The 134,354-nt window shown below is 53.5% G+C and overlaps 11 protein-coding genes across 21 annotated transcripts; 7 read left to right on the forward strand and 4 right to left on the reverse strand.

Moving 5' to 3' along the window:
• The first annotated feature begins 2,278 nt into the window (after window positions 1-2,278).
• On the forward strand, window positions 2,279-20,060 carry TRIOBP (TRIO and F-actin binding protein). 3 transcript variants are annotated; one of them, XM_065639874.1, is made up of 16 exons: window positions 2,279-2,357; window positions 2,704-3,684; window positions 3,954-4,049; window positions 9,463-9,519; window positions 9,875-9,943; window positions 10,399-10,488; window positions 11,340-11,449; window positions 11,900-12,458; window positions 13,089-13,199; window positions 15,222-15,369; window positions 15,764-15,875; window positions 16,334-16,493; window positions 17,026-17,139; window positions 17,441-17,527; window positions 18,425-18,588; window positions 19,279-20,060. In XM_065639874.1, the coding sequence occupies exons 2-15, from the start codon at window positions 3,175-3,177 to the stop codon at window positions 18,584-18,586; spliced, it is 2,385 nt and encodes a 794-aa protein (XP_065495946.1). In that variant the 5' UTR covers window positions 2,279-2,357; window positions 2,704-3,174; the 3' UTR covers window positions 18,587-18,588; window positions 19,279-20,060. The 3 variants fall into 3 exon arrangements, with proteins under 3 accessions (XP_065495946.1, XP_065495967.1, XP_065495956.1); XM_065639895.1 differs by lacking the exons at window positions 2,279-2,357; window positions 2,704-3,684; window positions 3,954-4,049 and adding an exon at window positions 5,307-5,595; XM_065639884.1 differs by lacking the exons at window positions 2,279-2,357; window positions 2,704-3,684; window positions 3,954-4,049 and adding an exon at window positions 5,963-6,186.
• Window positions 20,061-26,050: 5,990 nt separating this feature from the next.
• Window positions 26,051-26,982, forward strand: LOC136000836 (histone H5). Its single transcript, XM_065654836.1, has one exon. It carries the CDS (start codon window positions 26,236-26,238, stop codon window positions 26,818-26,820), a length of 585 nt encoding a protein of 194 aa, XP_065510908.1. The 5' UTR covers window positions 26,051-26,235; the 3' UTR covers window positions 26,821-26,982.
• Window positions 26,983-29,354: 2,372 nt separating this feature from the next.
• Window positions 29,355-39,051, forward strand: GCAT (glycine C-acetyltransferase). 2 transcript variants are annotated; one of them, XM_065644197.1, is made up of 9 exons: window positions 29,355-29,591; window positions 29,671-29,801; window positions 30,395-30,496; window positions 31,025-31,171; window positions 31,481-31,635; window positions 37,168-37,250; window positions 37,610-37,781; window positions 38,179-38,300; window positions 38,696-39,051. In XM_065644197.1, exons 1-9 carry the CDS (start codon window positions 29,390-29,392, stop codon window positions 38,845-38,847), a joined length of 1,266 nt encoding a protein of 421 aa, XP_065500269.1. In that variant the 5' UTR covers window positions 29,355-29,389; the 3' UTR covers window positions 38,848-39,051. The 2 variants fall into 2 exon arrangements, with proteins under 2 accessions (XP_065500269.1, XP_065500277.1); XM_065644205.1 differs by having other exon boundaries at window positions 38,179-38,343; window positions 38,696-38,782.
• A 3,291-nt stretch (window positions 39,052-42,342) lies between these two features.
• Window positions 42,343-43,107, reverse strand: LOC135984504 (noggin-like). Its single transcript, XM_065626849.1, has one exon. The coding sequence runs from the start codon at window positions 43,105-43,107 to the stop codon at window positions 42,343-42,345; it is 765 nt and encodes a 254-aa protein (XP_065482921.1).
• A 1,225-nt stretch (window positions 43,108-44,332) lies between these two features.
• Window positions 44,333-47,622, forward strand: GALR3 (galanin receptor 3). Of its 2 annotated transcripts, XM_065655672.1 has the most exons (4): window positions 44,333-44,425; window positions 45,361-45,362; window positions 45,751-46,122; window positions 46,734-47,622. In XM_065655672.1, the coding sequence occupies exons 3-4, from the start codon at window positions 45,773-45,775 to the stop codon at window positions 47,620-47,622; spliced, it is 1,239 nt and encodes a 412-aa protein (XP_065511744.1). In that variant the 5' UTR covers window positions 44,333-44,425; window positions 45,361-45,362; window positions 45,751-45,772. The 2 variants fall into 2 exon arrangements, with proteins under 2 accessions (XP_065511744.1, XP_065511735.1); XM_065655663.1 differs by lacking the exons at window positions 44,333-44,425; window positions 45,361-45,362 and having other exon boundaries at window positions 45,773-46,122.
• Window positions 47,623-55,912: 8,290 nt separating this feature from the next.
• On the reverse strand, window positions 55,913-63,705 carry ANKRD54 (ankyrin repeat domain 54). 2 transcript variants are annotated; one of them, XM_065643680.1, is made up of 8 exons: window positions 63,463-63,705; window positions 63,022-63,069; window positions 60,529-60,627; window positions 59,996-60,067; window positions 59,553-59,600; window positions 59,305-59,429; window positions 58,328-58,435; window positions 55,913-57,630 (listed from the first exon to the last, which is right to left on the reverse strand). In XM_065643680.1, the coding sequence occupies exons 1-8, from the start codon at window positions 63,689-63,691 to the stop codon at window positions 57,556-57,558; spliced, it is 804 nt and encodes a 267-aa protein (XP_065499752.1). In that variant the 5' UTR covers window positions 63,692-63,705; the 3' UTR covers window positions 55,913-57,555. The 2 variants fall into 2 exon arrangements, with proteins under 2 accessions (XP_065499752.1, XP_065499759.1); XM_065643687.1 differs by lacking the exon at window positions 59,553-59,600.
• Window positions 63,706-64,056: 351 nt separating this feature from the next.
• On the forward strand, window positions 64,057-77,037 carry EIF3L (eukaryotic translation initiation factor 3 subunit L). Of its 3 annotated transcripts, none has more exons than XM_065651630.1 (14): window positions 64,057-64,161; window positions 64,254-64,302; window positions 64,392-64,602; window positions 65,168-65,247; window positions 65,521-65,582; window positions 66,981-67,050; window positions 67,750-67,823; window positions 68,827-68,998; window positions 69,265-69,419; window positions 70,239-70,409; window positions 71,414-71,911; window positions 72,921-73,001; window positions 73,753-73,828; window positions 76,651-77,037. In XM_065651630.1, exons 1-13 carry the CDS (start codon window positions 64,129-64,131, stop codon window positions 73,789-73,791), a joined length of 1,695 nt encoding a protein of 564 aa, XP_065507702.1. In that variant the 5' UTR covers window positions 64,057-64,128; the 3' UTR covers window positions 73,792-73,828; window positions 76,651-77,037. The 3 variants fall into 3 exon arrangements, with proteins under 3 accessions (XP_065507702.1, XP_065507696.1, XP_065507688.1); XM_065651624.1 differs by having other exon boundaries at window positions 76,692-77,037; XM_065651616.1 differs by lacking the exon at window positions 76,651-77,037 and having other exon boundaries at window positions 73,753-74,013.
• A 443-nt stretch (window positions 77,038-77,480) lies between these two features.
• On the forward strand, window positions 77,481-99,081 carry MICALL1 (MICAL like 1). Of its 4 annotated transcripts, none has more exons than XM_065643427.1 (16): window positions 77,481-77,661; window positions 83,982-84,030; window positions 85,885-86,026; window positions 87,118-87,221; window positions 87,962-88,098; window positions 90,450-91,027; window positions 91,522-91,585; window positions 92,603-92,988; window positions 93,310-93,788; window positions 94,269-94,403; window positions 94,701-94,827; window positions 95,175-95,265; window positions 95,654-95,727; window positions 96,450-96,564; window positions 96,895-96,941; window positions 97,225-99,081. In XM_065643427.1, exons 1-16 carry the CDS (start codon window positions 77,516-77,518, stop codon window positions 97,344-97,346), a joined length of 2,796 nt encoding a protein of 931 aa, XP_065499499.1. In that variant the 5' UTR covers window positions 77,481-77,515; the 3' UTR covers window positions 97,347-99,081. The 4 variants fall into 4 exon arrangements, with proteins under 4 accessions (XP_065499499.1, XP_065499508.1, XP_065499514.1 ...); XM_065643442.1 differs by lacking the exon at window positions 77,481-77,661 and adding an exon at window positions 78,985-79,007; XM_065643450.1 differs by lacking the exons at window positions 77,481-77,661; window positions 83,982-84,030 and having other exon boundaries at window positions 85,959-86,026; window positions 87,122-87,221.
• C1H22orf23 (chromosome 1 C22orf23 homolog) lies at window positions 99,014-103,620 on the reverse strand. The gene is made up of 6 exons (XM_065643460.1): window positions 103,497-103,620; window positions 103,122-103,184; window positions 102,314-102,499; window positions 101,708-101,848; window positions 100,406-100,506; window positions 99,014-100,105 (listed from the first exon to the last, which is right to left on the reverse strand). Exons 1-6 carry the CDS (start codon window positions 103,594-103,596, stop codon window positions 100,001-100,003), a joined length of 696 nt encoding a protein of 231 aa, XP_065499532.1. The 5' UTR covers window positions 103,597-103,620; the 3' UTR covers window positions 99,014-100,000.
• A 104-nt stretch (window positions 103,621-103,724) lies between these two features.
• Window positions 103,725-107,794, forward strand: POLR2F (RNA polymerase II, I and III subunit F). Its single transcript, XM_065652824.1, has 5 exons — window positions 103,725-103,786; window positions 103,974-104,043; window positions 104,203-104,333; window positions 105,894-105,965; window positions 107,601-107,794. The coding sequence occupies exons 1-5, from the start codon at window positions 103,767-103,769 to the stop codon at window positions 107,689-107,691; spliced, it is 384 nt and encodes a 127-aa protein (XP_065508896.1). The 5' UTR covers window positions 103,725-103,766; the 3' UTR covers window positions 107,692-107,794.
• Window positions 107,795-110,969: 3,175 nt separating this feature from the next.
• Window positions 110,970-121,557, reverse strand: SOX10 (SRY-box transcription factor 10). Its single transcript, XM_065643641.1, has 4 exons — window positions 121,486-121,557; window positions 119,856-120,314; window positions 113,836-114,101; window positions 110,970-113,433 (listed from the first exon to the last, which is right to left on the reverse strand). The coding sequence occupies exons 2-4, from the start codon at window positions 120,263-120,265 to the stop codon at window positions 112,727-112,729; spliced, it is 1,383 nt and encodes a 460-aa protein (XP_065499713.1). The 5' UTR covers window positions 120,266-120,314; window positions 121,486-121,557; the 3' UTR covers window positions 110,970-112,726.
• Between the last annotated feature and the right edge of the window lie 12,797 nt (window positions 121,558-134,354).

Genomic DNA, 134,354 nt, shown 5'->3' on the forward strand with positions numbered 1-134,354 from the left:
TCGCCAGGGTGAGATGAGGATCTCTTGTGGTTTGGGTTATTTGGATCTCCTCAGCCCCCTTGGCCTTTCAATGCTGCTTCTGCTGGGCACATTCAGGAGGTCCTGAGAGGCAAGGGGGGATCAGCTGAGACCCGTAGTCCTCACAAAGGAGGCGCTCTCACTGAAGAGCATGTGAGATTCATCCCTGGATTCCCCTGTGGGCTTTCCTATGTTGTTTCTTGCCATGCCTATTGATGCTGGGCTGGGGTCACCTTATGCTCACGCAGCTCCTCTCGTGGTCCCTTTTTACTAGCAGCTTTGGGCTGAAGGGGCTGTAACTCCTCATATATTCTCTTACCTCCTTCCAGCCCACAAAAGCTACCGATCCCTGTTGCAGAGATTTGCCCTACCTTGTCTCCCAGGAGGGGGAAATGACCCGGTTGTGGGACAACACTTTGGAATCAGGCAAAAGGGACATGATGAGCTATGCGGGCTACAAGGAGCAGGTGCGGGCACGAGCCCTGCAAGCAGACAGACTCGGGTGGGTTCAGCCTGTTCCCTCTGGATCCTGGGTGAGAACCGAAGCCCAGGGCTTTGGGAAAGAAATCTGCCCACTGAAAGCAGGTACACTTGGTTTGCTCCTCGTGAGATCCTTGTTCTGGTTTGCTTTCTACCCAGGGGGCTCTGAAGTTCATGGTGGATCTCTATTTAGATTTAGCATCTCTTTACTCAGTTCTGGTCCCAGGAGGCATTCAACACTTCTGTGGGCACCATGCCAAGGGATGAGGCCCAGAGTCTGTGAGATGGCATCTCTGTGTGTGCTGACCAGGAACCGTGGGTCTCCTGAGTGTTCTCTGTCTGCATGTTTTGGTGTGCCCTCAGCTTGCAGTGTTATGTCCCAGTGCTCCCACTCTGCTTGGAGGGAGTCTGGGTTTTATCTCTGCCCTCCTGGACCATTTCTAGCTCTCCTCCGAAGACCTGCTTTGCCGTGGACGTGGTGGCATCCCGCGTTGCTCGTGCCTCCCCCAGTAACGGCCTTCTCCCCGTCCCAGAGCACCGTCCTGCCAGCCAGAAGCCCGAGGAGCGCTGGCCGAAGCACCGCATAGAAAGTGGCTATTTCTCCCTGGAGCGCCGCAAAACCGACCCTCCGTGGGCATCCACCCCACCGCGTGCTGCCACTGGCTCTTCGCCGGCCTGCAGCGACTCGGCGGGCAGCGGCGAGCGCCTGGCTGGCTCCCGGCTTCGGGAGCCCCGCGGGCAGCCCCGCAGTACGGGCACGGAGGGGCGGCACGGGCTGGAGAAGCAGGAGTACACGGTGCTGGCAGACCTGCCCAAGCCCAAGCGCCTCGGCCAGCGGGATGCTGTGGACTGCTGTGGCTCCCGCACACTCAGCCCCGGCCGGGTGGAAGTGGAGAGGATATTTGGCTGTGAGCGCAGGTGAGAAGCGATGGGTCTCTGTAGTGGTCAGAGGTGGAGGATCGTCCCCCTGTGCTGTCAGGGGGCCCCCACCTCCAAATTGTTGTGTGTCAGGGAGAAAGCAGGGCTAGATGGCAAAGCTCAGCTTTCAGCTGTGCTTAAATTTCCCTTAAAGCAAGGGTTGGGTTTAGACTCGGTGCGTCCTAGCCTGGGGAGCTCCCCTACTACAGCACACAGGCAGTGGAGGCCATTGTAAAGTTGGAGCAAAGATGCATGGCTGGAAGTGGAGGTAGTAGCCCAGCCTACTCATCTTTCCAGCCACCTCATGGAAGTCACAGGATGTGCAGTGGAGTGGGGCAAGCCATAGAAAGGGGGAAGGGCAGAGGTGGTCCCTGCTGCCAGAGTCAGTGCTCCCCAGGGATCCCGGGTCTGCTGTACGAGCTGCTAAGGAAAAGATCAGGGATGCCAAGAAGCCTGCAGTCCTGCTTGGGTCTTGGCTGGAGAAGCATGAGTGGCTCCAGTGTTGGTGGCACGGGGCAGGAGGGGACATTAATGAGGACCAGGGAAGTATCCTGGGGCAGGTGGGTGGGATGTGAAGGAGCAGATGGAGGGAAGCTTAATAGTGTGAAGAAGACATGAGTGAGGCAGCAGAACACGAAAGCTGGGGAGGTTGAAGTGATGGGAACAGGGTAGGGGAGAGGCTATGGTGTGCACGGTGTCCAGGGCTGGTGGAGATCTGCAGGGCCAGGCTCAGCGGGAGCAGGGTCCGTGGGGGCTCTGCCTGCAAGCTGAGCCTGGCAGCAGCTGGACAGACTGTGTGTGCCCGCAGGAAATCAGAGACCCTGGAGGCCTTCCAGGCCCTAGAGGAAGGCCGCGTGGAGCGGCTCGATGGCAAGACCCCAGTGCCACCCAGCAAAGGCCGCCTAGCTCGGAGGGAGTCCAGTCCCAGCCTGCCCAGGGAGGTGAGGTTCCCAGCTCCCCAAGCTGGCTTGCTTTTCCCTGCCACGTTTTCCTCTATTTCTGCCACATGCTTCTGTCTTCCCCTGCTCCCCCTTCCCGACATTCCCAGCCCTCCCTCTGTGACGCACCAGGACCCTCTGCTCTTAAATAGCAGCAGCCCCTTCACCCTTTGGGTGCAAGAGGCTTCTCTTCAGTACAGGTTCTGTGCATGGGGGTGCAATTGCTGTCTGGCAAATTATTTAACGAAGCTGTCTCCCAGCCCTAATCCCATCTTGTTCCTGCTCGCTGGCATTTTTTTTTTTTTTCGTTTTAAGAGGACTCCCTGCTCTCTTTCACCTGTGTCCCTAGGGCCAGCGGGTCTCCTGGCACCTTCAGCAGCACAGCAGAGGCCCCAAGGAGCCCCTGCGCTCCCCCAGCCCAGCTCGGCACCCCGAGAGAGCCAGCAGGAACCAGGGGGACCCCCCACGCCCCACCAGCCCCGGCTGGCTGCTGGAGAGAGGCAGCCGGAGCCCGCGCTCTGCAAGCCCAGCCCGCCAGTCAGAGAGGAGGGCAGGGGAGCCCGTGAGCCCTCCCTGGCGCTCAGAGAAAAGCTGGAGGAGCCAAGGGGAGCCCAGCCGCCCCCCGAACTTGGAGAAGAGCCGAGCTGTCTGGCAGGCCAGGGGTACGGAGCAAGCCCCGGAGAGGAAGAGCCGAGGGGATTCCCTGCACCCTGCGGGCCTTGGGAAGGGCTCGGAGAACGGCGGGCTGAGCCGGGCAAGGCCACCGCCACGGTCCCTCAGTCCTGGGAGACATGCAGAGAGCACACGGAAAAGCCAAAAGATGTCCCCTCCCAGCCCAGCGCGGGGCACAGAGAGGCAACAGGTGAAGCCAGGGGAGCTGCTGCACCTCGGGGGGCCCAAGAAGCCATCTGAATGCGGCTGGCAGAGCCCCCGGGAAAAACTGCCACCCTCCCACCCTGGGAAGGGTGGCGGCAGTGACTGGAAAGGCCGAGGCAAGCCCCTGCGCCCCACGAGCCCAACACGACCACTGGAGCAGGACTGGAGGGGCCGGGGGGATGCCCACCAAGCGCGGGTGTGGGACAAGGGCTGGAAGCGCCAAGAGAAGCCTGTGTGCCATGTGGACTTGATGCGCCAGCTGGAAAGGGAGTGGAAAAGCCCCACTAAATGTCTGGATGTAGGACTACGGCCACATGACAGCTGGAAAAGGCCTGGGAGTCCAGCACAGCAGCTGGAAGACGACTGGAAGGGTCCTGGGCACACTCGAGACACAAACAATCCAGAAAAGCCACTGGAAAGTGACTGGGGGAACAAGAGGCTTCTCATTTACCATGTGAGTAGGACAGGATTCAGAGTTGATAGGGATCCCACCATGCATAAATCTGGCAAGCACAGAGCAGGTGGGTCCCCTGGGTTGCAATTCTGCTCACCCTGGCTCCCCCGGATCCCCTGTTTTTCCAGGGGAGCCATGCTGCTTGGCACTGGGAGGAGGGAGGATGCTTCCCTGCCCTGGCCAGTGCTGGGAGCCCAATGGTCAAATCTGGAGAACCGTGGCAAGGACTAAATCCCTGTGGCTTCAGCTCCTGCTTTCTGTCTTTGCAGCCTCAGCTGGCTGGAAGTGCCTTCCCACCGCAAAGCGGCACCAGCTCCTCAGGAAGCCCAAAGCCACACTTGAATGCCAGTGAAAAGCGCAACAAGGTAGGGGCCAGGCCCTGGGAATGGTGAGGAAGGGCAGCTGCCCCTCTCTGGAGGTCACTGCGGGCAGCACCCGCATCTCCAGTGCCTCATCTGAGTGGGCTCAGGGTGATGCTGCCTTCCCATGACCTCCTGGGTACCACAGTCACTAACACCTCCCTTCCCTTTGTCCTTTGCCCATTTCTCAAGTGAAGAAACTGAGCCACAGAGCTTTTTTTTTTAAAAGCCAGAGGGGGGTGAGCAGTAGACATGGGATTAAAATCTCAGCATAGCTGCTTTCTTCCCTTTATTATTGCCTAGTGCTACGATGGCACCAATGATTTTACAGGGATGAAGTGGGATTTAGTGGCATGAAAGAAGATACGGCCAATTGTGTTGGCATTTCTGGGATACCAAAAATGGCGCGAGAGTGGCATCGGAGCACTGCAGAAAGTGTCCCGGGAGCCTGTGTAGCTGGCAGCAGTGCCCAAGTCCCTGCCCCTGTCCCCTTTGCATGCGTCAGTCATCTTGGCCAGGTTGTCCCCTGCTAGGGCCTGGCTTTGATCTTTATATAGAGACAAACTGCAGCTGGGCAGGAGACTCCCAAAGGCCTCTGAAACTTGAAATAGGTGACAGATGTCCTTTCCCTCACTTCCCTGCCCAGGCCAGCGAGGAGCCCAAAGCCCTGAGCTCCCCCTGCACAACTGGGGCTGGTTCACCCCACCTTTTCTAGGTTTCTTGTAGCAAGAAGCGTTGCTTCGGTGTAATTATGCAGCAGAACCTGGCATTTTGCGATGTGCAACCCCCTACCCCCTTTTCCTTTAGGGCCCTCTTTAGCAATTCCCCTTCCCAATGCTTACTGGCTTTCTGGGGGCACCAGAGGCCCGCCCGAATCTGCTGCCACCTCTGCCAAGATTGCAAATTTTTGCTTTGGAGAGGGAGGATAAAACTGAGCCGCTTCAGGAATGAAGATGGGGACCCTGCTGTGTGCACACACATGGCGGGACTGCTTAAAATCCCTGCCTGACCGAAAAAAAAAAAAAACCAAAAAAACCCTACTTGCAAAAAAACCCTGCCTAGATAAGGGCTGAGCTCCCGGCGGTCCCTTCCCGGGGCAGGAGGGGCTCAGCCCGTTGTTGCCTGGGCAGGCAGGGGGTCTCGGCTCAGCCGCAGCATCGCCCCCGGCCGGCCCCCTTTTCCGTGCGGCCCGGCGGCTCCATTGGCTGCGGGCGGCGGGGCGGCCGGGGCGGCGGCGCCTGGCTGCCATTGGCCTGCCCGGGCCCTCCCAGGAAGTTCGGGGGGAGGAAAGAAAAGTTTTTTGGGGTTGGTTTTAGTTCTTTTTTTTTTTCCTTTTTTTTTTCTTTTTTTTTTTTCTTTTTTTTCCCTAAATTTATTTTAAAAAGCAAAAAGGAAAAAGGCGAGCGGGGAGCGCGGGGCGGGAGGCGGAGCGGGCATGGTGGGGCCGCGGAAGCCGCCCGGCCGCTGAAGCCGCCCCGCCGCCCTGGCTGCCAGCGCCCGGCCCCGCCGCGACCCCGGCCCCGCCGCCGGCCGCGGCGTCCCCGCCATGACGGTGAGTCGGGACCGGCCCGCGGGGGTGCAGGGTTTGGGGTGGAGGCTCCTCTACCCGGCCGCTCTCCTCCCCCTCGGCCGGGCCTTGCGGGTGCCCGGCGGGACCCCGCGGGGGTGGGAAGGGGCGGAGGGTCCGCAGCTGTCAGCCGCCGCCTCCCCGGGGTCTCTCCGCTCCCTGCCCGCCCCGGGCACCGCTGCTCTCCAGGGGACTCTCGCCCTGCTTGGAGCTCAGGGCTGTGGCTGAAGCTCGGTGCCTCCCTTCCCCATCACCACCGGGCTCCCCTCCTGGGCTCTTGGTGGCCGCTCGGTGGAGCGCTCGTTAGCTTCACTTCGTTAGCGGCGGGCACCACCCCACCTAGATAAATATCGGTAGCGTAGCACGTAAGCCTGGCCCGGGCTGAGGCCTGCCGAGCTCACCGCACTGATGACCGCAGCTGGATCTGAAATCTGCACCGCCCCGGGCGAGGGGAGCTCCTGCTCCCCGTGGGAACCAGATGCGGGTTTGGGGCAGGGAGCGTCCCACCCCTCGGGCGAGCCATCCTCGGTGCAGACGTCTGCCAGCCCCGAGAGGACGCTCGTTGAGCAGAGCGGGGTAATGGAGGTGACAGGCTGGGTTGTGCCCGTCAGCGTTTCGCACGGGGGTGGTGGGAAAGGGAGAGCCTGTTGCCCTCTTGCTTTTGCAGCGTGTATACATTCAGGAGCCGCGTGTGTGCTTTAGCCTGGGGGTGATTTTGCTTCCACCAAAGTGAGCTGGGGTGGTTTTGCTTTGTGTTTTGGCCTGGGGCCTGTGCCTGTGGAGCGGGTTCCCCTTTTTGGAGGAGAGAAGACGTTGTGCTTTCCGGGAGGCTGAAATCCCCTTGCGCCATCTCACAGAGGTGAGAGGAAGCAGTGCTCTGGGATCTGTGCTCCTGAAGAGCGGGAGGCATGGGAATGGTGGAGGCTGGCGATGGAAGGAGCACACCTGACCATCCCGTCCCTCCCCTTGGACACTGAGCTTTCTCAGCCTGCTGCAGCCTCTTCTCCACTCCTCCATCGCAGCGGCGCCTCTGTACCACCCAGGAGTCATTCCTTCGCTCCCACCCCATCTCCTTTCCTTCTTTGGTGTTTACATTCTTCAGATATTTGCAGGCTCTTATCACCTCCCCTGTAGCCCTTCTTCTGCCAGAGCAGGCAGCTGCCTATCCTTGACCTGCTGTTGTAAGCCAGTCCTTCCAGATGTCACCTATGTCCCTGGTTTCTTGGGACCCCCTCCGGTGCCTCTACCTGGCCAGCTGCAGGCCTGAGCATAATAACTCTGGGGAGTATGAATGCAACGAGGCAAAATTGCTGCTGCCACCTCCTGAGCCAAAGCATCCTCATCCGCAGCCCCGTGGATTCTGCTGGGGGTGCATCCTGCCACATCCTTGCATCTCTGGCACCCGGATCTCTCCCCGCAGTTTGGCTTTCCTGGACATTTCCTCCTCCCACTGCTGGGCCTTTTCCTCTGGATGGGGGAGTTTGGTTTGAACTCCGCTCTCCTCTGCCAGTATCCCGAGCTTTTTATGCTGAACGAGGAAGCTGGACTTGGTTGTGGGGAGGAGCAGAAAAGTCACTTTAAGCACTTCATGCATCAGCCTCGTCCTATGGTACCAGCCCCGCTATGAGAAGAATGGTTCAAAGCCAATTCCAGAGCTGCAGCTCTGTGTTCGGGGGTGACAGGGAAAACGGGGCCAGCAGGGAAAACAGGAGCCCTGTGCAATTCACCTGTTTGAGAGAAGGCCTTTGAGGGGATTTTTTTGGCAGTGCTACATTAGGGGCAGTGGTTCTGGCAGGACTTTGCACCAGTTTTCCCAAGAGCATACATCCTAGTAATGTTCATTATTTTGGCACCTAATGCTTTGGGATTGTAAATCCTCAATAAGATGAGACCCGGCTGATCAGTACAACAGCCCCAGCCAGGAGTCCTGTCGCTCCCTCTCTCCCTGTGTTGTTTTTCCTCCTCTGTGGATTCTGCTCTCTCCTGCTGAGCGCACACGTGTGTCCTGGGAGCGGGGGAGGCTGCGCTTTGACGTTTCGCCTCCTTTCCTTCCCTCCCGCCGCTCCCAGTTCAGAGCCGGAGCTGAAGTCACTGGATTGGAAGGGATAACGGGAAAAAGGGTGGGGCTGCTGCCAGGGGAAAGGAATTAACTTTCAGGGTGCTTTTTCAGGGCGGCAATGGGGTCAGTGGGATGTCTGGGTCCACGGGGATGAGGATGTGTGTGTCCCCTTCCTCCCCCAGCCACTGGCAGTGCCCATCACGTCGGCGAGAGGTGAGGCGTGGGACCCCCCCGTGCCTTTTTCACTCTGGTTTCCCTGCCTGCCTCCCTTCCTGGGTGGCTTGTGACCATGGTCCAGTGTTTCTCGCCAAGCCTGAAGCTGTAGCAGCTGGTAATCCTCCCCTTGGCGGGCTTCCCCGTGCCTGCTCAAACCAATAGCCGGAGCCCTGGGATGGGCTGGCATGTACTCAGTGCTTGCCACCCTATAACCTCGGGTGTAACCCAAGAGCAGCAGCTTGGGGAGATGAAAGCAGGGGAAGACTTGGCCTGGCTGGGCGGCCAGAGAGCTGGACTTGCCAGGCAGCCATGGCCAGCTGCTGGGCTCAGTTAGGGGGCACAAAGTGGCTGTCAGCTTCGTGAGCCACCCCTTCTCGCCAGCTTGGCCTCTGGTGGTGGTTGTGGCACCTGGGGACTGCTGGTGGCTTCCCCACAGCTGGCAGATTTGGTGCAGACTGGTAGAAGGTCCAGCTCTGGCACCATCACCTCTCCAGCACTGTCTCCACCCGGTTGAGCTGCAGGAGAAGGGGCAAATCAGCAAACTCTGGCTTCCCGGGGAAAAGAGGCGTTGGGCTGAATTATTTGGTGGTGCAACTTTTCCGGAACCAGCAGGGTTGGGAGGAGGGACCAGCTTGAGCCTGTTTGGCTGAGGGCAAAGCCAGGGAGAGCGGTTCCCCTGAGTCAGCTCTCTGGTGCTCCACCTTGGGAAGGAGATAAACTGGTTGGGATGCCGCACCAGTGGTGTGAGGTTAGGAGGAGGTGGGGAGCGGGGGGAAACTTGTTTCTAGTACAGGGTGATCTGGGTGAAACTCTGTTCATCCTCATCTTTGGTTGTTGTGGCTGAGGCTGGGCAGAGGGCAGGCTCTGCAGTGGTGGGGAGCAGAAAGAGCTGGGTAAGAGAGGAGCCCCCAGCATCTCAGAGACAACTGAGTCTTGGAGAGGGTCGAATCTTGGAGAGAATCAAGTGCTGGCTGTGACTCGGATTTCATCTCTACCCTGGGGCACATGGTTTAAAGGCAATGTGTTTTCACAGCTGTTGAATTGCCTCCTGTACGTTTGTAGTGAGGGCTGTTTCACAGAGAGCTGCTCATGTCTTTAATAAATGATCTGTGGTGAAATTACTGGAAGGACGTAGCTCTGGGCCATGGATGGCCAGGGTTTGGATGAGGTGTGTCTGGTTCTTTGCAACTTTGCCTCTGTCTCCAAGGCAAGCCCCTTTGGCAGTGGTGGAGCACTCCCTTCTGCCTGCTCTCCTTGTCCCTGCCTCCCCCTCTCTGAATAAATACCTGCAAGGCACCTCGTGGAAACTTCCCTGCTGCATATTTTCCTTTAATTTTTTTAAACCTCTTTCCTTATCTCCTGCTTCCTCTTACAGGAATGACTGCCTGCTGCTGAGAGCTAAATCCAGTTCTCCTTCGCCCCAGGTCCTACACTCCCATGAGTTTCCCAAAAGCGATGCCAGGCTATTCCCATGGTCATTCTGCCACTGAGGACTTGCCGTCCAACTGCTGGCATGAAAAGCCCTTTTGTGGGTCACTCCAAGACAGTAACCCTCTGTTTTGTCCTTTCCTCTCCAGCCAGATCTCCTTAATTTCAAGAAGGGATGGATGTCTATCCTGGATGAGCCAGGAGAGGTAAGCCTGAGGGGGTGGTCTGCCTCTTCCCCTAGCCCCTGCTGCTAGAGATCCCTGGGTGAGCAGCTGTTTTCCTTCACCCTTGCTCGCTGCAGTCGCTCCTGCTGGGAAAAGCAGTGGGAAGCCTTTGGTGGAGGTGCCTCATTCCGTGTGCTAGCACAGAGGTTCACCCAGCGCCCCTCTCCCAGCCCAGGGGCGCAAGGGAGGGTTGGAAGGAATGCAGAGGAGGAGGAAGAGAACAACAAGAGGTCACAGCGCAGGGCATCCCTCCCTGTTCCTACGCTTCCCCCGGTAACTGCCTCTCCACTTCCCTCCTGTCTTTTCCCCTCCCTCCCCCTGCCCAATCTGCCTGCAGTGGAAGAAACATTGGTTTGTGCTGACTGACTCGAGCCTGAGGTATTACCGGGACTCCAATGCGGAGGAGGTAAGTACGGCCGGCCTTTCTCCAGCCCTCCCTTCCTTCCCGGCCAGGGGGTAGAGGAGCATAGCCCTAGCATGACAAGTACACTCCTGAGAGAAGCAGCAGCATCTTCTCCTCCTGAAGGGTGCCAGATGTGGCGAGCTGCTCTTTGCCAAGGGGTGACGAGGAGGATGGGTGTCAGAAGGCAGGCTGGTGGGGTGGGGAAGGCTGTCAGTGGCGGGAGGTGAGGAGAAGGGCTGGTCCTGTGGCTGGGCATCTCTGACTCTCTTCATCCATGCTGCTGGCTGCCTCTTGGGTTAAAAGAGGCCCCGCTGTGCCAGGGAGCTGAGACTGACTCCTGGAGAGCTGTGGGATGAAGGCAGAGGGGGCCTGGGTTTTGGTTAGCGTGCCGGCAGGTGACAGAGGCTTTTTCAAAGCTGGGTTTGTACCTGTGTCCTAGTGGGTGGCTGTCCTTGCAGGCTGATGACCTTGATGGAGAAATCGACCTCCGCTCCTGCACAGACGTGACGGAGTTTGCGGTTCAGCGCAACTATGGCTTCCAAATACACGTGAGTGTCCGGCACCGTGTGGACACAGAGCAGCGGCACCAAGGGGCACCGGGTGGGCATGTGTGTTCCCCATGCCAAGATGCCAAGAGCCAAGCCATGCAAACCTTTGCCAGGACGGTGACCCGGCAAGGCTGGTGGGTGACACGTGGGTGGTAGTGCTCAGGGACATGAGTGCTGCCTGCCTGCAAAGGAAGGAGGAGGAGGCGGCTTTGCAGGGCTGGCTGAAGGCCATGCTGGAGGCAGCCCAGGAGCCAAGCTGAATGCCAGGAGTGTTTACTTGACCCGTTAGCCAAGGCAGCTTCTCCAGAGCTGCAGGGAGCGAGTGGTGAGTACTGCAGATCTTGGTGTAACCTGGCTGACCACACTCTGAGTAACAACCTGTACCCTGGATCCGGCCACAGTACAAGCCTGTGCTTGGCTACTTGGTGTAGCAGCAGGAGGTGACTGCTAAGGTGGCACAAAACCCGGGATGTCTGTGGGTGTGCAGGGTTGGGCACTTCACAGTGTGGGTTTCCCTGTGGCAGTACCCCAATGCTGGTGCCCAGCTCCCAGCACCTGAACGGCTGGATTGCACTGGCTCACCTTTGGCCAAATGTGCTGCCAAAGTTATTATACTTTTGCCTTTGTTTTGGAGATGATCTCATGGAGGATGTGTAATGCGCTTCCCCGCACAGAGCCTGTCTCCAGTCCCACCTCTCCACCTGGACCCAAGAGTCTCTGAGCAGCGAGTGGCTGCTCTGACACCATCCACCACCCATGCGAGTGGGTGCCCAGAGGTCTTGGGGAGTGAGTGGGAGCTGCCTGCACCTCCACTGGGCACTGACGGGGCCTCTGTTTCCTCTCTGTTACAGACAAAGGATGCTGTCTTCACCCTGTCGGCGATGACCTCAGGCATCCGCCGCAACTGGATCGAGGCCCTGAGGAAGAACGTGCGCCCGGTCAGTGCTCCGGACGTCACCAAGTAAGAGCTGCCCCACGCCACTTCTCCTCTTTCCCCTCTTGCTGCCCCTCTCCCCTGGCATGCAGGGGCTGGGAAGGCCCCTCTGGAAATCTGGCCACTCCCAGGTCAGCCCTGCCCTCCACTCCTCCTGAACGTGACCTGGAGACACCAGCTGGTGGCATGGATTGAGAGCCTGATGATTACGCTCTTGCGTCTGCTTTTTGTCTCACCACGTCAGTTTAGCCCAGTTTCTCCACCAGCATGGCTGGAATTGGGAGCGAATCCTCCCTGCTCCATGGAGAAACCTATTTCCCCAAGGAGTGGGATGCTACAGGCCCACCTCTGTGCTCAGGGTGGGGTTTTGTAAAGCTGGGCTGAGCGAGAGCTGGGCCTTGGGCGATTAACGGTGCCTCCGTCAGCATCCCTTCTCACACGGTGCCTCTTCTTCACTGGCCACCGCTCTGCTTTCAGGCTCTCTGACTGCAATAAGGAGAACTCATTCCGTAACTGCGTCCCCCAGAAGAGCTCACTCCAGACGGAGGAGCAGCAGCGACCAGGCTCGGACTCCGAGGGGAACTCGAAGGGTGGTCACTGGAAGGTGGATGTGCAGTGCCATGCCTTTGACTATGTGGAGCTGTCTCCCTTGCCACAGGACCCCGGGAATCAGGTGTCCCCGCAGAGGACGAGAGGGAGCTTGAGGGTCTCTGACCGAGCTCCCAAGCATGAGGAGCTGGAGCGGGATCTGGCCGTCCGTTCGGAGGAGAGGCGGAAATGGCTCGAGACCCCCGACGGCAGGGTCCCAAATAGCGATGGCCTGACAGGGGACTCTTCCCGCAAGGTGTGGGAGCAGGACCTCCCCTCTCCCCCACTTTCGGAGGAGCAGCGGATTCGGCTGAATGAGGAGATAGAGAAGAAGTGGCTGGAGCTGGAACGCCTGCCCTTGAAGGACTCGCGGCGGGTGCCCTTGACAACACTGCTGAACCAGAGCAAGGGGGGCCACGGAGACACCAATGAGGCGCTGAAAAAGGAGGTAAGAGCGTCCCTCCTCTCTGAAACTGGGTTTCTGGTGGTCCCTGGCAGTAGGAGGCTCTGCAGAAGAGCCAGGCAGAGATGCAGGGAGATGCTCATTTTTTCTGGCTCCATTTGCTACCCCTTGAGTGCCTGGGAGCTTTTGCAACTGGGAAATGTGAGGCCAGGGACCTGTTCTTGCATGCCTGGAGAGGTTCCCTGGGCCACATTTCGACATGGGCTAAGTTAATTGGTGGCACTGCTTGCCCAGAGTGTTTCTCAGGAGTACTTCTGCAGCCTCTCTTCTCTGGCTGTTCCCAAGCCTGCAGATGTTTCCCTGCCAGCCTTTGAAAGGAGCCATGTGCTTGTCTGTCATCCCAGCTACACATGCAGCAGTGGTTTCCTCCAGCGCAGATCCATTTCTGGAAGTTGGGATGTCTTCTTCTCTCCTTGCTAGCGCTTACCAGGCTGGGGCTGGCTTTGCCAGTTTGCTCCCCTGGCAGGGTGCCATTCCCGTGGGAAGTGGACGTCTCCATTGGCTGTGCATGGTGCTCCCCATCCCTAAGCCCTGAGGGTTCAGATGCGGCGTGTGGGTCGAGTCGCGGCACTTTTCCAGCCCTGCCTGAGCATCAATCTCCCCTCCCTGGCGCAGATCCAGTCGTTGCGGGCGCAGCTGGAATCCTGCCGGGCCCGAAATGAGAGCCTGCGGGAGGCGGCGAAGTCCCAGGGAGACGGCCACATGCCCCGGGGATACATCTCACAGGTGAGCGGGGTGCCGGACACGGGACCCTGGGGTTGCTCCCAGTTCCAAACTGGGAAATGCTGGGACTCAGCTCATTGCTGAGCAGGTATCGCTAATCATTGGGTTGCCATGGTGACCCTGACTGGTCTCACTTGTAATCAGTGTTAATTACATAAAGGCTGGTCTGTGTTGCCTGGCCTTAAAGGGGGCAGAGTATAAACAGGGAGGAGTAGAAGGAGTGTTAGGGGGCAGGATCTGTGCTCCACTTTGTGTGTGGGCATGATGCTGGGCTGGGGTGGTGAGTCATCCCCCTACTTGGGAGTGGGTCAGCAGCTTTCTGCCGAGCTGCCTGCATGTTCCCTGGTGGTTTGCAGCTTCCCGCATACTATTCTTGCTAACAGGGGCTCCTGAACCCCTCGTTAAAAGCACTCTGTCAGGCCCTGGGGAGCTCCTGTCCCTGACAGAGCTGGCCCAGCCCTGAAGGTCACTTTGACAGGACAGCCCTTTTGTTTGATGGGACAGCAAGTGAGAAAGTCTGCAAAGCAGAGTGTGCTCATACTTCAGCCTCTCCTCTCTGTATTTGTTTCCACCCCCATGGACTCATCCAAAGCAAATGGGGTTATGTCCCGCAGGGATTTCCTGGGAGTAGGCTGTTGTTCCACCATGCTGTGGGGATTTTGGAATGTGCCATACATGTGGAAATATACTGTGGGTGGACGGAAGTAAATTAGGGCTGGCAAAACCCATTGCAGCAGGCTGGCTTTACCTACCCCAGAAAAAGGAACCCCCAAGTCCTGTGGTGCCCAGCCCATTACTAGTTGCTCTGTCATCTTGATTTGACATTTACAGCTCAGAAGCCTCTTTATGGTCAAAAAAGCAAAAGGAGTGGGAAGGAATGGCACCTTATCTTCCTAGTAACTTGATTCAAAAGGCCAGAGTTTCACATCTGAGGCCAAATTTGGCCTTTCCCCAAGGGGCTCATTCTCTCAGTCTGGTCAGGTTCGCAGCCAGCCCATGGGCAGATCACCAAATGAATCCCTCACCTTTTCCTCTCCTTTGGTCAATCTGTGAAGCTTCCTGGCTTTCCCGTGTCAGCAAGGAGGAGTAGCCAGCAAAGACTTGCATTCCTGCAGCGTGTTGCAGCGCCCTTTTTATCAACCCTTGCCTTAGTACCAGGGAAAGGAATGGGACAGCGAGGGGCTTTTGGGGACACGATGGCTTCTTGGCTCTTTGCTGACATCTTAGAGGCCTTGGCTTTTTAAAATAATACCCTGGCATGGTTTGGTGGTAACAAGTCCTTTCCCAGGGGGCTTGGGGCGGTGCTGCCAGGATCTGCAGGGAGAGTAGAGGCGCAGCTCCAAGGTGGGAAGCACTTCCTTTAACACCAGAGTTTTGGTGTTGGTGTTGGACAAACACAGCGTTTGGTGTTGGAAGAACCATCCTCTTGGTCTCAGAGCTGTCAGAGAGAAGGGCAAGCTGTGTGAGCAGGATCCATAAGCGTTAGGCTTTGGGGAGGGCTCTTTAGTTGCCTCTGTCAGGCCACAGTGCAGTGCAGGGTGTCACTTTTCAGGAGAAGAGGCTCAGTTTTCATTGACGGTGGGGGATGCTGCTTCATTTAAAAGGCAGATGCTGAGATGTGGCTCCTGATGTTGATCTCCTCAAGCCAGGCAGCCTGGTTCGGAGAGGTCTGGGCTGGGGTGCTGGGTATGTTATTCTCAGCTCTCGGCCCAAGAGAAATGTTCCTGTCTTGCTGCTTCAGTTTAAAGAAGAGCAAGAGGAACATTTCTTTCTCCACAAAGCACGCGGGGCTTGCAAAGATGTGTGGCCCTGTCAAACGGTTGTGTTCTGTGATAAAAGTGCCACCTCACTTTCCCAGGATGGTCTGTTCCTTCTGAACTGGTCTTGCTTCTCTCAAAATTGCCCTGGACTTGGGGGAGGTTTGTAAAATCAAACATCAGCCCGGTCAGGTGCCTGTCATGGCCTGAGCCCCTGCGTGCCTGGAAGCTTTTGAGTCCCTTACCCCTTCTTTCCCCGGCATGGCAGGAGGCCTGTGAGCGCAGCCTGGCCGAGATGGAGTCGTCCCACCAGCAGGTGATGGAGGAGCTCCAGAGGCACCACCAGCGGGAGCTGGAGCGGCTGCGGCAGGAGAAGGAGCGGCTCCTGGCAGAGGAGGCTGCGGCGACGGCAGCAGGTAGGAGCGGACACCAAGCCATGCCCTTGCTTGGGTGGGTCCCTCCCACTTCTCCCAAATGTCTTTGGTGAGAAACCAGTCTTCCCAGTCATCTGGAACCACACTGCTGACCCTACTAGTGTAAGGCTGATGCTCAGCACCTTCTCATAGGCAGGCAGGACTGGCGCTGCCCTGTGTTAGTCCCTTTGGCAGCGCTTGGTGCATCAGGATGATCCTGCAGTGTGGAGAAGGTGGGGGATGCCCCGAGGGCAGAAGGGATGGAGGGGGAAACTGAAAAGATAGGTCTGGGAGCCTGCAGCAGCAGGAGCTTGACTGGTTCCCTGGCTTGGTTTCCCTGAGATATGCTGGAGCTGACACAGCCTGATACCCCATCTCCCGTTGTCTCCCTCTGCAGCCATCGAGGCATTGAAGAAGGCCCACCGGGAGGAGATGAATAAGGAGCTGGGCAGGACACGAAGCTTCCAGCAGTGTGGCTCGGTCTCAGATGCCCTCCAGAAGCAGCACCAGTAAGAAACCACCTCTCCTGCTATCCTTGCCCGACGCTGCTGCTCTGTGCCGGTGTCACCGCACCCCATCAGTGGCAGTAGCCCCCAGCTGTCCCCTCCGCCATCTCTCCGGCTCCCTCCCCACTGGCGATGGGTGCCCAGCAGTGGCTGCCAGGGATGCTGGAGCTGTATGGCAGGGAAGTTTATCCCCTGCGTAGCTATTTTCCCTGTAGCACCTCCATTTTCCCTATAGCTTCTTCCCTCTGTTTTCTTTATGGAAAGCTCCTCCATTTCTCCTGCATGACTTGAAGCTCATGTGCGGGAGGGAATGGAAGCCTTGGTCTATAGAGGCTGTTATAATATTTTGTGCTAATGGCTGATGTGGGCAGAGGCTGCTGGTGGCAGGAGGGAAGGTGATGCTGGTGACCAGGGGCTGGTGAAGATTGCAGGGCAGTGATGAGCTGGTGCCTCTTTGACAGGTTGGATGTGGATTCCCTGAAGCGGGAGCTGCAGGTGCTTTCCGAACAGTACTCCCAAAAGTGCTTGGAAATTGGGGAGCTCACCAGAAAGGCAGAAGAGCGGGAGCAGACGCTGCTGCACTGTCAGCAGGAGGGGAAGGAGCTCCTCCGGAAAAACCAGGCAAGAGAGGGGCTTTCCCTGCAAGCAGAGACCACGGAGTGTGTTCTTCCCTTGCACAGCACAGCCCTTCTGTTAAAACTCACATACTTGATCATATTTCTTCCATTCTAAGATTTTATAGAATCATTTTGGTTGGAAGAAACCCTCAAGATCATCAAGTCCAACCATTAACCTAAATCTGGCACTGAACCATGTCCCTTAGAACCTCATCTATACATCTTTCAAACACCTCCAGGGATGGTGACTCAGCCACTTCCCTGGGCAGCCTGTTCCAATGCCTTACAATGCCTTTCGTATCACCATCAAGAAAACAAAAAGAGTTAGAGGCTGTAGATGGACTTGTCTTAACTATGGTGTTAAATACAGCAAGTGTGTTCTTTGCTGCTGATTGTAGGTGCCATCATTGCATATGGACAGGGGGTTACAAGGAGGTTCCTAAGCTGGGGCAGAGCTGGCATGAAGGTGGAGAGGTCAGGACAGTGGAGAGGCCAGTACCCTGGCTACCCTGACATCTTCGTGTTTTTTCCCACAGGAGCTGCAGACCCGCCTCTCGGATGAGATTGAGAAGCTGCGAAGCTTTATTTCATCACGGAGCTCTGGGGACCACTCTCTGCACAACAACGAGCGGAGCTCCTGCGAGCTGGAGGTACGGGGGTGCCCCCAGGCTGCCCTGCTGCCTCCATCCTCACCCCGTGCCGGGGGTCTCCTCCTCCTCGCGGTGGTTTTGGCTTGGAGCGGGAGGGCGGGGGTGCCGGATGGAGCGGCAGGGCTGGCGCAGGAAGGAGGTACGCAAGTTTCCCCTCCGCCACTCTCCCAGGGCGCTGGTGACGCTTCCTGCCCTGGCCTTCCTGGCCCTTCCTTCCTTTTGCACCTCCGGAGCCCGCCGGCCTTTCCGAGGCGGTGGCTCTTGAGTCACCTCTCGTTCCTCTCCCCGCTCCCCGGCCCAGGTGCTGCTGCGGGTGAAGGAGAATGAGCTCCAGTACCTAAAAAAAGAGGTGCAGTGCCTTCGGGAGGAGCTGCAGATGATGCAAAAGGTGGGTGTTTTTTGGGAGCTACTGGGAAAGTGGCAGGAGAGGGGAGGGAGGGGAGCAGCAGAGCTGCCTATCAGCAGTGTTAAGCTGGGTTTGATGGGATGCTCAGGCCAAACCCTCTTGTCACCTGTGCTCCTTGTCCCTGTTCACTCCCAAGCACATAGCAGCCACGTGCTCCAAACAGCACAGACTGGCAACCTTGCACAAGGGAAATGTCACGGGGACTTTGCTGCTGTTTTCCCCAGATGTATGTATGTAAAAGTGTGGACAAGCCAGGAGCCCTTCTTTCCCAGGTGGGAAGCCTGGGTGAAGTCTACCAGGCACTTTGCTTCCCCGGCCACCTTCTCTGTCCCCTCCCTTGTCCCCTCGTTGGGTGGGAGGTGTCTCTTCGAGCACTGTTGCTGGGTGTGCTGCTCCCTCCACTGGCAGCAGCTCCTCGATTTGCAAAGATATCTGCCAAAAGGGAACCTGAAAGAGGCTTTGAGACTCTGTGATGCTGCAGTTTATAGCTTTCTCACTTGAGCTTTTTGCCATGTACATGGCCAGGACCAGCCCTTTCAGCAGCCTGCATCTCTGGTGAGGTTACTTTTCCCGTATCGCTGGCCCAAATGCAGATGAGCCATAGTAAAGCCTATATCGCTTCCTTGATTTGATGCTGCAAATTCCTTCTGCGGCGGGACCAGTGACTGTTGTTTCTTTCCTGCCCCAGAGTTTGGGAAATGCTATCTCCACACTTTTCTTCTGGATGAGTTTCCACATGTCCCGGATTGGGATGGGCTTCAGACCCAGGGCTGGCTCTCCCCTCTTCATCTGCTCACCCTTCTCCTGCTGGGCTCTCCTTGCCACCCCCCTGCCTAACGTCAGCCTTAAAGCTTTCTGACCCCCCTCCCACCCCGGCAGGATAAGAGATTTGCCTCAGGGAAATACCAGGATGTCTACGCAGAGCTGAATCACATCAAGGTGCGCTCGGAGCGGGAGATCGAGCAGCTGAAGGAGCACCTGCGCCTGGCCATGGCCGCTCTGCAGGAGAAGGAGTCGCTGTGCAACAGTGTCGGCGAGTAATGGTGAGCACCGGGAGCACTGTGACATCCCCTGCGGGCACAGGGGGCTGAGAACCGCTGCCCTGCTTTGGAAGGGGGCTGCCGGTTCCTTCTGCTCCACTCAGCACTGAAACTTTATGCATGAACTCTTCCTTCTCTGCTTCTTGCACCCTCTTGTCCTGCACCCGTGTTCTCCCTGATGTTCTCCCAAGGTCCCCAGCCCCCTTCTCATCGTGCTGCTTTTGATGCTTCTGCAACCAGCACCAAGTGTTGCTCAACTAGGCTGGATGCCACAGGCTGACCTTCACTCCGTGTAGGTGACAGTGTGGGGGCAGTTATTCACTACCTGCGTAGGTGATGTTTCTGCTGCCTTCACCTTTGAAGTGGGTTCCCTGTCGCAGCACAGAAATGTTAAGTCTGCATCAAAGCAGCCCTGACTAGACCCAGCCTTCCTCCCACGCTTGTCTGCGGGTATCCCTGCCGTGACTGGGGAGGGAAGCAGGGTGACAGGGACAAGAGTGTCCTGTTGACCAGAGCACTTCTGCTTCTTGCTCAGATGCCTTGGCCGTCGGGATTGGGGTCACCCTGCTCTGCCAGCACTTGCTGGTGGGTGCTGAGATGATGATGGTGGCCAACTCCAGGGGAGCAGAAGAGATGCCATTTCTGCACTCGGTAGATTCTTTATAAACCATTTCTCGTCTTTTCTCTTTCTAGGTCTGCTCTCCGTTTGTTTATCTGTTCTTGTTTTGTATCTGCTCCATTCCTCACTTGTGGGGAGGAGGAGGTTGAATCCCATCTGTTATCACCCTGGCGAGGAATCCTACACACCCCCAACCTCCTCACTCCCCTCCCAAAGCTTATTTGATGAAGCCCTTTTACCTGTGTACCTGAGCACGTTGTTTGGACTGGCTCCTTACATGCACCTTCTTCAGGATTTTATATGTGAAAAATATATTTTATAGAGGAATTTTCCCCCGCTGGGAAGAGGAGGGGGAAAACTTTTACTACATCACCAGCATTTTCTAACCTGAAAAAGAGAATCTGGTTTTCCCCCCCTCCCCAGTCCTGTTGCTCCTGGCCACACAGCCACCTTTGGCACATATTCCCTCTCTTCCAAATGTCTCTGGCCCCCCTGAGATGCACGGCGAGGATGATGCTCCCCTCCCCGTGCCGCCCCCAGGGACCCATGGAGAAGACAAGCAAGCCATAGGAGGGAGATGCTGGGGCAGTCTGCCATGGGTGTGCTTGCTGGGGACTTTTGAAAGAGGAGACCTTGGCAAAAGCCTGCATGAACGAGCTCTCCCCGTGACTGTCCTTTGGCTCCTTCAAGAACCCAAACTGGCAGGAGCCCAGAGCCACGAGGTCTCTCCTTTCTGAGGAAGAGGAGCTGTGAGGCTGCTAACTGCACCCACCAGAGCCAACCCCCGCTTGAGGTGGCAGCTGCTGTTGCTCTGCTGCAACCTTCAACTTTTAACTTAATAAAATCTTCCCCTTTCGCTGAGGAAAATGTGTTTGTTCAGGGAAATGTGTCCCTAACCCAGGGTGGCGATGGTGGGTGGTCATTTTTCCAGGCTTCTGGGTGATTTTGGGACATCCTGACCCATCACTTCTCTCCTGTTGGATTTGGGGAGGGAAAGCAGCAGGAACGCCTCCAGCAAGAGGAACCCTGCAGTGCCATCATCCAGCTGTCTCCTCCACCTTTGGCTTTGGGGGCGAAATAATCTGCTTCACCCCACAGCTCCAAAAATCCCATATAGATGCTTAGCCCCGCAGAAGAAGAGCTGAGCCTGGGCTGCATTGGTGAATCAAGTAGCGGTGAGGGGGGGCATGCAGATGGCGCTGCAACTGACTGGCAGAGTAAACAGTATATATAGATCTGGGGGATGAGAGGGATTTAAAATGCTTTCTTCCTGTTTTGGGGTGAAGCACATTGGTTTTTTTGGCCGGATGCAGGACCTTGGGGGTGACTGCTCCTCGTTCAGCCCCATCCCAATTTAAACATTAGTTATTGCTCTGGAGAGAGGCTGCTGGCAATTACGGAAGAGCCCTGGTTTTGGGCTTGTGCTGAGGCTGGAGACACCATCCGAAGAGTGGAGGGCAAAGGGCTCAAGGTGGACCTTGGATGGAGGTGACGGATGCATCGGCTGGGAGGCTGGAGCACTGCGAGACATGGTGGTGGGAGCAGGGTGTAACAACACTAACAACACGGTGGCAGCCACGATGAGGAGAGTTAAGGCAGCACATCTTTGCTCAATGAGTGATAACCTCACCGTGTGATAACCTCAGTGTGGCATCAATGGCCCCTAAGGCAGGGGGGTGCAGGCAAATACAGACCCGTTCCTCCACAGGCACAGCTGTAGCGACTGCTTTTCCTAGGTAAAGCAAACTGCTTCGTAAGTCACAAATTCCGGTAAAGCTGGCTTTCAGGCTTTCGTCACGTGCCCAAGGCCCTTGGGCAACCTGACAGATGGTGCAAGAGGCTGGGTGCTGAGTTCAGCGCTGGCTCCCCGTCGCAGCCGTGCAGAGCTGGGGCTCGGCCTCCTGCCCCCAGCCCAAAAACCCTCCTATGCCTGCGGGGCACAAGGTCCAGGCTTTTCCTTCCCCCTCCCTGTAGGATGTGGCTGTGGCCATTGAGTTTGGGACAAGGCAAGTGTTTGGCATGTTGGGGGCTGAGATGGGAAGGAAAGAGGGGATAGAGTAGCTCGGGGTGACTGTTTCGAGGCTGCAGGGCTTGGTCATAGAATCATAGAATAATTTGAGTTGGAAGGGACCTTCAAAGCTCATCTAGTCCAACCCCTTGCAATGAACAGGGACATCTTCAACTAGATCAGGTTGTTCAGAGCCCCGTCCAGCCTGGCTGTGAATGTCTCCAGGGATGGGGCATCTACCACCTCTCTGGGCAACCTGTGCCAGTGTTTCACCACCCTCATTGTAAAAAATTTCTTCCTCACGTCCAGCCTGAATTTTCCCTCCTTTAGTTCAAAACCATTACCCCTTGTCCTGTTGCAACAGGCCCTGCTAAAAAGTCTGTCCCTATCTTTCTTATAGGCCCCTTTTAAGTACTGAAAGGCTGCAACAGGGTCTCTCTGGAGCCTTCTGTTCTCCAGGCTGGACAACTCCATCTCTCTCAGCCTGGGTTCTGTATCTTGTGTTTGTTTGGGTTGGTTTGTTGGCATGGTGTGTTTTTGTTGGTTTGGGTTTTTTTTCCACCTTCCTGACTGGGAGCTGCCGACACCGATAAACACGTCACATGAGCACAGGCGAAATGTGCGGGTGCCCGACATGTGGCCAAGCCACCCGTCCTCAGGGCTCTGTGGCTACAGATCAGCCACTGGCTGGGTAGGAGTGTCCCGTCATCCCAGGGTGACGGGGGACTGCTGCCTCCCAAACTGGCGTGGTGTTAATCAGGCAGCCCCTGTCTTGCCTGTGGCAGGGCGATACGGTCGCCCCATCGTCTCTGCATCACTATCTCCTGGGTGCAGGAGAGCTGGGTGGGGGGTGAGGTTGGGAGACGAGGTGACTGAAATGTCCATGGGTGACAGGAGTGATGGCCGGAGGGAGGCCGGCTCTCTGCTGCACCTTGCAGAGCCCAAAAAGCATCCCAAAGTGACACCTGTACCCCATCCCCTCGCTCGCAGATGGGTTGTGGATGTGAGAAACAGCCTTGAGCACGGGGAAAAACTACAGCCATACAGCACCCTGGGTGCATGAAAGCCAGCATCCTAGCTCACTTAAGGAGCCTGCCCTTAAAAAACAGCTTGTAATTTTTTAAAAATGGTGGTAATCAGTCCAGCAGCAGGAGGCAGTACCCCTTTGTCATTTATAGGCATCATTAAAGCCCACTCTGTCATTAGCGGTGGCCAGGCTTAGTGGCTTCATGTTGGGCTGACTCTCTGATGAGCAGGGCTGGAAAATCAGCTAATTTCTCTGTTTTGCCACTGACAAAGTACCAAAGCACTTGGATCTGAGTGCCGGCAAGGCCAAGTCTCACTTCTGCGGATTTTGAGACTCTTTGAAAATGAAACCCAGATAAAATAAAAGGTTGTCGCTAGAATTAGTTGCCAGAAGTGCCCTGGTGCACTCGGGTGCCAATGACCAGCCGTCCTGTCCCTACGAGGCAGGGGCTGTTACCTGGCAGATCCATAGCACATCCACAATGGACATGGTTTAACCATTGAAGATGAAATCTGCAGCTAGAAGTGCATAAATCTCCTCAAGGTCTGGCTGAACACAGCACAGGGAGGAATGGGAAGGTAAATGGGATTACTGAGAGGATTCCTCTGCCAGGGTCTGTCCTCTGGCATTCACAGGAGAAGCAGTATTTCCCAATCTCTGCCACCTAATACCAGAAAGGGGAGGCACAGGAGGCTTGGAGCAGTTGGGTAGCTCTCCTCGAGGAGAACAGGAGGTGCATGGAGTAACCCTCCCCACCCTGGTCGTGGTGGAAGGTTCTGTGGCCAAAGACACAGACAAAAGCCCAAGCCTGGCACGGGATACTGAGTGGTCCATGGGAATAATTCTTCCTTCTGGATGAGCCCACCCATGCTGTCTGCAGTGGGGTGCTGGCAGTGCTGCACCCCACTTCCTACAGGCAGCGGGGCTTGCATTGCTCTGCAGCATCTGCATCCTGCCTCCAGCTCCAAAATCCCAACAGGGACTGGAAGACCTATCTCGATCCTGGCCAGTGTGTGCTAAGGGTGCAATGGTATAACAGTACAGGGTTCACAGGGTGCTTTCCAATATCAAGGGGTTACCTTGACGGGGATCGCCTCCATGTCCAAGGCCAGCAGCATCCTGATGAGCTGTGATCACCTGTACACCTCCCCTCCACCAAGTCACTCGGGGCCACAGGGTCTTCCTCCCATTTTGACTGGCTAAAAATTAAGGAGCTAGTCCAGATGAAAGGGTTGAAACCCCCACATACTGGGGAAAGGGTGTTTGCCCGTTGGCAGCAGCACCTGCCAGAGGAGGCTGAGCAGCCCTGGTTGGCTGCAGGAGCTGATATTAGACTCCTAATTTTCAGCTGACTAAAGTCAGGTAAAGCTCCTGCCCTCTGCCTCCCTCCCTCCCTGCCACCCCAGCCATTGTGCTGCCCTGATAATGGTTTTTAAGGCTGGAGGCTCTGTGGTCAGCCCGTGGCGCTGTGCCAGCCCCAGAGGCTTGGGGATGCTGCTTACACCCCGTTCCACATCCACCCTCATAGCTGCTGTACTGGCGAGCCGCTTCTGACAGTTACAAACTTGGACACAAATAAAAGCAGATGGTGCCTTATCTGCCTTGCCCGGCTTGTCTACGTGCAGGCAGCCAGCGACAGCGGTTTATTCCCGGCTAGGAAAAATGAGAGTTCCTTCGGCCTGCCAAAGCGTTGTACAGAGGCCACCAGCGCTCTCCACCTGCGGGCTCCGTATGGGATGGAAAGTGATGTATTCAGTAGGTCTTAAGCAAAAAAAGACCTCCAGGGAGGTGGGAAGGTTGTTATTCTGCTCTGTAATTAGGATCTCTTAGCTCTTAATAAAGTAAAGTGGTTTGCAGGTGCTGTGAACCTTTCCTGCTCCCCAAATGAAGTGGGGCACCTGAAAGAGTGGCACCGGGGAGGGAGGCACAAAGGGATGCCCATGGTGGGATGTGCTTCTGCTGCTACTGGGAAAGCACGAGGGGGCCAAGTGCCTCCCCCTAGGGCTGCACCCTCATGTAGTATGTGTGTGACTGTTGGGGAGGAGACATCAAATACTTCTATTATTTCTATTTCTATTTCTATTTCTATTTCTATTTCTATTTCTATTTCTATTTCTATTTCTATGTCTATGTCTATGTCTATGTCTATTTCTATTTCTTTCTATTATTTCTATTTCTATTATTTTCCTATTTCTTCTATTATTTCTATGTTTATTTTTATTTATATCTCTATATCTATTTTTACATATACTTCTGTGTGTCCCTGACCAGTGGTTTTCGTGCCCCTGCACACCTCAAGTGCATGGAGGGTACAGGAAGGTGCCATCTGTGTATTTTAACATCCTGCTGAAGCACCAGCGCGTTTGGAGGTGCCAGGGTTCACCTCCGAGCGCCACACGGCGTGTTGGCGGGCACCAGGTGGCTGAGCCCGCGTGTTTTTAAGAAATAAGCGGGAAACCATAATTTAAATCCTACGGGCAAGACGATGATAGTGACTACGTTTAATCTCCCAGGAACAGCCGACCACTTACCCATCTGGCAAAGGAGGGCTGGTTGTCACTGTTAGGTGTCCCTGCTCCGTCCCCTTGCAAAGAGTTGTGTGTGTCCCCAAAAAGGGGACAGCCTGTTACTTGTGACCCCCTGCCACGCACACACAAGGACTGAACCTGATGTCCCCAAAGCCCCTGGTGGGCAGCAAAGGGCAGGGGAGGCAGAGGCATTCGGCTGTGGGGTGCTGCTGCTGAGACAGTTTTGATCCCAGTGCTCCCACTTTCCTCCGTGATGTCCCCCTTGGCGTCTCCTCCAGTGTCCCTCCTTTTCCCTCAAAGTCCTCCTCAGTGTCCTTGCTTTTCCTCTGATGTTTCTCTCTGTGTTGGTCCTTGTGTCCCGCAAAAATATCCTTCCCTGACCCCTAGTGTCTCTGTTAAGTGGCCCTCCACGTGTCTTGATGTTGCTCTGAGTGTCCTGGCCATGTCCCTCCCTGTCTTCCCAGTGTTCCCAAGTGCTCCCCAGTGTCCCCCCATGTACCCCTTCCAGCGTTCATCCTTGCCCTGACCCAGGTGCCCCTCCTTGTCTCCACTATGTCCACCGGTGCCTCTCCTACCCACCCAGTGTCTCCCCAAGTGCTCCTCCTTGTCCTGCTGTTGTCCCCCCAATGTCCTTCTTTGTCCCTACCCAGTGTCCCTCCAAATTCTCTTCCTTGTCCCCTAGTGTCCCTCCTTGTCCCACACACAGCGTCCCCCCAGTGTCCCTCCTTGTCCTTCAGTGTCCCTCCTTGTCTCTCAGTGTCCCTTCTTGTCCTCACGCAGTGTCTCCCCAAGTGCTCCTCCTTGTCCTGCTGTTGTCACTCCAGTGTTCTTCTTTGTCCCTACCCAGTGTCCCCCCAAATGCTCTTCCTTGTCCCCTGGTGTCCCCATACAGTGTGCTCCCAAGTGCTTGACCTTGTCCCTCAGTGTCTCTCCTTGTCCCCACCCAGTGTTCCCTGCATCCCTCCTTGTCCCCCACCCAGCATCCCTCCTTGTTCCTCAGTGTCCCTCCTTCTGCCCACCCAGCGTCCTCTGTGTCCCTCCTCGTCCCCACCCAGTGTCCCCACACTGTCCCTCCAGTGTCCGGCTGTTGAGCCCCGCAGTGTCCCTCCTCGTCCGCTGACATCCCTCCCTGTCCCAGCCCGGCGGGTCGGGCCGGGGCGTGGCGGGGGACACACGGGGACACCGGCGGCGGGCGGGCGGGCGGCGCGCGCGGGGCAGTCCTCCCCGCGGTCCGCGCCGCGCCTTTAAACGGTGTGCGCGGCGGGCGCGGCCGCAGAGGCGGCGGCGGCAGCGGAGCGGCGGGAGCGCAGCACCGGGAGCGCAGCACCGGGAGCGCAGCACCGGGACCGCAGCGGTTGCACCCACCACTCCTTTCCCCAGCCTCTCCCCGCCCAGAGGGGGTGGTCTCGGGCCAGGCTTCCCGCCGCGAGAGGATAACGGGGCATCGCAGGGTGAAGAAGCGCTGACCATGACGGAGAGCCCAATACCACTGCCAGCTCCGGCTCCGGCCGCCAAACCCAAGCGGGCCAGGGCGGCGCGGCGGCCGGCGGCTCACCCCACCTATTCGGACATGATCGCGGCAGCCATCCGGGCCGACAAGAGCCGCGGCGGGTCCTCCCGCCAGTCCATCCAGAAGTACGTGAAGAGCCACTACAAGGTGGGCCAGCACGCCGACGTCCAGATCAGGCTCGCCATCCGACGCCTGCTCGCCGCCGGCATCCTCAAGCAGACCAAAGGAGTCGGCGCTTCTGGCTCTTTCCGTCTGGCCAAGGCCATCAAGGCAAAGAAGTCCCCGGCCAGGAAGAAGAAGAAGGTGGCCAGGAGATCCACATCACCCCGGAGGGCAGCTAGGCCCAAGAAAGCCAAGTCACCAGCAAAGAAGCGCAGATCTACCACCAAGAAAGCCAGGAAGAAGTCGAGGACCAGCCCAAAGAAAGCCAAGAAGCCAAAGACTGTTAAGGCCAAGTCGCTGAAGGCGTCCAAGCCCAAGAAGGCAAAGCGATCGAAACCCAAAGCCAAGTCCAGTGCCCGGAAATCACCCAAGAAGAAGTGACAAGTCTAGAGGCGTTTCGGTACTCTCCCCATTGGTTTCTGTAAATAGCTTTTGCCTTTACTTTTACCCCTTTCTATTGCATTTTATAAAGAATTGATCTATTCCTGTCTGAAAATAGTTAAAACAAGGCAGTTAATGAAAGAAAAAAGGAACATCTTTGGTTTGGAGAGTTCCAGTTTTTAAGAGTTACTGGTCTGGGTTTTTATTTCTTTGTCTCGGAAATTTATTGTGTGTGTTGTTTTTATTAATGCTGGGCTGGTTGTTGTGTGTTGGGAGTGATGGTGTCTCTGTGTGTTTGTTGAGGTTGTACAGGATTTCAGTTCCTGACCCTGCTCCAGCTCCTGGGGAGTTGTGTGTTCGCTGGGGCCAGGCAAAGACTCTGCGTGTGTCGGAGGGGAAGCGGGAACATATGGCTGCGAGAACCACAGTCTTCCCGGGAGGACAAGGGGCTCCCTCCTCCTCGCTCCCCACCACAGGGCTGAGGCGAGGTGTGCTGGGCTGCTGGGTGTGAGGTCTGGCTGGTGCCCCAGATAACCACCCAGCCGGCCGGGTGATGGGGCTGCCTGCCTGGGTGGTGGCGGGGACTCCTGGGGCAGGGTCGGGATGGAGAAGGTGGAGCGGGGCCAGGTCTGACCACCTTTGCTGTCAAGGAGCTGGAGGTATCCAGCAGATGGGAAGGGGTTGATCTCAGGGGGGATGAGCAGCGTCGCTCCCTGGGGAGGAAGGGACCCAAGCATGGCAGCAGGCCACTCTGCAGGCAGGCTGGGGCAGGCAGGGCAGGGGAGGCAGAACTGCTGGGGGCAGCCCTGCTGTCACCTCACGGCCCTGGCTTTGTGCCCAGCAGTGGCTGGCACAGCTCCAAAGCCTGCTTGGCCCCTGCCAGCACCCCTCTCCGGGCAGGGCTGGGCGGTGCAGAGGGCTGGGGCTGGCAGGGAGCCTGCGGGCTGGCCCTACTGCTCAGCAGGGTCTGAGCCTTGGGCAGGAAGTACCTAATCCACCTTAGCTGGAGACATCTAAACTCCTTGGATGTCAGGATCCCCAGCCACCTGGGCCAGGAGCTCTGAAACCCCAGGGGCTGTGAGTGTCGAGGCTTGCTGTGCCTAAACCTCGTAGGCCTGGGGTCTTCATCCTCCTGGATGGTATCTCCCAGATCTGTTGGCCTGATGGTCCTAAATCAATTGGGCAGATGGTGCCTGAGCCTTTTAGGCATCAAGAATCCTAAATAATTTGGTCAGGGTACTGAAATCCTTGGTCTGGAGGAACCTAATCCCTTTGGATACTTGTTCCTGAGACCCTTGGACCAAAGGCTCCCAGACCACTCAGGCTGAAGACCCTAAACCCCTTTCAAGAGCCTGGTGCCTATTCATCCTGGACAGGAGGGGTCTGAACCGCTCTGGCCACAGGATTCTCCTGTCAGCTCTACTCGGGGATGGAGATGTCTGGTCCAGCTGGGCTCTTTCTTTCTAAAACTGGTGGGCTTGTGGGTCCCAAACCCCTTCAGCCAAAGGTGCTCAAATTCCTTGGGCTCAGGTACCTCATCTCCTTCAGCTGATAAAGTCCTCAACCTCTCACACCAAAGGATTCTTGGTCACTTCAACTGGATGCACACAAATCCTATAGACCCTTGGTTCATTATCCCCTATGGTGGGCACCCATAAACCACCTAGATGTGAGGATGCAAGTCACCTGTGCTGAGGATCCCAAATCCCTTAGGTGAGGGCACCTAATGCTCCTGGGCTCATTGATCCTCAACGTCCATGACAGTCCATTGCTCAAAAATCCTTCAGGCCCTAGCACATACAATCATAGAATAGTTTGGGTTGGAAGGGACCTTCAAAGCTCATCTAGTCCAACCCCCTGCAATGAGCAGGGACATCTTCAACTAGATCAGGTTGTTCAGAGCCCCATCCAGCCTGGCCATGAATGTCTCCAGGGATGGGGCATCTACCACGTCTCTGGGCAACCTGTGCCAGTGTTTCACCACCATCATCATAAAAAATTTCTTCCTCATGTCCAGCCTGAATCTCCCCTCCTTTAGTTTAAAACCTTGACCCCTTGTCCTGTTGCAACAGGTCCTACTAAAAAGTCTGTCCCCGTCTTTCTCATAGGGCCCTTTTAAGTACTGAAAGGCCACGATAAGGTCTCCTTGGAGCCTTCTGTTCTCCAGGCTGAACAACTCCAACTCTCTCAGCCTGTCCTCATAGGAGAGATGTTCCAGCCCTCTGATCATCTTTGTGGCCTCCTCTGGCCCCTCTCCAACAGGTCCATGTCTTGGTATGGGGTCCCTCTGAATCCCTCAGACTTCAGGGATACCAAATCACCTGTTTTTGAGGTGCCTAAGCCCCTCGGGATAGAGGCTCTCCCCAAAAGAGCCCTGCACACCTCCCGGAGAAAGCGCCTGAGACGCCTCCGCCTGCGGGAACCCGGCGGGTGGGCGGAGCCATGGCAGCGCCACGCCCCCTCCAGCTCCGCCCCGCCCCGCCGGCCTGGGGGCGGGGCCCCGGCGGCCAATGGCCATTGGCCGCCGGGGCCCCGCCCCCAGGCCGGCGGGGCGGGGCGGGGCAGCGGGATGTGGCGCGGCGCGGCGGTGCGGCTGCTGCGGGGCGGCGGGGCCGGGAGCCCCCGCGCTGCTTCGGGAGCGGCAGTGGCTGGGCTCCGCCGGCGGCTGGAGAGTGAACTGGAGGACATCCGAGGCGCCGGTACTTGGAAGAGCGAGCGCATCATCGCCTCCCGCCAAGGCCCCCACCTCCGCTTGACGAGCGGCGGGGCTGGTACGTATGAGGCGGCGGGGGTTGGCTCTCGGTCTCTTTCCCCCGTGCGACGCCCGAGTGTCCCTCTCTTTTCCCGCAGGGATCCTCAACTTCTGTGCGAATAATTACCTAGGGCTCTCCAGCCACCCCGAGGTGATCCGTGCTGCCGTGGAGGCCCTTGAGAAGTTCGGCGCTGGGCTCAGCTCCGTCCGCTTCATCTGCGGTACCCAGGTACCAGGCACCAGGGCAGCATCCCCTGTGCCAGGGTAGCCTTTCTCAGGGGTTCTGCTCAGGCTCACATGTGTGCACAGTGCTAAGGTACATGTGGCCAGGCAGGACAAAAGCCTGCTGGGTCCCTGCTGGCCAAACATCTGGAAAGATGCCAAATTAAACCATTACAACCCCTCAGAAAGCAAAGAAACAAGATGCCCCTCCAAATCAAGAAAATAAATGTCTTTTTCTCCCCCTTAAGGGTCAAAATTACAGCGAACCTGACTTGAAATGGCTTGGTCAAACCCACCCTGATTTATCCCCACTGGAGCCCTTTCAGAGCGCTGGCAGGTTAAGTGCAGAGACAACTCAGAGCTGCTCCCCATGGGTGGGGAGCTTGGAGTCTCCCTGCTGGCTTTTGGTGTCCAAACCCATAACCGCATTTTAAGGCCAACACTTTCTGAATGCAATAAGCTTCTCATGCACACACACCCTCCTCTTTTCTGGATAAAACCTGGCTGTTTCCTCCCCTTGCAGTCAGCGTCTAATAGCAGTGGGCAAGCGAGAACTTGTACTGCCTCATCAGTGACAACTCGCTTCTCTCTTCTCTTCAGAGCATACATAAGGACCTGGAGGAGAAGATCGCGCGTTTCCACCAGCGGGAAGATGCCATTCTCTATGCCAGCTGCTTTGATGCCAACACTGGTATCTTTGAGGTTCGTAGGGCTTTCCTTGTGTTGTGCATGGAGGAGGGAGGTGACAGTGATGTGCCTGCTATGTCTTCCAGTGGCTCTGATGTGAGCTCTGTGCCGTAGAGAAGATGGCAGTGACTGGTGGTGGAGAACCCTGGCTTGATGCCCTTGAACTGGGGGAGCTACGCAAGGCTGTTAAATCAGCCCTGACCTCCCCCTTCTTGAGCCAGCTCCAGCTTTTAGAGAGGGCTTCCATTTCCTGGGAGGTCTGTCCTCCCCCTGGAATTGTAGGTAGGGGAAAGGGGCAATCCCCCTGGCTTGCTAAGGAAGAGGATGGAGGTTTTGAGTTCAGAAGTCACAAGGCAAGAGCCTGGCCTAAGGAAATTGAGGGATAAGGTGGCTGGGAAGGAAACTGGAAAGTTTAGCAGTGCTAGGAGAGGTGCGGCAGCTGAATTGAGCACCGCCTTGTTCCCCACATTAAGGGAGGCTAGAAGATTTTGGTGAGGCGGTGCCTCAGAGCAAAGGATGTTCCTTTCTGTTTGGTGTGGACAGGCCCTGCTGACCCCAGAGGATGCAGTGCTGTCGGATGAGCTGAACCATGCCTCCATCATCGACGGGATCCGCCTGTGCAAGGCTAACAAGTACCGCTACAAGCACATGGACATGCAGGACCTGGAGGCCAAGCTGCAGGATGCACAGGTACGGAGATCTGCCCCCACCCCAACGCAAGGCTGCTTGCTTGGCTGTGCTACCAGCACAGTGACCAGCCCCGAAGGGAGGGCTCTGCCTTTTCCCATGTAATCAGCATTGCTTGTGCCAATCGGCACAGGTAGACCTGGATGGGCATGCAGCTGGTGGGGAAGCAGCTGCTTGCAATGCACCCCCCTCCCACCTCCATTGGATATATCCACTCCGTACAGGAGTTGGACTACGTCCCAGTCTCCTTCGCCAGCTCTTCTCCTCAGAGTGACATCTTCACCCCTGGGGATGCCGCTTTCCCTCCCACAGAAACATCATCTGCGGCTGGTGGCCACCGATGGTGCCTTCTCCATGGATGGTGACATTGCACCCCTGAGGGAGATCTGCCAGCTGGCCCAGAAGTATGATGCCCTGGTCTTCATTGATGAATGCCATGCCACTGGCTTCCTGGGACCTAATGGCCGGTAAGGGGCTGTTTCACCCCTGTTTCTCCCCCTGCAACCCCAGCAGGGACAAAGGTTGCGATCACAGAATCACAGAATGTTAGGGATTGGAAGGGACCTCAAAAGATCATCTAGTCCAATCCCCCCGCCGGAGCAGGAACACCCAGATGAGGTTACACAGGAAGGCGTCCAGGTGGGTTTTGAATGTCTCCAGAGAAGGAGACTCCACAACCTCCCTGGGCAGCCTGTTCCAGTGTTCGGTCACCCTCACTGAGAAGAAGTTTCTTCTCAAATTTAAGTGGAACCTCTTGTGTTCCAGCTTGAACCCATTACCCCTTGTCATACTGTTGGTTGCCACCAAGAAGAGCCTGGCTCCATCCTCGTGACACCCACCCTTTATATATTTATAAACATTGATGAGGTCACCTCTCAGTCTCCTCTTCTCCAAACTAAAGAGCCCCAGCTCCCTCAGCCTTTCCTCATAAGGGAGATGCTCCACTCCCTTCGGCATCTTTGTGGCCCTGCGCTGGACTCTCTCCAGCAGTTCCCTGTCCTTCTTGAACTGAGGGGCCCAGAACTGGACACAATATTCCAGATGTGGTCTCACCAGGGCAGAGTAGAGGGGGAGGAGAACCTCTCTGGACCTACTAACCACCCCCCTTCTAATACACCCCAGGATGCCATTGGCCTTCTTGGCCACAAGGGCACAGTGCTGGCTCGTGGTCATCCTGCTGTCCACTAGGACCCCCAGGTCCCTTTCCCCTACACTGCTCTCTAATAGGTCATTCCCCAACCTATACTGGAACCTGGGGTTGTTCCTGCCCAAATGTAAGACTCTACATTTTCACTTGTTATATTTCATTAAATTTTTCCCCGCCCAACTCTCCAGCCTGTCCAGATCTCGCTGGATGGCAGCACAGCCTTCTGGCCTGTCAGCCACTCCTCCCAGCTTAGTGTCATCAGGAAAGTTGCTGATAGTACACTCAATTCCCTCATCCAAGTCATTGATGAATATATTGAATAGTACTGATCCCAGAACTGACCCTTGAGGCACTCCACTAGATACAGGCCTCCAACCAGACTCTGCCCCATTGACCACGACTCTCTGGCTTCTCTCCTTCAGCCAGTTTGTGGTCCACCTCACCACCCAATCGTGCAGTCCACACTTCTTCAGTTTAGCCATGAAGATGCTGTGGGAGACGGTGTCAAATGCTTTGCTGAAGTCAAGGTAGACCACATCCACTGCTCTGCCATTGTCAATCCACTTGTTATGTTTTCATAAAAGGCTATGAGGTTGGTCAAGCATGACTTCCCCTTGGTGAAGCCATGTTGACTGCCCCTGATGACCCTCTTATCCTTGATATGTCTTAAGATGGCACCAAGGATAAGGTGTTCCATCACTTTCCCAGGGATGGAGGTGAGGCTGACCGGTCTATAGTTGCCCGGGTCCTCCTTGCCCTTTTTGAAGACCAGAGTGACATTTGCTTTCCTCCAGTCCTCAGGCACCTCTCCCGTTTCCCAAGACTTGGCAAAGATGATGGAGAGTGGTCCAGCAATGACTTCAGCCAGCTCCCTCAGCACCCGCGGGTGCATCCCATCTGGACCCATGGATTTATGGATGTCCAGATTGCTTAACTGGTCCCTAACCCAGTCTTCATCAACTGAGGCAGACTCCTCCATTGCCCTGCCTTCCTCTGGGGCCTCAGGGGTACGGGGCTCCTCAGGACAGCCTCCAGCAGAGTAGACAGAGGCAAAGGCGGCATTCAGTAATTCTGCCTTCTCTGTATCTTCTGTCACCAGGGCACCCACCCCATTCATCAGTGGGCCTACATTGCCTCTGGTGTTAGTTTTATCTGCCATGTATTTGAAGAAGCTCTTTCTGTTGTCCTTGACCCCTCTCGCCAGGTTTAACTCTAAGGAGGCCTTAGCTTTCCTAGTTGCCTCCCTACCTCCTCTGACAACAGCCTTATATTCTTCCCAAGTGGCCAGCCCCTCCTTCCATGATTTGTAAACCCTCCTCTTCCACTTGAGTTTGCCCAGCAGTTCCCTGTTTAACCACGCAGGTCTCCTGGCTCCCCTCCTTGACTTCCTGCGTGTCGGGATGCACTGATCTTGAGCTTGGTAGAAGCAGTCCCTGAATGTTAACCAACTATCTTGGGCCCCTTTACCTTCAAGCAGCCTTGCCCATGGGATTTCCTCCAGCAATTGTTTGAAAAGGCCAAAGTCGGCCCTGCTGAAGTCCAGGGTTGCAATTCTGCTCGGTATTCTGCTCCCACCACAGGAGATTCTGAACTCCACCATTCCATGGTCGCTGCAACCAAGGCAGCCCCCCACCTTTACTGCTTCAACCAGACCCTCCTTGTTAGCGAGGACGAGATCCAGCAGCGCACCTCTCCTAGTCGGCTCCTCCACCATTTGCATCAGAAAGTTATCGTCAATGCACTGGAGGAACCTCCTAGACTGAGGCTGGCTGGCTGAGTAGTCCTTCCAGCAAACATCAGGGTAGTTAAAATCCCCCATAACAACCAGAGCCTGTGACTGTGAGGCCACGCTCAGCTGCCCGTAGAAGGCCTCATCAACATCCTCACTCTGATCTGGTGGCCTGTAATAGACTCCCACAACAGTGTCACCCCTGCCAGCCTGCCCCTTAATTCTCACCCACAGACTCTCAACTCACTCCTCAACTGCACCTGGACAATACTCTATACATTGTAGTTGCTCTCTCACGTGAAGAGCAACTCCACCACCACGCCTGGCTGGCCTGTCTTTCCTGAAAAGGACACAGCCACCCATGACCACATTCCAGTCATGTGAGCTGTCCCACCATGTCTCTGTGATCGCCACCAGATCACAATCTCCTGACCGAACGCAGGTTTCTAACTCCTCCTGCTTATTCCCCATGCTGCATGCATTGGTGTACAGGCACTTCAGGGAGCGAGCCGAGTACACCGATTTCACCCTAGGGGCCTGGGGGGCCTCCCGGTCTTTATGGATTCCAGCATGCTGCCCCACTGATGCAAGCCCAGCTACAACCCCATCCCCTTCAAATCTAGTTTAAAGCCCTCCAAATGAGCCCTGCTAATTCCTGTCCCAGCATCCTTTTACCCCTGTGGGATAAACCTTTCCCACATATCACTGACCGGACCGGTGTCTTATAAAACCAGCTGTTATCAAAGAACCCAAAGCCCTGCCTGTAGCACCAGTCCCGAAGCCACTCATTTATGGACTTAATTTTTCTATTCCATCCCACATCATCACCCAAAAATGGAAAGAGGGAAGAGAAGATAACTTGAGCCCCAGACTCTTTCACCATTCGTCCCAAGGCCTTGAAGTCTTTCTTCATTTCCCTCAGACTACGGGATGCCGCTTCCTCCCCATCTGTCTGGAAGATCAGTAGGGGGTAGTAGTCCATGGGGTGCACCAGGTTGGGGAGCGCCCTGGCGATGTCCCTGATCCGAGCTCCAGGTAGGCTACAAACTTCCCGATGCTGAGGGTCAGCTCTGCATATCGGGCCCTCCGTCCCTCTCAGAAGGGAATTGCCTACCACAATTACCCTTCTTTCTTTTTTATCGGAGGCACCCGCGTCACAAGCTGGTTGCCTCTCCCAGCGCCTGGTGGGCAGCGACGCGTCGCTGCCCTCCCTGAAGCTTTTTCAAGGCGAGGGGTGGGGGTGTGATCGCCGCCACTGTGGTAATGCCCACGCCACGTCAGCCGCTCTCGCAAGGGCTGCCGGGGGCTTCCAGGTCCCGAAACCGAAACCCACCCCCACGCTTTTCCGTACCTCGAGGTCGCTCTGACAGCTCCGGCCGAGCTGGTTCCGATCAGCTGATCTCGACGACTGAGATGTGATGACTGATGTGTTTTTGTGTGGAGACTCCTGGAGCCACCATTTCTTGAAGGCTTTGCACTCCACCTTTGCCTCAGCCCTCCCCTCCTGGTGATATATCCTTTTCAGGTATCTGAGGGGATCTATGTGCGATACTCTTGCAGTGACCCCTCCCAACACGACAGCCACTTCTCTGTGTGTAAGGGATGGTGTGACCATCTCATCTACCTCTCCTGGCAAGCAGTTGGACTTCCTGATTTCCAAATCCTTCTCCTCTCTGGTATCACTTTCAAATGCCTGGGTCTTGGGGGTTTTGTGGAGTTAGCTTGCAGTTTGATTAATTCCTTCAGGACAGCTTTTTCCTCCATCCCTGGAGATCCTCCAGGTGACAACCAGTGCCCTTGCTGCAGTTGTTTGCTGAGAACAGATGCTTCACATGCTTGTGTTGTTCAGGCACGTGAGCACCAGGCACTCCGTTGTGTTGTCCTTGCTGCTCTCTATTGGAAGGTAGAGACCTGTGTCAGATAACACCTGTAGGAATGAGCAATGGGTCCCTTCTCAGATGGAAGGATATTGCAGGAGATGACAAGAGGAGAAAGCCATGTCTGAAAAAGCCAAAAGTTGCTCTATGAAGAGCTCCCTTCCAGCTCTCTCCTCCCTAGGCAGATCTCATGTGGGAAGCTGGCAAGTCCACATCATGCTGTGAAATGGGTGAGAAGTGGGAACTAAGCAAGAAAACTTGCCTTGTTTTCTCACCATGGCAAATGTTTCCTCCTGGATCAAAATGATGGCACAAGAGGCATCTTGTAAGAGAAGAGATGCCACTCCTGGTGGCACTTCATCACTAACAAGAGAGGTGGTCATGCTGGGCTTTAATATATTCCAGACCCTGTAGTTGTACTGAGCTTTCTCAAATTTAAGTCTTCCTAAGGCAGAAATCATAGCATGGTCTGTTTGTCTTGTAATCTTCCTTCCTTGGGGCATGGTAGCCATCCTGTGGGTTGAGGTAGACCTTGTCGCTCTGTTCCCGGTGGGCTCTGGTCCCACCAGTTGCAAAAACAACTGACTGCACTGAGGTGTGTAAGTGCACAACGGCTTGAGGAAGAGAGAACAGTTACCATTGCGCTTCATGAGTTGTGCTCGTTTCAGTATGAAGCTGGTGCTGTTGTCTACAACACTGTGTTCCAACAGAGCAAACAGCTGGGTGGCCGTGCCCCCTCTTGCCTTTTTGGGCTGGAGGACATGGAGCTGCAGAGCACATTTGCCATGGCTGGTTGGTTCCACTAGTGTAAACCTTGAGATGGGTGCTTTAGGCCTGTGTGCATTTAGGGCAGCACGTCAGTGATGTGCACAGCCCACCTCAAGGTACACCAGCTACTCCAGCCAGGCAACTATTTTTCCCTGGTGTATGCTAATGGTGTGGCATGTCAGAGGCATGTGCGAGACCTACATTGACAGCTCATGCTCTGTTTGAGCGCTCTCCCATCTGAAAGAGATGAAGAACCCATGATCTTTTCTCAGGAGATCCCAGCTTAGCCTTTCTGTAGCAGAAGGCAAGGCCAACAGTTGGGTTGAACTGGCATGGGGGATGGTTCTTTCTTTACCAGAAGGGGGGACACCAAAGACCTGGCTGGTGGTGCTTTGTTTCTCTTGAGGCATCAGGTGTAGAGCAGCTTCCCTGGTGTGTGCTGGCACCGCCATTAATGTGACATTTCTTTTCCTAACAGGGGTACTGATGAGCTCCTGGGAGTGATGGACAAAGTCACCATCATCAACTCCACCCTGGGAAAAGCTCTTGGAGGAGCTGCAGGTGAAGGCATTTCCCTATTGAAGGACCTCCATACTCTAAAGAGCTCCACAGGATTGCTTTGATGTTTCCTTCCTCTGTCTAATGACAGAGCAAAAAATGCATATTGTTCTTTTCTGCTGGTGGCATGAGGCTCAGTTTGGGACCCTGCTGGAGGGCCAAGGGAGGTCCTGCCATATACTCCTTCTGCTGTCATCTTCCCTAAGCATTTGCCTTTGGGGTCAAGGTGGAAACTCTTGGTAAAAGGCATCAGCTGTGATTTTTAGGCCTCGTTTGTACTGAAATTCCTGCTGTAGGTGACAGGTTTGGTTTATCAGGGGGCCTGGGGGTGCCTTGTCCATTTCCGTGTCCTCCATCTGCAGGCGGGTACACAACTGGCCCCAAACCCCTCATCGAATTCCTCCGCCAGCGCTCCCGGCCGTACCTCTTCTCCAACAGCCTGCCCCCCGCCGTGGTGGGCTGTGCGTCCAAGGCCCTGGACCTCCTTATGGACAGCAATGCCATTGCACAGTCCATGGCTGCCAAGACCCAACGGTGAGGGGGCCAGATTGGGGTGGGAGCAGGGGCAGAGGTTCGTTAGGAGTGAGTTGTCCATGTGTGTTTGTTTATTTACCCCTGTGGTGACAGCCACGAAGGTGATTTGCAGGTCACGGCCAGGGGGTCGTTCAGGGGAAACCACAGGATGTGCCTGCATGGGTCAGACAGATATGTGGGCAGATGTGTCACAGCTGGATGTTCTGTGCGCTGGGATGCGGCTCCTGCCCCTCAAGCAGCTGCAGTCACCCTGGCATTGCTTGGGAAGTGACAAAAGGTCACTGCAAAAAGAGAGATCCCTTCCATGCACAGGAGATGCACGGGCTCCCAGGGGAGAGCAAGGCACCCAAGCACAGGGGTGAAGAGGTTTTATTCATCCTCTCCTTCTCCTTGCCAGGTTCAGAAGCAAGATGACGGCAGCCGGCTTCACCATCTCAGGGAAAGACCACCCCATCTGTCCTGTCATGCTGGGGGACGCTCGGCTGGCCACAGTGATGGCTGAGGACATGCTGAACAGAGGTGAACCAGGGAGGGAGCTCTGAATGCAGACACATCACCTGAGGCAAGGGTCAGCCGCCACCAGCCCTCCTCCAGAGGATGTTCCCGCATGAAATCTGATATTCCTGTACCCTCCGGCTGCAGATATCTTCCTGGTCTTCCCCAGATGTTGCTGGCTTCGCCTCCTTTCTCTTTCTTGGGGGGAAAGGTTACATTAGCCCTGTCATCCTGCAGTGCTGGACTCCATCCCTGTCACTGGCCCTAACCCTCATTTCCATGCTTGGGAGCAGATGCCACTTGAAAACCCTGAAGCCTGGAAATGTTTATTGAGAGGGGAAGGGGGATCCAAAAGCTCTTTTGTCACCCAGTACCACCTCAGCCTCCCTCCCAGCGAGCTCCCTGCATTTCCTTTCCAGGTATTTATGTCATTGGCTTCAGCTACCCCGTGGTCCCCAAGGGAAAGGCCCGCATCCGCGTCCAGATCTCGGCTGTGCACAGCGATGAGGACATCGACCGCTGCGTGGAAGCCTTCACTGAGGTGGGACGGAAACACGGGGCGCTGCCTTGAGAGGCCAGCAAACACCTCTGTCGCCCTCCCTGCCCGTGACCAAGACAAGGGCCTGTGCCAAGGGGAAAGGCTTGAGAGGCATGCTGCTGAAAGCAGGAACGGTTCTCAGGGCCTCACAGCCTGCAGGAGGCTGTGGCTGTTGCAGTGTGCTGGCAGTGGCACTCGCAACCAGCTCTTGTGTCATTAAATGTGTCCTGTAGTGCAGCGGGTATTTGTCTGGCTCTTGTTTTCCCATCCAGGGGCTGCAGCCCATCTGCATCCTCCCTCACTGTGGCCAAACACTTTGCTGTGTCTTCCCTGAGGTCTCAGTCTGGGCACTGAAGCGCTGCAGCTCCTGCTGTCTCCTGCCAATGGAAATCGGAGCATCTGTCTGGAGCATCTTTCTTATGAGGAGAGACTGAGAGAACTGGGTCTGTTCAGCCTGGAGAAGGCTGAGAGGGGATCTTATCAATGTTTATAAATATCTCCAGGGTGGGTGTCAAGAGGGTGGGACCAAACCCTTTTTCAGTGGTGCCCAGCAATAGGATGAGGGGCAATGGGCACAGACTGAAGCATAGGATGTTCCATCTGAATATGAAGAAAAACTTCTTTACCTTGAGGGTGCCAGAGCACTGGAACAGGCTGCCCAGAGAGGTTGTGGAGTCTCCCCTTTTCAGACGTTCAAAACCTGCCTGGACACATTGCTGTGCGATCTGCTCTGGGTGAACCTGCTTTAGCAGGTGGGTTGGACTAGATGATCTCCAGAGGTCCCTTCCAACCCCAGCCATTCTGTGATTCTGTGAAATGTAGCATTGTTGATATGCCTGAGGTTACCTGCTTCCTCCGTGCTGTCCTGTGGGTCCAGCAGCATCACCCCAGCAGATCTGCCCTATAATTCCCCACTGAGGTGGGGGTGTTCCCCAAGCCCTTGGCAACCCTGTGCCACCAGCAGCTGGTTTTGGAAAAAGGACATGGGCCAGGTGAAGCTCTAGTGCTCCTTTCTCCACTTCTCACTCTTGGGTGTTGGGTGTGAGGCTCACCTGGTCCCCAGGGCAGGCTCTAAGGCTTTGCCCGTCGCTGTGGCCTGGGAGCTGCACCTCGCCCCAGAGATGGGGCAGTGGGCAAGCCGAGGTGGCAGAGGCCAGCAGCTTGGCAAGAGGGTCTGCGTGTTCCTGGGGCTGAGGCTGGGGGCAGAGCAGTTGGCAGAAACCTGTAATCTTCCTCCATTGGCTGCAACTTTTGCACAGCAGAGAATGTGCAGCAGGCTGGGATACCTGAATTTGTTTGTCCCAGCTGTGCTGAGGCAGCAATTTAGCACTCAAACAGGAACAAGTGGGTCCCGGGCATCTCTCAGGATTGCTTTGTTTGCACTGGTTTTGTTCCAGATGAGAAATCATGTTTGTCTTGCTGTCTGCCTATGTGCCAAACTGAGTACCAGCTGCCTGCAGCCCAGGACAGACTCCAGCCGAAATGAGGCTGTGATGTGCTTGGTTGCCAGAGCTGGGTCACGTCAGTAAAGGCCTGCTCTGAAAATGCTACCTGCCATCAGGCAGTCAGGGAGTGAGCTATGGGGTAGTAGCACATCTGACCTGAAACAGAGCAACTGCAGAAGAATACAGAAGTTAATTCAGGGTTGCAGGGCTTTACAGGATACAAAAGGCAGGGGAGAAATGCATTTTCTATGGGGCTGCCACTGGACCTTTGTCAGAGCATCTGTTAGTGTAATTGTGTGCTGATTACATTTAATTTTCTGTCTCCACGGGGCCCTGAGTTCAGCCTGCTGATAAAGTATGATATGGAGTTCCCTCTGTGTGGCACCAGGCCCTCATGGTGCTGCAAGCTCTCCTCCCCTTATCAAAGGGCAATATTTTGGGAATGGGAAATGTAATGGAGAAATGGCAGAGGGTTGTGTTCAGGCCTCTTTTGCAACCTGGAAGAGATGAAGCTTCAGCCAGATGGGCTCTGGTACAGGGGGATTGAGTCCTAGACCGAATCACTGCTGTTTTGAGTTAAATGCACATTCACGATTTCCTTGCACAACTCCATTGCACCCCTGTACTGTGCTCCCCCCGCTCCTCCCTCCTCCTGGTCCCCAGCCCAAGCCTCCCCCTGTCCCCTGGGTTTCTGCAGGCAGCCCTGACGACATCTCTGCTCCGGTCAGGGCAAGCAACACAAGCTATTTAACACTTTCCAGCTTTCAAGTCCTCCCTCAAAGGGAGAGCAGTCATACAGACATCTTGCTGCTCAGCCGCAAGCAAGAGCAGCAGCCACCTCCCTCCCCTGCAACACACAGGGTTGCATGCACACGTGTGCTCCCCTCTTCTGCTCCTCTCCTTGCCAGGCACCCTGACCCCCCTGTCCCCTCCATCTCTCCCAGGTGCCTCGGCAGCCAACCCTCCGTGCTCCTGCTGCCTCTCCGTCAACTTCAAGGCCGAGCTCTGCAGCAGACTGCAGTTTGCAGGGCAGCGTAGGGAGCACCAGGGCTTGGAGCATGCAGGTGGGTCAGGCAATGGCACAGTGGAAATGAATAGTGCAGTGCCCATTGACTGCAAGTGCTGTGTTAATATTGCATTCCCACACAAAGCCTCCAGCTCTTTATTTCTTCAAGGCCTCCCACCCTAGGTCTGATATGCAGCTCTCTGCAGCTTTCGGCCCAGAAAACAGAAGGCTTTTTGCTAGGTGAGATGTAGAGGCAGATGCCACTTTTCAAGGACGCAGTTCCCACCTTGGGCTCACCAACCCATCCCAGACCCCATACGCTGCTCTGCAAGGCCCCCCTAGTCCTGACCCACCACCCTCTACCTCGTGTGGTGGATCAGGACTCTCCCCATGTCTCTGCCATTGTACCTTGAAGTAGGGGACTGTCCTTTCCCAGCACATTTCCGTACATACCTCCCTGACATGTATGCTTTCAGCCATGAGTCCTTGCTGCCCCGCTGCCCGCAGGTTCTTTCACCTGCCTGGCTGAATAATCCTCACCGGGCTGCCCCCTCACAGCCCCAAACCTGCCCCCTTCCCAGTGACACCCTCCAGCCTCTCTCCACGCTACAATTTCCATCCCGAAGTGCCACCCACCTCTCCATGCCCTTCCGCACCAGCGTCCCTCTGCCCTCACTCCCTGCCCAGACAGGCAGGGATGCCCTGGCTGCGACCGAGCCCACCGGGGCTGATCCAAACAGGGTCTGAACTTGCCGTCGGGTGCTGCGATTTTCCCATTCGGTGTCCTTTACTGGAGATAAACACCGTGCAAGGGTCCCTGCCAGCGCTAATGCCTCCCCGCACTGGCGGGCGAGGAGCGAAGCAGTCGTGTCCCCCCACCTGGGGAATTTGGCGAGAAACAGCAATGCCTGCGGCTGCTCCCTCCTTCCTTCTGGTGGTTTATTTCTCCAGTTTGGGGTCCCCGCAATCTCACCGGCCCCAGAGGTGAGTCCAGGCAGCCACTCCCCTCTTCAGGCCATTCGGCTGCAGGAAGAGGCACGGGGGGCGGGGGTCCCTCCGCAGTCCCCCCCAGCCCCCTCAGCGGCAGGAGCACTTGCAGGCGGACACGACGGGGTAGGGGATCTGCCGCCAGGCGCAGTGCGGGGGCCCGGGGGTCTGGGGCGCCCAGCAGTGCCAGGCCAGCAGCTTGATGTGGGTGAGCTGCGCGGGGCGGCAGGTCATGCCGGGGGGCCAGGAGCAGCCGGGGGGACCCGTCTCGCAGGCGGTGTGCCGGACCCAGCGGGGCCAGAAGACGGGACCCAGGTCGACCCAGGCCGAGGTGAGGCGGCAGGCAGCCCGCTCCACCAGCCACTGCCGCAGCCGGCGGCCCAGGCTCTCCGGCAGTTCAGGGGGCAGACCCGGGGCGGGGGGCAGCAGGGCGGGCAGCTCCAGCCCCTCCGCCTCCCGCCACAGCTTGCGGCGGTAGCGCCCGGCGCTCTCCGCCAGGTCCCGGCTCAGGGACTCCAGGTTCTCCCCGGGGACGCTGCCGTTGCGGCCCCGGGGCTCCTCCGTTGCCATCCAGAAGGGGTCGAAGGCTGAGCCCAGCAGCCGGCGCAGCCGCCCGGGTCGCAGGTGCCGGGGCTTGGGCGAGTAGCGGTAGTCCCCGGGGGAGAGCGAGAGGCTGTAGGGACGCACCGGGGCGGAGGGGCGGCCGCGCAGCAGGTGGGCGGCGGGGTCAGCGGTGCCGGACGGCGGCGGCGGCTCCCGGGGTTCCTCCGGCGGCGGTGGCGGGCCCGGGGCGACCGGCGGCGGGAGCAGGCAGAAGATGAAGAGGAGGAGGCAGGCACGGCGGGGTCCCTCCATGGCGAGCGGCGCTGCGGTGGGCTGTGCCGGGCTCCGGGCTTACGCTCCGCCGCATCCCCCGGGTTATCGCCGCGTCCCCAGGCACGGCCTTCCCCTTTTCCCTGGTTCCACCGGCTGATAGCGAGCCGGTGGGGACACCGTGCTCCCTCCGACCGGAGTGGCAGGCAGGGAGGGGAGGACGCACCGTCCCTCCTGCCAGGCCGAGGGGTGACAGAGGCATCGGGGCTGCCGTGGAGGGGAAGGGGCTGGCAGCTCCTCCTCTACATCCAGCCCCATCGTTGGAAGAAGCATCCAGGACCTCCTCGGTGAAGGGAAGCTGGTGAACTTTGGGACTTGCCAGGAAGCAACCGCCAAGCCATGCTTAGCCTCAGCGCTTCTGGAAGTCCGCAGGGCACGATGTCCCATCGCAGCGGTGGACATGGCAGCGGGACAGGAGGGCTGTGTGGGTCACCATCACCTCTTGTACATCAGCCAGCACACACGTGTTGTCCTGGGCAGCTGTGACAGAGCTGAAGCTCTGCAAATGGCCTCCCTGGGTGGCTTGTCCTCTGGCCCCACTCTGCAGAACCCTGGCAATGCTAGTGGAGGGCAAACCTGAGCTTGATGGAAACCAAAGCCTGCTTTCCCCTCCTTCACCGGGTCAGACACTGTAGGAGAGACTTGTTCTGCTCTGTGCCATGCTACTAGCAATTAATTATATAACAGCCAATAATAGCAACTAATTGCTCGTACTCCAGAGGGCTGAGACCCATATCCCAGGGATGGGGCAGTGGCCAGACTCACTGTGGTGGGATATTCATGTTCTCTGGAGGTGTTGGGCAACATGTCCTGAACACCCAGCTTCAAGGGGTGCCTGCAAGGCCTGCTGGGGTCCATGGGTCCCTGCCCTCCTCCGTCCTCCCTCTCCCACTGAGGAGCAGCAGGCTTTTCCTCCATCACCCCCTGTTTGCTGGAGCAGGGAGCAGCTGAGCCTGCAAGAAAGCTGGGCAGAGAGGAGTTAACTCCAAACCCAACCTCGGGGAGAGGGGAAAAAAAAATGACAGAGATCAATGGATCAGCAGCAAGAGCAGAGGGAGGGAAAAGGGGGAGACAGAGAGAGAGGAAAGGAGCTTCAGAAGGAGAGAGACCGGTGTGAGAGCCAGGAGAAGACAGAGTAGAGCTGGCAATAGGCAGGGGGAGGCAGTGGAGCACCAGGCAGTGGTGATGGCACTGCCCAGACAAACTCTTCCGTGGCCTGTGTCCTCCTCCCCACCGCTGCCTGGGCTGGACTGGAGGTCTCCCCCGAGCAAGCGGTGAAGCTGCAGACCTTCCCACAGAGGTGAGTGCTGGCTTCCCAAAATGAGAGGTGGCCTCGGGCTCCCTGAGCAGGGACACGCTGGTGCCCAGAGATGCCCCACAGTCTACGTGTGATGTGCGTGCCCAAAGGGAGAACAGGGTCCTCGGCTCAATCAAGGAGATCCCATGGGGGGCTGGATGGAGGAGCCAGATAGTTACCAGTAGGACAGAGGGGACCACAGAGCCAGAGAGGCAGCGACAACATTTTGGTGTGATACAGAGAAGCTGCTGGGAAGGAGAAGTGGCATGAGCTGAGGGATGGGGGAGCATGGGGCGAAGGAGCTTGCAGACCCATAAAAGAGTTAATTGCATGTCAACAGTTGCTAGATAACTGTGTCTTTCCCTCTTGGTTGCTGCTTAGTGAAGGACAATTTGTTCTAATGATAGCACAACACAGGGAACGCTTGTTAGGAGATAGACTGTTGGCGCTCCCCAACTGAGCACAGTGTTACTTAGGGGTGGAAGAAGTTTTGCAGCAAATCACAATATCTTGAGCTGCAGTAATAATATGCTCCTTTGCAATAATCACTGTGTTGTGTTTCAGGTGGCTCTGAGGTTTTCCCCCCATCCTCACCTCGCTACCACCATCCATCCTGTGACCACCTCTCAGCATCAGCAAAAGGTGCCCTTAGTTGCTTCTCTTTGGGGCATTACTACACAGGGAGCAAGGAGCAGGCAGCTCCAGGGTGGAGGTGGTCCCAGCCGAAGGAGCTCCCTTGGGGTGGGTGTGTGGTGGGGTGCTGCTGCTGCAAGGTATCATCCAGGCATCAGGTCCCTGCTGCCACAGGTGGCACAGCCCTGGGGTGAGGGTGACAGGGCCACTCGCAGCCCACGGGACCCCCATTCCCCATGGCCTCACAGCTGAGCCCCGTTGAACACCAGCCAGGATTTAGACGTGCCAAAGCAAGCAATCCCGAGAGGTTTAGCTGCTTTGGGATTGTAGGAGGAATGCAGGGGAGGCCAGGCTGCAGGCCAGGGTGCTCTTCAGGGGGCTGGAAGCACAGGAGGTGCCGTGGCGGGGATGTGAATGAGGGCACGAGACAAGGGCTTTGGCTCCACTCGAGCCAGGCAGATGCGGGCTGACTGATCTCAACAGCATTCTCGCCAGTGACATCACGAGGATCTTGATGTCATCATTTAACTAGCTGGTTGGGATTGGCATCTCTGGGAGAAACATGGGCGCCAGACAGAGGCCGGGATCAGGCACCTTAGGGCCAGAGCTCTGGTGGCCACTGTAGTCAACACCGAGCAGCATGTGCTTGCCCATGGCCATGCATGGGTGTTGTGTCCTCCTTTCTCCCTGCACAGGTCCCTGCAGTCAGATGGGGAGATGTCGGGAGGCTGGAACACCTCCTCTGACAGCCTGGAGCTGCGAGCCGCAGGGATTATCGTGCCTGTCATCTTCTCCCTCATCTTCCTTCTGGGCACTGTGGGGAATGGGCTGGTGCTGGCAGTGCTGCTGCGGAATGGCCAAGTCAAGTACAACACCACCAACCTCTTCATCCTTAACCTGGCCGTGGCCGACCTGTGCTTCATCATCTGCTGTGTCCCCTTCCAGGCCACCATTTACACCCTGGATGGGTGGCTTTTCGGGGCCTTTGCCTGCAAGGCTGTGCATTTCCTGATCTACCTCACCATGTATGCCAGCAGCTTTACCCTGGCCGCTGTCTCTGTTGACAGGCAAGTGTCCCCTCCCCTTTGAGTCCCTCAGCTCAGGGACAATGTGTTTTCCACCCTTCAGCTAAGGGATGAGAGAAAGTCCAGTCCTTACCCCATTGAGCGGCCTGTAAGAAGCAGGTAGGGTCTCCCCAGAGGCAGGGCCAGCGAAGCCAGCCTCCCCGCCTTGCTGTGCCTTCTCCCAGCACCAAGCCAAGCTCTTTGCCTGGTTACCCAGCCCTCACTTGGGAGAGAGGAGTGCAGGCATACGCTGAGGCTTGGTGTCCACCATGAAAAACCAAGAACGGCAAAGCCCCAGGGCAGCAATGCACCAGAGGAGAAACAGGGAACCTTCTGGTTTGCTCCTGTCCTTTTCCCTGGTTCAAGAGACAGGCTGCTTGCCCTTCCCCAGCTAGCACAGCAGAGTGGGTGACAGAGATCCCAGACCCACTGTTGGGATGACCCTCATCTCTATGTGAATTCACCATAATCCTTCCTCCCAAGAGGTGGGGAGGGGGAGAGATGGGTGGCTGCATGGGAAGGGGTGCACAGATGGCAGCTCCACAGGGCAGAAGAGATGTCTCATCTCACCCACATTGTGTTCAGCCTCTCCTTCTCCTTCCCCTTCCCACCAGGTACCTGGCCATTCGCTATCCGCTGAAGTCCCGGGATCTCCGCACCTCCCGAAATGCAGGAGTGGCCATTGCAGCTATCTGGTTGCTGTCACTGTTCTTCGCGGGGCCTTACCTCAGTTACTACCAGATTGTCCATTACCACGGGGTGCCCATCTGTGTCCCCATCTGGGAGGACCAGCGCCGAAAGATTCTGGACATCCTCACATTTGTCTTTGGATACCTTCTGCCCGTGACCGTGGTGAGCCTGGCATACGCCAGGACCATCAAGTTCCTGTGGACCTCTGTAGACCCCATAGAAAGGATTTCAGAGTCCCGGAAGGCCAAGCGTAAGGTCACCAAGATGATTGTGGCTGTGGCCATCCTGTTCTGCCTCTGCTGGCTGCCTCACCACCTGGTTATCCTGTGCTTCTGGTTTGGCCACTTTCCCTTCAACCGAGCCACTTATGCCTGTCGCCTGGCTTCCCACTGCCTTTCGTACGCAAACTCCTGCCTCAATCCCATCGTCTACGCCCTCATCTCCAAGCATTTCCGCAAGCGTTTCAAGCAGGTCTTCACCTGCCTCTTCTTCCAGAACAAGACCAGGAAGAAGAAGAAGAGAGTTGGAAAGAAAGTCCATGTGGTCAACATGGGCAAAGGTTTCACCAACAGCACCAGAGGTTTCTATGGAGGCAACACTGAGGTGACCCAGGTCCCAGAGGAGAACACCAGGAAGAGGGGCCCTGAAGGTGTCAGTCATATTGCCAGAGCATCGACACACCAGCTGCAAGATGCCATGGTCTCTGTTCCAAAGGAGCTGCTGGAGGAGGAAGGTTTGGCGACAACTGGCCAGCCCCTAGCCATGACCCCTCCAAAAGGAACTCAGGAGTCTCTGACTGTTCATTACAGATAAGCAAAGTAAAAAAGCCTGTTTTCCAGCCTGTGAGTAACTACTCTGTTCCCAAGTGGGCAGAATAACATGGGGCAAAGGGGAATGGATGCGGCAGAGCCACCCATTGTCCCCACTCACCTCTCCTCGCTGACCCATGGCATTCATCTAGGAAAGACACAGTCCACCCGTACAGATGCAGAGCGAAGGGACATGTTAATGCGATGTCAAGTGACCTGGGTGACATTCCTGCAACAGGTTTTAAGGCCTCCATTTCCCACCTTCCTAACTTGCTAATTTTGTGAAGCACCTTGAAACTCCAAGAGGGAGGCAGCCAAAATGAAGGCATCCTGGTAGGAAATCCAGGCTATTAAGGGCGCATCAGAATGCTTCCTCTTTGATCTTGGCTTGCTACTCAGAGTTTTATCCCTTCCTTCTGGGGCTGAAGGACCTGTTGCTCTCTGAGCAGTGACATTATTCATTGATATTAACTCCATGTGTGTGGTTTACTGACTTGGCCAGTTTTTCCCATGTGATGGTGATGATTGTGAGTGAATTAATGGCTGTCACCAAAGCAGAAGAAAGTGGTTAAGCTGCAAAATGAGCTGTGGAGCCAGGTGACAGTTGTGGTGAGGCAGAGAAAGAAACAGACCCATGTGCACGTAGTTCAATCCTGTCGCCTCAGTGCCTCTTTCTACCTGGTGAAGAGGGTTTGTAAGGAGACTGTGAGGCTAACACTGCTCAGCAGGTTGGGACATCTTCCAAGATGGTCACTGCTATGGCATTGCTGTGGGACCCATGTCTGTCTGGGACCAAAACTTTCCCCTGCTCTGTCCCCTGCTGCCCTGCGCAGCCATGGACGAGCTTTTTGCTGTAGTTGCAGCTCAATGACACCTCGCAGCAGGGCCAAGCACCCCCCTGGCCTGACTATGAGAAGGAGGCAAAGTGCCGCGAGGATGGCGTGGTGGGACAAAAATCACATTCACCAGCATGTCCTTGGATTTTTCCCCTGCTTAACCTGAATAAAGCCCAGTGATTCCCTTTGCTTGCGGTGTTTGCTGTGTGCTGGATACAATCTCTGCCCAGCGCAGGGCTCTGCAGTGTGGGCTGGAGGCTGTGGAGGCTTATACAAGACATCTGACCACAGTCTGGTGCTCCCAAGTCACTAGCAGACTGTCATTTGTTTTATTTGACTTTGCAGATGCTGCAGAAGTGTACAAAAGAAGCAAAGCTGTGGGTTTTAAGATAGATCAAAACTGCTGGTGTTCAAGAGAAAGTTGTAGGAGAGGGTGAGACACAGAAGCAGAGAGAGGGAAAAGGAGGGATGGGGAGAGAATGGATGGGGGGGCAATATAAATGATGAATGTGTGGCGGGAGCCATCCACAGGGGCAGAAAATGACAGTGAGAAGGCAGGGTGAAGTGAGGGGCTAGAAGCAGAGGGCAGAAGGGAGGATAAGGGGGCATGATGGAGGTGGGAAGCACTGTGCTGGCAGAGCACCCACATATTGGCAGGAGTCTTCTCCCTGCCCCAGCAGTGTCATGCTGCTCCGGGGCTGGGGTGAGCATCACTGGGCTGTGTTGGACCTCAGCCCCAGGGCAGCTTTCTCCAGCATTTTTTATGCATCATCAGGCTGCCAAAGAATCCCAGAAAAACACTGTCCAAGCAAGGCCTTTGATCAATCTAGCGCACACGCGAGGGAGGGAGCCGGTGGGATTTGCGCTGCTGCAATGCTGTGATTTGCCACAGTGCCTGGCACAGCACGTGGCTGACTTCACACAGCTCCGCTTTTGTCACGTAGTCACGACATGAGGGGAGAGAGGAGGAGGACTGAGCGGGGTACTCGGCTTCTCCAGTGTGCCAAGTCCATGTGCCACAGGTAATCATAGCCACCAATCTGATGCCACCTGGCCTGTGAGTGCAAGCAGGACAGATCCTGCTTGCTTTGCCAGCACAGGCATAGCCCCTGAGCATCCGTCCTGTGGCTTAGGAGCTTTTGGTGATGCTGTAGGACAAGCCCAGCAAGAAGCCCTAGGAAGGGGACAAAGATAAGTCACCTGTGAGACTGGATGTGAGGAAAGGGACTGCTTTTGCTGGCCAGGTGAGCCCTGAGGAATAGAAAGGAACCAGCCCATGGAAGGACCTCCATGGTGAGAGGTGAGGGAGAAATCTCCATTAGCATCACACTTCCTAACCACATCCCAGGGGCTTTGCTTTCCTCTGGGAGAGGCCAGGAGCACGTTATCCCCACTGAGACAGCTTTCTGTTGACAGCAAAAGAGATGGGCTTGCTCATTCAGACCCATTAAACTCAGCTCAAGCCCCACAGATTTCCTCAACAGCTTCCTCCACAATCCTGCAGCCAGGACTGGGATGCCTTGGCTGCAAATCATCACACCTGACACCATCCCAGCTCAACAGTTACAGTAAACTTTACATGATTGCAACAGCCCTCCTTTTCCTTAATTACATACAGCATTTAATTAGTGCTGTGTGGCTTCTGAGTGTGTAACCCTTAACGTGAAGCATATCTTCACCCATCATGCCTTAAGTGCAGGTGAAAGAGGGAAAGCTTGGCAGAAAGTGTTCAGTGAAGGCAGTGACATTGTGGGACACTCCAGACTTCAATTATGAAGCTGGGAAAACAGTTACATATCATCGTGGCAGCAGTAGGTTTTAGAGCGAACATGTTTGCCCTAAACAAAGCAAATTGTCATCTTTCCATAGCAGTTCACTTTCTACAGCCCCACTGCCCACAGACAGCATGGAGATATCCCTCCTGGCAAAGCCCTACAGGCTGACTTTCCAGGCAGAGAACAAGGACTGGGTGCTATGACAATCCCAGTAGCCTGGAAATCTGCAGGGACCGCACTGCTTACTTTCAGGCTAATGAAAACAGCGAGGGAGCTGGTGCTGGGGAGCTCCAGCTGGCTGAGAGGAGCCATTTACTGCCAACCCGCTGACCGTCCAGAGCCAATTGCCGACATGAGCCTGCGGCAAACGTGACGTTGTTGGAGGCTGTGCAGCCCCATCGGTGCTGTCCTGAGCCCCCCAGGGGCTGCAGAAGCTGCCAGTGTCCTCGCTTGTCCCCATGCACAGTGGGACCTCAGCAAGGCAGCTGGAGGCTGTGTCCAAAGCAAAGGGGTTTTGGCCCCATTGTTGCCCTTCGACACTCAGTGCTGTAGGCACTGTACAGTGGAGATGGGTGATATCAGGCAGCAAGGGGCTTGCAGAGCTGTGGTGTGCATGAGTAGAGCTATGAGCCCCCCCTGTATTTCTTCTCCTCTTCTTCTCTCTTCTCTTCTCTTCTCTTCTCTTCTCTTCTCTTCTCTTCTCTTCTCTTCTCTTCTCTTCTCTTCTCTCCTTCCCTTCCCTTCCCTTCCCTTCCCTTCCCTTCCCTTCTCCTCTCCTCTCCTCTCCTCTCCTCTCCTCTCCTCTCCTCTCTTCTCCTCTCCTCTCTTCTCCTCTCCTCTCCTCTTCTCTCCTTTCCATCCCCTGCTTCTGCTCGTGTAAATCTTCCCTTATTGCTTTGTCCTGCCTGCTCTTAAAATTCCCAGGCAACATGGTATTTCTAACCCTCACTGAAGCTGTTGCACGCCTTGCGAGAGCTCAGCTCCAAGGACAACCCTTTCCCTGTGAGGAGGCCAGCCAAAGCGCAGTGCTGGGAATTATTTTTCTTCTTCTATTCAAGTGTTTGATGTTGCTCTCTGCACCTTGAGCCTCCCTCGTCTCCTGTCCCTGTTTCTGATTTCTCTGGTTCCCTTCCTCTCTAGTGGCTGCCACTCCTATGCAGCTGATGCCTTTCGGCAACACATCCAGCGTGCTTTGCCTGCCTTCCCAGGGATGGCTAATCCTGCAGCTGCCCTTTGCACGTGATGTTGTGGCTCCTATGGCCACAAGCAGCCCCCATGTAACACAAATATTTGCATAGTTTCTAGGGGTGAGGCCCCACTTTTCAGCCCAAAGCATCAGAAGGAGAAGGGAACAGCAGTCGGGAGCAGTGATGTGGCACAGCCAGATGCTGCCTATTCTCACCTGTACGTGGCCAGGCTGTTGCTTACCCTGATCTTGCTCTTCTTGGTCCCGGCTTGCAGAGGGGGTGGATCAGGTCAGGACTGGCTGCTGCACATTGGGGTGAAGCCTAAATAAAACAGGACAGCAAAGACAGGGAGAAAATCTGGGGGAGAAGGTACATTTAGCACAGCAAGCACCTTGCAAGCCCCAGCTCCCATTGCTAAGCTCTGCCTGTTGTTAAGACCCGATTTTGGAGGGTACGTGAGCGGGAAGGGCAGATGCTGAGCCTGGTTTGGGAAGGATCTGAAGCCAGGAGGGAATTCATATCTGCCCAGTAACAGCATCCATGCTCCAACTGGTTTCACAGCTCAAAGGCAGAGGTGAAGAAAAGGTGTCATGTCCTTGCTATAGAGCTGGGTTTAATTAAAGCTGAAGGAGCTTGATTGCTGCTTTCCACACAGCCTCCCATCCAGACTGATTAGCATTCTGCAGTCTCCGCTCCCAGCTTCTTGCCTTAATGACGCCTTGCTTATATTTTCTTTCCAACTTGTCATCACTCAGGCTGATGAGCTTGGCTTTCACCCTGCAGAGGCCGGTTTGCCACAGCAGCTGAGTGCAGCCATGCTGGGACCTGGCATGGGGCAGAGGGAACAGGAGAGGCAAGGGCAGGTTGGGGCTTTGTGGCTGGTGGCCAGCACCAGCTCCCCTGCGAGCCAGGCATGGCTACTCTCTGCAGAGCGACTTAGTCCTGTCAGATATATACTGGTTCTGGTGGTCGAGCATCTCCCCAGCACATGTGCCACAAGCCTGATGCTGCTGGGAGGTGTCAAACCCAGGTACCAAGAAGCTCATGTGCAAATCCTCCCCCTCTACTCTGCCCGGATGAGGCTGCATCTGGAGTACTGTGTCCAGTTCTGGGCTCCCCAGTTTAAGGATAAGGAATTACTGGAGGGAGTCCAGCGAAGGGCTGCAAAGATAATGAGGGGTCTGGAGCATCCTATGAGGAAAGACTGAGGAAGCTGGGTCTGTTCAGCCTGGAGAAGAGAAGGCTGAGAGGGGATCTCACCCACGCTTATAAATATCTCAAAGGTGGGCGTCAAGAGGATGGGACCAGACTCCTTTCAGTGGTGCCCAACAATAGGATGAGAAGCAACGGGCACAGACTGAAGCACAGGAGATTCCATCTGAATGTGAAGAGAAACTTATTTACTTTGAGGTTGCCAGAGCACTGGAACAGGCTGCCCAGAGAGGTTGTGGAGTTTCCTTCTCTGGAGACATTCAAAACCCACCTGGACACATTCCTGTGCAATCTGCTCTAGGTGAACCTTCTTTAGAGGGTGGGTTGGACTAGATGATCTCCAGAGGCTCCTTCCAACCCCAGCCATTCTGTGATTCTGTGAAATTCAGCAACCCTGGTGGGGGTTTCCCTGTCTGCAGACACGTGAGGCTGGGGGAGGCAGAAGGCCAGAGGAAGCTGATACAAGGACAGCTCCTAATTCTCCAGCAGAGCAATGGGCTCAAGCACTTGTAGGAATGGGAGCCTTGTACACATACTCTGCAAACAGCCAGGACAGCACTGCAAACGCACCTCTCAGCAAGACAACCTTGCCAGCGAGAGGGGGAACGGTGTGACGGGGTGGTCAGGGCATGTAGCACTATTAGCTATAGGGAGTTCTGCTTATTTGCTTTTGGGTTTAGCTGCTGGTTCCTAATCTGTGGCCAGCCTTAGCAGATTGCCAGCTGACTATTTTAATACTTCCAACAACCACATGCTCTCTTCCCCCTTCAGAGCTTTCAGAAAAGCTCAGAGGGATACTATTTGCTGTATCACCTTTATAAGCTTCCTAACCAGAACTGCTGGCTCTTCCACTTAGTCATCCCAGGGGCCTGAGCTGCCCAGGATGCTCTCCCACACTGGCCAGGCACAGTGAATGAAGAAGGCATCTTTCTGCAAGTACCTTTTTGTGATGGAGGAGAAGAGATGTCTTGCTCATAGAATGAGTGGAGGAAGCAGATGAAAGGGTGGGAGGTTTGCCAGAGATGCTTCATGGGGCTTCTTGAGCAGCACAGATAATTACAATGATGGATTTGGAGTCTGCTAGAAAGGCAAAGGTGGAAGAAGTAATGGAGTTCAGATGTTAGCTTGATACCCTGGAGTTCAATTATTTCAGCTGCTGAAGAGTAGAACAGATTCTTGATGTTCGCACACACTGCAGTGTGCACCTTGTGTTTGCTTGCGTGGGTGAGTGGCCGCTTCAGAAAAAGGCCTTTTGCTTAATAACATCCATGAGCTTTGCTGGGAGACTTCATGCAGAGCTGTTGCTTCTGCTGGGGGTCCTCAGTGAGACACAGGCAGATTTTAAGTCTTCGCTTGCTTGGATGAGCCAGATCCTCAACCCGGCTGGTTTTGGTTGCATCTTACAGCACAGCAGTGGCTGCAGAGCTGTAGAGTTTGCTGCTGGGTTCGGTGGCTGCAGATTCAGCAGCGCTGTGCTCTAAATGATGAGGGGAAATGGAGTGTGTCCGGAGGCCAGGCAGCAGGGAGGGGGAAGCAGCACCCTGGGGCAAGTCCTGGTTTCCAGAGCGTGCTGGCGGCCTGACATCATGGCCCCAAGGAGTGGGAGGGAGGCACCACCACTCTGGAAGGAACCTGGAAGGTGTGTTTGATGGTGTAGCACAAGAAAAACAGGGAAGTTGGACTGAGTTTAATGGCAAAATAAATAGCAGAGAGAAACCTGTATTGTTGTTTTCATTCTTTGCTACTGCAGCAGACATCTCTGGGATATGCAGAAAGCTGCCACCAGCCTCACATCTACAGGTTGTGCAGGGAAGTCTGTGGCCGGGGATGCAAGGGCAGAGGGGAAAGCTGCTGGGAGACTCTAGGCCAGGAGCAGCAGAAAAAGCAAACAGTGCTAGTGAACAACGCTCAGCACGGTGTGAAGCTACAATCTACTCCTCCCCTGCAACCTTTTCTTTGCTTCTTTCCCCCCCCAGTGCCTCTCTTTTGAGATACAGCTGCTAAGCATAGAAGGGTAGGCAAGGCTTTGGCATGACCAGCTGACGCAAAGAAAGCTAAAACTTTACTCAGCCCAGTGCCAAACACAACATGGCTCTCAGCAGCCCAGTGCTTCAGCCTCGAGGCAGGAAAGCAGACCTGACCGTGGTGATTCCTGTAAGATGCCTTCCCCTCCGCCACAAACCAGATCCCCTTTTCCCTTTCTTACGTGGTGTTATTGCTAAAGGAGTTGCAAACGTTCTTACAAGCCTGCTCATTTTATTGGCCTCAGCTCATTGTACCAGTCTCCAGGGACTGCCAGCACTGCCTCACCTCCCACGGAGGGAGCAGTGCTGTAGAAGAGGTGAGGCAAATGCTCGGCTGCTGCAGCACCTCCACCTTTCCCCTCCAAGTGCACGGTCAGGAACAGTCATGAAAAACTCCAGCGCCAGGCAAGACAAAGGCCTGAAGAGCCGTGGAAAACATCACGTGCGCTCAAAGCTTCGCTCTGAGTCCCAGCTTGGTGTACTCCTGGTTTTGAGGGAAGATTCCGAGCTGCCCCTGGCTTGTGGACAACGTCAGCAACTAAGGTAGTTGCAGCAATAAAGAGCATTTCAGCCGCCTGCTCTTTGGGCGCCTTAATGGTCTCCTCAGCAACAAAGTTGTTGAGTGCAGAAGTGCTGACAGCTGCGTGTAGGTGGACACCAAGACTGGGCTGTGAAGACTGGAAGAAAAAAGACAAGCGCAGACTGGACAGGAAGGTCGCCCGCTCCTCACGCAGGCACCACCCTGGAAATTCTCTGCCCTGACTGAATGTCCCTCCCCAGCTCCTCATCCCCTTGCTGTCTCCCCACAGCACAGACATTTTATCTGGCTCAGCAGCCGTCTCCCCACCAGCTCCATACTTCTGCAGGAGTGCGGGCTGTGCAAGGCTGCTTTTCCCCTTTGCAAACATCCCACCTTCCAGCTTGAAGCAATCCTGCTGAGATTCTCTTTCCTCTATTTGTACAGTTTCACAGCAACTAACTAGATTTAAAGTTTGGACTTCTTGGCTGTGGGAGTCAAGATCAGAAGGTGAGTCAGCAACCATGTACTTCGACCTGCAAACAGACTGGTGTTTGAGTTCAAAAAACTTTGTGTTGTCATTTTTCATTTCAGTATCGGGTATGAGAGTAGCAGTTACCAAGTCTGGTGCTGTGCCTGGGGCGTGGAACAGAAGTAAAGAAAGAGAAGTGAGCCATTCTGGGGGAAAAAAAAAAAAAAAAAAAATGGAGAGAGAACTTGGCTGAGGAGTCTGAAAAGGCCAACATAATTTTATTGAAGTTCAAAATACAAAAAGGTCAGCTTGTCTCCCACTCCCTCAGCATCCTTCCCATCCAGCATATCATAAAGAAGTATCAGAGTTCACAGTGACAGCCCCAGCCAAACCACAAGACCGTTAGTCCCAGTCATGGCCTCCAGCAGCCAATGGATGAACCCCGTCTAAAAGCCATGCATATTTCTGGTATCTCAGCTTTGAACATGGAGATCCACTTGGCCTCTTCCTGGGCAAGCGGCCAGATATTAGAGAACATGCTGACCCGAAGGGCTCTGAAGATTGCTCCAGACTGTGGTTGTTGCATGGTTAAGCTGAATCCTAAGAACAAATGCTTCCAAACCAGCAATTCCCAAACTGTGGAATGGGTCTCGCTGCCAGCCCGCCATGTCATTTAGGTGGGAACTTAGACTGCTATTGGGCACGTTCTTGTCACCCTGCTGCTGTTGGTGCCCTACTGACAAGATTTCATGGATCCCTGCTCCAAAACAAAGCTGTCTACATCTTCATTACTAACAACTGTGGGGCAGAAGCACAAGAGCAGCAAGAGCAATTCCCTGCATCCTTCACAGCTGCATCACTTCAGGCTCCCAGCAGAGGTCATAACTTGTTCCTCACGCTGCACTTAAGGTCCTAGAGCAGCACCTCTTCATAACAAGGAAGAAACACAGCATGAGTCACCTCTGGGTTTGGTGCTGCTGAGGCAGCTGTAAATCCACCTCCATCCCAGCCCAAAAAAATATGTCTGTCGCAACTGGACCTCTTGCCTGAGACCGACAGAAATAGGAAACACAAAAGTCAGTTATGGTGGGGTTTTTTTGCAAGATGTAGATATCTGCCTAAAACTGCGCTAGGATTAAGTCATCCCCCCAAACCCTAGTCTTGCATCAGGGCAGCTCTGAGCTGCTAGCTGTCTGCCTGGGTGGTTTTTTGCAAGTGTTTCACTGTAGTATTTAAGCACTAACTTGCAGCAGTGATTTTAAAAAATGAGGCCAGTGAAAGCTGTTAGTCCAGTGATTAAAAGCTTTGTATCCCATTTGTAACCAGACAGATTCTCTGCACTCTGACTGCAGGCTCTGGGGAAGATGAGGATTAAGCCTTGGTGTGTGCTTCTCAAGGCAGGGTGTTTGCTCAGCTGCTAGCATGCAGAATTAAGTGCGTGTTGTTCTCACAGCACAAAGCCTTCTGTTGTCCAAGGCATCCACTTTCTCCCACACACGATTAAGTACTGCGGAGATGGCAAAAGGCGCCCGTTCTGGCCAGCTGCTGAGCACACTAGTCAGGGCTGGTGACTGCACATGGCATCAGCCACCACCTACGTCAAGCTGAAGCGCTTAGGAGAAGGCAGAATACCTCTGGATGGGGCAACCTATTCAGCACTGGCCCATCTGAGAACAGATCTTTTTTTTATAAAAGTCTCAGCTGCAGCACTCTGTCTGTTGTCCAAAGCCTTCTGCCTCTCCATGAGGCAGCTGTGGCAGCATCCACAGAGACAGTCTGAGCACCACTGGAGAGTGGATCTGGCAGGAACAGCTGCTGGCAGCAACGTCTATTCAGCAATCTGGGAAGCTTCAGCTTCCTCTTTTTCTCTCTAAGGCTTCTGCTGCTGCATCAGGAAGATGATTTGGAAGTCCATTATCTTTTCTCCATCTTCTGCATCTGCAGGCTGAGTGATGTGAAGCTGGCCAGGAGGTCTGTAACCTCGTCCACCTGACAGAATACAGTTGGCTGTTAGGCAGAAGAATGCGGTTGTGCAGCTGACCACCAACACAGAAGACAACCCCGTGCAACAGGGACCACCCTTGCACCAGGACCGCCAGTAACACCCATGATGAGCTTATACTGGAACAGGATCCCTTTGGTCCCACAATTGCATAGGAGAGCTCCTGTCCTCACGATCAAAAAAGTCCAAATCTAAGGCATCGGGACCTTCTCCCCATTCCTCAGGAGGTCAATGCTTGACCACCTCATGCTATTTATCCAGTCCTTAAAATAGAAGCATGTTACTACATTACCCAGAACTCAACAATGGTATCAGGGCTGTTTCCTTTAAGCCTGTTTCTAAGGGCCAATCTTCTGTAGAAAAACAAACAACAACAAAAACCCAAACAGGCCCTGCAACCCCATGTGGTTGAGCTGATCCCAGACTTAAAACGCCTGTGCCCTCGGCCCATCTGATCTTCAGCTACTCTGCTGAGCTGCTAGGCACAGTGATGCTTTCTCCTTTTTTAATTCCACCCCAAAGGAGTACCACGAGTCATCACGTAACTTGCCCGTGTTACCCGATGTGAGCAAGAACACTTCCATAATCACATCTTCAATGTCACCTTGCTCATGCAGTTGCATTTTCCTAAACACAGAAGTCACAACACAAACAGGTGAGTCACATTAGCTCAACACTGCCTACCTGCTCCTTTGTGCTGGTCATCTGTAACCTGGAGCAGAGGTCATCCAGCTGTTCCTTTTGCTCATGCCTCCCCAGACGTTCCAAGTATTCCCGCAACATCTGGATAATCTGAAACCAACAGGCATAAGACAGAAACATCAGAGAACTGCACCAGGCTCAGATGTTTTTACAGGAAAAATTAAATTACAGTTAAATTGCCAAGCACAGCTTTGATGCCGTGGTACATGGTAGAGTACATGAGCCATAGAGAGGAACACATGCAAAGCAACCTGAGAGCACTAATAACAGCATCAGAGCCCAGTGAGTCACCAGAGGTGCTCATCAGCCACAGATGGACTAGTTATGATCCCTGTGCCTGGTTTAAGAACAGAGAAGAGAGACAGGCCCAGCTGAAGAAGCATAAGGTCTAGCCCTGAAAGCACCAGGCTTTTCTTTATGGCCAGCTAGCTTCCCTTACTGTGAGGAGCAGGGACTTCATACACTAGCAGGATCTCCTGTGCACCAAAGGATGAAAATCCTCGTGGCTCCTATACGGCTCCTGAAGTGAGGCCCACACTTCGTGCACTTGTGATGCAGCCCCACAGACTGGAGCAGGGCAGACTGCACTAGTAATGCCGAGTCCCTGCTGGAACGCGTATGCCATGGCTACAGCCCCATGCTGTGGTCCCTCTCCTGCCACAAGGCATTGGTCTTACACGGTGGTAGAAGAGAATGCTCTATACAGCCTGAGAATTAAGACATTCAATGCATCCTTGGCCTACCAGAGCCAAGAGAGGTCCTGCAAAAATTCAGAGTAGCAGTTGGGAAAAAGGAAGGTCTCTGAAAACAGAAGAAAAAAGTCAAATGCTTCCCAGAGCAGCGAAGAGCCTACAGACAGGTATTTAAACCAGCTGCTAAATGATACTTGACCCTTAATGGGTGCAGGAGACTGCCAGGGGCTGCACCACTTAATCAGAACACGAGATAATTTCTTTTACCTGTTTCACTTCAAGGCGTACAGCCTCCAGGCTGTGGGAGAGTCCTTCCTGCAGGATGTTTAGCTTTGATTTAGCAAGGTGCAGTGGAGTTCTGCCTGCTCGATCCAAGGCATCAACTCTGGCGCCTGCAAGATGCACAAGCAAGGACAGAAAGTGAAGTCTGTCTTCAAGACTTAGTGTCCCTGGGGAGTATCAACAGGGCAGGGCAGGAAAGGGACGGGCTGTTATTGTTATAGAGGAAATGTTACCTCCGCGCAGCAGTGTGGTGATGACAGGAACGTGGTTCGTGCAGGCAGCTGGGGAGGGAAAACACAGGACACACAACTCAGAGGTATTAGCAAACAACAAAGGAGTTTCTGCTCAAGTGTGGAGCTTGCTGTTTCCCAAAGGGCCCTTTGCCATCGCAAAGAACAGCCCAACTGTTGAGAGTAACCTCATGCTCAAGCCTGAGCATTCCCTCTGGAACAGATCTTGCACTCCCTGGGGCTGGCAGAGGGAGGGAAATGGATTTTCTCAAATTCTGACCCTTAAGCCTTCAGGAAAAGTGAAGCTAATAAAATGCAAAGAGTCCCTCCAAGATACTTAGAGCTGGGGATGCATAGTGTGATGCACAGGAAAGAGGAAGGAAAAAATAGCAAGGCAGTGTTCACCTCACCTCTCTGCATGCAAAGCTCATCTGTGTGGCACTTACCCAAGTGTAAAGGGGTGTTTCCCAGCCCATCTCTCTGGTTCGGGTCAGCCCCATGGTCCAGAAGCAGTTGCACTGGAAAAAAAGGAATCGGAGCCCTGTCAGTCCCTTCCCTTTGTCCCACAGGTCAGGACCACACAGGCCACAGGTCCACATGGCAGCCATCGGGCTGCCTTGGGGATGCTTCTGTTCAGCTCATCAGCTTCTTCCCAGAAGCTGGGGACAGAGGTTTGCACAGTAATGCAAAAGGATACGGCACAAAGCCAGGCAGTGCCACTGTCCCTGGGCTCCCTGAGGGGCAGAACTGGGACTAAGAACATCCTTCTGCACCAGTACAGCCCTTGAATTGGGAGCTCCTGTTCCTCCTTCAGCAGGGGGGACACGGCAGGCTCTGGAGCCAGAGTTAAGCTGGCAACTTTGCCACAAAACACACAGAAAAGAGCAATCTCTGTCACATGCTGAAGCAAAATAAAACGCACCCTTCAAAATCTCTGCCACAGAGAAGTCAGATGACAGAACTCCCCCTCCCCACTCACCAATGTGATCGTTGCCATTGCAGGAGGCAAAATGCAGGGCTGTCCGGCCTTTGTCATCCGCAGCACAGGGGTCAGTTCCATCCTCCAAGAGTTGCTGCACTGACAGAGACAAGGAGGAGAAGAAAACAGGTAAGCTAAAGGGTCATCTGGTGAGAAAGGGGTAATGCTACCTGGTCTTCTGCAGGTAGATACATGTTCTGCCAGCTGTCAAGCCAACTGGACTCGAACGAGCTCCAGTGAGCATCCTGGCCCAGCAGAACCAGCACGGGCAGCATACCCTTCACCCTCTTACAGCCTTCACCAGCTTCCACGTACTGCCACAAAAGATAAGGCAACAGCTGTAATGACCATGGCTAAGGATCCATCTAGCCAAATATTCAAGCTCCTAGGACAATCAACAGCAAATGTCTACAGAATCATGGAATACCAGGTTTGCAGGGACCACAAGAATCATCTGGTCCAACCTTTCTTGGCAAAAGCACGGTCTAGACAAGATGGCCCAGCACCCTGACAGCAATGCTGCAGGGCTAACTGTCACGGACTTTGGTCAGCTGCATCTCAGGCACTTCCCAAGCCAGAATTAGCATCCTGTGCTTACTGGCCCTCCATGGGCTTTCTCCATGGATCTGCAGAGTCATTTTCTACATCTGTGTAAACTTTTCACATGAACATGGACCTGCAGTGAGAAGTTTCAAAGTGTAACTCCATGCAGTGAGAAAAAACACCTCTCCACACCTCTTTTGAATATGTCACTTCCTAGATTCACCCGAAACTCCCAGGTTTTGCCACGCTAACAGTGGCTACTGACTGGGAGGCAGGCAGGTGAGTGCACCAACCTGCTGGCAGCACAGTGCAAATATACCCTTAGGAGATGATGTACTGAAGTGAGCTAGTGAACAGCCCAAGTAGCCACACTGTCATCTACTCACAATTTTCCCCCTGCGTTTCAACCCAGCTACTTCTTCTATGCCACCACTGGCACTTCCTGTAACCTGAACTACCACCTTTTCTCAGATAAGAAGGAAAAACCTGCTCACACAGAAAGACAGATATACCCAATACTAGAGAGTCATATTAGTTTAACAAAAGCAAATAGACCAATAAGGGCTGAAAATATTAGGGACATAAAAGTAGCATCTACAGCAACACGTGTAAGGGCACCTGTAAGGGCTATTCCTCCTGTCGTTTCGAGATTATCCTGATATAGTAATCAGCGTGTAAAATAAAGCTCATTCCGTAGCTGTTAAAAATACTGATAGATTCACTATATTTTGAGATCTTTAATAGCATATCCTGCAACTGTTAAGACTGACCAGTATTGCAGACAAGAAAGTAGATAGCTCAAACCACTGTAAGTCATGGTTTGTCTCAGCTTCCAGAGATCAAATTACAGTCACATTTGAATTGCTTCCTGTACACGTACTGCTTTAAGTGTGGTACAGTAATGAAAGGAACACCTGAAAAGACAGAAGTGGCATTAAGAGGAGATGTTTGGTACTCCAGAAGAAAGACAGGGAGACCAGCAGTGCCACCAGTGAGAAGCATTAATGGGGAATGCTTTACCTTGTCCTTCCCTTAAACCAGTAGGAAATGACGTAACCTCTCCCACCCAGTGCCACTGCAGGAAACAGCAAAGATTTTTTACTTGTTGATGAAGAATAAATTCATCATCAGACACTTCCTCAAGTTGCAGAGTACACAAAACACAACAGGATTGCAAACAGGGGAACCTGTGTATCAAACACAGCTGGAAAACTCTGAGATGGATTGAAACCAAGACTTTCATAAAGCCTGATGCTTTCATTGTTCCTCTTGACTTGGTGACTGAAGCCAAGCTTTCTGTACTGACAGCTCACAGGTGAACTTTATCCATCAGTTCATGAAACAAGGTGTATTGTGGAGCTGAAGGGTGAAACATGACAGACAACCCCCCATCATGATATCCCGGGAGTTTCTACAAGACAAACCAGTTTCCAATTCTGCTCACAGAATGGCCAGGTGAACAATTAGGCCAGCGCAGCTGAGGGGACAGTATAGTCTAACGAGGGACAATGATAATATCTGCCAATATTGCTGCTGGACACTTCATATAAAACTCCACATAATCTGCAGTATAGAGAGGTAAAGGGAGTCACAGGCCATGAGCCTTCTCTGAAGTCACTGTGAGAGGCAGAGCCCAGAAACAGTCCTGGTTCTGATCTGCTACGTCACACTGTCTTATCACACAGGGTATGGCTGAGATAATAATAATTTTTCCACCTTACCAAAACACTGGTTCTCTTACTGCTTACAATTGGGCAAAAGAATATTAGAACCAGGCTCACTCTGCTCAGAAAACAAAACAAGGCTCCAGAAAAGCAGTTTCTAGATTTCCAACATCTAAAGCACCAGGTCCACAAACTGTCTGCACCCTCCTCCCCTCCTAAAGTAAAGGTCCTCGACAAAACTGCCCTTCCAGGAAGAGGTCCCAAGTAGGTTTGGCAGAAATCCTACCTGTGTCCAAGTCGTTGCTATTGGCAGCTTCACGCAGCCTTTTCAGTGCTATGGAGAAAAGAAAGAAATCACTGGGAAGCAGAGAGGAGACAGGAGCGTTTCCCTACCGAAATATCCCATCCCAGCGCTCATGTTGGGGCCGGCTCAGCCCAGAGAAGGGGAAACAAGAGACCAAGGTGCCAGGTAAGAATCGCCCTCCTTGCCTCCTCCTGAGGCCAGCCAGGGGCCCTCCCAGCGCGGCGGGCACCCTCCCCCGGCAGGAGCACGGGCGTCTTCCCCCGCCGCCCGCCGAGCAGACCCGACCCCCTCCCAGAGGCCGCGCACACGGCGAGGCCGAAGCTTCAGGCCCCCCCGGACCGGAGGCTCTGCACGCCGCCGAGGCCCGGGCGGCAGCACGGCCGAAGGAAGGGCCGTTCCGGGCAGGGCCGCCCGCCGGCTCACCGTGGGTCTCCTTGCCCGTCGGCCCCAGCCGGCGGTGGAGACGGGCGGCCCTGCGCAGGCGGCGGGCCGGGATCTTGCCCGCGGGCTCCTCCCGCTGCCACAGGACGTGCAGGTAGCCGAGGGGGGCGCCCGCCGCCGCCGCCCCCAGCGCCAGCCCAGCCCCCAGCGCCGGCTCTGGCTCCCGCTCCGGCCCCGCGTCGGGCGCTGCTGCGGCGCCGCCGCCCTCCATCCCCTCACGGGCCGGGCCGCCGCGCGGGGGAGAGGGGAGGGGCGGGTCATCGCTATAGCAACGGGGCGGGACGTGTCCGCTCGACTAATCGAAGGCCGCAGCCCGGTGGGTGCAGCCAATGGGGAGGCAGTAGGAGAGGTAGAAGGAAGGCGAAACGGGAGGCGGAGGCCGTGCCCAAAGAAGGGCTGACGGGCAGGCATATTTTCAAATCAGCGCGAGGGGCGGGCGATAGAGCGCAACAGGCCTATCGCAGCGCAGCAGGCTGAAGACAGACAGTTATTTCAACCAGTGGAAGGGAGCGGTTCCGCTCCGCCGCCGCAAACCTTTCCAGCCGGCCGGCCCGAGCCCCGCCCCTGGTCCCACCCCCTCTTCCTGCCCGCTCCACGCCGGGCCCGCGTTGCCGCCCGGGGCCCTTTCCCTGCCGCGCCGCCGCCGCCATGGCCTACCCGGGGGAGGACTACGACAACGAGGTGCGGGGCGGGGGGCCCGGGGCGGCGGGAGGGGACCCTGGGGGTCGTGTCCGGGCTGGTCGGGCTGACCGGCTGCCGCCCTCTCTCCACAGGCCGCCTACGACCCCTACGCCTACTCCAACGACTATGACATGCACACGGGTGAGTGCGGCCTCTCGGGCGCCCGGCCGGCTCTGCAGGCCCGGCCCGGGCCGTGCGGCAGCCGCCTCGCCGCTCCTCTTTCCCCTCAGGAGACCCGAAGCAAGACCTGGCCTACGAGCGGCAGTATGAGCAGCAAACCTACCAGGTGATCCCCGAGGTCATCAAAAACTTCATTCAGTATTTCCACAAGACGGTGTCGGATCTCATTGACCAGAAGGTGTACGAGCTCCAGGCCAGCCGTGTTTCCAGTGATGTTATTGACCAGAAGGTGTACGAGATCCAGGACATCTATGAGAACAGGTACAAAGCTGTCCTTCCCGCAAAGAGGATTCACTGTTTAAGCTGCGATGAAAGAGCACCCTGCTCTTGAAAGGCTGGCTGCCTGTCTTGTTCCAAACCTGGGCTTACTCTGAAATACATCATGAGATTTGATTTGATCACTGTGGGAAAAACAAACGTTTCCAGGCCATTACCCTAAGACAAGCCTAGGTGAGTTGTGACCTGTCTGAAAACAAATACCAGTCCCGTGCCTAACAGGTATGAAGGTAGCAAAAAGTCACCTCAGTAGTGTTAGTTAACCAGTTTGCAGAAAGCTGTGAGATGTAATTGTTGTGTCTGTTCTCTGCAGATGCTCCCACTCCTGCATGTAGCTGTGTCTTGTTACCAGCGTGAGTGATGTGCACAACTGTTCCATACTTCAGGGTTAAATCAAAGAATTTAATTGCTTACTTTGCTCTTTTCATTCTTTGTTTCAACACTGGATTTCTTGAAAGGGCATGATGCAAGGCCTCTGTATTGTGATCTCTAACTCCAGCTCTCTCATGCTGAGAAACAGTTTCTAATACCATGTACTTCTATCTTTCAGCTGGACAAAGCTGACAGAAAGGTTTTTTAAGAATACCCCGTGGCCAGAGGCTGAGGCCATTGCCCCTCAGGTGGGAAACGGTAAGTCTTTTCCTTTCTCTTTGCTTGTCAGAGAAAGAAAGAACTAAATTACTTTTGATACATGAATGCACAGGTGCACAGTGTTGCTGCTACTTGAGTTGTATACTGTGGCAACACTTTGGTAGATGCCTGGCAAAAAATCAAAACTGAAGGAAGTATCCTTTTGTGTCTGCCTTTATTACTGTGGCAGGGGAAGCACCACCCATGTATCTGATAAATCCAGTTGCCAGGGGCTTATGGCTTGCTAATGTCCAGTTCTGTCCTCTTTTCCAGATGCTGTTTTCCTCATCCTGTACAAGGAGCTGTATTACAGGCACATCTACGCCAAAGTCAGCGTGAGTGGTTGTCCTCTGTTTTCCTGTTGGTTGCATGCCGACTTCTCCCTGCCGTAAAACTTGGCAAATTCTGTTGCTACCCTAGTATCAATGGTTCCATAATTTTTGCAAGACAGGATTGGATAGCTTTATGAGCTGTAAGTCAAGTTGCTTTTGGGAAGCTTAAAATTCTTGCCTTTTGTTAGTTTAGTAAGGATTCGCCGATTGCTGAAAAGGAAGACTTGATTGTCTTTCTGAGACTTGTTAGTTTGGTTGTAATGAGTGTGCATGTTTCCCTGGCAGGTATATGAATAAGAAGACCTGGTCTGAGTTTTGAGGAGGTTGTTTTGTAACAGTTTGTTACTGACACCAAATATCATGGTTGGTGAGTTAGGAAAGAAGGGAGAGTTTTTTTGGGAGGGAACTGAATTTTCTTGATAGAGCTATAGTTGCAAGACCCATAGATCACTTGGTTTCGTGTCATTCTTTGTGACTCTTTATTTGTTCTTCAGATTAGCAGGCAGGTGAGAGGGGGTGTCACAAGAGGAGGGCACATTATTTGTGATTAAAAAAAACACATGAGGTCAGAGTGCCTTGCGGAGAGGGAAACACGGGCACTGTAAGGGATACAGGAGAAGGAAGCAGAAGGAATAATGGTCAATAAAACCAACCAACCAACCAACCAACCAAAAATCCATAAAGCTCACTTGTTTTTTTCCTTAAGCTAATTTGAAGTCAATGAAAAAATTGTGGTAGTACTTGGCTGTTTAAGGAAAGAAGCTTAACAGGCATGTGACGTGTGTGGTACATGAGCAACAAATGCAGTCTTAGTATCGACCAGAGGGTGGAGAAATGGGGACTTTAAGAAGGCTGCTCTATTAACCTGAATCAGTCTTTAACAGGAGAGACTGGTTTCTTAAGTGACGCTGTTAGTGGTTCTCAGACTGCGCTCGGGTGCCTCCAGGTGAAACAAGGAAGATGATTCTAGGAAGAGTGATTCCTTACTATGTTTACTGGTCTTTAGAAGGCTTTAGAAACACTGTCTAGAACCAGAATTGTCGATTTATTAAGGCTTCTCATGAGGGGAGAAGGAAGGAAAGCTGTTGAACGTGATAGGAAGCTCTTAAATCTGGACAGAGAAGGACTTAATGCATCCTGTTCACAGAAGGTTTGAAAACTCAGTCATCCTGGGAGAAACTGCCTGTACGTGAAAAATCAGCCCTATTCTATGGGACAATAGTGTTACAATTTCAGCTTTTCTGGGTGGTGCTGTTGGGTGTCCTAGCTGACTATCAGCTCTAACATTTCTGACAGACTCTCTACTGCTGTGACTACTGACTGTCCTTTACATGCTGTTGCCCATAAGCTCGCTCCTGCTGTGCTTGAAACGAAACGGATTGTGCTGATGTCTCATTGCAGGGGGGGCCCACGCTAGAGCAGAGATTCGAATCTTACTACAACTACTGCAATCTCTTCAACTACATCCTCAGTGAGTTGCTGCAATTCATTTCTGGTTTGTGAATTTCGGAGAGGGCAGAGCTGGAGAAAGGGTCAGAAGAACTGGAACGTGTTTGCTTATAGACTTTATAGACTATAGAGAAGTAGTCTATGAGCTTTCTGTGTGTTTGTTGAATGAAGAGCACTTGGCATGCCTGCATTTTAAAACCACAAAAAACCAAAATACTTTCTGGTGCTTTCTGAAATATTCTAAAGAATAAACTTACATAGCTTTCGGTCTTGCTGAGAATTGCTTCACTTATCTTTATTAAAAAGCAAAATGAAGCTGTAAGCTAGAGAAGACTTGCTACAGTGTTTCACAACTGCTTACTGTTGTTGACTCCCTTTGGAACGAATGTCAGAGTTTGTGCCTGCCTGCTGGACTTCTTGCGGAGAACAGAGCAGTTAAGATAAACCCCTAGAATTTGTGCACAGCTCCTGAGAATTACTGCTGCTGAGCAGTCACGCTCCAGAGATTAACCCCATACAAGCTCATATGCTTTAAAAGTGGAGGCCACTGAAGTAACCAGAGCTATATATCACCACCCTACTGGAAGCTTCACTCATCTGCTGCTGCATCTCCCATTTCAGTGAAATTCTTGTTTTCTTTAATTTGTCTGTTCCTCCAATTCTGCCACTGTTCTTGCTCAAGGTATTAAGCCTCTCATCTATTACTTATGTTCTTCTGCAGATGCTGATGGCCCTGCTCCTCTGGAATTGCCCAACCAATGGCTCTGGGATATCATTGACGAATTCATATACCAGGTATGTGACTATAAAACTGGGCCATTTGGGGGCAGTCTTGTCTCTTTTAGCACTGTTATATCTTCCATCTCCTTCCTCTCTGTGATTCTCATAGCTAGGGTATCATTGCAGGTCAAAAAACTTTGGTGAGCACTGTTATTCCTGGGTCACCAGGCAGATGAAGTAGTTGTGAAGGTAGAGTTTTTTAAGTTACAGGGAGCTCTTTGGGGAGTCCTTGGCTGCTATTGAAATTTCTCTTTCACTTGCTGTTCAGGGTTTTTTTTTTTTAAACTCACCTGTATTTCTGCATCATTCGTGCAAAGCAGACTGACTGAAATCTACTATCATCACAAAGACCTTATGAAGATACTTGTTCAAACTGGTTTTATTGTGTTCTATGGTTTTTACTTCAGTTTTTTATTTCTTAGTCAATGGGACCTTTATGCCTTCACGGAGACATTGCTGACCTGATTTGAAATAATCTATGGTCTAAGATCTTGATGTTAGGATATATTTTCTCCCTTATTGTTCTGAGTGCAGTAATACAGATTTCAAATGCTACTGTTTTTTCTCTATAGATTCCTTTTTTTGCAACTTTTTATTATAGAGCTGCTTGGAATTCCTCAACTGCAGTCTCGTCAAGCATGAGAATGAAAAAGGTTGTGTGTGCATATATAGAAAAAGATGTATGTGGATGCAGATATCTTACGACTTACCCATTCTCTTTGCTGCCTGTTCTGACAGCAAATCTGCATTTAATTGCGTGTCCTAATTGTCTAAGAGATCCTTCTCTTGGTTCTGTTCTCTGGCCTTTTCTCTCAGATTGCCTCTGCACTGTATCATATTTTCCCTAGGTGTGTTAAACGTGGTATAATTTGCCGTTTTGATTGTCAGGTTATCTCAAGTGAAGCTTTTTTTTGTGCACCTCATACCTTATTATAATACATTTGCGTGATCAACTTGTGAGCATAGTGCACTTAGCTGAACTGGCTTCTCATCACTGAATCTCAGCTTTTTCCTTTAGTTCCAGTCTTTCAGCCAGTACCGCTGCAAGACAGCCAAGAAGTCTGAAGAGGAAATTGATTTCCTTCGTTCCAACCCCAAGATCTGGAATGTCCACAGTGTCCTTAATGTGCTGCACTCTCTGGTGGATAAATCCAACATCAACCGACAGCTGGAGGTCTATACAAGTGGAGGTGAGCTGGCTGGGTGATGTTGAGCAAGACTGCTGTCTGTGCTGCCTTGCTCTGGTTTGATGGGACTTGGTTGGCTTTGTGTGGGAGCTGGAGCAAACCCTTAATCAGTGGATGGATTGACTGGGAAGTGGTTTTGTTTGCCTTATGTGAGAAATGCTAGTGATTACAATTTAGGACTTGCTCCTTTTGCTTGTAAACATAGAGGTCTTGAAAGGAGAACCTGCTCCCTTGGAGGAAAGCATCACAGTTCCTTTTTTTTTCCCTAGGTGACCCAGAAAGCGTGGCTGGTGAATATGGTCGTCACTCTCTCTACAAGATGCTGGGCTATTTCAGCCTGGTTGGGCTGCTGCGGCTGCACTCTCTGCTGGGAGATTACTACCAAGCAATCAAGGTTCTGGAGAACATCGAGCTCAACAAGAAGGTAATACGACATGTTTTAGCCCTCCGTTGTAGTTTTCCGAATGCTTCCGTTCAGATATGCTGGTGAAAGATTGTGATCATGGATCTTCCAGCTGAGGAGCCGTTTGTAGCTGTTGTCAGGAGTTTGTTTATAGGATTAGCTGTCAGAAGTGTCTAGTTCCACACTTGTGTGCGCTGAGCACAGCTGGAGCTTTGGCATTAAATCAAGCCATATGATAGTGACTGCTGTTGTAACACATATGCCTAGTTTTTTAAGGAGGTTTGTTTGCTGTGTTGTGCAGTGTTATAGGGAATATTATTTGAACTGTAAGTGGTAGCGCAGTGGTAGCTGGACACATTGTTCCCACCTTGGTCAGTGGCTCATTCTTTTATTTTTGACTCTTGTTCTCACTGTGGTTATTCCCACCTTGCATGTGTTTGCCCTAGAATTGGGTGCTACTCATGATAACAGTGGCTAACAAAAGTCCAGTCACAACACAGGCTTGGCCCAGATCTGTCTGTGTGCTGTCTGGTACTGGGCATGGAGCGAAAAGGGGAAAGAGAAGTGAGCAAAGCAACATTGGGCACAGTGCAAGAGTCTTCTGCTTGCAGGAAGCTTAAACTGGAAAACATAGGAAATGGGATGACCTAATAAACAGGGAGGAAGCTGCTGCAGGGATGGGTGGGAGGTGAGGTAACCCGAATTAACCCTCTCCTTTCTGTATCTGGAATGGGAGTGAAGGCAGAGGTGGCTGGATTCTGGGTAATGAGCTGTTTGGATGAAAGGTGAAAGGATGAGAGGTCTCCCCTCTAACACAGCGTGTTGATCCTTCCTTCAAAGAGCATGTACTCCCGGGTGCCTGAGTGCCAGGTGACCACGTATTACTATGTGGGCTTCGCATACCTTATGATGCGGCGTTACCAGGATGCCATCCGTGTCTTTGCCAACATCCTGCTCTACATTCAGAGGACCAAGAGCATGTTTCAGAGGACGACCTACAAGTACGAGATGGTAAGAGATAGCATAGGTCTAGGCTTCCCGAAAGAAAAGGCTGCTGTCTTTTTTCCTGCCCCTTCTCTGTCACCTGATGACCTACATATAATAGTCCAGCCTTATTTTCCCAGATTATGCTGCTGGTGGTGACTGGGGATCCTTTTACCTCCTTTGCCATGTGTGGCAATATTTTTTTCTTAGGTGCATTAGTAGTTTCTTTGGTTGTTCACCATGCAGTTGCCCTGACTCAGTCTGCACTCTCCCTAAAGGCGGTGTTCTTTATGAATATCAGCTACTAAAGATATTCTTGTCGATGCTTCTTTAAACTCAGTCCTGTTCCTAGTCCAGTCCTGCATTTCAGGATGTTTCCATTGTTGGATATATTTCCATTATCAGATAATCATTCACAGACTGTTTTAATTCAGCATGGCTGAAACAAAGTTCCTATCTTTTTCCACCTAAGCTGTCTCTGGTGCCTCTTTTACCCCCTGCTGCTGCTGTCTCCTCTTCATCCTTATGATTCATTTCTGACTCTGCATAGCCAAATGCTGCCGTTCTTAATTCCATGACACTTCAGAAATTTGGTATGTCTGTTCTGGCCACGCAGCTGTTTCATCCCACACTTGGATAAATCTTCCTTCTCAGTCTTTTCTTCACTGGCCTCTCTGATAACTCTCCCTTGTCAGGAGATGGCTGTTAAACTCTCTGCCTTCCCTTCTCCTCTGCACTTTCTTGCACCAAAGCAGTCAAACCTGCTTCTGGCCGTCCAGGTTCTCTATGGCTCAGGATACATTCGCTCTGTACTTTCTTGTTGTCCAGACCTCTTTTTCATTGTTGAGAGCCTTGATACAGCATTTATCTGCTGTGCCCAGAGGCACTGCTGCTTTATGCTTTCCCCATTGAGCAGCAGGACCATCAGTGCGCTGGGTAAAGAGTCTGTGAAAAACACATCTGCCAGCTCCCTCCTGCACCACATAGCCCAGGCACATTGACAAGCTAACAGGTTCTCCTCTCTGTCTCAGATTAACAAGCAGAACGAGCAGATGCATGCACTCCTGGCCATCGCCCTCACCATGTATCCCATGCGCATAGATGAGAGCATCCACCTGCAGCTGCGAGAGAAATATGGGGATAAGATGCTGCGCATGCAGAAGGGTGATGCACAAGTCTATGAGGAGCTCTTCAGCTACGCTTGCCCCAAGTTCCTTTCCCCTGTGGTGCCCAATTATGACAACGTGCACCCCAACTACCACAAGGAGCCCTTCCTGCAGCAGCTCAAGGTCTTTGCCGATGAAGTTCAGCAGCAGGCCCAACTCTCCACCATCCGTAGCTTCCTCAAGCTCTACACCACCATGCCTGTGGCCAAGCTGGCTGGCTTCTTAGACCTCACAGAGCAGGAGTTTCGTATCCAGCTGCTCGTCTTCAAGCACAAGATGAAGAACCTGGTGTGGACCAGTGGCATTTCTGCCTTGGATGGAGAGTTCCAGTCTGCCTCTGAGGTTGACTTCTATATTGACAAGGTTGGTATCTACCCAAGCTGGTTAGGAAACTCCTTCACCCAGAAAATACTGGAAGTGGCAGCACCAGGTTTTGCTCCAATCTGTGGGAAACATCCCTTCCTTCTTTGCCATGTGAAGGGCTTGGCTGCCCACAGTGAAGTCATAGCCCTACTTACTAGACGTGTCAGTGGATAAACAGCAACAGGGTATTGCAGGCAGCTTTGGCAGTCATTGCACCTGGAAGACAAAGGTCCTAAATATCTTCCCTGGAACAATGGGAACTGTTTGTCAGTGTTCTTGGGAGGTGACAGTTGGGTGACAAATAGTGCCGTCAGTGTGTCAGGTGGGATTGTCAACTTTGTAGATCTCCCCCACATCTCTCCATCGCTTGACAAAGCAGGGATCTCGCTTGATCATGTTACAGGTCCATTTTTCACTGGAGCAGCATTTAGCTCCATCTCCTCTAGGAGAAATCTAAACACAGGGTGTGATGCTGTCACCATCCCGCCCTTGGAGCTCCAGGCAGCAGGAAAAAGCATGAAGAAGGCTTTTAGGACTTCATTTTCAAGTATGATAGCAGTAACCATTAGGTTTCTTGCTAGGAAAGAGAACAGGTTTCCCCTCGTTCATGGTCCTTAGAGCAGGGGTCTTCCTGCAAGCTCTCATGCTGTGTCTCAGCCTCGCTTTCCTGGCAGATGGCATGACTATTAGCTGCAGGTAGAGGGAAGCAGATCATGAGTTGGGCTTGAGACTGTCAGACTGCTGCAAAAGAGAGACAAAAGCAGGCAGAGTGTGCAAGAATGGGGGAAGTGAATACAGTGTGAATTTGGGACCCATCCCACACAAAGGTATCGGGAAGGCAACCCACAGAGAACTGGATGATTGCTGTGGGACTAGCACAGATCCGATATGTGTGACACTGAACCAGGGCTTCAAGGGAGCCCCTTTGGTTGCTCCTCCTGTTTGGTAGTGCTTGCTATCTCCCTGCTAGCGCAGTCTTTTTCCTGACCTCATGCTGTTCCCTCCCCAGGACATGATCCACATCGCAGACACAAAGGTTGCTCGACGCTATGGGGACTTCTTCATCCGCCAGATCCACAAGTTTGAGGAGGTAAGGCCTGGGTGGCAGAACTGTCTAGGTCTGTAGAAAAAGTGGGGCAAGCACTGGGCTGTGCAGGCCCTGGAGGAGGCAAGCTTGGTGACATAGTTGTGCAATGCTTTGCTGGGGTGAGTCCCAGCTCAGCGAGGCACTGGGCAAAGGCAGGTGGTTTAAGCAGCAGCTGCTAGTCTTTGAGGAATGGTATGTTTTTGAGTGAGAAGTGCTCATTCAGTTGAGCCACAGTTGAAGAGGAGGGGTTTACGCTTTAAGGATCCTGATGCCATTGTCCTTGGACAATTGTGATGTTCCCATCAGTAACAACCAAAATCCTATTTCTGCCCTCATAACAATGGCTCTAAAAAGTGGCCACGAAGATTCCTGGAGCACAGGTGACTTCACGGTTGTGCTCAGCCAGGAGGTGACATTCTGTCACTGCTCCACTATCCCGACAGAGGCTGTTGCATGCTGGAAACTTGGGCAGCAAAATCCTGAGATGTGAGGACTTGAGCAATACAGGGTTGCAATACCACTGCTAGAAGTTTGCACTCTTCTCCCTACATCTTCCTCTGCTGTCTTGGAGAGGAGGAGGGAGTTTCACTAGTTCCCCTTCTACTTCACACACAGCCTGCACTTGTGCGAGAGCTTTTTGTGTCTGTGAGTTGGAGAGGAAGGAGGAGAAGCATTGGATAAAGGCTGCTGAGGGGAACAGTAGTGAATGTCAATCACTATATATTTTTCTGACCTTTGCTTTGTCTAATTCCAGCTGAATCGAACCCTGAAGAAGATGGGCCAGAGACCTTAGAACTTCCTTGGATGCAGTGATTGGCCTGAGCAGAGAAGTGGGTGGGAGAGATTATTCTCTTTGTGGTGAGGGAGGGGAGCACAGGGTTCTGGCATTTCTGGAATCTCCTGTGGCTCCAAAGGCTTTTTGTACTTAAGTAAGCAGACTCATTTGGCTCAAACCATCCTATGAAGGACAAGATATCTAATAAATTAGTGTAATTTTCTTGTTGAGCATTCAGTATCTGATGTACTCTTTTGTTTTTCCTCCGTGGAAGAATATAATTGCATCTGGAGACATGGGCAGCTGCTTTTGGTTTGTGCTCTTTTTGATCTGTGCTGTTGCAGGTAGCAGTGGGGAGAGATCTCTTTCCATGCTCTATAAAGGCACTGCACACAGTGAACAAGGAAGGCTGTGGAACTGATTAACAGGGAGAAAATTAGCTGTTTCCACAGGACACGGAAAGAGATGCAAGCTAATATTATTCCTTTTAGTTCTTGCCCCACACATGGAATAAACCTGAGTTGTAGTCGCTTTCCTAGAAGGTTGCATTTTTGCCTTCCGAACCCCCCTTTTTTTAATTTAGTTGCTATGGACTAAAAATGCTCAAAAGTGGATTGACAAGTTTTTAAAGGAAGGAGAGGATTTTTGTAAACATTCAACCAATACATTAACTTCGGTCACCTGATGAGATGTCCTTGCTGGAGGCTGTGTTTTATTTCAGCACAAGTGATGCCCAAGTCCTGACGCTTAATTTAATGGAGCTCCGTTTCTCTGGAAACTTCCCTGAGGGCATTTAATTTATTAAAACTCTCTAAATGCTATTTTTTCCAGCTCTCTAACCACTTTGGATTCTTCAAGGCAAACTTACAGTGCCTTGAAAGTGCAAAACCAGTTGAAAACTAGCCCTATAAAGGGAAATCAAGAGCCTGAAAATATTGGGGAAGAGAATGCAAAGAATTAATTGCATCTCATCTGCACTCCACACCCTCTCTCCCCTCTCCTTTTGCTGCCTTTAAATAGTTTGAGTGGTAGAAACAGGTGCAAGAGAAAAACCTGTGTGTAACAGGAAGGCTACACAAAGGGTGATTCGTATATACCATCTGCTTCTCTGTACTCCTCCCTCTCGTTCTTTTCCACAGAGAGAGGGGTCCTGGCAGTCCAGCTTGGCTTCAAATGTGAATCTGTTTAGAAGTTGGGAATAATTAGCCTTTGTTGGATTAAACGCTGTGTTTGAATGAGAGTCAAGTTTCTAGTGTCCTAGACACTGCTCAAGAGTAAACTGCGTTTCCCATGCCCAAGTCTTGTAACTTGGGCATGCAGGGTACAGGCAGCACAGAGTGAGGTTAAATGGGCAACTCTGTTGGCCTCCCAGCTGCTGCTGTTAATGTTATGCATGCTGAGGACTTACTGCCTCCAGTTCTGAAGTGTTTGACGCAGCCATATCATTAAGAAATCAAACGACTGAGATGCCACTGCATTGCAGCAGCCCAGGGGAGCTGGGTATGATTCAGAGAGAATCTGTTCCTTTTTATTTTTAGGGCTGGCACTTTTGCTGGTGTATATTTACCAACAGCAGCACAGTGAGTAGAGCTATCAGCAGCAGCTCCTCTCCTGTGTTCTTGTTATACAAAGCCTAAATCTTGTGCTAAGATAGAAGTGGTACACAACAGCACCTCTGGCAGGGTAGTATCTCTATGAGCAGTTATAGTTTATAGCAAAGGAATCTAATGTGTTATTGGGATTTGGTCCATTTTTAATCTGTGATTGGCATGTTGGAATTACAGACTTTGCATGCATGTATGTATCATCTTAAACGCTCCAGCAGTTACAGGCACGTGAATATGCTGCTGCTTGTATTTGTGTCTGCCAGAGCAGCTTCCAGAGGATGCACAGAGACCATCCACTGGTCTGCCTGGCTCCATGCCTGGTGTGAGGGACTGCTGAAGGTTAACTCAGCGGGACTGGCATTTGGTGGAACGAAGCCAGGAAGAGCTTGCAGCTCTCTCATGGGGCAGAAAGATGGGCTCAGCGAGCCGTGGTGCCTGGCACTGCTTGAAGCGAGGAGGAACTCAGGGCGTTCAGCAGCATCAACAGAGCCCCGCTGCTGCTGGAAAGGCGTCTGCAGGGAGGGGGGGTGGGTTTGCCAGAACTCGAGCCTTGCCTGCCGCAGCAGGGTTTGGTTAGTGGAAGTGTTCTCAGGCAGTTCTGGTCAGAATGGTTTTAGCAGGGAACCACAGCACAAGGTTATGTCTCTGACTTGCAGTTGTGAAAGGGCTGAGTGTGATTATGGACCCTGGAACAGACAGTCAAGAAAACACCTCTGATCGCTTAGCATCATCCTTTATCATCCCTTAGGAGATACCTCAGGAAGATGCTGTCAGGAAGGTCTAGGGGATGCTGAAGAGCCAGCTGGGTCGTTACCAAACTGAGACAATACTTAATTTCCTTTTTCTCTACATAGTAGCTTTTCCAGTGATTTAGACCACAGCTTATCTCAGGCAGTGGAGGAGGAGACTGCATGAGCCATTCAAGGAGAATTTATTTTTTAGTCCTTACAGTTCTGGTGCCATGGAGCGATAGAATGAAACAGCTGAATAGAGGAAGGAGGGTGCTAAGCATGAGATCTGATGGGAGAAAGGAATATAAAAAATTGAGAGAGGGAATTCTTACTAATTTGGGACTGGCAGGAGTAAGTGTGATGGATGAGTCTTCCCCAGAGGTAGCTATTGCCTCCCCTTCGCCTACTTGGAAACGAAAAAAAAAAGTTTAGCAAAAAAAGTAACTTTTAATATTGTATTTCCCCCCCTGTCATTGCCAGACCATCACACTAAACATGAAAGCCAGTTCTCCTGACAATCCATCTCCTCCATGTCATAGGTTCCTGAGATTGTATCGTGCTCTTCCTCCACTTCTTCCAGGGCTTCCTGTGAAGTGCTGCCTGCGACTCCAAGTGTCCTTATCTTCAAAGCCCTCCCTGGCCCCGTGCCTACCTCGGGAGCCACCTAAGTCCCACTCGAACCCCGGTGCCTGGTGTTTCCATGTCCTCCGCTGCCGTGACCTGTGCCCCTCGGGACTGCAGAGAGCTGCTGCTGCTGCCGAGAGCAGCCGCCACCTAAACCTGAAGAGGATCCAGAAATGAGGTTGCCTGGGATTTTGTTTTTCCTTTAGCTGAAGTTAAACGAGTTCAGCCCCAACTGTTTTCAGTTCCTGCTTGCTGTCGTCCCTCTCCTTCAAGGATGAAGTGGAAATAAAGGCTGAAACTCTTGTTCATGGGTTTTCTCTGAGAATTCAGCCTTCCCTGAGCTGCGGAGAACTATGGAGTGGATGCGTCTCCCCAGCCTGCTGCCTCACCTGCAAGCAGCCAGCCTCGGGGTCCGGCCCTGCTCCCTGGAGCATCCAGATCCCCCTTTTAGGGGACTGCGGCGTCCCCTTCCCTCCCGTGTTTCCCACCTGCCGCTCCAGCTGCTCAGGGTCTGACCCTGCCAGCCCTTTCCCAGCCCGGGGAGGGGCTGCGGCGCTCTCCCCTTGCAAGGGGAGCGGGGAGCCGCCCTGCGAGCGCCGGGGAAGACGAGGGGTCCCCGGCCTGTCCCCGCGGGCCCCGGGGACCGCGCCCCCGGAGACCCCGCCCCCGGAGACCCCGCCCCTCGCAGCCGCACCCCCGGAGGCCCCGCCCCCGTAGGCCCCGCCCCTGGGCTGGCGGCAGCGGCGGGCGGCGGCGGCAGCAGCCGGAGCGGCCGCCCCCATGTCGGGCCCGCGGGGCGCCCTGCAAGCCTGGTGCCGCCGGCAGTGCGAGGGGTACCGCGGCGTGGAGATCCGCGACCTCAGCGCCTCCTTCCGCGACGGCCTGGCCTTCTGCGCCATCCTGCACCGGCACCGGCCCGACCTCCTGTGAGTGCAGCGGCCGCGCAGGCCGCGCGGCACCGGCCTCGCCTCGCCCGGCGCGCCGGGCCGGGCGGGGCTGCTGTGGGACCCCGCTCCGGCCCGCGGTCGCTGGGGGCAGGGGGAGGAGAAGGGAGGGCCCAGAGGTTTGGGGCGCGGGGGGGCGCCGGGAGCCCCGTTCCTGGAGGGGCTGGGCTATCCGTGCCCCTTTGCCCCTGTCTGGGGCGATGCGGGGCGGGCGGGGGGCTCGCAGGGAGCTGGGGGAGATGGAGGCACCGTAGGAAATGGCTCTGGGCCGGCCGGCGGGGAGGGACAGGATCTCCCTGCGTGTTGGCATCGAGGTTTCGAGGGCAGAGAGCAGGGCAGTGGCTCCATTGCCTCCCGAAATAATTGGATGCCAGGATGAAGGATGCTGCGTTTCACTGAGTGACCTGACCTGGGCTGGGAGACCCGTCAGGGTCAGCAAGAGTCATGGGAGTGAAGCCTGAGGAGAGCGTGGAGGTGGGCCAGGTCCAGCCTCAAGCTGGTGCACTGCTGTACACCCCCTGGGAGCAGTGGCGGCCAGGGAGGTGGCATGGCACTGGCAGCTTCACACAGGGGTGTTCCTCCTCTGCCAGAGGTGGGCATTCCACCTTCCCAAGGACCAGAGCTCTGCCCAGCACAGGGATGTTCCCCTCCAAAACATGCAGAGCCGTGGACCAGGTTGCTTCTTGCGTTTGCTTCCAGCTTGTTTTCTGTGTGTGCTGCAGTGAAAGCAGGAGGTAGCAAATACCAGCAGGGATACCGAGCCCTGCTGGCCTCCCCCAGCGAGTGGCTTGGAGTTGTGTTTCCTCTGTCCACCTCCCTTTCACAAGGTGGCTCAGGGCGGGGAATATGGGTTTGAACAGGCAGCCAGTGAGTTTGGGATTGCTTGGGGGCACAGTGTCAAGCTGGAGAAACTGTGTCAAGCTGGAGAAACTGGCCGAGCTGCTGGAAGGAATCTGCCCCAACCTGTCACTGTAACCCTGTGTGCCCCAGCACTGCTGGGAACCCGCCTCCTGTCTGCTCTAATCTTTGGTGGCCCTGGCAATGCAGGTAGGCATCGCCCCACCTTGCCATGCCTTCCTCAGCTGTCAGCAAAGCCCAGCAGTACATCTCCTGTCACATTCTGCTCTGGGGCTTGTGGTTCTTCCTCTGAGGTTGCCTGAATTGACCAAATCCTCTTTCAGGAGCTGGTCTTGGAACAGCCTTTTGTCACAACAGGACCAAAAAGCCATCTCTGGCAGGCAGAGGGTTGATAGTGACACTGCTGTGGAGCTGCGGTGCCCGTGAGAGGGCAAAACAGGCTCATGTTCTTAGAAGCAGAAGCTGAACAGGTAGGTTAGAAACCGAATTGCTGCCTGATACATCTCAGATGGCTGCCACAAAACCCTCTAGTGTGGTGTATGGGAACCACAAAGAGCAGAGATGTATGGTGGCTTTACATTGCTCTGGGTTTTGAGGGAGCTCAGTGGTCTTGTGCCCTGGCAACTCCTGCGTGGCATGGCTCACTCTGACCAGCTAGGACAGAACCTCAGAAAATGCTCCCAGTTGCAAGGCTGCTGGAGAGGAAGAGGCAAATTAAGGACAGGAACACTTGCAATTACTGTGTTTCTGATTTTTTTTTTTTCCTGTATGAGTGGCACAGTAACTGGGAACTGAAAAGCAGAGGTTCAGCAAAAGCTTACAATAAACACCACTAAAACCATCTGATGCTTTCCCATTAACCATATTTACCATTCCATTAAGCAGCAGCCACTGCTCTTAAGTTGTCAGTGAGCTTGAATCTGCTCCTGGCAGATGTCCTAACTAAATGCTTCACAGGTCCTCTGCACAAGCTGTGTTGGAGAGACAAAGCTCAGGGCCTTACAAGGACATGGCATGTTGTAGAAGGATTTTCAGAAAGCGGTCAGGAGAGTAGCATCATTTCATGTGGTTCCAGCTTCTTCAGCGTGTCCCGATTTGGAAGTGGGAAGATTGGATCAGAGGCAGTAAATCTCCTGACGGCGGAGGAAAAGTAGTTGCCCTTCTTTTCTTCTAAAGTGCTTTTAGTCAGCCCGGTAATGGGACTTGGCAGGGATTTGCGAGTACATTTCTGATCTCTCGTGGTCCTCCTTTGTGCGGGGCTCTCCTGGCCCATGTGAGACGGCCACGCTGCTCCCCAAAGGCTGACGTTCCTCTGTATGCAGCTGCTTCCCCGCGTCTGCTGGCTTCCCCTTGGACTACAGAGGGGAGGAATGAACACATCCATACAAGACCTGAGCTGGAACTCTCTCGTGTAGCTGTGCAACACAGCTCCGCTGGCATGCTGATCTTCCAGGCCTTCTTCTCCAGCCGTGCAGGCTGTTGGTCTGTCCCGGTTGTCTGACCCTACCTGGACACCTCCCTGTTGCGCTGCTGTCCTGGTAGGTGACACACTGAGGAAGAGGCTGTTGCGAGAGGAAGGAGAGGCCATACGGATAAGCGAGGCTGAGGGCAGTTTGCTGCATGACCTCTGTTTTGAATGCAGTCCCCTTGGGATGAGGCAGGTGGCATCAGAAGGATGCTCCCCTGGAGAGCTTCACAGCAGCTCCTGCAGAGCTCTTGGAAACACGGGAGGGTTTTTTTCGAAAGAAGCAGCCAAATCTGGAAGTGCTTATTGTTTACTACAGGGATGTCAAACTCATTTTCACCAGGGGCCACATCAGCCTCGTGTTTGCCTTCAAAGGGCGAAACGTAATTTTAGGACACCTACATTTATACAGTCCTAAAATTACGTTTGGCCCTTTGAAGGCAACCGCAAGGCAGATGTGGTCTCTGGTGAAAATGAGTTTGACACCCCTGGTTTACTGAATCCACCCAAAGGTGTTTTCACAGATGGGCTGCATGGCTGTGGGACTTTTGTGTTTAACTGTGAAGCTCAAAGTCCCTGACTCTGGCTCCACTGCTGCAGACACCTCGCTTGGTTTCGCTGCCTCACTCTCCTGATCAGAGAAATGGGAAACCTGGATTTAGCCTCTGACTGCACGGCTGGCTGTGTGATCTTGGGGCGAGACATTTAATCTCTTCTTCTCCCTTGTCAGTTAATCTGGAAGCATCCAGGCCAACTTAACAGTGGACTGTGGGAATTAATCAGTTTGTTTGCTCAGTTCTCTAGAAATCTAAAGCGTGAAATTAGCGTTTACAAGACATTTGCCACAGCTTAGTGAAGCAAAAAGCATCTTTCAGCGTCCCAAGCTGTGCAGCCTCCCTGGAGCTCAGAGGAGGTTCTTGGCATATGGGGATGAGAAGAATAAGAGAGCGTGGCACACGCCTTTCGAGTGCCGAGAGAAACGAAGGCTTGAAGAAAACAGGAGACGAGAGCCGTGTGTTTGAATCTCCGTTTTGTGTCCCTGGAGCCATGGGTTCGGTAACAAGGCAGGATCACAAATCTCATTTGTTCCTTCTCGTGTACTGCCTGCGTTTCCCTGACAAGACCTGGAAAGCTGAAGGGCTTATTATGCAGCACTGCCATTAAAGGGCTCATGATTTATATTTGAGGAATCCAGGAATTTGCTCTGGTTTTAGCTGTACAGCACACCCTTCCCCCTTCCCTGGGTCTGCTGTGCACCCTGGCAGCTGCCCTAAACCCTGGAGTGCTTAGTGGCTCTGTATGTATCTAATTAGGTAAGCTCTTGGGATGTTTTTTGTGTGGAAATATTATTCCAGGATCTGCTACAATGCTGGGGTTTGCTGAGTCAAGATAGTTGTTCAGCTGGGATAGCCAGAGTCTCGCCTGTTCCTACATCCAATCCCTTGGCCTGGTGTGTTGTGAGGAGGGGAGCCTGAGCAGGGCTGGATGAAAGGCTGCTGAGATCAGGGCAAGGAAGTAATGTGACGTGCAGCTACATGTCACAGAGCTGTGGGATGGCAAGTTCTGGTCTTTCTGCAGAGGAGACAGTTTGTGAAAAGGAAAGGGGTATTGTCTGGGGCGACTGTCCCCCGTGCCTGAGAGGCCATGTTTCTTGCACATTGGTACAGGGAACGTTCCCGGAGCTGTGGGGATGCTGCGTGACAGGGCAGCACATGGGAGTGCTCAGTTGGGGGGTGATGGAGACCATCTAGATCCTGCTTGGCTTGTTCGGAGAGGGAGCTGAAAAATGCAATGAGAGGAACTGAATAAACTGTGGTCCCTGGGGCCTCATACTGATGGATTCAGCATCTCCGGTAAAAGCTGAAATTCTGCGATCTTGTCTTAGTGGAAAAAATCTTTTATTCCCTCGCTGCTTGGTAGCTCCCTGGGTACCTCTTGAGCTTCACGTCATCTCTGCTGGCATCTGCTTTCTCAGGCAGATTTGCCTTGGTTTACTAAAATGGCTTTGGTTTGCTGGGACAGAGTGGAATGAACATGATGTTTTGTCTGTCAAAAAAAACTATCCCAGCCCAGGCCACCAAGGAGTATTTGAGCTTCCAGCTGCACCACTCCCATATCCTGAAAGTGAGGGCATTCAAAATGAAGGTCATAAATGTTTAGAGGGCAGTTGATATATAACTTTGCTGTCATCGCTTCTCCTGTGTTCCCAAGCTGGTATTTTCTTTAAAAGGAAAAAAAAAAAACCAGCAAGGTTAAAGGAGTTCTCTAGGAAAAAGAAAAAAAAAAGGAAGACTTGGGGTAAAAACATCTCTCAGTGGAAACTAGTCATAAATACAAAAAAGCCCTGGTTTTCACATCAAAGCAAAGGCTGCGGCTGAAGCCTTTTCTCACCAGCATGTAGAGAGAGAAAAGTTGCGGTATTTTGAACAGGCTGAGTTCTGTGCGTGTATTTGCATGAGCTTTCAGGAAGATGCTTAACACAGAGCTGGACGTCCGGCCCATCTTCTGCATCTCTGCTGCATTCGCTCCCGCAGCAGCAAGCGGCTGCAGCTTCATTTGTTGGGGAGGAAACCACCCGGGGAAGCCTCTTGGCTTTTGAACGGAGGAAGTGTAATTTTATGGTGGTGCAGGCAGCTGGGAAAACCTTCCTGAGCCCATTACAGGCTTCCTCTGCCGCATTGGGAAAGGCAGACAAGGGGCTTGGAGAAGGGGCCGGTTGCCCCGCGGTGCGGCACCGGGGCGGGTTGCATCGGTGTTACAGGAAAAGGCAATAAAACCCAAAAGGGGATGGAGGAAGGGAGGCTCCCGCAGCCCCTCTCTGCAGCTGAGGATTCACTATCTCACCCGGATTCCTGCACATCACCTTGGGGGTGTGGGGGACATGCCCCCTCCTGATCTAAATTGTCTCTCTGGGTCAGTCTCCAAAGCTTTGGCACCTCTCTCTGGGCCATTGGGGTGGCTTCACCTGCCTCTAAACCTCTCTGCGCTGTGTCCTCCTCCGTGAATCCAGCTCACAGGCATGACGAGCTGCTGCGTGAGGGTTTTTTTGGTGACACAGCTGAGATGCTTGGCAGGAAGGGGGTGTAATCAATTTAGCGTGATGCTGTTTTTACACGTTATACCCACACACGCATGCAAAAGGCGTAACTAGCTCCTTCCTGTATTTCCCCCCCTCTATTGAAAACCTGAGGACCACTTTAACCCTCTGCTCCACTGATGAAGGCAGCTATCAGTCCCTGTGGCTGGGCTGATTAGATCCCCCAAAGGGATCCAGGGGGACAAGTGAAATGACACAACATGTTTGGGCTGGGAACTGCTGGGGTTCCTCTCTCTGCCCTGCCCACCTTGCATCCAGCAAGCTGCCTCGCTGTAAAGCCTGCAGCCGAGGATGTTTTGCTGTGTACCGTGAGTGTTGGGGGTAAGCAAGGACAGAAGTGCAGTTTGAGACCTTCTCTGTCACTGCAAATCCTGGGGTGACCTCATATCCCTTGAGGTGGTGCGAGGGGGGTTTGTCTAAGGACTCTTGTTGGAGGGAGAGATTTAGTGCAAGCAGCTCTTTCTCTTGAGGTGGGGGATCTGCTGTTGTGCTGGTGGCCTTGAAGGGGCAAGTTTGGGGTGATGTGAGCCCTTTGGTGCAGCAGTGTGTGGTGTTAATCAGAATGTGGCTCTGGTATTTCTGCAGCCTTTAACTTTGAGGGCAGAACAAGCAGGTAATGTGAGACAAGAATGTAACTTTAATTTCCTGGCCACCACCCATTTGGGACTTGCTTTCTTTTTTTAATTACAATTTCCCTTTGTTTTTTTTTGTCCCTTTATAACGTGAAATCTGGTTTGCCAAGGTTTTGTTTCTCTAGGGTCTTCTATGTTGAGTTATTGTAATGCCCCAGGAAGGCTGGTTGTCCTGAGAACTTGCATGTCGTGGCATTCAGGCACTCTTCCTCTGCATCTTATGTTGCTTTTTTGTCCTTTCTCATTTCAGAGACTTTGATTCCCTCTCCAAGGATGATGTCTATGAGAATAACCGCTTGGTAAGTCCCCATTATGCTGTACACAAAGGGAAGAAGGGACATTAGAATGACTCAATGGAGATCATGTAGTGTGGGAGGACTTCGTGACAGTGGTGAGGGGGTAAGAAGAATCTGCATTTGTAAGTAGCAGGCAGGAGCTTATCTGGAAACATAAGGGAATCTGAAACATCAGCTTTCGGCCTGGACTGAAGAGAAGATTAGATAGTTATTGTGATAGTTGCCAAGACAGTATCTCAGGTGAAGATTAAAATGGTGCAACATCTTCTTGACCTCAGGTGTTCTAGACTGGCAGGCAATGGAAGCAGGAAGCTAGTCTTACTCCAGGCATAAGCAGAGAGAAAGGTTGTGTTGAACCTTAGCTGGTCCACAATGTTCTCCTCCTGCTTGAGACAGCTGGAGCCAACAGCAGAAGCAAGCAGTGAAGAATGGGAAGCTGGCCAACACCAGGGGTAGGACAGAGCAGAAATAACCCTTTTATATTCCTGAGGGAAAGACCAATTGCTGCAGGCTCCTGATAGTGCATGGAGAGACATGGGCCATCACCTTCCCAAGGCGAGTTGGGCTAGGTCATTTGGGTTTTCTGGGTTAGGACTCTGCAGCGGGATCCTGCCCACATCCTTTCCTAGACCAGCTGCGCCCTTTCAGCCATTAGCAGCTATCTTTTCCCATTCAGGAGCCATGCAACATGTTTCTTTCCTATACTTGGATCTCTCATTGCTCCCTGCTGCTTGTAGTCTTGTGATGAGCAGAGCTCAGTCCAGAGAACTGGCTTAAAGCCAGGCCGAGCAAAGCTGGGTGTTCACAGTGGGCATTTTACACCATCACTTACTGCAAATATCCATTTTAATTTATTTCTCCATTCTTTTTCTTTAGATCCCACACCCTGCACAGCATCTTGTGCCCCAGAGACCAGGCACCTTCAGTCTTTGCACACATGCTGCACATGGCACCTCACCTTTTGGTGCCCACACCTCTCCTATTCCTCCTGACTTGCTTTCTCTCCCATCCCTGCCATGGTTTTGCATCCCCTCTCCCTCGGAGATCACTGTGGGTATGCTGCCCTTGGCACAACAGCAGCATGGACGGTGTGTAGCCAGTAAACCACACACACCACTGAGCAGGAAGCTCTCAAACAGCCATTTTCTTCCTTCACTCCTTCCTTACAAGTAGTCATGTATGCAGTTGTAGGAGCTATGTGCTGCTTATCACAACGTCCTTGTCATTTCTGCTCGCTGAGACGCAGAAAAGTGGTTTGTGTGTGGCAGGCTCATTGCTGTTGAGCAGGGATGGCTCTGTTAATGGTGGGAGGGGACAACATGGCACCTCAGAGCACAAAGGGATGGGCAGGGTCAGTGTTTCTGTGGGGTGAGCATTTGGGGTGGCCAGGGCCACTGCTCAGTAAAGCTGGTGTTTGGCTGCATTGCTGGAATTATTTACCAACCCTTGGCCCTTCCCGGTTCCAGCTTTCTGCTGGGCTCTTGCATGAAGGCGCTGGTGTTGTGCCCCGTTTCACAGGTTGCAAAAACATTGGTTTTTTTCCAGCGAAAACTGAGACTTCCTGAGAGTTACCCTTCCTGTCCCAGTGCAGCAGCCAAATGTCAAGACCCCTGGGTGGGAGTTGCAGTGGCACAGACAGCTGAAATGACTTCAAGGAGGTGGCAGCTGCAGCAGCTTGTTCCCTTGCTTCTGATGCCACCTTTCCCGTCAAACAGCATGTCTGGGAGCCTCTGTCCGTCAGGGATACCACAGGCTTACTACTTAACCTTCCCCAGGGCCCTTCCAACTTAATTCTCTGCTATTTTTCAGAGAGCATCAGTTTTCTCTCCTTAACGCCTCTCTCTACTGTTCTTGCAGGCCTTTGAATTGGCAGAGAGGGAACTGGGCATCCCAGCTCTGCTAGATCCCAATGACATGGTCTCCATGAAAGTCCCCGATTGCCTCAGCATCATGACTTACGTGTCTCAGTATTACAACCATTTCAACAACCCCAGCCAAGGTGAGTGTCCTCCCATCCCTCTGGCTTCCAGTTTGCCCCCACTTGAGTACAGGAAACCCAGAGGTACCTCATCCTGTGGCAAATGGAAGCCGTGTGTGTTAGTGGGGAAGGAGAGAGGAGTGGGTAGTACCTGCCTCTCCTGGATCTTATTGGTGCCAGTGAGGAAGGCCTGGGGCAGATTGTGGAGCAGGGTGAGATTTCACAAGAGTCGGGCAGTGATTTAACAGCTCAGGTTTTGGAAAGAGGAACGCCTTGTTTCTCCTCCCTCTGTGCTGCATTCCTGCAGTGTGGGTTGGGCCACCCTGGTGCTCATCAAACCCCTTTGTGATCTGCTTTAGCCCACTAACAAGGGAGGAACCTAGATAGGCAGCCCGCCTGCCGCAGCTAATTTTTATCACATTGGTAAGTGTAAAGTGACTGGAGGAGACGGGGGGGGGGGGGGGGCGGTGGTCAGGGTGGAGTCTCTCAAATCAGCTCATCTGTCCTTGCAACTGCAACCTGAGCTGAGGGCTGTCCTGAGATAGCTCTTCCAGGGCATCCCTCCTGGGTGGAGACTATTCCCTTCTCTAGCCACATCAGATAAATCTCTTCTATGTGCATATACTTCTCCAGGGATGGTGGCCTCCCAGCCAAGGACTTCTGGGGATCAGAGTGTGAGTGCCAGCCCTGCTGGGCAGGAGATGCTTTGCAGACCTGCTGGCAGCCCGGAAGTCCTGCGGCCCAGCGGGTCACACCAATAGGTCAGCAGCTGCCTGGGGTGCTCTGGCCACTAAGCATTGCTGAGGGAGTTGATTACGAGGAAGTCGAGCAGGATTTGATGACTAAATCAAATCAGAGTGAGAGCTTGTGTCCCTGGGCCCCCAAAGGGGATCCACAGCAGGGCTAAGCCCTCTGGCAGCCTCTCTGACCCATTATTAGATTGTGTTTGTCTCTTCCCCGAGTAATAGTCACTGAAGTATCAGGAGCAGCAAGTCCCGTTCTGTGTCACAAGGCTGGATGATTTTATTTTTTTTTCCCTCCCCTCCCCCGACATGGGTGGCGTGAGTCACTACTCCTCTCCGTGCCTGATCCTCCTTGCCTTCTGCCTCCAGCCAGAGTCCCTCCGCCTATGAAGCGCCCAGCTGCTGCCTCCTCTCCTCCTCTGCTGTCCCACAAGAAGCCCGTGGCTGAGGTCGAGAGTCCCCCAGCACCACAGGTACCCAATTTCGCGATTCAAAGCTAGCCAGAAGCAGTGGTCCTCCCTGTGCTGCAGGCAAGGAGATGGGAGAGAGCCCATCACAGTGGGATGGATCCATGCAGGGGGCTAGCTGTGTGTTTTGGGGTAGGAGCAGTGTTTGGGATTGTGGTGCCTTGGAGGACTCAGCTGTGAGAGTGTTTTCTCTCCAGGAGTCTGCAGACTGAACTTTGTCCATGGCAGGCAAGAGACTTGGGGGGGATTGGTACCAAGTGGTTCCTTGAGCCACCCAGGGCACAAACACCCTCCTTCCTATGGGAGGATAACCCTGTAGATGAGGAAGGAGCAGGGATGTGGGGTTAGAAGAGCAGAAAAGATGCCTTCTTCTTTCTTGGCCCTTTATTTCAGGTTTTAGCAGATGTCTGGGATAGCACATTTTCCAAAAAGAAGAGGTTCCCCTTGCAGGTCCCTGCTGCTGTGGAGTTTAGATGAGTCCCTTCCACAGAACTTCAGCCGTGCCCCTAGATAGGGGCAAGGCACCTTTTGTAATGGCCCCTTCTAATTTGGGAAGAGGCAGCCTGCCTGTGCCCGGATTTGGGGACAGCTGTTCTTTGCATTGTTGGACCCTGAGGTCAGTCCCTGAGCTGTGCCATAAGCACTCAGCAGTGGATCTTGCATGGAGAGCAGCTGCCCTAGAGGAGCCATGGGCTGGGAAGCAGCTCATGGTCCTCACCCCAAGCTCCCTATGCTTTGTATCTCAGGACGATGTCCCCTCGGACCCGGTGGAGCGGTCCCAGCGCACCACGCTCAGCAGTACCTGTGCGGCCTGCCAGCAGCACGTCCATCTGGTCCAGCGCTACCTGGCTGAGGGCAAGCTCTACCATCGCCAGTGCTTCAGGTATGTGCTGTCCAGGCCTGGTGGCACTGCTGCTCTCCCCCAGCAAGCCGGAGGTCTGCAGCCAGCTGCACCCCATCTTCATTTGTCTGTGTCCTTGGGCAATGTGAACCATCAACAACAGTGCCCGAAATGATACTGAATAGAGTGTGTTTGCCTGTCAGGCTCCTGTCTCAGTGTCTGACTAGCCCCTTGTGTCCAGCCACATGCTGCTTGCCTCCCCCACTCCCTGCCTCCCCTGCTCTCTCCTGCTTTTCCAGTTCACTGACTTGGGATCCCACCCCCTTGTTCTTCTCCCAGCCCCATAAACCAGGATGCTCTACCTCTTTACCACCTGCCTACTCAGAATACCCAACGCCACCTTCCAATGAGTTCTAAGCCAGGACATTATCCCACAGACCTCCTTCCACCTACACTCCACATCCTCAACTGGATATACAGGCTCCCACACTGCCTGGGGTGGTGATGAGCTCTCAGGGGAGCATATGCAGAGCTGCGGGCTGTTATCAAACAGAAGAATGAGGGATTAGACATCAGCAGCTCTGTGGTTACTCCCTGGATACAGGTCCTTACCTGCAGCACCTGTGAAGTCATTTCTCTTTGCTTTCCCTGCTCTGATGATGAAGAGATGAGATCTCTCCTGTGGGCCACAGGACAGGAGCTGGCAAGTGGGCAACTGGCGTCTGAGGACAGAAATGTTGAGCCACTGGGAAGATATGGGAGGCCTTGCTCACCTGTATAAACAATTCCTGCCTAAGCCAGCTGAGGATGTGTCATAGAAACAGCGTTGCAGGAAGGGAGTCGTGCTGAGAGCTGAGCTGGGGCCCATCAAGCTTCCCATCTGCAGCTGCGGCAAAAGCAGGACCTTTGGGGTATAGGTGCAGCATTGCTCATGGCATAGGAATGTTTGCCTGGCACAGCTCATGGCCCTTCAGACTGAGCTGCGAAATCCCTGTAATTTTGTCCTGAGTGTTTTGCCCCCTTATGCTTGTCTTCTTTTTTTTTTTTTCCCTGCTGATTCATGAGTGCAGTTTGGTCTGTGGCAGCGTTTTCTGTGGGCTGACAGAGGTGAAACCAAGATTCTTTCTCCCCTTGTCTGAACTTGCCACCTCTTCATTTCATCATAACCCTTGTCTCTAGAGCCCCTGTGTCCTCATGCTTCTGCTCTACGTTTCTGAGGAAGTCCCAGTCAACTGAACACCTAGAGCAGAATTCCTCACCAAGAGCAGAATTCCTCACAGAAATCATCTGCTCGGAGTGTAGGGCAGCCAGCTGCTGTGAGTGCCAGGTATTCAGACAAGAAGAAACAAGCTTGGTTTTCATGGGAGTGCTTGATCAGCTCCTTGCCCTTGGCTCTCTCTCACATACACTGTCCTCTTCCCTTCCCAGGTGGAAAAGGGCTGACTTGTTGCCAGAGCTGTGTGTTACACTTGTGCCTGGAGGGCTTCATTAGGGAGGATTCCAAGGTTCAGTTCAGAAAGAGTGGATGATCCAAGGAGATGTGGCAGATAGTGAAGGAAGGGGGAGCTGTTAGCCCGGTTTCAACAGGCAAGGCAGAGTGAGTGTAAGAACGTCCCTACTGCGTCATTCCCTGGTCCTTCCAGCCAAATGCCCCCGCCCTGGTGGGGGCCATGGCCAGCACCAGCGAGGGGAACGTGAGACTGGGCTGGGCATGCTTGTTGCTGCTCCTGAGGATTCTACAAGCCCCCAGCATAGAGGTTTCCTGAGTCAGAAGTGGCATCATTTCATTTAATACTCAGTGACTGGAGGTTTTTTGTTTTATTTTTTTTTCCCATACAAATGTGTCTGGTGGTTCTTTAATCCACCTGGACCCTTGGCCCCTGCAAGGCAGCCCATAGCCACCCTGTGCCCGTTCTGAACCAGCTGCTTCCTAATTCCAGCTGATATGATACTCCCTGTTTCGTGTCTCTGGTCAATCCTTCTCCCACTCCCAGGGCCACCTGTGATCTTGTGGCTCTCTCTCCTGTCCCCTACAAGCTGCATCTTTTCCAGGAAAACTGTAGTTTTCTACTTTTCCAGGTCTGGAAACCATGCTATATCCTAATACCAACTGTTGCCCTTCCACATCTATTAAATCCTTTCTGAGTTGAAGGAGGAACCCAAACATGAGCAGTATTTGCCTTGTGAACTCCCCATGGGTTCACACAATGGCGTGGTGACAATTCTCTGTTCCTCTCCTTTCCTGAACGACTTCCCCACAACAGCGCTACAATTTAGTAGTGGGGTGGGAACTAACTCCATGGCCCTGCAATGATCTCCCAGGTGTGTTGTCGTTCTTGAGGGTGGCAGGATGGCATTCCCCATCTCACAAGGCTCTCTTTTCTCGTTGGCAGGTGTAAGGAGTGCTCCAGCACACTGCTCCCGGGGTCATACAAGCCCGGGTCGGAGGCAGGGACTTTCGTCTGCACGCAGCATCGTGGTAAATTGGCCATGAGCGGAAAGGCAGAGAGGAGGCCCAGCCCAGACCGATGGTCACCAGAGCTCAGACCTGAAGCTGGGGCTGGCAGCGTGGGTGAGGATGCCCTCCCCACAGGAGCAGAGATGGGGAAGGATGATGGTGACTCCCTGGAGAGCACGGCAGAGACCCGTATGCCTGCAGAGGGGCCAGCCAGCCCAGCGGAGGACAGCGTGCCTAGCAAAGCAGAGACAGCAATGCCCCTTGCCCATGCAGGCAGCGGGGCGCCCATCTCCCAGACTCCCCCGAGACCTCCCCTTCCCATCAAGCCCACAGTGCTCACCCAGGACAAAGCCAGCTCACTGGACGGACGGCTCAGAGACATGCGGCCCACACCTGCCCCAAGGAGGGCCACCGATGTGTCAGCCCTGTCCCCTCCCACCTCTCACCCTGTCCCCCGGCCCAGGTCCACTCTCCAGGGTGAGGGCAGCGAGTGTGCGCCTGGGATGATGAACGGTAAGAGAGCACAGTGTTGGCAGGGTTACCCTCCACCTCTGCAACAGCCGAAGTGATCAGCTGCGGGTCAGATTAGTTTTGCTCCTTCTCTGCAGCCTGATGCCTTTTTGCCTCCAAATAAATCTCAGGCTCGAACACCAACCCTTCGATTGGCAGCCATCCCTTTAGCAGGGAGAGCAGTACCAGCTCCATTGTGTGTCTCTGGAGCTCTTGGGGGTGCTGCCAGTGTGTATGGAAGGTGGCAGTGCTAGAGCAGTTCACGGGAGTGGGGACAGAGGGGCAGGTCAGTCCTCCAGGTGCAGCTCCAGGCGTGAGGAGGGGAGAAAAAGGCAAGGGGGATGTTTGGGGTTGATCAACTGTGGGAAAAACACCATGAGGTCTTCAGGAATAACCAGTTTCTTGCCGGGAGATGTCTAAAAGGTGTTTTGTTTTGATTTAACCTCTTTTTTCATGTCCTTTTGGTATTGTGACAATCTGACCCTGTGTCTTTCTAGGTAGGGTACCTGAACCCAGCCCCCCTGTCCCAAAACCTCGAGGGAGACCCTGCTCCTCTGATCGGTATGTCCTTCTGTTTGCAGGTCACCTGCAAACCCCATTGTGAGGTGGGGCTGTGGGGATGGCTCAGCTGTGGTCACCTCTCCAACCTCTATCAGCCCCTCCTCTTGGGAAGATGTAGGCTGTGATCAGGTCCTTCCCCTGACAGGTGCCAGCCCAGTGCAGTCAGGCTCACAGTGTTCGTCCATATTTCCCAGGGTCTTTATCTCTTAGGGTTTGTAAAGAGTTTGGGGGCTTCAGAAAGGTGTTTGTGTGGCACATGCAGGCTGCCATGTGACTTCTGAAATGGCCCTACTTGTGGGTGCTGAGAAGGGGACACTTTTCTGCTTTGTGGAGGGTTTGTCCCAGGAAAGGTCCGGTGCAGCAACACTGGGAGCTCCTGGCTGCAACCTTTACATGTCCTGGGCTCTCACCCAGGAGCCCGCTGGCTCTGCGTCGTTCTCGCTCTTGGGACAGAGGTTGCACAAGCACCCTGCATTCGCAACAGCCAAGGAGCGGGTGTGCGAAGCAAGTGATGAGCAGTGATTCACCGGGCCATGGTGCAGGCTTGCCACGGGACACTCGGACAATAAGGTGACAGGCAGCCCTCTGAAGGGTACGAAAGGAGCATGACCACAGAAGAGGGCAGGTATCTGGCCTCCGCTGCCCCTTTGCACACAGCCTGCGGAGCAGAGCTGGGGGTAGGAATGGTGTTGGGGCAGGAAGAACAGCTGTGCCCATAAAGCTCAGCCTTTACGACTGCTTAGCAGGTGGAGGCTGTAATATTCAGAAACCAAAATGCTGGACCCAGTGGGGGAGTCAGGCAGGTTGTGCTTCCCTCAGGCTGAAGGTTTGCCTGCAGAGAATGAGAGACACTTTGTTTCTGGGGAAAACTAGAGCCACCCTTGGATGAGAAAGCTGCTTCTGCATGGGAGACATCCTGCTCCATCCATCCTTTCCCCTGAGGGCTAAGTTCCCATCCTGTGCCTCACCCTCCAGGCTTGTCTCTGCTTCCTGCCACCTCTCTCTCTCTTCTCCCAGTGCTGGAGCTGCTGCAAGAGCCAAGGACCCACCGTGGATTGCCTTAGTTCAAACAGAGCCCAAGAAGAAGCCAGCTCCCCCTCCTCCCCCAGGCAGCGGCCATGAGCCTCTGAGCAGAACTTCCGAGGAGGAGAATGGGGAGGAGGTGGGGAAAGCCAGGAGCGAGGAAAATAAGTCTGATGCCACGGAGCCCAAGCCGTACAACCCCTTTGAGGAAGAGGAGGATGAGGAAGAGGAGAGCGCTGCTGCCCAAAAGAGCACACCTGAGCAGGAACAGAGCGAGGCCGCTGCCAAGCCTCTCCACCCCTGGTATGGCATCACTCCCAACAGCAGCCCAAAGGCGAAGAAGCGACCAGCTCCACGAGCCCCCAGTGCTTCCCCACTAGGTGAGTTTTCCCCCACGCCCTTATCGCTCCCTTGCAACCCCTGTGCAGCCCCTTGGAGGCTCCTCCTTCCCAGGGAACCTCTGCATCACCCTGGCAGGCCAGGCCTTTACATGGGGACTTGTGTTAGCCACGTCCTCTCTGCCCACTAGAGAACAGCATTTGCAGGCAAGACCTTTTCTCTGGAGGGTCCCATCTGTCCTCTCTGAAGAGAGACAGACACTGGTTCCCTTTGCACTCATGACCGCCCCCAGTATGTACCACTCTCCCCTTCCCTCCTGGCTGCCCGTCACTTCTTCCCTGAGCTCTCCCTTTGCTTTACAGCCCACCACCCCATCTCCAGGCTGTCACACTCTGAGCCATCATCCTCCACCCCATCGCCAGCACTCAGCCTTGAGAGCATCAACTCTGAGAGTTCAGCCAAGGTTCTTGGTGACACTGATGAGGCCTCAGTGCCCAAAAGTTCCTCCGAGCCCACTGTCCACACGCCGACAGCCACCAAGACCTCTAGCGCTGACACGCCACTGGCCAGCATCTCCTCCAGCGAAAGCCCTGCTGCTCCAGCCAGCCTCTCCACCAACTCCTCCTTCTCCTCCTCCAGTGAGCTGGCCAGCTTCAGCGGGGAGGTGCAGCACAGCACCCCACACGCCAGTAGGAGCGTCTCCACTGGCAGCTTAAAGACCAGCCCAAACCGGCTGCCCCCCAAGCCTCCTGCTGGGGCTAGCCCTACGCCCATCCTCCTGGCTTCAGATGGAGGTGCTGGGAGCCCTAAGACCCCCTCCTCGCCTAAGCCACAGCTGAAGGTGAGATGGTGACCTTCCTGCCATCTGGATCAGGGAGCTTTTCTTTCCCATCCATCCCTTGGTCACAGTGGGGATCACAAGTCCAGGCTTGCCCCTTAGGTCAGTTTGGTGTGTGACCCCTGAAAGCAAACCTCGGGCATGTGCTCATTACGTGGTGGCTCTGCTTATATCCTGCATGCCTCAGGTGCTAGCAAAGAGGGAGGGTGTCGTGTGCTCAGAGCAAACAGGAAGGGAACCGTGAAGGAAAATAGTTCAGCATGCTTGTTAGAGGCTGGGGAACTGGTGCCAAAGAGGAGTATGGCTGCTTTTTGCCCCATGGGTAGGCTGCTGGTGGAGATGGGTGCTGTGTTCTTCGTCTGGGAGGGTGTGGGGCAGGACAAACCCTAGGGCTGCCCTGTCTGCTCAGTCCCAGCTGTCAGGATGCTACATCCCTTCCCTTTCCCAGACCCTCACGTGTCTCCTCTTGTCCCCCCACTCCAGTCTTCCTGCAAAGAGAACCCCTTCAACCGGAAGCCATCGCCTGCCGCCTCCCCCTCTGCAAAGAAACCTCCCAAGGGTTCCAAGCCAGTGCGTCCTCCGGCACCGGGTCATGGCTTCCCGCTGATCAAACGCAAGGTAAAAGGTCCCCTGGGAGCAGGGCGGCAGAAGTCAGCTCTGTCCTCTCCCCCAGGGCCGCATGTTTGGGCAGGGATTGCAGCAGGTGGCTGTGGCTGGGGAGGATGGTGTCCAGGCTAGACCCCACTGATGGCAGCACCATGGTCTCCCTTTGCTCCAGAGTGGGGATTTCAAGTCCACCCTCTAGGTGGAGTGTTCTGTTGTTCCCCTGCCCCTGTTAGTGTTGACCAGCCTTAGGGTTATCCCTGGAAACTGGAGGTTGATGGTAATGGAAGTATCTGCGGTGTGGTTTGGCAGGTGCAGACAGATCAGTACATCCCCGAGGAAGACATCTATGGGGAGATGGATGCCATCGAGCACCAGCTGGATGAGCTGGAGCACCGTGGGGTGGCCTTGGAGGAAAAACTTCGCAGCGCTGAGAATGGTATGTGGGGTGGGCTGTCTGTGGGTGTGGGGCGGGACGGACCCTAGGGCTGCCCTGTGTCCAGCCAGGGAGATTGCAGTGGTGATTTCCTCCCTGCTGATGCTGGGCTTGGAAGAGCACAAGGGGCTGTGCTGGGCTCCAAGAATGGTCGCAGCAATACCCTGGACATGGAGATGTGGAAAGAGGTGGGAGAAGAGATAAAGTCTCTCTGGGGCTGAGGAACAGGCTGAGGTCAGGTTGGCTCTAGCCCAGCACCCCTCTCCTGGCTTGGCAGAGCCCATCCTGCCGCAGGGTGTTGGGGTCCTGCAGGGCCGGGGATGGCTCTGAATTGTCCCTTTGCTTGGCAGACAGCCCTGAGGACAGCCTGCTGGTGGACTGGTTCAAACTCATCCATGAAAAGCACATGCTGGTGCGCCATGAATCGGAGCTCATCTACATGTAAGTGTGTGCTGGTGTGTGGGGAGGCACTGAGACTCTTGTGGGGAGCCCTGTGTCAGCTGTTCTGAAATTGTGCTTCCAGGGGAGAGCCAGACACAGCCTCCTTGCCTGGAGAAGGGAGGGAAGCAGGGCAACCAGACAAATGTATCCAAACACACTCAGAGCTGACTTGCTGCAAGTCACCAGAGCCCCTGCAGCATCTCCTCCAGGACAGCCTTGAACAGCCAGGGCTGAGTCCCTGCTGGTGCTTGGCTCCCTGACCCTTTGGCTATACAGGATAAGACCAACATCTCGGTGGTTCTTCCCAAGCTCACCCTGTGCTTTGAGGTGATGTTCTGCCTCTCTGGAGCCTTGCATTGGTTCCCAGCAGTGTCCCTTTCCCTTGCAGCTTCAAGCAGCAGAACTTGGAACAGCGGCAATCAGACGTGGAGTATGAACTGCGTTGCCTTCTCAACAAGCCAGGTAAAGCACCACTCTGAGTGCCATTACCTCAATTTTTTCCCTGGGCGTCATCTCCCCTCTGTCTAGGTGGGCATCAGGTGAAAAGACAGATTTCTTCAGATCTTCTGGAGAACGCTTTGCGGAGACCTTATTGTGGCCTTTCAGTACTTAAAAGGGGCCTATAAACAAGGTGGAGACAGACTTTTTAGCAGGGCCTGTTATGACAGGACAAGGGGTCATAGTTTTAAACTAAAGGAGGGGAGATTAAGGCTGGACATGAGGAAGAAATTTTTTACAATGAGGGTGGTGAAACACTGGCCCAGGTTGCCCAGAGAGGTGGTGGATGCCCCATCCCTGGAGACATTCCAGGCCAGGCTGGACGGGGCTCTGAGCAACCTGAGCTAGCTGAAGATGTCCCTGCTCATTGCACAAGGTTGGACTAGATGACTGTTGAAGGTCCCTTCCAACCCAAACTGTTCTTTGATTCTGTGATCTTTAGGGATGCCAGCACAATCAGCTGGCTTTACGGCCATCACATTGCATGCCCCAGCCTTGTGCAGGGATGTGCTCCTTTTGTCCCCATGGGATGTCACCTACAGGGCTCTCCCTCCAGAGCACCACTAGCCCAGCTGGCCCTGCAGCGTGGGGATCATGCTAGAGGGGATCTCTGCTCGAAAGCTCTGAATTTCAGAGTTCTTTCAGCCATTTAATTGCCTGTCCTTCCTCGGGGTTTGGCTGGGTAGAGAAGGACTGGACTGACGAGGACCGAGGGAGGGAGAAGGTGTTGATGCAGGAACTGGTGACCATCATTGAGCAGAGAAACGCCATCGTGAACTGCCTGGATGAGGACCGGCAGAGGTGAGCAAGGAGTGGGGTGGGCTGGGGAAAAGGGGAAAAGCATAGCCTGACTCAGCCCTGTACGAGCAGCTTGTGGGGGTGTCCCAAGGTGTTCTTGTTGCTGATGTCTTTCCCAGGCTTCCTGATCCTTGTCTCTTTGAATGCCTTGTGTGGGAAAGACAGGGCGGTACATGCAGCATGTGGGATTTATCCTCCTGATAGCAAATGCTCACAAGACAGTGATGGATCTGTCCCTCCACGGCTTATAAGAAGGAGGTTCTCTAGCCTTAAACAACACAACAGCTGTTTTCAGGGCTGAATTGCTGAGCTCTTCCCCATTCTTTCTTTCAGAGAAGAGGAGGAGGATAAAATGTTGGAAGCCATGATTAAAAGGAAAGGTAAGAAACAGTCAGGAAGATTTTGGAGTAATGTTTTCACTGCTAACCCCAGCAAGGGGCAGCGTGAGCCATTCATGAAGTTGTGTGGATCTATTCTGTGTAGACTCCGGAATCTTTCCTGTAAGGCTGTTAAAAGTGTGGGGCATAGTTGTGCTGTGCACCCTGTTACCACGGAAAGAATTGTGCATACAGTGGAGGGCTTTGATTCATGGCTCTCACCATTGTGCTTGCATGTGTACAACCATCGGTGTCCCGCAGTAACCACCTCCCTTTGCACCCCCAGAATTTCACAAGGAGACGGAGACCGAGAACAAGAAGAAAGGCAAATTCAAGCCCATGAAGGTGCTTAAGCTGCTGGGCAACAAGCATGACTCCAAGAGCAAGTCGCCCAAGGAGAAAAGCTAAAGCAGCAGAACATCAGCAGTGGGAGGGACGTGCTGCCCGACTGCCCTGGCCTCTCCACAGCTGGCTGGGACGCCTGCCAGGAAGGGGAGCTTGTCTCCCTCCGCTCCCCTCGCCTCTCCCCCTGCTCCCTCCCCAGGCACGGGAGCTGCCACCCTGGGGAGACGCCAGCCCTCTGCCCGGCATGGGTGAGTCTGACCAAAGCACTCCCCTGCCCGAGGCTGCGGAGGAGCCTGACAGTCACCTCCGGGCAGCCTTGCTAACGAGGCAGGGAGAAGATGGATTCACTTTTTGGATACATTACCCCATTGAGTGTTCTTGCTATTAACTGAGAAGCAAGCCAAGGAGTTTGGTGTTTGTGGGAAAACTTGCACTAACTGCCCCGCCTGTCCCTTCTCCTGCTCTAACTGTGACAGTTCCATGTGCCTCTGACCTCTGCCAAGAGGGGACTGGGTCTGCCTGTCCTTCCCTGCCCACCCGCTCTTGTCCCCTTCCTGTCCCATTTTTAACTTCAGGAGAAAACTCTGGCACTAGAATCAGGATTCTTTGGGTTTTGCTGGCCTAAACTAAAAATGTTAAGAAAATACTCCTGCATCACGAGGCTCTAGAGCCATAGCCAAAAAAATAACTGGTGCCCTATTTATTTTGAGCTGTCCTCTCCCTCAAGCGCCAGTGCTGGCTGGGCTCCGTTACAGGGCTGAGGGGACCCAAGGGGACGGCACACAGCTGCTAGGAGGCAGCTCACGTGCCCCACTCAGGACATCTTATCCCCCACTGCTGCTAAACACCCCTGACTCTGCTGCCTTCGGGGGGAGGAACATTCCTTTTCCAAGCAAGGGCAGAAAAGCTCAAGACTGACTCGGTGCCAGCAAGGGGCACACCTTGTGCCCCTGCTCACCAGTGCCACCTGTGAGCGGCTGGGGAGAGAGGCACGGTCACAACTGACCTGTACCCAGCTTCATCTGTGTATACTTTAAAAGTGTACAGGGTTTGGCTGGTTATTTTTTACACCTCCTTTACTAGATGAATTTAAACCCACCCTAAAACTTTTTAAAACCTTTATTTTAATTATTTGTCGTGTGTGTGTGTGTGTGTGCATTTGAGGAGGGAGTCTTGGGGCTGTGTTAGTTCAACCATCCCTTCTTCCTTCCATTTTTGTTTCCTGCCTTCTCCTCTGAGGCGAGGAGTTATTTATTGAATTGTTGGATCAGTTTGAATTAGAGTTTCATGGGTGTTTGGTTGGTCAGCTGTTCATCATGCCTTCTCATTAGCAAATTAGACATAACCAGCCCCAAGCAATCTGCTGCAGTTCCCTTCTCAAAACCCAACAGGCTTTAGCCAAAACGCTCTCAGGGCAGTGCCTTGCAAGGTGGCTGGTGTAGCCTTCTGGAAAGAGATCCTCATTTCCCAAAACCTGAGGGACCTGAACCCCTCCTCAATCCCAGTGTGGCCCCTGGGAGGTGGCAAGCTCAGCTCCACAGTGGTGACACCATCTCACTCTTGCCATACCCCAGCAGGCTGAGGAAGAGCAGTAGGAGGGGAGATCCCAAAGCACAACTCTTCTCCAAGGAGAAGCAAACCCGCTTTAGAGCCTGCTGTCACATCACTGTTGCCAAAGGCCATTGGGATCGCTGCAGCCTGACACCCTTTGGCCCCGTGCCCAGTGAGAACTCTGATTTGTAAATTATACTGTACTAACTCCGTGACTTCCATTCACCACAAAAGAAATAAAAGAAACGTCAGATCTAAAAACTGATTGCAGCTCAGGTTTCTAGTTCTTTTCTGTATCCACACTGTCCCGGGGACAGGGCACGCTGCCTGGCTTTGGGGAGTGGCTGACGAAGTGGCTGAGTATTGTTAAGAAGTAGATAATGGGATCTTGAGGAAATTGGGAGGTGGACTTTATGCAGGAGTAGCGGGGCAGGCTTCAGCCTGCTGGAGGGCAGAGGGTATGTATGAGGTGAGCAAACAGCCATTTCCAGGCTCTGTGGGAGACCAATGGCTGTTCTGCAGACCGTGTTTTCAGGAACCAAAAAAACCACAGCAAGCCCGCAGCAAAGAGCAGTGTGCGCTGGGCTGAAATCCCCTCTGCCGCCTCAGCGCAGCTGCTGCTGAGAAGTTTGCTGATGAAGACAATCACGCTGACCTGCAGCAATGCTGGAGACTCGTGTTTGCGCAAGGCCACGCAGCCACATCTTCCTCTCTGCTGTCTGCCAGCACAGCCATTCCCAGAGCCCTGGGGACAGAAGCGGGTCGTAGATGGGGGTAGGAACACATGTTGTCATCGTACTGTCATGAGAAACCTCCACCGCTGGGTGGATGGACAGGAGTGGACATTTTTATCAGTGGGTTGCTGTACCCTGAGGCCTTGCATTGGCAAAAGGAGGCTCTGCTTTGTTGTGTTTTGGTAGCTGCTGCTGTGTGTTTTCATCTCTTCAATACCATTGAGCAAGAAGGGATCCAGTGCGTGGGTAGGATTTTACAACAGCTTGCTTCTGTTACCAGTTACGCACAAACTGCTCCTGCCTTCTGGCTTTAGGCAACAGGTGGTGCTGCCCCCTCTTCAGGCACTGGCACACACCAGCTCTTGAGACTCTGATGCCAAGAGTCTGGGAAGAAGAGGTGAAAACAAATTGCGCTTGTGTTTTTCCCTTAGCCTAGTTGTGGGGATCGGATTTGTTCCCACCAGGGAAGTCTTTTGTCATGATCTCTCTCATTTCCTCACTTCTCGTCTTGTCAATGATCTCCATCTCACGCATTTTCTGCAAAGTACAAAGGGGAAGGACTGAGCATGGAGACCGTTGGCAGCTTTTTTTTTTTCCTTTCTTTTGCCAACCCCAAGAGCAAAGGTTCTATTTCCTTGATTAAGTTACATGCAGATAAGGAGGAAAAAGGCTGAAAACCTCTATCCCCCATTCCCCAAATTCATGTCTGTCCCATGCCATGAAGTTCTCTTCCCCTTCCCTGCTCATGTAGTGGAGGGAGACTCTGCTTTAAGGTTTCTGACGCTAGGGATTCCCTCCATGCACTGCATGGCTCATGTCGCCAGGGCCCTCACGTACCTGTGAGATTTCAGTGAGGATAATACTTCGATACTTCTTGCTCTGTCCTAGAGCTTCCATCTCTGCCAGGAACTCCTTCCTCTCCTGAACTTCACTCAACACTGATGGATGAGAGAAAACACTGTGGAAACAGGATTCAGCGAAAAGGCAAGAAAACATATTTCTGTCTAGATCTGAACCCCCAATTTCCTCTGTGTGAACAAGGGTCCTGCCAGGGGAAGGGTGATGTCTGCTGTTACACTCACCGTGCTCATGTCACCAAAATACCTCTGTAGTCCCTTAGACAATGCAAAATGTCCCCACTGCCCATCTTTTTACCAGTCTTGCAGGAGCAGTAACTTTCTAGTTTAGTTTGTACAGACAATTCTCTGTTGCTTGTGGGCAATTCAACCAGTCTGTGGATGGAGACAGAACCTGCTTAAAGCTGTTGACATGCAGCACCCGGTGACCACAACTGTCTGTGCTCCCAGGGCCAGCAAAGGTACAGAGTGTTAGCTGCTGCTTTGCAGCACAGACCCACAGGCAGCTCCAATGGCTCCACGGTCCTGGACCAAATCTTGCCACAGCACAAAGTACACCAGTATTTCAGATGTGTCAAGGACAACACTCGGCTTGCAACAGGTTTTAGAGGAAACAAAGCATGCATGAAGCCAGCCCCCTGGCTTCCCTGCAGCAGGGACCAAAGCTCCCCTTCTGTACACATTATTCGAGACTTGTCCCATCTTTGTGCTGCCCTGGTTAGCGAAGAGCTGCCTGGAGTTTACACACACATTGAAGTTTCAAGCACAGAGAGATACCAGGCAGGGTTTTGCCATCCCAGAATACCCTGCAGGCTGAAGTCCATCACCGCTTAAAATTCTGCTTGATGTTTAAGCTTTGCTAGTGTAACTGCTCTGATCTTGGAACGAAAGAAAACAGAGCCCAAAGTGCAGTCAGGCTGGCAAGCGTCCTGGTCTATGTTGAGTTACACAGGCTGGAAAAACAACCCGCAGTACCTGGGCTTCCTGCCTGTGTCACCCTGCACGTCCCCAGGGTGTTCCCCTGCCAGCAGAGCTCATTTTGTGTGGGCAGCCCAGGGAGCTTCAATCTGCCAGCAAACCTCTGCAGTACAAGCTCTGTGAGGACGGCTGGATCACACACAGCACCACAGCAGCAAGTCCTTTATCTTGGAAACTGGGCTTGGTGCCTCTTTCTGCAATGGGCTTCACGTTACTGGCAGCACAGGCTGTCACCCCAGCCCTGGGAGGGCGCTGGCTTCCCAGGCTGCCCACCCGCCTTCCTCCAGGGTACGTAAACACTTACATTCTTCAAACCGGTCAGGCTCAGGTATCTCTTCTTTCTTCGTCTGAACCGGGGTCTGCTTCACCTTGGGCTTCACCACATCCTTATCCTTCCCTGTCGCTAAGATGTTTTGGAGCCTTTGCTTCTCCTTTTCCAAATCTCCTGTGAATGCCAAGGGGAAAAAAAAAAGTATTATCAGGCTGTCTCCTCAGCAAGGAGCCTGGCCACATGGCTCCAATGCTAATGATGCCAGAAGAAGCATTATGTTAACGACAGCCCATCCCTGGACTGAAATGCGCAAGCACCGCAAAGGTGTACCTGTGGTGAAGAGCCAACCAAACTGGCATTGGAGGTTTGAGTCACATTTATAAGCCAAAAAACTACACAGTGCTCCCTTTCTACTCAAGGACTGTCACCCTCCTAGCCAGCAGGCAGAAGTCATTGGGCACTTCAAGTAGATGTTCCCTCAGTGATCCATTTTTACAGCATTTTTGAAGACAAAGCATGAGGACAAAGAGCAATTAACATACCCCTCTCACTGCTGAGATTGCAGGCAGGGGATGGATACAAGGGGAAGAGAAGGACAAGGTGGCATCCTTTATTTACTGGCGATGTTTGCCAACTTACGGGTTGCCTGTGGCCTGAATTTCTCTCGGACGTAGGCATCTCCTGCCTGGCAGACCTTGGCAGGTCGGAGATGCGGTTTAGAGGAAAGCCTGCTTGGCTGAGAAACTGCTGGGGAGAAAGCAGGCGCTGGAGGTGCTGGCTCTTTGCTGGATGTGGGGTAGCACTGGAGGGGCAGGGCGTCTCCTCCTGGAGAACAAACAAAAAATATTGGTAAGTCAGACAGGAAGGAGCAGAAGATCTGCCTGTTGATCCACTGTAGCATCACAAATGACAACGGGCACAGATTGAAACATGGGAGGTTCCATCTGAATACGAGGAGAAAGTTATTTACCTTGAGGATGCCAGAGCACTGGAACAGGCTGCCCAGAGAGGTTGCGGAGTCTCCTTCTCTGGAGACATTCAAAACCCGCCTGGACACATTCCTGTGCAATCTGCTCTGGGTGAACCTGCCTTAGCAGGTGGATTGGACTACATGATCTCCAGAGGTCCCTTCCAACCCTAACCATTCTGTGATTCTATGAAGTTCTCTTCAAGGTGCCACAGGCATCTCACCCTGGTTGTTGGTACACGCTGACATGAGACAGACTGTGGTTCAAGTCACACCATTACGTCTTGTTTGGGATGACGCCTGGGGACACCTCACCTGATATGTCCCTGCACGTCAGCAGCAGCTGTGCTGCTGTTTCACAGCACTGGCCCACCCCAGCGGGCTGTGGGCCAATGCCCCCATCTCACGGTGAGCTGAGCGGCAAAAGCTCTTGAGCACAGCCCAGCAGCCGGGCAGGGGAGCGGCAGCGCTGTCACTCACGTTTCACACAGTCCAGCAGGTATCGCCTCTGGAAGCCCGTCAGCTTCGACTCCTCCATCATCGCTGAAAAAAACCACGACGCGTGGGTGAAGCCGGCAGCCCGAGGGGGCTCCACACGCCTCCCCTCCGGCAGCGGCGCGGGCTGGGGAACCCGCCCGGGGCCGATCCCTCCCCACACACCAGATCCAAAGGGGAAGATCACAAGACTCCAGCCGGGCCGCGGGCACCAGCGCCGGGCCCCCCGGGGGGAGCCGTGGCTGAACGCTTCGCTTCACGGGAGGGGCAGGACGGGCCGGAGCCCGGCGCTCCGGCAGCGCGGGGGCTACGGGGAGGCCGAGGAGCCTGGCCCGACTCCCGGGTCCGCTCCGCCCTTACCTCTCAGCAGCTCCCGGGTCCCCGGGCTGTACCGGGCTCCCCCTACCATGGCTGCCGAGTTGCCGCCAGGCCCGGCCGCCGCGGGCGCTGACGCCTCCATAGGGACGAGCGGCGCCCCGGGCGGGAACGGAGGCGCCGGGGGGCGGCGGGGGCAGCGCGGCGGCCCGTCGCCACGGCAACGACGCCGCAAGGGCACTTCCGCTGGCGTCACGGCGAGCACCCGGAAGTGGCTCTTACTTCCGCCGGGCAGGAAGGCGGCGAGGAGGCAACATGTCCGACAACGAGGACAAGTGAGAGCGGGGGCGGCCGGGGGTGGGAAGGGAACCGAACCGAACCCAACCCAGGCGAGGCGGCGGCGTCGCTGTATCGCGCTCCGGGTCGGGTCGGGTCGGGTCGGGTCGGGTCGGGTCGTGGCGGGGGGAGCCTGTGATGGGGGCGGTATGACCCGCTTGCTCAACGTGCGTGTCCCTCCCGCAGCTTTGACGGGGACGATTTCGACGATGTGGAGGAGGATGAGGGGCTGGAGGACCTGGAGAACGCGGAGGAGGTGCGTGCTCTGCGGGCCGCCGTGCCGGCCGGCCTGGGCAGGCTCTGCCGGTACCGCGGGCCTGAGTCGCGGCCTGGGGAGGCCTCGAGGGCTGTCCCGGCACCGTGGGGCCTGGGTGCTGGGCTCGGCTGAGCTGCAGCGCTGGGCTGGTTTCCTCAGGAGGGACAGGAGAACGTGGAAATCCTCCCCTCGGGAGAGCGGCAGCAGGCGAACCAGAAGCGGATCACCACCCCCTACATGACCAAGTACGAACGAGCCAGAGTCCTGGGCACTCGCGCCCTCCAGATCGCGTGAGTATTTCACTCCGCATCCCAAGTCTTGCCGCAGCTTCTCCCTTCCCAACGAAAGCTGCTTTCCTTCTCCCTTAAAAACTCCTGAATCTCACGTGATCCCTTATGTGACTTCTGAGCTTGCGGGTCACCATCTTGGTCAACACTGAAGTGCAGGACTGTGGAGCTTTTAGTTGCATGTGAAGTCTGTGTATTTCTCCTTGGCTGAGACTGTGGTACTTGTGCCTAGAGAGGAGGGCATTCAGCAGCTGCAATGAACTTTCCAAGTCACAGGCAAAATGAGTAGGGAAGGTGACAAGCTGGTCCTGGTTTCTGTATTTCATAAGGCAGACCATGTGGGCTGGAGAGCTCAGAACTGGCTTGTAAAAGCCAATGTTGGAGGGAGGGATGCTCCAAAATGTCTTCAGTTGATACTGTAGGAATTGGGAATCGAGTAAACAACCTGAAATCTGTTCTAAGTGCAGTTGCCGTAAGGTTTTTTGAAAGTATTTGGAATAGTAAGGCCTCATTTATAATAAGTAATAATATTTAAGTCCTGTTTTGAGTGCTGTTAAGGCTGACTGCTCTCAACTTCATTTACTTGTCTAGCCTTGTTTTAACAACATGTATCAAAAAGTTTTGCACTTTTTGAAAAACTACCTTATGAGTGAGATTGTTAGGCCATGTTTGTCTGAAAGCCCGTCTCTGAGTTTCATCTTCATTATATCCACCTTGAAAATGATGCCTTTCCTCTACATTGTTAGAAGCTCATAGGTGGTGATCGTATGTTTCCTTAATCATCGCTTTTCGAAGCTGTTCTTTGCAGAGTCTTCGCTCTGTGAAACTATTTTGTGCATGTTCTTTCAACTGGTGGAAGGCCAGAAAAATGGGAGAGATGAGATGGGTCCATGCGGGGCCTTTAATCCAGAACTCTGGCACCTGGTTCTGCTTCACCTGCATATTCTGCCTTCAATGCTGAGCCTTGGCCAGCAGCAGCCCCCAGTGGCCTTATGCACACATAACGTGCTGCTGCTGTCTGATGGGTGGATGTTGTCACCCATGTTTGCTCTGCTGTTACAGCCCTCTGCAAAATACTTAGATTTCTCTTCCTTCAGGCAGAGTGCGTGGTAAATCCAGCCCCTTGCTTCCCCCCAAACAAAGCCTGGAAAGTGTGAGCAAACCAGAATGTGAGAGATGTGCTGGAGTTGTAGGAGGCATGCTCATTGTACAGTGTTTCCACCCTCTTCAGTGGATTAATTTTAGAACTACTCTTATCCTCACACTTAAGTACAGCAGAGGGTGACTAGAAAGGTGTGGATCTGACCAGCCCTTGAGCACCAGCTGCTCAGCAGAGGCTGAGGGTTGGGGCAAGAAAACCATTCAAGTAAAAGCTCAGTCCATAACCACGTGGGGGAATTTCCTTCCCGAAGCACATAAGAGAGCAAATCAGACTTGCCAAGGTGGTGTCCCACTTTCCCTCTTTGCTGACTGCTGTCCAGGTGACAGACGTAGCCATGTGCTCAGGTGTTCCTCTTCACTGTCCGTGCCTTCGCTCAAGTGGTTGTTGATGTTCTGTCCCAGGATGTGCGCCCCTGTGATGGTGGAGCTGGAAGGAGAGACAGACCCCTTGCTGATTGCCATGAAAGAACTCAAGTAAGTCCCAGATTTTGGCGGTGAGTGTGTTGATTTCCATATAGCCAGCAGGCTTCTCCTCATCCCAGCATTCGGCAACTTATTCCAAGAGAACCTTGTCTTCACTCGTTAACAGTGAGCACTACAGTTACCTTCCCCTTTTTCATCTCTGGCCTTTTCCACAGCTGCTCTCATCCATCCTAGTTGCTTGTGCAAAGTACTGATGATTAGGGGTGCTCTGACTTCTTTTACTTCAGGGTCCAAGTGTTCTTTATGATGAGAACCCAAGGTCCTCATCTTTCTGGAATTGGTTTAATTCCCTGAATGGAACTGATTCGAAGCAGCCCTCTGAACAGACCTGTGTTCAAGTGAAGTGCGGGCAAAACATAAAATAAGGGGCAGGCTGGTGTTGTGGAGACCCTGTTAAGAATGTTCTTATCTCACACTTGGCTTATTGTGCTTGCAGGGGGGTACATTCCCTGCTTACAGAAAGATAAATAAATCCTTTCGACTGTAGCAGAGGCAGCTTTCAGATGGCCACTTACAAGCACACCTTCCCACAGCTGAGCTCTCTTGCTGGCCCATGGTTTGCCAGCATGGTTGGTGACCTGGATCACAGGCAAGTGGAGAAATTGGACTCCATTACTGCTTAAGTCCCCGTTCCTGAATGGAGTTGTCCCTCTGCTCCCTCAGTTTCTCCATGCACTGCGGTTGCTCTTGTAGATTTTGTATCTATTACAGCTCACTTTATCATTGTCAAAAGCTCCTCAGGTCATGTTCTTGTCATATCTCCAAGCTCAGAGTGAGTTGCTTCTGGTCACTGGGCATGAGGTCTAGAAAGTAAGTCAGGGTGTGACAAAGTACAGTGGCATCTTGTTCCGCGCCAAAACTCAAGTTATAATTCTTGGCACGAGGGAGCTACTTTGATACTGGAAAAACAACAGCCCTGCATGTGATCATTAAAAGTTGTATTGCTTTTCAAGTCTGATACGGTGGAAACCTGATGTCCTGGGTAGATTCCAGGCTGTCTGATTACATTCTGCTGACTTAAATGTACTTCCATTAAGTTAAATTGTGTTCAGCATTTTCTTGCTTTCTCATTGGAAGCAGTGTTAGCAGATGCTGTGCTACACACCAGCTGTACCAGGTTTTGGTCCCTGAATAGTCCCTATTTCATGTATTCTTCTTAAAATGCAACTGATGCTCTCAGGGTGCAAAATACTCTGTAAATACCAGTTTGTTGTGAAGGTTCTCAGAATTCTGCTACTTTTGTAGCATCTTGTGGAGAAAAATCTTCCACAAATAGAAAGTGGATTTGTTCCTCAAGTCCCTTGTGTTTTGTTTGTTCGTGTTTGGTTTTTTCCCCATGTATCTGTGTTAGATGCTTGGTGGTGTCTCATAGTGGGTTGAGATCACAGGGCTCAATTCTGCAGTAGCAACAGAGGGCTGACCTGTGGGTCTTCGGTTGTTTGGAGTCTAAGGGTGCTCAGTGCTTTGCACCTATGAAAGAGAGAAGGTTGTTGGGGCTTCCCTCTACTGTATAACACCAAATCACTAGTGCCACACAGATCTGTCAGTTAAACGTGATGAGCTTACCGAAGCCACTAAGCACCTCAGGCTCTGGCATTTCTGTTCACCTCTCTGTCCTTCCTTCAGAGCGCGCAAGATCCCCATAATCATCCGTCGTTACCTACCAGATGGGAGCTACGAAGACTGGGGTGTGGATGAGTTAATCATCACAGACTGAACAGCCTTCAGCCATTGGTTTGGTTCTTTCCTTCTCCAGAGATGTTTCTATTTTTGTTTATATCTGTGTAAATAAATTATAAACCTCCCCATTTTAAGTTAAATGTGTTTGGGATTTTTTTTCCTCTCACCTTCTCTTTCATCTCAATCCTATGTGCCCAAGAGAAGACTTGCTTACTTCTCTCTACCACCTTGGTCATTATTCTTTCTGTGTCATGGGTTGTATTAGTAAGGTTAGGGAACCAAGTGCTGTGCTTTTTTTGCAACTGTTTTTTTTTACCTGTAAAGGCCCTACCTTTTAGCTTTGCTAAAGCCTGAAGTAACTACTTCCTCCTCCAGCACTGCTCCTCCCTGGTTATAGGACCGATAGCAAATTAACTCCTGCTGTACAAAAGTGCTCCTGCAGGTACTTTGGCTTCAGACTTCAGCCCTCCACCCATGTTCCTTCTTAAACCGGGAGTGCTGAGACACCTCCCTTGCTTTCCCCCAGACAGTTGGACCTTTGTGCCCTGAGCAGGTTGCTGTGGAAACGCCCAATTTCCTCTCTGGCTGGGGCTGGCTCTGGGGCTTCTCAGGAGTATCGTAGAGCAGCTCTCATCAAATCATCTATTGTTTCTCTGCTCCTGCTGCTTATCAGAAGTGGGGATCCCCTTTCAGCGGTGCTGCCCCAGCTGGAAGCGCAGTTGCCACTTGCGGTCCCACCAGCTTGGTGGTTGTAAGTTGTTGCTGTGCATCCTCCTTGTACGGCCATTCTCTGACACGTGGTGGAACTGGTGGTCCTGGGGATGTGGGTGCTCTCCAGCCATCTCGGTTGTACGTACACTGCTGATTCTTATGGTGGCATGACAGTAGTTAAATCCTGGAGTTCTTTTAAGCTGTAGGATGATGAGAGATCAGGCATTTGTCCCCTTCAGGTACCTACACTCTCACCTCTCATGTGCAGAGAGGTTAAATGCTCAAGTCAAGAGCTGGGTGGATGCATTGCATTCTGCAAGGGCTTCCAGCCAGACGCTACCTACTTTTCACTTCTGATCTGTGTGCTCCAAGGTTCTTGCTCTGCGTGAGGAAGATCTGAGCTCTTGGGCAGAACACACTGACTCCTTCTCAATTACCTTATTAAAAAGTGTTCTTGGAATTTTTGTTCTCTTTTTTTAAAGAGAAGAAGGGGGGAGGTGCACCTCACCTACAGTTTCTGCTTTACATTATTTTTTCTCTTTGCACTGGCTCAGGAAGAATATTTCCAACTAGTTTGTGTTAAAGCCTGTGCCTATGCAACGTGCATTCTCCGTGCTGTATGTGTGGTTAGTGCCTGCACGACAGCATCCATGTCCCAAAGGGAGTTTATATGCACCTGCCTGGGAACTCAGTTCATATAACCAGCCACGTATGTCGTTCTCTTACTGCTCCCTGTAAAAGCACCAGTCCAAAATTTATTTTCTGGTGTGCACAGGAGGGATGGGGTTTGCAGGTGAGAATGCAAGAGCCAAATAGGTCCCAAGGTAGAATGACAGGTCAAAGGGAATGTGGAGATGCTTGCAGGTGTGGGAAGGGGGTCGACTGTGAGGAACACAAATACTTCCTGGTCCGGGCCATCCTCACCCAGAAAAGGTTAATTTCTAGTACTGTGGCCTTCAGCCTTCTCCCCCCACCCTCCATGGAATCCTTTAATCACGTTGGTGCGGTGAAATTTCAGCCCTGAAATGGTGCCTTTGTGCAATCGTTTTGGCGTCCGCCATGGAGCGCGGGGGTCGTTTTCTTGTCCTTTTTTTTTTTTTTAAATGGCTTCTTTGTTCCCTACCCGCCTCCCCTCCCCAGCCTTGCATCTGTATCAGATACGATTAAAGGGATGATTAAAGGGATAGGGAAGGATGTCGGGCCAGCTCCTGCTAGGCTGCAGGAGGAGTGGTTAACCCCTCTGTTACCAACAGCATTCTCAGCCCTATCTTAGTTGTGACGACCTTCCTAGATAAGAGGAGGCAACCCTTCCACTAGGGAATGGTTGGAGCAGAGCCCATTTGCTTTCTTACCTTGCTTTTTGGAGAGCTGGAGAAGGGTACTTGTGTGTGGTCAAGAACTTTCTTTTCCCGCTCTTCTGTTTGTCCACATGGTGTCCCTTCTTGCTCCCACTCCTGTGACTAGCTCTCCTACACCTAACTCCGCCATGGCTTCCCTTCTTCCCCACACGTGCTCCTGACCTGCTCAGAAGTGCAGTCCTTCGCTTCTGGACTCTTCCCACAGCCTGTAGCTTGGGGTAGAGATTTTTCCTCCTCTCCAGTGGGTGTCCACAGTCCTGTTTTGCATGGAGCTCTTCAGCTGGCATCACCACTTTTAGATCCATTAAGCCATTCTGCTAATGCTTATGGCCCTTTACAGGACTTCATCCAAATAGTGCTGTGAGTTTTAAAAGGCTTTGAACGTGTTCCACAGTTCCGAGACATCCTGCTTACTCTACTCACCCATAGAGCATTTAGGGAACACCAGTTCACTGGATCGATCACATGTGTCTGCATTGAAACCTTTGGAATCGATTTGTAATTGTGGAGTCTCTGTGTTAATTGGGATCCTACCTTGCTACTGTTGGCCTTGAGAGGTGTTTTTAAGCAGACTGGTATCTGCTGCACATTTCCTTTCCAAACTTATTCAGATAGTCTCCCAGGACCTGACTACACTCAGGATGTCCTCTTTAACAGGTAAGAAGGTACATACACCTATTCTTGAATATATTCCCTGTGTGTGTGTTTGTATTTAGGCTCTTGTTTGTGGAAGGCAAGAGGTGGGGTGAGTTTCTACAGAGAAACTAATGGTTGTTTCCAAAATACACGTTTGTGTATGTGGGGAGGTTTTATTTTTGAAGGAACATCGTCTGCTACCTGGTGATGATGAACCAAGATGAGAAACCCCATGCTTCTATTCGAGAGAGCATTAACAATCACACTAAGAAATTATTAGGTGAAACACATGCAAAACAGCACTGCTTTTAATTGTATGTGCTGAATCTGAAGAACAGAAATCCGTGTTACCACATTTCTCACTGAAGAAATGACTGGAGCTGGGGTGTGAACAGAAGATGAGTTTCATCTCTGTGAAGGAGGGCTGGTAAGCCAGAGTTTCGCCTATGCCCTCTTCATGACAGGCAGAGAAAGGCCATGCGCAAGATCCATGTGGTGGTGGTGGTGTGACCCATTATACACTTACTGAGGGAAAGAACGGAGACTTTCAGGAAATAAGTCAAAAAGCCCCAGGCACATGAAAATGAAACTTTTAAAGTTTATTGTTCCATATGTTTAATGCAGAGTTAATGGCACTAGGACAGCATAAAGACTGGGGAAAGGGAGGTAGGGGAGGAAGGTGCTACTTGCATAAATAAGGGGACAGGGCTGGAAGAGGTTACATGTGTACAGGGAGCAAACATTCTACATGATCTTTTCCGACACAACAAGGAGAAGTCATCCATAGCTAAGGAAGGCAGGAAGGGCATCTGACAGTCATATCAGCAGAGGGAAACAGCGGCACTGATCACAGTCCACGTTTGGTCAAAGTATTTTGTCTTTCTAGACTGGAATATCCATTGAAAGGTCCCACAATATGTCCCTGTGATCAAGTGCCAGGAATCATCTTTTCCTGCAGCAACTTCGGTGCCAGTTCACTCCCTGGCATGACAAACCACCTCAGTCCTGGAGGTGACAAAGCAGAAGTAAGCAGACTGTCCTCAGGTGTTGGGCTGAAAAAAGGAGGTTGATCTGACTGTGAGGGCTCATTGTTTCCAGTTTGAAACCCAAAGGAGAAAACCAATTATTTTGCATTTAAATAGGCTTATTTTCTTTACCCTCATCCAAGTCTGGGTGCATATATACCTTGCTTAGAGCCACAGGAGCATCTTTCTATCTTCAGCATAGGTGGGAGGGGGTTGTTGACTGACTGGTAGACATAATGAAGAAATGAGTGGGGATGCACACCCCATCAGCCTGAGTTTGGAACGGAGGTTCAAAGAGAGTATTGGAATCAACTCAGGGTGTTGGCAAGTGCACAGTATCTATCTTTCTTGGTGCCTCTTCATTTCAGGCAGGCGCAGTCAGATGTGGAAGAGCAAGGACCAAGTGTGCTCAGAGGTTGTTTGGGATACTGAAGAGATTAGCAAGGACTGAGATGCCAGAAATGCCAGACATAAATGAAATATGCAGAGTAACTGTAAGAAAGGAGGATTCACCCACAGCACCTTAGTCATTCACTGATCCTTCCCCACTTCTCCTGCACCTCCATTCATGAACATGCATGCACACACAGGCTGTGATGTGAGTAACACTAAGCCCGACAACGCGGTTCCTGAGTCCTGCATGTTGTTCAGACAAGCCTTAAAAATCTTCGTGCAGGAAAAGGTGTGGGATTAAGTCGAGGCAGGATGGAGGGAAGAGGCAGGGGTAAAGCTAGGATATAGCTGTGGAAATCAGCAGGGAAGCAAGCGTAGGTTGGTCTTCCAACGGGGTTCAAGATTCATGCATGTGTGGATCTTAGGCAGGACTGCTGCACGACACCAATCGCAAGGGAGCCGGCCGTGCCGTCCTCCCTACTGCTCCTCCCATAACATGTTCGCCAAGGCTGAGCAACCACCCTTCACCCGCTGCAGGTGACAAAGTGTCGGCTGTTGTGGCCTGTTGGAAAGACGTGCTGACTCCCTGGAGCAGTTTGGGGAGGAGAAGGAAAGGACAGTCTCTCTCATCATACAGTCCGGGGTGCGCACAACAAAACCCACCGTGGACTAGTCACTCCATGAATAGAATCCTCCTCATCTAGAAGGCCGATAAGGTGTCGCAAGCCAGTCGCGTGGCCTGCGTGAAATTGGTAAAGGGCGAAAGGACGAAAAACCTTCCCCAGGTGGGTGAGCCAGCAATAGCCAGGGTCAAGAAAGGCACTTCCATATACTCAGTGAGTTCTGGTGGCCGGATGGCACTGAGTGACCTCAGAGTTTGGAGGCTCTTCTGCCTGTGCTGATTCTTCGGAGCCTTTCCGTCGCTGCTTCGGTCACCGTTCCCCATTCCCTAGGGCCTGGAGAGCGTTGTATACACAGGCTGTTCCCAATGTGTGGGGCTGTGAGACTGTGGCACGGAGGGTGCAGGGTCAGAGATGGCAGTGTAAAGGGGACGTTGGGAAGGTCCCATGTAGGAGAAGGCAGAGTAGAGGCCAGAGGCTTGGCTGGAATGGCTGTAGTAGGGCCCCGAGGGCTGGTGGTCCGGGTAGTCAAACTGGGGCCTGGAGATGGAGGGGAAGGCCGACCCGTAGTGGGGCAGGCTCAGGGATGTGTAAGCAATCTGGGAGGTGGAGGGCTGGTCGGTGTAATGACCTCCAGGGGCAGACCCCTCCGTTTTCACCTGGGCCTTGGAGTCCACCACCGATGAGGTGGCAGTGGACAAGGAGACTCCATGTTGCTTGGAGATCCAGGCAGAGTGTCCGCTGGCTGCAGCCAGGGCGCTCCCGAGGCCGTAGCCAGTGGCTGCGTAGCCCCCAACATGGCCCGGGTGGCCAGCGTGTCCGTTGGGCGGCAGGTATTGGTCGAATTCATTGACATCAAAGGTCTCCATGTTGGACATCACTTCGTGGCTGATCTCCCCGATGTCCACATTGCCAAAGTCAATGTGTGGCTTTCCCCCTTCCCCCAGGGAACGCCCTTCTCGTTTGGAGTCAGCTTTGCCTGCCTGCAGCTCGGTCTTAGGGGTGGTGGGAGGTGTGGGGGGCCCGTGGCTCTGACCTGCAATGTGAAAGACAATTTGAGGAGGGAAGAGAGAGAAGAGGTGGGTTACCACTTTATGCCTGGGCTTTATACACAGCCCAGCTCCGCTTCTCCCAGTATGCAAGCAACTGGCTGGCTGGAGACTTCATTGCTGGGGGAGAGAAGGAGCCAGCCAAACCTAGACCTTTTTATATTGTCTTGTGGAAACAGAGGGAGGGTGCAACAATACCTTGCCTGACCAGAGGGATGCGAGTGCCCATGAATGGGCACATCGCTGTACTGCTGACCCCAGCAGAGTTTGTTGGGACTCAAGCAAGGTGTGAGCCACATCACTAAGGCTTTCACTGTGATGACTTGTCTTTTTTGAGCCTCTGAGTTGGCTGTAACCTGTCAGTGGATTCACAGAGACATGGGACTCACCTGAGGAGTGTTCTGGGTGCCCATCGGACATGGGTGACCCTTCGCCGGGATGCCTGTGATCCAGGTGGGCGTTCTTGTAGTGGGCCTGGATGGCAGCAGCCCCACCGGCTTCCCCCTCCACCTGGCCTTCACCCTCGCCCTGTGTGGCCTTGCCGTTTTTCCGCCGGCGTGGCTGGTACTTGTAATCAGGATGATCCTTCTTGTGCTGCATCCTCAGCCGCTCCGCCTCTTCGATAAAGGGCCGCTTGTCACTTTCGTTCAGCAGCCTGCAGAGGCCAAGGCGGTAGAGAAGAGGGGAAGGAGAGAGACAGGTACATCAGAAAAAAACCTCACCTGTACACAGCATCGTGGGACGTGGCGTGTAAATCCGGATGTCAGGGTATTGCCCCACTGAGGGTATTTCCAGAACAGGGAGAGCTCGAAAGTGTTTCAGTGGAGACAGCAATGTTTTCCTCTTCCTCATTAAGCCCTGACACCAGTCGGTGCCAGTGCTGGGTCCCCCTTCCCCACCTGTGTGATTCGTTGGACCTCAGTAAGTTCATTACCCTCTCTTACATTTTAGTTTCAGCCCTAACAGCAAAGCACAGCCTTTCATAGCCGTGTAAAATAAGGCTGGGCAAGCTGCATTCAAAGAGTTTGGGCAAATTAAGGGCACTGAGCACAAATGGCAATGACTGATGTCGGCTCCACAATACCCGTGTTGCTGCACGGAGCTTGCTGGGCCTTTAAGCATCTTGCAATATCCTAGAAGGGAATTAAAGACAATTTTTAAGGTAGGGAAACTGTATTCTGCTATTCCTGGAGCTCCTGCTCATTTTAGACATGGATAATGCAAAAGGCTGAAGCACAAAGGACCAGCCCTTCTTAAACTTAGCCTAGCAGTTGTAAAAAAATTAGCTTCTACATTGCTAGCCTTGTAGAAGTAGGTGAGCTTTGGTCTCTGGATGAAAGGCACTGCAGAAATATAAGCTCCTTCTCTGTATTCTTGCCAGATCATGGGCTGCTCTGGTTAAGACAGTCTCTCCAAGGAAGTGGTGAAATGTGCAGGCAGGATGGCTCAGAGTGCTTGAAGATGAGGTCAACCTCATTGCTCAAGCCTTTAGCAGCATCTCGATTGGAAGCACTTGAGTTTAATTTTATGATTTTCCCCCTCAAATATTCTTGTGAGTCAAGGTCATCCCGCTTCCCACCAGAAACCACTGCTCTCAGAAGGCACCAGTCTTCCCATGACTTGCAGCTCCAACAGCCATTAGAAATGGCATGGTTCCCAAACAGCAAAAAATATTGCTTTTATGAGCTGTCCATGCCTTTCCCACCCCCCCAACAAAAGAATTACCCAGGGATGGGGCTGTGCCAGCACCTTGGTACCCCTGAAGCACTAAAATGTGACCAGTTCTGTTAAACTGTAGGCACTGAGGGAGATAGAAAGGCCTGAAAAACTGAAGAGAAAGAGGAGGAGCTCAAGGAGCACACAGATTAATCTGGTAGGCGATCCAAGGGGTTGCCAGCAAGTAATGGGTAGGTTTCTAAGCACCTGCTTTCTCCCTGCCCCTTGTGCATCCCCCCAGCCGGCAGCCAGAAGGTGTGTGGCGTGGGCTGGAGCCCCTTACGGTACTGACCAGGGTTCACTCCAGGCAGCCTGAGCAGGTCGCAGCTGCACACCACATTCCTCCACTGCCTTAATCCTGGAGATTAAAGCAACTGAGCCACCATGAATCCAACACCAGCTTTCCTGTCTCCCTCCCACCACCGCACACCACACTCACACGTCCTAGAGGGCTCTAATCCCTCAGCCTGCGCTGCTCCAGATGGCCCTCCAAGGAGTCTGAAAGGACAACCTGGCCAACCCTCATAGGCATCACGGACTGGGAGGCAAACTTGCCTTGGTAAAAGCTTCATCCTTGCAGAATGCCCCATCTCCACAGGAGATGGAGAACAGAGGCAAACCCTGCAGCCTTGCAACACTTCACTACAAGGCAACCAGGCTCCAACGTCTCAGCGGTCCCAGCCCAGATGGTGCCAAAACTAATAAGATACTGTGGTTGGGAATGAAAGATCACTTTCTGCATGGGCATCTTGTGGAGCGAGGGGGCTGTAGGGTGCAGAGGCAGCTTTGATCTGCAGGACACACTGCAGGTTGAGCTCAGAGCAGAGCCTGCCATGAATACTGAAGCCCAACTGCCCAGATGCGTCCCATGGATGGCATGAAGCAGAGCTGCTGGAGGCTACGCAGGAGTCAGATCCCTGCCCTCTGAGCTATGCCCTGGTGCCTCACCTCCTCTCCCCTTGAGAGCAGCCCATGGGCAGTGCCACCAGCAGGACAGTGGCAAGTCCACTCCCCGTGTCTTTGCCTTCTCCTTTCCAAGGCTCCCTGCTCCCTCCTCCCTCCTCCTGGGATCAGAGCTCAAATCGGCTTTAACAAAGTGAAACTGGTGCGAGCAGGCAAAGGCCAGGAGATTTGGGGGGATTTGGATTTCACTTGCTTCCTGCCCTCCCCCTCCTGCCCCCCACACGCCCCAGTCCATAATGCAAAGGAATCTTGCACGAGCAGAGAAGTTATGGATCACGGAGCAAAGCCCTTCATGGGGTTTAACCAAGCCCTCGCCACCACCCACCCCGTCACCAAATGCTCACCCCTGAGCTGAGGGGAGAGGGGCAAGCGTCCAGCACCCTGCTCTGGGAGGAGAAAGAAGGGCTAAAATCTTTCCACCCGCTTCTTGCGGCCTCCCAGCGTTGCACCGTGCTGCGTGCCGGGCCACCAGCTCACCGGCCAGAGGCCTGAGCCTGTGCCGGGACTCAGCTGCCGATGAGTCAGTGCGGTGGTGGTGGGGTTGGGCTGGCTGGGAGCAGAATGCAGTGGGGTGGGCTCGCCTACATGTCCACAGCCCCGAATTTGCGGGCATGACCCTGTTCCCTGGGTGCTGCCACCCCCATGCAAATATCTCTCCACTGGGTCCCCTAACTCTTCCCTACCAAGCCTTCCTCCCCTTCTTGGCATGCCTCGCTTGTTTTCGGCCCCAGAGGTGGTGCTGGCTGGCATTTTGGCTGAGAGTCATGCCGACATTTTCAGCAGCCGGCCTCCATTTGAGAGTTGCTCCTCGCCCCACCCTGGGAAAGGAAAGCAGCCAAGGCGAGGTTTCGTGACCAGTGAGCACAGAAACCCACCCTTCTTCTTTTTTAGTACATTCAGTTCGTCAAGTGCACCCCTCACGCACCCTAAGTGCGTACGGGCTGGGAGAGATGGATGGGGTCGCAAGCCCCCGGCACTGCACTTGGGGCCAGGAGGGTGCTGCAACCATCAGGGCATGTCCTGCAGCCCTTCCCAATGAGGGCTGGGCCCCATGGTGGACATGGCAGTGGCACAGAGCCGGAGTAAACTCCAGGCTTAAAAAACGCTTGGTCCATTGCAGCCTGTTTTGCAGAGGGGCGTGTGGGATGGCACTGGGGTTATCGCTTACTTGCTGCCTTCTAAGATGTCCCAGCACCTGCCATCCCCACCCAGCACCAATTGCTGGGGGCATGCTTGGTTTAATGGTGGTCTACAGACAGTCTCCATGCTCACCAGCACTTGTCTCTCTGCCTATGCACCCTTTACCTGTATAAGCTCAGAGCAGCCCATGTGGAAATATAAGTTGCCCACATTTTTCAAGGTGACTAGCATTGTAGGCTTTGGGTGGCCACCTTGTAAGAATGAGGATACGTGAACAGCAGGGGTCCTTTGCAGGGACCCTCATTGGATGTTTGAGACTAACCTGTCCAGAGCTCAATCCAGCTGCTCCCAGTCATACCAAAATGTAGGAACTATACCTTGGGGACAGTGTAGATGAGGGCAGCGGGAACCTCCATGGAGGAAGACCCAACCGTACTGTGGCTGCAAGGTGAGGCTTGGATCTACTATCCTGGTAACCTCTGGGCCAGCTCCCCTGGAGTTTTGTGGACTGATATTGCCCCCCAGCCTCACAGAAAGGCACATGCACGTGGTCCTGCCCCGGCCAGACACCGACTTCATCTATAACGCAGCTTGCTCTGCTGTACAGTCCCCATAGGGGCTGACACAACGTGGAGAGCCACAGCCTGCACTGGGGACACTCGGAGAGGAGACGTGTTCAAACAAAGCAAACCCAGCAGCATGCAACAACCCCAGGCCTGGTCCCACAAGCCTGACACCTGCTTCCTGGCTACATGGTGCCCTAAGAAACACTCACAGACCCTGACCATCGTCCAGCAGCAGCATCCCCCTGCTCTGAGTCCCATGCGGCCAGCAGTGGGATTGGTGCCCTGGGAGCAGGGAGGCAGTTGGGTGCATGAGCATGGCCATGGGCTGAGGCTTGCATCTCCCTGCGCTCTGAATGCGATACCTATGGAGACTTTCACTGCTCTGCTATATTTTCAAGAGAAATGCTGTGTCTGGAGGGAGGCTGTTGTTCTAAAATCTGTCAATATTTTGCAATAAAGGAATAATACATTTTGGGAGCAAAAAAGGTGGGCTCCCCACACACACGCAACCCCTTTCTAGCACAGCTTCACAGTCCAGAGGCTGGCAGCAGAGCCTCAGGAGGGAGCAAGTGCCGCGGTAAAGGGAGAGGAAGGCAGCGGGGAACAAAGCGGGAAAGAGCATCAGACGAGACATCTGCAATCACGCCCTGTCTTCGACTTGCCAAAGAAATCCCTTTGCTGGGGTTACACTAGACACTGACGGGTCGGGGTAAATGGGCTGATGTAGCAGAGGGAGAAGTTAATGCCCAAGGGCTCAGTTCCTTGCAAGCAAAGAGCTTTGAAGCCAGGAAGACACCTTGGCATCATCTGGTGGATACAGTATGTTTTGCTTCTGCTTGGAAAAATGTCTCTTGGCCCACTCAAGGTTGAGGGCTTCCTCCACAGAACACCACCAGGACAGGAGAGGGAATGAGAGGGCCTGTTTGCATGAGTCTTAGTTTGCGTTTGCTGGTGCCATTGAGGGGGGAAATGGTGCCGGGGACTTGTGGCAGAAAGCGTTTTTAACAGGTTGATGGGGTTATCAGCAGAGACTGTCAGATGGGAAAGAAGCGGCATGGCCAGCCTCACATGCTTGGCTTGGGCACGGCAGCTCCGTGCACACCCATGGGCCAGCTGCGATTGATCAGGGCAGCCTCTCGGTCTGCTGGAGGAAAGAGGAGCGAGGTCGGGCGTGCACATAAAGGACCCAGGGATCTGCACAAAGCCAAAATGAAAATGGGCGCAACAAACTGCTGGTGCCAGCGGGACAAGCGTGTGTGTGCCGGCAAGAAGGGAGGGCGTCTCTCTGGGTACAAAGGGAGATGGGGACGGTTTGAGCCAGCATGTTGCAAGAGAGCCTGCTAAGGTGGGGACTATTGCAGGTCTCTTGCCTTCTGCTAAGCCTCACTCCCCCTTTCTAGCAGGGTTTCTCCTTGTCCATCTCACTGCACCTGCATGGCCTGTCAAAGCCAGCCCTGTCCTGAGAAGGACAGTGCGGGGCTCCAGCCACCTGGCTCCCTTCCCCTGACCTTCCTCCTCGGCCGTAAATTATTTTCCCGCTTGCTCTGCAGCACTGCACCGAAAGTAACCCGTGTTGGCGCTGGGACCCGAGTTCAAACAGGCTTGAGGCAACCACCAGTGAATTAAGTGAATTAAGTTGGATGGGGCTCAGGCCAGTTCCTACTAGTGCACAACTTGGCCCAACAGAGAGGGCGAGCCAAGAAAACAAGACGTCCCCTGGCAATCAGGCAGGAGAGGACCAGGATGAGAGCGTCCTGGTCAGGAACAACATGAAAGTTAGTGAAAAACACTAACTGCTGCCCAGGATGGAGGTGAGCTCTGCTGAGCAAGCCTTCACTACATCCAACCAGCATTCTCGCCCCAGTCACTGACAATGTCTCCTGTGAGGGGGCTCCCCATGGGGAACAAAGTCCCCCCAAGGTCCATTCTGCTAGGTCTTCATCTTTTTGCGTGACCACACAGTCCTCTCCAGGACAACTCCAGACCCCAGCCCTCACGCTCCCCCTCGTCCCGCCTGCTCTTACCTCCAGAGCTTCCCCAAGGTCTTACTGAGCTCGGCGTTGTGGAGGTGCGGGTACTGGTCAGCCAGTTTCCTCCGGGCAGCCTGTGCCCAGACCATGAAGGCGTTCATGGGCCGCTTGACATGGGGTTTGCTCTTGTTACTTCCATTGACCCGGACGGGCATGGGTACCAGGGTCCAGTCATAGCCGCTCAGCACCTGGCTGACCGCCTCGCGGATGCACACCGGGAACTTGTCGTCGTCTGCCTCCGAGTCTTGCTGTTCCTTCTTGACCTTCCCCATCTCCCCATTCCCGGAGCCGCCAAGGTGTGGGGAGTTGTCCGATGCCATGGAGGGTCCTGGCGAGAGGCAGTGGTGGTCTTCAGAGCCCACTGGGCTCATCTCCACCTCCGAAAGGTCTTGATCGTCGGCCATCGTTGCTTGCAAGCCCTTTCTCTCTTCCTTCTTGGTGTCCTTCTTCTCACTGGGGAAGGAAGGGAGGAAGACAAAAACAAAGGAAAGAAAGGAACAGAGGGGGAAAAAGAGAAAAGGAGAAGCAACCACCAAATCTGAAAGGGACTCTAAGCTCTCCAAAGAGCTGACCATGAGACAGGGCACGCTCGATAAAAGCGCAAGGAAAGCAATTGCCGTGCACACTGCAAAACCCGTGATCGAGGCGGGTGGGGATGGGTCGGGGCCCCTGATTAATTGGGATATCACTCCCTATATCTGCAATTGTCTGGAGACGATACGTGCAGAGGGGCCTGCGGCTAGAGGGGTAAGGGGCGTTGGGGACCTGAAAGGAGAAAGATGTGGACTGTCCTGCCCAGGCAGCTTCCCATGGGGAGCGGGATTTGTGGGATGGCCACAAAACTTGTGCGGGGAAGTGCCCGTTTCTTTTGAAGATGTGGTAAAATGCCAGCACGGCACCCAGGGAAAGGTGAGGGAGGGGGACCGCTGGCACTGTACCGATAAACCAGAAGGGACTCATCTCCCGGCTGCCGGCGGAGCTCAGCAGGTAGCACTGCCGGGCAGGGAATCAGCCTGGACCCCAAATCTTCACTCGGAGACCCCGATCCCCACTGTGGGAAAGTGCCTCTGCAGGGACACCCCATCCATCACCCTCCTCTTGCAGCTCACAAGCCGAAGACTTAAAATGCATCTACATTGCATCCCTCCTGTCTGCGTATGTACGCATACACATATACATATTCACACTCACATATATATATATACAGATACAAACACACACCAAATTTAACTTTGAGACAAGCCAAGGCTTTCATCTGCCTGCCCCACACACTCCTCCTCTCTCCTGTCTGCAGTCACCTCTAAAAGTCCCTGCCGCCCTGCAGCAGTTCCCCCCTTGGAGAAAGAAACACTTGAAAAATAAAGGCCTTCCTATCATCCCCATCCGGAAATTTAAAAATAAATAAATAAATAAATATATAAATTAATTAAAAAAGAAAAAAAGAAGGGATAGAAAAGCATGCCTCTGGCTTAGCTGAAAAAGAGGCAACACAGAGCAAGGGCTGCTATCCCTCCAGTTTAAGAGGATGATACGGACCCTTGCTGGGGAAATCGAAAAAAGTAAGAGAAAGTAGGGGGGAAAAAAGCACGAGAGTGTGTGAGTGAGCTCAGGTAGGAAAACTTACATTGCTGGCCAGTGTACCGGGCAGGTCCTTGCAAGGGTTGTGATTTGTATCCCCAATAGTTCCCCTCTTCTCTCTCCCAGCCCCAGCTGTGTTGGGGCGTGTGGTGCAGGGAGGCTCTCAGGCGAGTGCCATTCCTAGAGGGAGACTTGGTTTTTACTAATACCCCTGCTGGATGCCTCTAGCTGGCTTTGCTGCTTAGCACCGGGGGAGGGAAGAGTGGAAGGTGGAGCCAAGCACTCCTCAGAGCCAGAACACGGTCGGTCGGGGATGGCGGGGAGGGGTTGCCAGCAGCCCCCCACCCCACCTCGGCCACCAGCACATTCCCCGCTTTCCCCTGATGCCAGCTTCTCGGCGTTGGGCTGCTCTCAGCGGTGCGGCCACCCAAAAGATGGTGCTGGAGGATTCAGCCCTGGGCGGGGGTTGGGGTGTCTGGGCGCTGGGAGGGGTCTGGGGTGGTTTGGGGAGATGGGTGTGCACCCCAGGGCTGAGATCCCCCTCCTCTTCCCCAGCCAATGCAATTGGTCCTACGGGGTCTGGTGCCCTCCATGCGCCCACTGAGTCCCTTGTCTTCATCACAGAGTATCACAGGAACCCTAAGCTGGCCTAGGACCCCGTGGTCAAGGCCCTGCCAAAAGGGGACCCTCATTCAGACCTGAGTATGTGGGGTGGGGCAGGGGATGCAGGAGGTCAGAGGTATCCTGAGGATGGAGAACATCAAGTCCAGGGATATACCATGCTAGTGGAGAGTGGATACCAGTTTGAACCTTCTTAGGACTTTTGCACCCAAGGGATGGGCTTGTCACAACATGTCGGTCTCTGTGGGGTCTTGCCAAGGCAAGCAGGCTCTGCTTCCTCCAACATGTTGAATTGCTCCTGAAGACGAATGTGGGGTCTTTCAGGAGGGAAGGGAGATCTCCTGATGAGAATGACTCTCTCACACACCCTCATTCTTGCTGCTCGTGCACTGGGACACGTATAGTATTTCAGCACTCAATGGGTTAGGATGTTCTTCATCACATCTTACACTTTCTAACTCACTTGCCTTCCCAGATGCCTCTGGTAATTGGCTTCTTCAGTTTCCTTTGTCACCGGGGTTGGTATAGGCCAACACCAACCCTGTAACTGTGAGAAGTCACCCATAAAATATCTGATGATCCTCCCAGGTACTCCTCAGTTAGCAACAAGATAAACCTAGCTCCTGCCCCAGCTCTTCGCTGGAGAGCCAACCTGCAGATGCACCAGTGCTAAGTCAGAAAATACAGAGAGATAAATGGATATGACCCAGGGTACCAGCTTCAAGGGATTTCAAGAACATTTTTCAACTCCTGTAACAGATATTTCCTCTCCAGAAACTTTGCGTTAGACCCAGCAAAACCACTGGCTGGTACCACATGAAGCGTAAGAGAACCAATCCCAAGGATGGTGCTGCGCACCTGAGCTAAAGCCCTCAGAGCAAACCTGTGGGGCTGGCCGCTGCCCTTGCAGACCTGGCTGACAGTGCATGGCCATTTCCCTGCACGTCTGCCATTGTATGGAGTAAATTAAGCTCTGAAACCAGAGGGAGGCTGCAGGGAAGACCTCACTAGAGCCCAGTGAGAAAATTTTACTGAACAGAGCTGAGAGAGGGAATGGCTACATGACATTGGCATCAAACAGGCAGAGGTGCTTAAAGTTGCCTCTGTGGCACAGTCTTGCGCCTCTTAAAAAGGACTTCTCAAGGGATCATCTCCAACCTTCCTTCTCTTTCTTCAGCATTAACTGCTCCAGAAAAGATGTGCTCAGATACTCTTCTTTACATGATGCCTTTTTCCTTTTGGAAGAGAGAGTGCCTTTCTCTTCGATGCCAAGAAAACCCAGTAGAGAACCTAGCAAACCAGCATCAAGACCCTGCCTCCTTCACCAAAGCAGCAGCTGGTGATTACGGCATGGGAAGAATTCTCTCACCAAGAGAGACCCTGGGTCCTGAGTAAGATTGTGGTTGTCAGAAGCGTCTCGCAGCACAGAGAGAGGCAGATTGGCAGCCCACCCTCTGTCCAGCAGACAGATAACCAATTCAAATGAATGGGGCAAGGTCACTTTTTTGCTGGGGCTGTGCAAAGATGTCCACAGCCCACTGGATGCAGAGTCAATGATGTTGTGAAGCTCACATCATCTTCTCCCAGCCAGCAAGGGCCATTCTTCAGCTTCAGGGACCTCGCACATGAGGTGTGGGAAAGCTGGAGGGAGGGGAGGGTTGGTCTCCTGTCCCATGGGGAGATAGGCACCACAGAGAAACACTGTCCTGCTTGTTCTCTTGGCTGCAGCCAACTTCCACCATGGGGCAGAGAGGAAGGATGTCACAGAAAATGGCCAGAAAAGGGTGGTTATTTGCCCTCCCTTCGAGGTTCCTGTGGAAAGAGATGATGGGGAAGGGATTCCTCATTGCCCTCCAGAGTGGGAATACAAGGTGCTGCTGGGGGGTCCTGTTAGTGCTTTGATGGAGAAGATCCCCAGTCAGGAGCCCCTCAGGGCTTCACAGCCTGCTTAGCTCATACCCCAAACACAACGGCTGTGTGGGAAGAACAACATGGTGCTTAACCTCAGCAAGACAGTGAGTGATGTGGCTCACATTTTTCTGGATGCCCACAGGGTCTGGGTGAGCAGAAGAGTGTTTGACCCACCACTCCCAACTGAGGCAAGAAAGGGATCAAACTCAGAAGGGGTTTCAGTAACCCACGGGGTTCTGGACCAGTGTTTGTCCCACCACTCACCATCCCCATCACGGGCTGCTGCCACCTGCCAGACAGGAGACAGGTCCCATTTGCACCTCGTTGGAAGAGCTGTGGGCACCTCAGCTGTAGACAGGGACATATCTTCAAAGGACCAGCCATACAGCTTCTGCAATCTGCAGTCTCAGTGTCTCCTCATATTTAAATGACAGGGAAGGGGTTTTTTCCCTTCATTCTGCCTTTCCCTAGTTCTTGCTTTTGGTCTTGCCTCCTGTTTCTGAAATCTCTTTCCCTATAGCACCTTTTCCGCTCTTTCCAGCTCTCCCTTGCAGCACTGACTGCAGATGCATGCTCATATATTTTTTTCCAACTCTCTTCTGTCCATGTGTCATTTCTTCTCTTGTCCTACAAAGAAGTTAGAGGCAGGAGAGTGAGCTGTGGAAAATGTAACTCCACTGCAGCATGGCTGGGTGTGATGCCTTCTCTTCAGTTGTGGTTAGAAGACAGGCTGAAGGGAAGGAGAAGAGACCATCCCTGTTTCAGGAATCACTGGAGTGGCATGTCTCTTCCTTCAGTGTCTCCTGGAAGCCCTTTTTAGAGACAAGGACCCTTCAAGAGCCACCACTGGCCACAACAGCTAACATTGCAGAAGTGTTTTTTCTAACTGCAAGTCTTTCTAACGACTGGTTCCTGGGGAAACACTCATATAGCAGGTTTTGACCCCATTCTTCGCAGCATATATTTCTATGACTGAGGTGCTCCAGATCTATAAAAAGGGACAGTCTTTTCCAGATGAAGGATCTACCAGTGAAGTTGGTTCATGAGCTGGAGACCTCGCTAAGCCACAAATTTCCTGTGACATGTCAGTGAAATGCTTTCTTTGGGCCTCTGTCCCCAATATGCAAAGGTGGAAGGATGCCACTCCTCCACCATAAGGGCATGTCAGGAGGGCAATGGGTAAAACTGGGTGGGAAGTGGAGATGTGTCACCACGCTGGGTGCCCCTGCATCTGCACCGCTCCCAAGGGCAATGGGAAACAGCTGGGCACTTGGCGAGCAAGGTGTACCGTCGCAAGTGCTCAGTAGCATTTCAACGAAGGGACCACGTTGGTGAGACACCTCCACCACCAAGGTGGGACCACTGAGGTTACTGGGGAGGAATTTTGCTAGATGACACCCATCCCCTGCACCCGTGGCAAGGAAGGAGTAAGAGAGGAGAGCCTGTCTGCAGCCAAGGAGCAGCAGGATCCCCAGTGTGAGAGCCAGGGCCAGCTTTTGTCCCCTGCCCAGCTCAGGGGCACAGCACTGGTATTGTCCCAGGACTGCCTGGGAAAATGGGAGGGGTTCCCTGTGAAATCTTTCCATACAGTGAAACAGCGTCAGAGCTGGGGAACGAGGGGGGGGATGACACAGACATTCGAAAAAATACACACACACACCCCTCCCAGCCAAACAATACCCGCAGTGTGCTGAGGGAAAGGGAGACCCATGAATTGGGAGTTTGATAAGGATTTTCTCCCGCGCGCACCCGCTCTCTCAACGGCCCCTTCAGTTTTCCCAACACACTCCCCCCCTTCTTCCCTTGCCGGCTTTCTTGTTTGGGCCTTAAACAGTGCTCTGTCTTTGTTCGGGATACAGGTGAACGACAATCATGTGATTAACGCACACTCACACACACACGCGCACGCACATAAAAAGCTTTTTAAGAGCGTCCAGCTTGCTCCAGACCTGAAGACAGGAGAGGAGACCCAGGCTAGGACGAGTTGAGACGGCGGCAGTGGCTAGGATGGGGACAACCACTGGGACGGACGAGTGGGCGCCAGCGGCTCTCTGCAAAATCCCCTTCCTGTGGAGGTGGGCACATGGAGCTATAAGGGGCAGGAGGGGTGGCGGGGGGCAAGGTTTGGGATTTGGGGATGGGAGGGCGTCTTGCCCCTGCTGCCTTCTTGCCTGCGCTGGGTGTGACCATCCCAACATCATGCCAGGGAAAGGGATGCAGAAGTCTCCCCTTCTCTCCCTGCTTTTTTCCTGTGCCAAAGCCAAGCCCTCGACCCTCCCCAGCTCCCACGTGGGATTTGTATCTCTGTCGGCATGAGGCTTGCTGGTCCCACCGTGCCTGAAGGGGAGGGCTCGGTGAGGAAGAGGAGGGGGGGACAACCTTCTTGCTGGAAAGGGGGCAATGTCCCAGCCCCAGGCTGTGGTGCGGGGAGATATGAATGGATTTGCTCAGTCCCATGGTGGCCAAGGAGGGACAAAGAGAAAGGGATAGGACCAGGCACTCCAGATGGTCTTGGGAAGGTTGCAGTTGGCAGGGACAATTGACCCATGCTGAAAGTCCTGCTGTCCCAGCCAGAAATAGTATATCCAACATCCTCAGTGAGGACTGCATGTCCCGTTTGGTGTGGAGATGCCGCAGGGTCCTCTCACACCTCATCATCATAATTATAAAATAGCTGGCAAGCTGGTTACTCAGTCCAGGGAGGAAGTAGATAATAGTGAGGGGATGGCCAGGTGACCATCTGAACCATTCACGGAGGAAGTCATGAAAGAATTGGGAAAAACAGCAAGGTTTCAAATGGCTGCTCTTTTTATTTGAAGATCATATGAGTGTGATGCTCCAAGGAAAAGTGGGGAGAAGCAAATGGGGAGACCACCATAATGCTTGGAAAATCTATGGGTGTGCAGCTGGTGTCGCTTGGGAGACATCATGGGACATGATTGATGGCAGCTGGGAGAGATCAGGACCAGGCCGTAACCTTTGCCAGAGCACCCAAGTCCAGCCCTGTCTCTACCACTTGCTTGTGCCCTTCTCTCCAAATTCCTCTCCAGTCCAATGTCACAACCACCCTCCCAGGCTCCCAGCATGCGGGTCATTTTCAAGGCCTTTCTAGGAACAGGAGAAGCAGAGGGGGCCCAAAGCCCACATTGGTGTCACCCTCCACGATTCTGTGGTGGCTATGCCTTACAATTTGCCTTGTGCCATAGGCATCCTCCCACCAGGGAGCTGGGCACAGGAGTCACTGCTGGGCTCTGGTCTTCATCACGCCTTGCCGTTTTTGGCTGAAGCTCCCCATATTGGTCCTAGACCTCCCCAGATGCCTCTTTGCTTTCAGGCATGGGCCAAACATCAGGAGTCTGAGTGGACTGGCTGCCTGTAAGACAGCCCGAGGAGGAAGAAAGTGGTGTGGGTCCCTCAAAAAAAGCAAATTGTTGCCTGCAACCCTGCCTGGGTTGTGGCAGCACCCCCCTGTGTCCGTGTGGTTACAGGACAGTTGGCTGCAGAGGGTGTGCAGTAATTTTGTCACGGGGTATCTGGGGAAACAGAAGGCACGCCATGCCTGGAGTTGTTTACTGCGTGACCGGGCCGTTTGTCTCTCTGTCAGACCCAGTGTCCTGCAAAAGAAGCGTTGTGGTGGTTGCTCTCCTCCGGGGTTATTGTTCCCCACGAGTGACACAGGCTGGGTGATGCCAATTGGTGCGTGGCCCCCCGTCTCCTGGGAGACCTGAGGAAGCTCTTTGGGGACCAGGGCTGGGGCTGGGACACGGTGGCAGAGTCTCACCTGGCCCCAGAGCAGGAGAAACCCCGTTCCCACTCCAAGGCACAGTGAGGGCTGCCGCAGGTGCAGGAATCTGTGCTGCTGGCGTGTTGTCTTGATGTGGCCGAGAAGGAGACTGCTCAGCGGATTTTTTTGCTCTAAAGCAGTGGATTACAGTGCCAGCTGCTTCAGATGGGAGGTGTAGGGAAAAATCTCACGGAAAGGAGAGGAGAGAATCGCCTCTGAGCATCACAAAGACTCTGGACATCTCCTGGCCTGTCATCTCGGCCAGCCCAATGTTTCATGGACATGGAGAGGACTTGCAGGGACACTTTTCCTGAATTAACTTGGGTCTGAGAAGATCAAAGAGGAACGGGGCAGGCATGTCTGTCTGCTACCTGCTTTGATGGGTGGCATGGAGCCTCCCTGGCTGTTAACCCCCTCGTCTCCTGCCAGAGAGGCCAGGTGCATTTCCAAAAAGTGAACCCCAAAAAGAAAGCACTGAAGGGGTAGGGAGCTGGGAGAGAAGGGTTTTACCTTTACTTAGATGGAGTCGGGCATATTCAGTGCAATGTAATGGAGGGAGCTGGATGCTCTCAGTCTGCTTGACATTGGAGAGATGCCCGGAGAGGAGAGCAAGGGAATTGTACAAGATTGGGCAGAACAACCAGAAAAGGGGACCCTCCCAAGGGGACCTGTGGTTGTAGCAGTGCGGGGTGACCCTGGTGGTGGCTGAGTTGGCTTGGGGGTGATCTTCACCTCTGCCAGTCCTTTGGCAGCAGGGAGGCTGCCGGGGAGCCGGGGGAAGGGTTAAGTCGGGAAGGCTTCAGCCTGCTGCCTTGGCCCCTGTAATTCCTCCAGAGAGTAGGACTGGGAGAACAAGGAGCCCTTTCTGTTCACAGGAATTAATAGCAAAGAGTCATCTGGGGTGTCATTCAAGCCCTGATCAGCTCCCAGAGGAATGTGAGGGAGAGCGAGCGAGGGAGCACGGCCTGAGGCCGAGGCACCAAAGCCAGGGCAAGAGCAGTTCGGCTGGTAACCAGCGTTACCGGCTGGCATTCGGGCAGTGGCACCATCTTCCCCTTCAGCCCAGCCTCCATGTCCCCTCTGCCTGGTGCAGGGGCTCACCCCGACGCCCGTACTCAAAGGGCTCCCACCAGCTCCTAAACTCGTCCCTGGTTACTCATCATTTTGTCCTGGGGTGAAGATGTCCCAGCCTGTCAACACCACAGCCACCGAGCTGAGCTGGGAGGGATGGGCCAGGCAACCAGGCGCCAGCACAGCCCCACTGCCCTCACGGCGGACACGACCTCCAGCAGACACCCCTTCTCCAGGGCTCTGCCATCTACTCCCAGCCTGTGACGGCTGTGGAGTTTGTCCTCCCAAGCAAGCTTGCCCATGGAGAGGTTCTCCGGGAAGCTCTCAAGCACAACCGGGGACATGGGATGGTAGCTCAGGGGACCACAAAGTCTTTGCCACTGCATCGTCTTGCCCAGACTGACTTGGGTCACTGCAATTTTGAGAGAAAAAAATCAGGCCAGCGAGTTAGCCTGCTAGCATTCCATGGCCTTGCTTCACGGTCACACAGGGAGGTCTGAAAGTGCTGCCTGGTGACACTACAGCATTGTCTGTAATGGCAACCAGGTCTGGTGGACAAGGAGAGATTCTGGCCACATCTCCACTAGCCTGAGAAGGGGATCTTGGAGTGGCCTGTCCTGCTCTGTGACCGAAGCACCTTCTTTCTGCCTGGCTTCATTGCTGGTGGCCCACATGACCACACCTTGTAGCACAAGGTGACCCAAAGTACTGTTGTCAGCCCTACCATATGGACTATGAGGTCTCCAGAACAACTCTCTGGGTCAGCCCTAGGTGCGTACGTGGCTGCAGCACTGACTATGAGCTGAGCTCACCAGCCTGGCAGCGAGTGCAGGTTGGGCAGATGGTGACCTGCCTGAAATGTGAACAGAGCTGGTCTGGAGCACAAAAATTGCTTCTGTTGGCCAAAACACATCTCACCAAAGCCTTCCCTCCTCCCCACACACCAGGCTGGTGCAAAAACAGGCTTAAACACTATCTCTGCATCTCAGCATCCTCTGAGAGATGCGCGGTGCCACCAGTATGGACTTCTCCGCCTCCTCCTCGCTCCCTGTACCACCACAATGAGAGTGCCTTGTCGTAGAGGGTTAATAAATGATGCAAGAAAGGAGCCCTTTAATGCATGGTGACCTTTGACCTTTCATAAATCACAGTGTTGGGCTGTGAGTGCGCGGGGGGCGCGAGGCGGTGGGGGGAGAGGAATGGGAGGGGGTCCATGCAGCTGCGCCACCGAGTTGACATTGTTCCCACCATCACTAAAGTGCAACAAATCCCTCTATTGTGTTCCTGGTTTATCTGGTTCCTCTTGTTTATTAGCAGAGGTTGTTTGGCGCTGGCTCCAGCCCTGGGCGGGTGGAAGGAGTGTTGGCACGCACCAGAGGAGGAGAGGGAGGGAGTGGGGGGGACCGGGACGGGAGGACGAGAGCAGTTCATCAATGGCTGTATTGTCCCATCTTTTTTGTTGCTCCTGTAATGATATGTTCGAAAAGAGGGGATTTAAAAAAAAAAAAAAAAAAAAAAAAAGAGGCAGGGGGAGACAAGAGAGGGAGAGAAAGACAAACGGCACAGAAGGACTTGGTAAGAATGGCCGGTCTGGGCCCGCAGCGGATGCTGTCGCAGCTGGGGAGGATGGGTCGGGACAGAGCCGCGACGGGGCTGCTCTCTGCCTTTATGCTGCTTATTCAGGTCGGGAGTTGTGAGCCCCAGTGGCTCGGTCAGGCTGGGCCCACCTGTGCCAACTCTATTCATGGCCAGCAGGGACCACGTGCTCATGGTGGAGAGGATGGGGTGGCAGGAGCGAAGGGCTGGGCCTGGCGGGAAAGGAGGAGGAGGGTGATTCTTCATGTCCCTCAAGTCTGAACCTGCCTTTGTACAGAAGAAGTGGTTGAGGGGCATGGCATCTTCTCAAAGCACTGGCAGTGGACCAGATGATCCTTGTGGTCCCTTCCAGCCTGGTATGCTATGCTTCTATGATTCATCCCGCTTGGTCATTGTTCCCCAACCTACTCCCTCATTATAAGAAGTAGCAGAGTCCCTTCCTAAATTAGCAGAGATTTTCTTGTGCCCAGACCTTGCTTACACCAGCATTTTTTCCCCTGGAGCTGCCTACTGACACATGCCCATGGAGAGCTCCTCTGGTTTTCATAGGGATCAGCTGGACAGTGCTGGGAGATGATGGCACTTTGGTTGCCACTTTGCCCAAAGCTAGATGATGATGTGAATAAAACACCAGGGCCACAGGGACTTTGTTCATCATTGCTCTGCCTTAGCTACCCATGGAGCTGGACTGAAGCAAGCATCCCTAAGAGGTGCATGTGCCACCATAAACAGCCTTATTGAGATCAGAATGAAATTTATTGAGATAAGAGTGAAATTCTGTATGGGATGTTCAATGGCATTTTCTAATTCATCTCAGTCCATCACATAGCTGTTCTTTTCCCAACCACACCAGCTGTTTCTGCTCCAGTGTCTCCATTACCTCAGAGGTGTCAAGTAGGGGCACGTTGATCTGGACACGCACAAGTGCTCTGCTGTGATTTTTTTTTTTTTTTTTCCCCCCAAATGGTATAACTCAGAGATTGAAACACTCTGCTGAACTTGAAATAGCAGCCTTTATTTTGTGATTATTAGGTTTTTGCGCCTGACCTCTCATCTTTCAATCTGGGTCAAGTTTTAAATGCAAAATGCTCGTTCGAAATGAAATGTCAGAAATTCCCTTTGAAAATGTCCATTCACAACATTTTGGCATTTAGAAAACAGAATAATTCAGGAAGATTGTCTTGAAATGAAATGTTTTTGATATTTTAAAAATCCCCCTCCCACACTCACTTTCCAGCCAAAAGTTCTTGTTGAATTAGGTCTGGATCTGCAGCTGATTTGCTTCCCCTAAGTCCCATTTCTTGGCAAATTATTTATCAATAAATGCTTCCCTAGTACCAGTCTTTCACACCCTCAGATGATGCCACATCCTTGCCATCCCTGAGAGGTCTCAGGGTCTCCACAAAGCACCGGAGTGTGCCTGGATTTTTGGTATCCTCAAGTCCCATCACGCCACAAGTGATCTCCAGGCTCATGGCAGGTGTGAAGCCCAGCGCTGGCACAATTGTAGCTTTGTGGCCTTAAAAACTAGAGGTGTAAACTCATGTAACATGATCACAGATGTTTGTGTGGCTGCTGCTCAGGGTGTTTCTAAAAGGACATAAGAGGAGCTGGGTGGCAGGGCTGTAAAGGTTTGAAGCTGTAGGAGAAGTGGAGAGGAGAGGATGGGACAGACTCTCCACTATTGCAGGCACACACGGCAATGCACGCAGAGGGACCCGTTTTCACCTGAGTGGAAAATTAAGTGTGTCAAAGCTGAGAAATATTGCTGACTTGATTAAAGCTAACATTTTTTTATACCCTCTTGTCCCATGTAAACATAAAATGAGTCAATCATCCCAGTGGCTACATAGAGGTGAGCCAGCTAGTGACAACAGGATTATACAGCTGTCAACAGCTTCCCAACCCCTCTTTTAAGAGTGGTTCAGCTCCCCACCTCCTCCTCTGCCCATCACACTCCTTCTCCAACACAAGCCAGATCAGTGTATCCACTACAGGAAATTCTCAAACCTAATTCTGGCTTTCCCCAGTCAGATACTGCTACATATCTAGCAAGTACCTCCATACCCAGTGTCATCCTAAGCATATTCACGTAACCGCTGAAAAGAAGGAATGAATAATTCCCATCAGCAGTTGGTATCACTACTTGTTCAGATAAATCATCCAGGTCCACCTGTCCTTCCCTTCCTCCAGTCCAGTGAGAGGGGACTTCATAGGACTTCTGGATTACAAACCTGAAGAGTTACAGGGTTTTCCTTGGAAAGATCTGGTCACAAAATGAGTTTAGCAGCAACCTGGAAACAGAGTACAGTTTGCCTGTGTCAAGTGGAACCCGTGGCAACATCAACCCTACACCTGAGCTGGACAGTTACAGGAATATATCAAAGCTAAATCCCCTTCTGAGACTCTCATGTCCCTCTTCTTTCTTGTGGGCAGTCTAAGCTTTGCCTAACCTAAGGCTGCTTACCAGCCTCATCAGCCCTCGCAGCAGGTGGCACTGGTGGCTTTGAAGGAGACGCTCTTGTCTGCCTAGAGTAGGTCATGTCACATCACAGAAAGGACAGAGCACTGGGACCTGGATTTATAATGCAAGTGCACCCCTGCGTGTCCTCAAAGCAAAGAGTAGCCTGAGCTGCTTCCCCTGAGAGCAGCATCTGGATCTCACCACAGATGTCCCCAAGAGCATTCAGTGGGTAGTAATGAGGACCAGCCAGGTTGCCTCAAAGCTGTGCGTGCACAGCACTGTATTTTGCAGCAGGGAGCACCTCTCCTTCCATATCAGCAGCTAATGGAAGAGAAAATAAATTATCATCATGCACATGAAGAGGACATCTCATCCCAGACAGCATGGGAGACGGTCCTTGGACACCGAGGTCTCAGCTGTGCTCTTGGGGGCCCGACTCTGCTGCTTTCAGTAGCACCCCTTGGGACAGGGACAGAACTCTGGTACTCACCATGAACTTGACAGTCTGAGCAGCTGTCAAGAATCTTACCATTAGGTTTTGCTCTCCAGACCCCAGGAAAGTTCAAGGAATCACTTGTCTACCAGCAGTGGTCTGAGAGTTTTTAAATGAGCATCAGCATTAGGCTGGAAATTCATAACAAGCCTGAATCGAGTTCCTAATCAAGAGGTGCATTTGGGACATTTTAAACCTAAATGCCACCTCTTGGGAACAGCACAGGCCCTGCACCTCTGCAGAGAGTCACATACTTTGCTCGGGAGCAGGAGAGGAGGCACAGCCTGTTGCCCCCCGGGACACACGACACGGTGACTAGAGGAGCATGGCACTGCTGGCACAGCATCCCGACCCAGATGGCCCAGCTGAACCTGCCGGGCAGCAGAACTCCCCGGCACCGCCGGCTGCACCAGCACCTGCTCCTGCGCTGCCCGAAGCACAGCTGTCTCCTGTCCCCTCTTCTCCCCACTCCCCCGGGGAGACTGCACAGCATCCGTGGTCCCCTGGCCACCAACGTGGCCCTTCTGTCAGGGGTCCCCTCGCCCACTGGTCAGGTCTGTTTGAATCGAGGCATGAGAATTTCTCCCTCATTCGCACAATCATCTTGCCTTCCCCCTCCACCCCCGCCCCCAGCCCAGAGCCATCAAAATCCTCCTTCCCTGCCTCCCTCTTTCTCCTTCCCGCCGCCTCCCCCTTCTCTCCCTGGAACTTCCCTGCAGCTGCAGAGCTGGCCAGACAATCGGGTGTTTTAGAGAAATACATTTTTGGGCTAATTTGCCATGCATAAGTGTTTCTCTTACCCTTTAAAGGCAGGGAACAAAGAGCACATTCTCTGGGAGCTCTGCCCTGTTGTGAGCAGCCCTGCAGCTGTACAGCGCTGTGCTACCCTCCGCGCTCCTGCTCCGCTCTCTGCTAGCTGCACAAGGAGACAGGGCTCTGCTTCTCCCCGGGACAACGCCATCTCCTACCCATCAC

This window comes from Caloenas nicobarica, chromosome 1 (genome assembly GCF_036013445.1).
Source record: "Caloenas nicobarica isolate bCalNic1 chromosome 1, bCalNic1.hap1, whole genome shotgun sequence".
Lineage (NCBI taxonomy): Eukaryota > Metazoa > Chordata > Aves > Columbiformes > Columbidae > Caloenas > Caloenas nicobarica.

Bases quoted from the DNA above. Each gene is read 5' to 3' on its own strand.
- TRIOBP (XM_065639874.1), top strand. From the start codon at position 3,175: ATGTCCCCTCCCAGCCCAGCGCGGGGCACAGAGAGGCAACAGGTGAAG. The intron at 9,520-9,874 runs GTAAGCCTGAGG...ATCTGCCTGCAG, and splicing joins TCCTGGATGAGCCAGGAGAG to TGGAAGAAACATTGGTTTGT. The intron at 12,459-13,088 runs GTAAGAGCGTCC...TCCCTGGCGCAG, and splicing joins ATGAGGCGCTGAAAAAGGAG to ATCCAGTCGTTGCGGGCGCA.
- LOC136000836 (XM_065654836.1), top strand. From the start codon at position 26,236: ATGACGGAGAGCCCAATACCACTGCCAGCTCCGGCTCCGGCCGCCAAA.
- GCAT (XM_065644197.1), top strand. From the start codon at position 29,390: ATGTGGCGCGGCGCGGCGGTGCGGCTGCTGCGGGGCGGCGGGGCCGGG. The intron at 29,802-30,394 runs GTACCAGGCACC...TCTTCTCTTCAG, and splicing joins GCTTCATCTGCGGTACCCAG to AGCATACATAAGGACCTGGA. The intron at 30,497-31,024 runs GTTCGTAGGGCT...TGGTGTGGACAG, and splicing joins CCAACACTGGTATCTTTGAG to GCCCTGCTGACCCCAGAGGA.
- LOC135984504 (XM_065626849.1), bottom strand. From the start codon at position 43,107: ATGGAGGGACCCCGCCGTGCCTGCCTCCTCCTCTTCATCTTCTGCCTG.
- GALR3 (XM_065655672.1), top strand. From the start codon at position 45,773: ATGTCGGGAGGCTGGAACACCTCCTCTGACAGCCTGGAGCTGCGAGCC. The intron at 46,123-46,733 runs GCAAGTGTCCCC...CCTTCCCACCAG, and splicing joins GCCGCTGTCTCTGTTGACAG to GTACCTGGCCATTCGCTATC.
- ANKRD54 (XM_065643680.1), bottom strand. From the start codon at position 63,691: ATGGAGGGCGGCGGCGCCGCAGCAGCGCCCGACGCGGGGCCGGAGCGG. The intron at 60,068-60,528 runs GTGAGTGGGGAG...CTTTTTTTCCAG, and splicing joins CAATGGCAACGATCACATTG to TGCAACTGCTTCTGGACCAT. The intron at 58,436-59,304 runs GTAAAAGAAATT...TGTTGGTTTCAG, and splicing joins TACGCCTTGAAGTGAAACAG to ATTATCCAGATGTTGCGGGA.
- EIF3L (XM_065651630.1), top strand. From the start codon at position 64,129: ATGGCCTACCCGGGGGAGGACTACGACAACGAG. The intron at 64,303-64,391 runs GTGAGTGCGGCC...CTTTCCCCTCAG, and splicing joins CGACTATGACATGCACACGG to GAGACCCGAAGCAAGACCTG. The intron at 68,999-69,264 runs GTGAGCTGGCTG...TTTTTTCCCTAG, and splicing joins GGAGGTCTATACAAGTGGAG to GTGACCCAGAAAGCGTGGCT.
- MICALL1 (XM_065643427.1), top strand. From the start codon at position 77,516: ATGTCGGGCCCGCGGGGCGCCCTGCAAGCCTGGTGCCGCCGGCAGTGC. The intron at 77,662-83,981 runs GTGAGTGCAGCG...TTCTCATTTCAG, and splicing joins CGGCACCGGCCCGACCTCCT to AGACTTTGATTCCCTCTCCA. The intron at 91,586-92,602 runs GTATGTCCTTCT...CTCTTCTCCCAG, and splicing joins AGACCCTGCTCCTCTGATCG to TGCTGGAGCTGCTGCAAGAG.
- C1H22orf23 (XM_065643460.1), bottom strand. From the start codon at position 103,596: ATGGAGGCGTCAGCGCCCGCGGCGGCCGGGCCTGGCGGCAACTCGGCA. The intron at 103,185-103,496 runs GTAAGGGCGGAG...GGTTTTTTTCAG, and splicing joins GACCCGGGAGCTGCTGAGAG to CGATGATGGAGGAGTCGAAG. The intron at 102,500-103,121 runs GTGAGTGACAGC...TTTGTTCTCCAG, and splicing joins CCTGCTGGACTGTGTGAAAC to GAGGAGACGCCCTGCCCCTC.
- POLR2F (XM_065652824.1), top strand. From the start codon at position 103,767: ATGTCCGACAACGAGGACAA. The intron at 103,787-103,973 runs GTGAGAGCGGGG...TCCCTCCCGCAG, and splicing joins ATGTCCGACAACGAGGACAA to CTTTGACGGGGACGATTTCG. The intron at 105,966-107,600 runs GTAAGTCCCAGA...TCCTTCCTTCAG, and splicing joins ATTGCCATGAAAGAACTCAA to AGCGCGCAAGATCCCCATAA.
- SOX10 (XM_065643641.1), bottom strand. From the start codon at position 120,265: ATGGCCGACGATCAAGACCTTTCGGAGGTGGAGATGAGCCCAGTGGGC. The intron at 114,102-119,855 runs GTAAGAGCAGGC...TGGCCTCTGCAG, and splicing joins ACCTTGGGGAAGCTCTGGAG to GCTGCTGAACGAAAGTGACA. The intron at 113,434-113,835 runs GTGAGTCCCATG...TTCACATTGCAG, and splicing joins GCACCCAGAACACTCCTCAG to GTCAGAGCCACGGGCCCCCC.